General features: G+C 56.2%; 4 protein-coding genes and 1 long non-coding RNA gene across 5 annotated transcripts in view; 2 read left to right on the forward strand and 3 right to left on the reverse strand.

The window, feature by feature from the left end:
- Positions 1-875: 875 nt before the first annotated feature.
- PI4KB (phosphatidylinositol 4-kinase beta) lies at positions 876-25,981 on the reverse strand. Its single transcript, XM_048510788.1, has 11 exons — positions 25,977-25,981; positions 22,648-22,653; positions 15,929-16,156; positions 13,504-13,731; positions 11,804-11,913; positions 10,001-10,105; positions 6,451-6,574; positions 6,044-6,309; positions 4,204-4,336; positions 3,071-3,191; positions 876-2,259 (listed from the first exon to the last, which is right to left on the reverse strand). The coding sequence occupies exons 3-11, from the start codon at positions 16,112-16,114 to the stop codon at positions 2,078-2,080; spliced, it is 1,455 nt and encodes a 484-aa protein (XP_048366745.1). The 5' UTR covers positions 16,115-16,156; positions 22,648-22,653; positions 25,977-25,981; the 3' UTR covers positions 876-2,077.
- A 12,870-nt stretch (positions 25,982-38,851) lies between these two features.
- LOC125440792 lies at positions 38,852-57,617 on the reverse strand. Its single transcript, XR_007245750.1, has 3 exons — positions 57,260-57,617; positions 48,336-48,458; positions 38,852-39,135 (listed from the first exon to the last, which is right to left on the reverse strand). It is a non-coding gene; the product is annotated as an uncharacterized LOC125440792 (long non-coding RNA).
- Positions 57,618-71,121: 13,504 nt separating this feature from the next.
- Positions 71,122-79,026, forward strand: LOC125439100 (V-set and immunoglobulin domain-containing protein 10-like). The gene is made up of 4 exons (XM_048508011.1): positions 71,122-71,215; positions 73,027-73,371; positions 74,739-75,038; positions 78,555-79,026. Exons 1-4 carry the CDS (start codon positions 71,152-71,154, stop codon positions 78,671-78,673), a joined length of 828 nt encoding a protein of 275 aa, XP_048363968.1. The 5' UTR covers positions 71,122-71,151; the 3' UTR covers positions 78,674-79,026.
- Positions 79,027-85,596: 6,570 nt separating this feature from the next.
- LOC125436588 lies at positions 85,597-107,949 on the forward strand. Its single transcript, XM_048503744.1, has 9 exons — positions 85,597-85,691; positions 87,943-88,105; positions 88,392-88,483; positions 92,184-92,239; positions 95,424-95,771; positions 102,710-103,054; positions 104,646-104,756; positions 104,867-104,941; positions 107,677-107,949. The coding sequence occupies exons 1-8, from the start codon at positions 85,597-85,599 to the stop codon at positions 104,929-104,931; spliced, it is 1,275 nt and encodes a 424-aa protein (XP_048359701.1). The 3' UTR covers positions 104,932-104,941; positions 107,677-107,949.
- A 26,418-nt stretch (positions 107,950-134,367) lies between these two features.
- Positions 134,368-140,878, reverse strand: part of LOC125436592 (ADAMTS-like protein 4) — a 25,771-nt gene continuing 19,260 nt past the window's right edge. The window contains exons 5-7 of the mRNA XM_048503750.1: positions 140,575-140,747; positions 138,704-138,809; positions 134,368-134,780 (exon numbers count right to left, since the gene is read on the reverse strand). Of these exons, the coding sequence (XP_048359707.1) occupies positions 134,368-134,780; positions 138,704-138,809; positions 140,575-140,747 (692 nt within the window). The remainder of the gene's footprint in view (positions 134,781-138,703; positions 138,810-140,574; positions 140,748-140,878) is intronic.

Raw genomic sequence — 140,878 nt, forward strand, 5'->3', positions numbered from 1 at the left:
TGTCTCGCGTATGTCCTGTTTCCTAAAGGGCTCGGTTTTTTAAAAAGAGGGAGAAAGCCACAAGCGAAGAAACGTACTGAGGCCGCCTTTCCTTGTCGTTTCGTCCAGCAGTTCCCTATTCGTTCCCTTCCTCTGTTATACGGGCAGGATGCCTCCCGTGGATCAGTTCTGCAAATGGCGCGCTTTCAGGTGGCGTAAGGTTAGAGGAAAGCGCGCCTCTGGTGGAAGAGATCCGTGGGATCCTATTCACAGTCTTAAAGTAAAAAAAGGATGAAGTAAAAAAAAACCCTACACACAAAAGGAATTGGGGGCAGGGGACGCAACGGAAAAGAGAGACTGAGGCGAACGGGACAAACCCACACAGACATTCTGCTCTGCCCCACGGCCTGGCTTCACAACCCTCCAAAAACGAGCGAGAAGAATTGCGCCTTGGAGGAAATGCCTTCGCTTCACCCGGAGAGAACCGAGGAAACGGGTCCTTTTCTCAGCGGACTGAGAATCCAGGGAGCAAGCGGGGCCCGAGTCGGGGAAAGGGAAAGCGGAGAAACGGTCCTGCAGCCAGCCCCCTCGTTTCTGAAACCCACACCGCAAACCTTCACATTTTTTAGGCGCCGCCTCTGGGCAGCTGCGCGGAATGTCTTTGTCAACTGAGTCGGCTCCTTTTCGGGATGCCGGACCCAAAGAAACTGGAGGCGGAGAGGAAGACTCACGCTGCCTCGGACCTCCACCAATGAAAGCCAGAGGGGAAGCGGTGCGAGCGTCGATCTACACCACAGGTGTCAATCTCGCGCCCTCCAGGTGTTATGGACTACAGTTCCCATCATCCCCCGCCAGCATGATGCTGGCAGGGGATGATGGGAACTGTAGTCCATAACATCTGGAGAGGCGCGAGTTTGACACCTATGATCTACACCGTGGCTTTCCTTCACTGGCAGCTGTAAACTGGGGTGCTTGATTGCCAAGGAAGTCAGGGGAAACCTTCCGGGTTGTGTGCTGGCGTGGCGTGCGTGAGAGCTGGGGTGGGTGGCCCGATCACAGGATAAGGATCCGAAAACAGTCGAAAGACCCGGCAGGGGTTCAAGCGGAAGGGGGGGCGCCCACCGGAGGCCTCCCCCGTCATTTCTGAGCGTCACCTGAGCCAAAGACGACAACGGCTTCGAGGCAGCACAAACCCTTGAATCGCGGCCAAGCAGAGGCGAGGGTGGAACAGCCGAGCCGCGGACGATGTTTCCGCAAATACGTTTAAGGTGCAAGACAGACCCCCACCCCGCCCCCCACCCCGCACGGGGCCACAAGCCCCAGGTGTTCAAGGGCAACAAAGGGGGCGCTCAGGGCAAAGGGGCCGGGGACCCACCGAGCGCGCAAAAAAATAAGTTCCGTGTGCCGCTGGTGACTCTGCGTTCACATGTGCAGGAGGAAAGAAACAGGGAGGGGGCAGTAGCCAACCATATTGCCCAACGCAGACAAAAACGTGCACCAGTGTGAGGGGGGGAGTCGGCTCGACAGCATCAGGAGGGGCCGGACTGGGGGGGAGGGGCAGAAAGGGAAGCCTTTTTTGGGGGGGTAATCTGCAAGGATAAGCCCCCCCTTCACAGACATTCCCCCCCAATCTATCAACATTTGCCAGTCTGTTGGGAGAGATTTCACAGGATGGTCAAAGAGGTATAATACTGAAATAAAAGAGACAGAGAACAGAGGGCGAGACAGACGGACGGACAGACAGACAGACACACAACATGGTTTCTGGGGAGCGGAGGCTCCATCCTGGCTTGTTACTTTAAAAGGAAAACGTCGACGCGGTTTCCCACACGATCTTTTGCGCTCTCACGGGACAAGTGTTCCTACTGCTCGGGGTGGGGGTGAGGGGGGCCGTCTGTTCTTGCCCCGTCCCCACCGGGAGTCTCAAAATATCCGGTAAAAACAGCGCCCGCTTCAAAAGGCCCGCGAGCCGGCCTCCCTCGGTGGAGGACGCCGCGGGCGAGAAGAACAGCCCTCTTTCCTCTCCGGGTGGGCCCCATGGTCTCTGGCGGCCGGGGCGAGGGAAGGGGAGAGGAGGCGGCCCGGCGGCCGGGTGTGTTCACATGATGCCGTTGGTGAGGTACTGGAAGCCGTCGTAGAGCTTGGTGGTGATCGAGCGCATGCTCCCATCCACCATCTGCTCGATTAGCAGCTGGAGCTGCTCCTCGGTCATGTTCATGTGGAAGCGCTCCTTCAGGTTGCGGATGGTGCTGGAGCCGTGGAAGCAGGGCAGCTGGGAACCTGCAGCGGGGGGGAGCGAGAGGGGCCCACGTCAACCACCTACGCCCTTCTCTGCCTGCTGGAAAGTATCACAACTCTTATGCTGGATGCTCTAAGGCAGGGCGGGCAACCTGTGTGGCCCAAACCGCCCCTTGCCCTCCACTGCGTCCCAGAGCCCTTTGCAACTCACTGCATCCCAGAGCCCTTTGCAACTCACCGCATCCCAGAGCCCTTTGCAACTCACTGCATCCCAGAGCCCTTTGCCACTCACTACATCCCAGAGCCCTTTGCCACTCACCCCATCCCACAACACTTGACAACTCACTGCATCCCAGAGCCCTTTGCAACTCACCAAATCCCAGAGTCCTTTGCAACTCACCACATCCCAGAGCCCTTTGCAACTCACGAAATCCCAGAGTCCTTTGAAACTCACTACATCCCAGAGCCCTTTGCAAAGCACCGCATCCCAGAGCCCTTTGCAACTCACTACATCCCAGAGCCCTTTGCAACTCACCCCATCCCACAACACTTGACAACTCACCGCATCCCAGAGCCCTTTGCAACTCACCAAATCCCAGAGTCCTTTGCAACTCACCACATCCCAGAGCCCTTTGCAACTCACTGCATCCCACAACCCTTTGCAACTCACCGCATCCCAGAGCCATTTACAACTCACCATATCCCAGAGCCCTTTCGAACTCACCGTATCCCAGAGCCCTTTGCAACTCACAAAGGTGTCCTTCAGAGACAGGGGAAAAGGGCAGCCAGTAGGAGACCCCCAGGGGCCCCGGCTGAACCCACAGCCACACGAAACCCCCCCACCCCCCTGTACCTTGCTGCATGATCTCCACAATTTGGACTACTTTATCCATGTGCTTCCGAGCAGCAATCAGGCCCTGCAGCATCAGCATCTTGTAGTAGTTGAACATGTCGCCGTCCAGACCTCCCATGACCTGGGCAACCAAGGAAGGCAGGCGGTCAAAAGGGGGGGGGGATGCACCACCGCAGGGGCCTCCCACAGATTCCCCCCCCCCTGCTCCAGCATGCCGCCTTAATTCAGCATTCAGCAGAGAGGACAATGTTGAACTTTCACACTTCTGAGCCAGAGTGGAGCAGGTGGACTCTAATCTGAATTCGATTCCCCCGCTCCTCCGAGTGAAGCCTGACAGGCGACTTTGGGCCAATCGCAGTTCTCTCAGGACTCTCTCAGCCCCACCTGCCTCACAAGAGGCCTGTCAGGGAGGGGAAAGGAAAGCGCTTGGAGCTGATTTGCTTCTGCAAGCCGGGGAAGAGAAGCTGGGGGCGGCGCAGAAGCACAAGGATGGCTCTGGAACCCGCAGGAAACCCTCCTCACCCCTCTCAGTGGCTCTGAACCAGTTCGCCCCACACGTCTTCAAGCTTATTTTGCACGTCAGGGAGCAGAGGTGGCGCAGTGGTGAAGAGCAGGTGCACTCTATTCTGGAGGAACCGGGTGATTCCCCGCTCTGACGCTTGAGCTGTGGAGGCTTATCTGGGGAACCAAATTAGCTTGTGCACTCCAACACATGCCAGCTGGGTGACCTTGGGCTAGTCACAGTTCTTCAGAGCTCTCTCAGCCCCACCCACCTCACAGGGTGTTTGTTCTGAGGGGGGGAAGGGCAAGGAGATTGTAAGCCCCTTTGAGACTCCTTACAGCTCCTTACAGCATCCCTCATGCTGGCAGGGGATGATGGGAACTGTAGTCCATAACATCTGGAGGGCCGCAAGTTTGACACCTGTGCCTTACAGGATAGAAAGGGGGAATATAAATCTAAACTCTTCTTCTCCTCCTCCTCTTCTTATCAGCAAAGAGGTCCAGAAACTTGACCGGACTCGCATTCATGCTCTTCCCACAGGAGAAGTTTGCATCGTCCGCGTTAAAAGAAAATGGCCCCCGGAGCACAGGCAAAATCCCTGCCCTCCCCTACCCCCGTTTGCCTGACATACATCAACGAACTCTGTGGTGAGCTTGAAGGCCGAGGTCTCGAAGCCAAGGTTCCGGGGGGAGCTGGAGAGGATGAAGCCGAAGTCGATGTGGATGATGTGTCCATTGGCGTCCAGCAAGATGTTCCCGTTGTGCCTGGCAGAGGGGATGGAAGCGAATTCGCACGGGACACAGCAGGAAGGGTGGCTTCCCTGGGGAAAAGACACCCCTTGGAGAACCCCTCCCCTCCCTCCAGCTCTGAACCCCTCCCGGCCCAGCCTCATTCTGGATCTCTTTTCTCCGCCCCCTTCCTGTGAAGCAAGCAAATGAAGCAGCGGAATCGAATATCTTGGGCAGAGCAGAGAAGGAAGGGCTATTCTACACTTAGGCAGAAAAAAAAAAAAGAGAAGCTATGCCTGCGGATATAGGATAGCTTGACCTGAAAGCTTGACAGCTACTGACGCGAAAGGGATCTGGGAGTCTTAGTAGACCACAAGCTGAACATGAGTCAGCAGTGTGATGATGCGGCGGCCAAGAAAGCCAATGCGATTCTGGGCTGTATCAATAGGAGTATAGTGTCTAGATCGAGGGATATAATTGTACCTCTCTACTCGGCATTGGTCAGACCTCACCTGGAATACTGTGTCCAGTTCTGGGCACCAAAATTCAAGGAGGATATTGACAAGCTGGAATGGGTCCAGAGGAGGGCAACCAAAATGGTAAAACGTTTGGAATCCATGCCCCACGAGGGAGGAACGACTTGGAGTGCGATTCCGCACTTGTGTTATCTCGACCTAAGTTTGAGCTCGCGTTAAACCCTAAGTGCTCCACACACAACCACTGGGATGCGACGTGGTTTTGAACCAGGTTGGCCCCGTGTAATGGTCAAATTTCTGACTCCAGTTGGGAACTACTACTTTTCCGAGGGAACCCTTGCAGCTTCGAATTCAGCTACCGATTCCAGTAAAGATCACCGGAATCTCTCACGGTGCCAGAGTCCCCATTCAGCCAATCTCACGGCTGAGTGTTTTCCAGAGCATCGCGTACCAACTGGCCAATCAAAAAACGCTCACCTTCGTCCACTCTCGTTCACTGCTGGCAGTTTTTTTACCTTTATAACGTCTGTGAGGAGATAGATGGAACATGGCTGTAGAGACAGTAGCCGAATTGGAACGGAGCTGCGTGAGGCACAGGATGATCCCGCCCTCCGAGCTGGGATCAAGCTGGTTGCAGTGGGGAACAACAATGGCTTCGACCTAGGTCAGTACCCTTCTCAGGGAACTGGGTCGAACCTATTTTACTCATGTGCTGAATCGCCCTTAGGGAGCTGGGGAGGTTTAGTTTGGAGAAGTGAAGGTTGAGGGGGGACGTGATAGCCATGTTTAGGTATTTGAAGGGATGCCATGTTGAGAAGGGAGAAAGCTTGTTTTCTGCTGCTCCAGAGACTAGGACCAGGAGTCATGGATTCGAGGTGAAGGAAAAGAGATTCCACTTAAACACCACGAAGAACTTCCTGACAGTCAGGGCTGTTCGACAGTGGAATATGCTCCCTTGGAGTGTGGTGGCGTCTCCTCCTTGGGATGTTTTTTAAGAGAGGCTGGGTAGCCATCTGTCAGGAGTGCTTTGATTGTGTGTTCCTGCATGGCAGGTGGATTGGACTTGATGGCCCTTGGGGTCTCTTCCATTCTAGGGTTTTGAAGGCAAGAGACACTCAAAAATTGTTTGCCATTGCCTGCTTCGCTGTAGCAACCCAGGATTTCCTCGGAGGTCTCCCACCGAAGCAACGCTCCATCCACCCTCTTCCACAGCCAAAGTTCCAAAGACCCTCAAGGTGTCTATTTCCCCACAGCCCGGCCCCCTCACCTGTCCTTGACCTGCAGCAGGTAGCAAACCAGGCAGTAGCCGGCGCAGCTCTGAACGAAGTTGCGCTGGGCGGTCAGGAAGGCCTCCGTGGTGTAGCTCCCGTGCTCCTGCAGGAAGTAGTCCAACAGGGAGAGCTGGGATTGCTTCTTCACCTGGTGGATGGAGACGGCGTTGACCACGGGCTCGATCATGCCGCTGTCGGCCGAGATGACGAGGATTTTGTATGGCTTAATCCACAGCGGGACGCGCTCCTGCTCCCAGATGGCCTGGAAGAGAAACAGGTGGGTTGCACCGCAGGGACTCCTCGTGCGTCAAAGCCTGTTCGTTCCAGGCGGGATCGAAAGGGGCCTCCCCAGACTGCAATGCCCCAAACCCCCGGGGCTCCCCCGGCAAGAGCGCCGGCTCACCTGCAGCTGCTTGAGCACCTGGAAGGCCAGAAGCTCTTGGCGGAGATCGTCCCCACATTTCACAATCACAGAGAGGAGACGCCAGTTTGGGAGGTGGCCGTACGGGGAGCCCTCCCGGATCCGCCTGTGGAAAAGTGGCAGGAAAATCAGGGCATTCCAGACCTCGGCAGCTCCAGAAAATCTCACACTCAAACTCAGCTCAGAGACCCCCAAACCAGAATTGGTGAGACACCACAGATGGAGTCTGCTTCTTTGGAGGTTTCTAAAGAGAGGCTGGGTGGCCACATAAGAACATAAGAACGAGCCTGCTGGATCAGACCAGAGTCCATCTAGTCCAGCACTCTGCTACTCGCAGTGGCCCACCAGGTGCCATTGGGAGCTCACAGGCAGGAGGTGAAAGCAATGGCCTTCTGCTGCTGCTGCTGCTGCTCCCGAGCACCTGGTCTGCTAAGGCATTTGCAATCTCAGATCAAGGAGGATCAAGATTGGTAGCCATAGATCGACTTCTCCTCCATAAATCTGTCCAAGCCCCTTTTAAAGCCATCCAGGTTAGTGGCCATCACCACCTCCTGTGGCAGCATATTCCAAACACCAATCACCGCGATTAGCGATGAAGTGTTTCCTTTTCTTAGTCCTAATTCTTCCCCCCAGCATTTTCAATGGATGCCCCCTGGTTCTAGTATTGTGAGAAAGAGAGAAAAATTTCTCTCTGTCAACATTTTCTACCCCATGCATCATTTTGTAGACTTCAATCCTATCCCCCCTCAGACGTCTCCTCTCCAAACTAAAGAGTCCCAAACGCTGCAGCCTCTCCTCATAAGGAAGGTGCTGCAGTCCCTCAATCATCCTCGTTGCCCTTCTCTGCACTTTTTCTACCTCTTCGATATCTTTTTTGAGATGCGGCGACCAGAACTGTGGTTCAGATGCAACTAATGCCTCGCAGTCCCTACTTCTCCGCATCCCTGCCCTCCTCACTTCCTTGACTTTAGAGCAAACATCTAAACACACAACACCAAGTCAGACTGCTGGACCATCACGCCGAATGCTGGCTGACTGGGAATCTCCATGGCTAGATTACTGCAATGTGCTCTACATGGGGCTGCCCTTGAAGACAACCTGCAAACCATAACTGCTCCGAGAGACGGCAACCTGACTGCCGTCTGGTACTAGCCACTGGGAATGTATGTTGCCCTTTTTGAAACAGCTACGTCGATCTGTTTCTGAGTTTAATTCAAAATGATGGGCATGACCTTTAAAGCCTTTCATGACCCACATATTTGAAGGACCGTCCCCTTCCATATGTCCCGTGTGTCAACTACGGTCATCTGGCAGCCATCTGCTGGCTATTCCACTGCTTAGGGTGGCCCGTTGGGCACTGACCACAGCTGCTTTTGTAGCTCCAGATCTGTGGAATGGGCTCCTTGAAGAGGTGGGGGGGGCAGAGGTGGGATCCAGCAGGTTCTCACCAGTTCCCGAGAGTGGGTCACTAATTATCTGTGTGTGCCGAGAGGGGGTTACTAACTGGGTCTGCTTTTCCGTTAGAAATTCCATTAGGTCCCAAAATCATAAAGTCCTGTTGTTTCCTATGTGGCTGGTTAGAGAAGGTAGAAAACGGGATCATTCTCCCTGTTGGGCTGTTTTAAAAACATGTTTTAGAAATATGGTCAAGTTCCTTGTTTAAGGAAAGTCTCCTTCTTTTGGTTTCTAGAAACAAAATTAAGTATTTGAAAGTATTAAGTGTTTGACAGGCAGTCAATTAGAGGAGAAAGTAGTTGTTTCTGTTGGCAGCAGACGATAGGACTTGCTAGAATGAGTGTAAATTATGGACAGAAAGATACCAGCTGGAAATTAGGAACTTTTTTTTTTACAGTAAGAGTTTTTTACAGTAACAGAGAAATTATTAATGCCCCGCCCCCGGAATGCCCGGCCACGCCCCCGTCGTGCCCCACCCAGCCCCATTGGCGCTACGCCACTGTTTGAATCCCACCACCGTGGGAACCTGTTACTAAAATTTTTGGATCCCACCACTGGGGGGGGGGGGGGCGGCTCCTGGGAGATCTTTAGCAGGCACTGCAAAGTGTGCCTGTTTACAAGGGCTTTTCTTTTAACTATTATTGTAAGCCACCTTGATCCCTGAGGAGGAAGAGGAGGAAGAAGAAGGAAAAGGAGGAGGAGTTTGGATTTATACCCCACCTTTCTCTCCTGAAAGGAGACTAAAGGCTCCTTTCCCCACAACAGACACCTTGTGAGGCAGGTTGGGGCTGAGAGAATTCTGAGAGAACTATGACTAGCCCAATGTCACCCAGCAGGAACGTAGGACTGCATAAACACATCTGGTTCACCAGATAAGCCTCTGCCACTCAGGTGGAGGAGTGGGGGAATCAAGCCCGGTTCTCCAGATTAGAACCCACCTGCTGTTAACCACGACGCCACGCTGGCAGGATATAAATGTTTCAGTACATAAATAGTCTCTAGTAGAGAAGTTGTTCCCACCACCTGCAGTCCAGACTCTTGAACTAGGTTCTGCTGGGATCCTAAGCAACAGACCTCCACCATGAAGCTATGGCCACTCCCTGTATGCTCCTTTTTGCACATATAACCAGGGGTGGGATCCAGCAGGTTCTCACAGGTTCCCGAGAGTGGGTTACTAATTATTTGTGTGTGCCGAGAGGGGGTTACCAATTGGGTCCTCTTTTCCATCTCTACATCCTCGCCTCCCCGAGAGGCATCCTGCCTTTGAACGTGAAGGTTGCTTATAGCAATTGCGACTAATAATGTAACTCCCTGAACTGGGTTAATCCCTTCCAGGTACTGCAATTCATTGATTCTCAGCCTTTCGTCCCTTTTATCTCACCAGTCTCTATCGAAGAACCTGTGTGTTTCACCATTGCTGTGTTCAGATTTGTGAGTTGGGGCATTTTCTATAATGTGATGATGATTTAGAAATGACCTGGTGCAAAAAAAAAAATGTTTGGAAGGAATTCGTGGTGGGGTGGCGAAACGCCCACATGGGCATCCCAACCTCAGGTTTTGCCCCAGGGGACTTGAACTCTAGGTACGCCTCTGCCCCCTTTGCTGAGGGGGGGCTGGCGAGGGAACCTGTTACTAAAATTTTTGGATCCCACCACTGCATACAACCCTACAAAGGATCCTGATAGATGGGTAGGAAGGGTTATGGATTTGTAAATACATGCCATGCTACCCATCATGAAAGAAGCTAGGCAGGGAATTACAGTCTCTTGGAGCCTCTTGTGACTGAAACTAAACATCCCCAGCTCCCTCAGTCTCTCCTCGTAGGACATGGATTCCAGACCTTTTACCATTTTGGATGCCTTCCCAGGACCCGTTCCAGCTTGTCAATATCCTTCCTGAATTGCAGTGCCCAGAACTACACACAATATTCCAGGTGAGGTCTAGATGCCAAGAGACGTGGCACGGACCTCTCCCGCTCTGCTCTCCGAGACGGCGGCTACAGCTAACCTGTCGCTCAAACAGCTCCCAGGGTCATTTCAAAGAAACCTCTTGCTGATGGAGAAGGTTTTTTTCTTACCTGACTTTCTCTTGCCAGGGCTCCTTCAAGGCAACGGCAGAAGGATCCTCGGGGTCCCTCTTGAACGATGTCGGAGTGTGGGCAAGCTGCTCTGAGAGACGCCGCCTGCGGAAGGTACGAATACGGTCAGCCAAGCCTGGTTTTTTTTACCACCCCAACCGGGAACCGGACTCCTGTTGACGTCAGCTTTCTGTTTTCCTGGGGCTGGATCTGACAGGTGAATTCCCCTATTTCCTCCAGCACCTGTCTGCATTTCTGCTGCAGAAAGCAGTCCTGTTAGGAGAATGTGTTTGCAGGGTCCCAATCCCTCCCTCTCTTAGGCTCATTCCGCACATGCAGAATAATGCACTTTCAAACTGCTTTCAGTGCTCTTTGAAGCTGTGTGGAAGTCCTCCTATGGATTAAAAACTGGTTGAGAAACAGGAAGCAAAGAGTGGGTGTAAATGGGAAGTTCTCCCAATGGAGAGATGTAGGGAGTGGTGTCCCCCAAGGATCCGTATTGGGACCAGTGCTCTTTAACTTATTCATAAATGACCTGGAAGTAGGGGCGGGTAGCGTGGTGGCCAAGTTTGCAGATGATTCCAAATTATGTAGGGTGGTGAGAACCACAAAGGATTGCGAAGAGCTCCAAGCGGACCTTGATCAATTAGGTGAGTGGGCTAAGAAATGGCAAATGCAGTTCAATGTAGCAAAATGCAAAGTGATGCACATAGGGGCAAAAAATCCACACTTCACATACTGCCACTGTTACATAAGGGTCAAAGTGCTATCAGTCATAGACTAGGAAAGGGACTTGGGCATCTTATTTGATAGTTCCATGGGAATGTCCAACTCAATGCATAACGCAGCTGTGAAAAAAAATTCTATGCTGGGGATCATTAGGAAAGGAGTTGATAATAAAACTGCAAGGATTGTCATGCCCTTATATAAAGCCGTGGTGCGACCACACTCGGAGTACTGTGTTCAGTTCTGGTCGCCACATCTCAAAAAGGATATTGAGGAGATAGAAAAAGTGCAGAGAAGGGCAACAAGGATGATTGAGGGACTAGAGCACCTTCCTTATGAGGAGAGGCTGCAGCGTTTGGGACTCTTTAGTTTGGAGAGGAGACGGCTGAGGGGGGATATGATTGAAGTCTATAAAATTATGCATGGGGTAGAAAATGTTGACAGAGAGACATTTTTCTCTCTTCTCACAATACTAGAACCAGGGGGCATTCATTGAAAATGCTGGGGGGAAGAATTAGGACTAATAAAAGGAAACACTTCTTCACGCAACGTGTGATTGGTGTTTGGAATATGCTGCCACAGGAGGTGGTGATGGCCACGAACCTGGATAGCTTTAAAAGGGGCTTGGACAGATTGATGGAGGAGAAGTCGATTTATGGCTACTAATCTTGATCCTCTTTGATCTGAGATTGCAAATACCTTAGCAGACCAGGTGATTGGGAGCAGCAGCCGCAGAAGGCCATTGCTTTCACATCCTGCATGTGAGCTCTCAAAGGCACCTGGTGGGCCACTGCAAGTAGCAGAGAGCTGGACTAGATGGACTCTGGTCTGATCCAGCTGGCTTGTTCTTATGTTCTTATGTTCTTATCATCTGCAAATTTGATGAACATGCCCTCTAATTCATTATCCACGTCATGTTGATTAAAACATCTTTGTATCTCAATCATTTGTGCCGGCTGGAGAATTCAGATGGTGAGCCCAGAACCCAGCTTTTGCAACCCTGACGAAAGCCCAGAGAAGCACGAGAAAGACACGCTCTCCTTCCTGCGACCCGCCCCCTCCCCAGCCCCCGGCTACCTGATGTCTCCAGCAGCTATGAAGACGGGCTCTTTGCTCTCCTGGCTGGTGATGCTGTCCACAGAAAACTGGGAGATGTTGTCACAGCTGTTGGTGTGTAGCTCTGGAAGCTGGAAGAAAGGAAGAAAGAGAGATAGCTGAGCATCTTCCACTTTCCATTTGTAGCTGAGGAATGATAAGAAGGAGAAGAGTATGAAGAAGAAGAGTTTGAAGAAGAAGGAGAAGAGTATGAAGAAGAAGAGATTTATATCCCCCCTTTCTCTCCTGTAGGAGACTCAAAGGGGCTTACAATCTCCTTGCCCTTCCCCCCTCACAACAAACACCCTGTGAGGTAGGTGGGGCTGAGAGAGCTCCGAGAAGCTGTGATCAGCCCAAAGTCACCCAGTTGGCGTGTGTGGGGGTGTACAAGCTAATGTGAATTCCCCAGAGAAGCCTCCACAGCTCAGGCGGCAGAGCTGGGAATCAAACCTGGTTCCTCCAGATTAGATACACGAGCTCTTAACCTCCTATGGGTTTATATACCCCTCCTCTTCTTCCTGTAAGGAGTCTCAAAGTGGCTCACAAACTCCTTTCCCTTCCTCTCCCCACAACAGGCAGGTGAGGCCGAGAGAGTTTGGAGAGAACTGGGACTAACCCAAGGTCACCCAACAGGCTTCATGTGTAGGAGTGGGGAAACAAATCCAGATCATTGTCCACCACTTTTGTGGAAGAGTGGGGGAAGCACGCGCGCACGCACACGCACACACACATACACGGGTTTTGCTTGGCTGAGGCTGCAAAACACAGTGTGTCTAAGAAGCCAGTTCTACGCTTGCATTGCAGAAGAGTTTTAAGGCTGGGCTAGTAACTTTATTATTCCCCCTGGAAAATTCAGCCCTCTGCTAGATGTTTCCCAACCCCTATTATTCTGTCAACACCATCTCAACAAAGTAGCAAACAGCTATGTCCCCCACCAGTACTCCAAGAGGTCCCCGTGAAATTTCTCCAGAGAACGCCGCGGTGGCTAGATCTCGACCTGGTCCGGCAGGGCCCTTCAGCAACAGCTGCCGAATTCAGGATCGCTTAAAGGCACAGACTAGTCATGTCTGCACTGAGGACCTGGGCCTGAGGCTCACTTTTTACGCCAAAACCATCACCCGGCAGGGCCAAGTTCCAAACACTCAGAATACTAAAGTCTCCCTTAAGAGCCAGGATGGTGTAGCAGTTAAGAGCAGGTAGATTCTAATCTGGAGAACCAGGTTTGACTCCCCTCTCCTCCACCTGAGTGGCTGAGGCTTATCTGGTGAACCAGATGTGTTTCTGTACTCCTACATTCCTGCTGGGTGAATTCCTACAGTTCTCTCAGGACTCTCTCAGTCCCACCTACCTCACCAGGTGTCTGCTGTGGAGAGAGGAAGGGAAAGGAGCTTGTAAGCCACCTTAAGTCTCCTTACAGGAGAGGAAGGTGGGGTATAAATCCAAACTCTTCTTCTACTATTACTTAACTTGCACGAATTGACTTATACCTACTCTCTTGTTTGGCCTCTACATGGTTTTGGTGTTGTTTTTGAGACACCTCGCAGGGGGAGCGCAGTGTGTAATCAGACCCGCCCTATTTTTCCCGTGGTCGTGGCAAGACAGGCTCAGGGTTCCCAAATGGGCAACTGTGCCTTGACCACTTCAGCCGTTCCCTCTCCTCCCTGCCAGGACTTTTACCTTACCTCCACCTGCAGCTCTCCGATGTCATCCACGGACCACGCCTCGTCATCGTTGTCGTAATTGGGGACGGTGGTGAAGCTGCTGGCCCGCTGCTCGTGCGTGATCCCACATTCCGGAAGGTTCTCCACGGACCTCGTGCTGCGGATGCGGTTCTCTGGGATCCGGGCTGGAACGTTAGTGGTGTCGAAGTTTTCACATTCAAGTACTTCCACGTAGATTAGATACGGAGCCTGTGAACAGGAAGCCGGGTTGAAGAACTGGGACTCTGGGTGGCCTAACCCTAACCCTAACCCTGGTGGCCTAACCCTAACCCTGGGTGGACTAACCCTAACCCTAACCCTGGCCCCCAGTCGTGGTGGGTGGGTTTCGCACTCCTTTCCCCTTTCAAGGCTGCTAACTGCTCTTCCCTCCCCCTGACTTTTGATTGTAATCTGTGGCCAGAGTGGCAGTCCCTTAGAAGCAGGACGAATTACTCTGAAGAAGCAGAGCAGATATCAAGCAGCGTCTGTAAGATCAACCCCATTCATTTCATTGTAAGCTCCGTCAAACCTTCCTCCTCAAGATGCCGATACAAAGGAAAATCTGTACACGATCCCTTCCTGTAACAAACTAACGCAGCTAGTCTTTTGAAAGTATTATTTGAAATAGTGGGTTGGAAATATTTAAATAAGTACACACTCCACTCCCAGTACGAGCTAAAGTTTTCACTCCTTTCGGAGACCTTAAAAACATAGACAAAAAACAAGGTGGGTGGGTGGGTATAGAGATTGCTATGATCCGGGGGGTAGAACTGGATTTAGCCGCGGAAGCAAGAAATCAGCTAGTTTTCTTAAGCTAAGTTGAAAGCTAGTTGAAATCAGTTGAAGTTGACATAAGCTAGTTGAAAATTAGATAGGACAGAAATGAAATACGGGTAAATATGGGAATTCAAATCCAACAGCTCCAAATTCCACTAATTTCCAAACTGGCCTTTTACAGTTTCCCTTTCATCTGACCTTGAGAAACTGACCCTCGAAATGTAGCCCTAAAACTCACGAGCCCGGGGGCAACAAAGAATCGGCTCGGCAAAGTCTGATGTTCTGGCCCTTATTTTTCCTAAAACCCACGGGTGCTCCATCACTGGAAATGCTACTGGGAGGGGGACACCAAAAATTGAAGACCGGGGTTCTGAAAGTCATTTCAAATCAGAAAACCTTGCCCGGGACTTTCCCCCTCTTGAAATAGCAGTAGTAGTAATCTTTCTTGTTTGAGCCGTTGGCTATAACATCCACAAAGAATAACTAGTCTAAAAGGAAAATATTACATACCGTTAAAGCACTAAAATTAAAATATAAATGAATTACATTCACCATAAACAGATTAAAAAGCCACATCAAATGCTATCCACATCAAACACTTCTACAACTTCTTACATGCTGAACGGAATGGTCATTGAACTTAATAAGTCAGCAGTTAAAGTAATGGCTTCCTTCCTTGTGTACTCTACTCATGTTTTCCTAGTTGCCAGGGCAAAAAGAGCCATTTTATATGTCTGAATATAAGGGGCAGGACAGTACATAGTGAGAAACATTTCCACAAATACATAGACAGCATCACACCTACATGTTAAAATGGTCTTTGATCACTGGATGGGGAAACCAAAAGGCCATAGAAATGTACCCAGGACAGGAAGATGCCCAAATAAGGCACTTCAAAGGCTTTGGGGGCCGCATGGCAAGGAGGGAAGTTTTCTTAGAGACTAAGAACAAAGACCAAGGTGACAGTATCACGGGCTAAGCTAAAAGAAGCATCTCTTGGGCAAGAGGGAGCAGCAGAGGAGTAGGAGGTTAAGAGCTCATGTATCTAATCTGGAGGGAACGGGTTTGATTCCCCGCTCTGCCGCTTGAGCTGCGGAGGCTTATCTGGGGAATTCAGATTAGCCTGTACGCTCCCACACACGCCAGCTGGGTGACCTTGGGCTAGTCACAGCTTCTCGCAGCTCTCTCAGCCCCACCCACCTCACAGGGTGTTTGTTGTGAGGGGAGAAGGGCAAGGAGATTGTAAGCCCCTTTGAGTCTCCTGCAGGAGAGAAAGCGGGGATATAAATCCAAACTCTTCTTCAAGGGATCCCAACAGAACCTAAGAATCTCAGCCTCAATCATCGTAGGGACAGGACAGTACATAACGAGAAACTATACATAGTCGTCGAGAAAAAGATATTCATCTATATCAGTGGTGGCGAACCTTTGGCACTCCAGATGTTATGGACTACAATTCCCATCAGCCCCAGCCAGCATGGCCAATTGGCCATGCTGCTTGAAGAATGATGGGAAGTATGAAATCCATAACCTCTTTAGTGCCAGATATAATTTCAAATCTATATCTACGACTAAGCAAAGCCCACTGCTGAGTGGCGTGCCTCCCAACCTCCCCGCCCCTGTCCATCACCTTGTCCTTGGAGTTCAGCACCACAGCCTGGGTGTGCGGGACCCGCACGACGTGGTGGTCGAATCCGGCGGTGGGGAGCCAAACGCGGGCGGGCAGCTTGTGGTTCAGCAGCGACAGCTCCGAGATGAGGCGCTGCGTCTTCTGCTCCTTGGTGGGCAGCGTGGTCAGGCGCTTCCCGATGGCCATCAGCGACTTGATGAACTCTCTCTCCGGGGCCAGTCGGACGGGCTGCAGGAGGCGAGGGAGGGCGGAAAGAGTTAGCGCCCCCGGAACACAAAGCAACCCCTTTCTGACTCTGCGCACGGCCAGAAACAATCTTCTCTCTCTATGGAAGACCCTCGCAATTCTCAGCCTGCTCAAGTCGACCATCTACCCAGGTCAGATTAGTTGCGTAGTTGCCCGGGGACATGGGCGCAACTAATCTGGTCACGTGGGGGGTGCAAAATCGGATGCCTTCCTCGTGTTGCGGTTGCTGGGCCGGAATGAGGGGTTGGCTGCTCAAGCTCCAGGAAGAGGCACGGGGGCAGTTGGAGCTGGAGCTGGACTCACAAGTAGAGTGCTCGGCCTCCGACTCATGAGTAAGTTGCTCAGGGCTCCGACTCATGAGTAAGTTGCTCAGGGCTCCGACTCGTGAGTAAGCTGCTCGGGGCTCCAACTTGTGAGTAAGCTGCTCGGGGTTTGGCGGGGTGTCTGGAGAGGGGTTTCGTCTCCGGGAGCCATTTGGCCCCCATACGCCTCTGGGTCAGACCCTCGGTCTGTTACCAACAGCCATCCAGATACCTCAGGAGAAATTTGCCGCCTGGACCAAATGGGATATGCATACCTCATTGCTCGCAGGAGGGGCACATGAGATTTATTTTTATTTTGTTTGTTTTTCAAATTTCTCAATCGCCCCTCCCACAGCTGGCTCAGGGCGATTTACGGATCGAGAACAATACAATGAAAGTGTCTTGGCATACACAGACCGTAAAATTGGAAAACCGGGTGGCAGGCTAAAATTTATAATATAATTAATTCTGTTAATTAAAACAGCCCAATTAAAAAAATTAATAAATATTTAAAATGTAACAAATACCACTAACAGTCAGATGGTGGACCGATAAACGATGGCGCAATCTCGATACTTCGTACCTGCAGTGGAGCGGCACGTACCCACGGGGGGTAGATGGAAACAGCCGGGCCTCAATGGAACGCCTGGTGGAACAGCACAGTTTTGCAGGCCCTGCGGAACTCCATGAGGTCCCGGAGAACCTTGATCTCCTCTGGGAGGCTGTTCCACCAGATAGGGGCCAAGGCTGAGAAGGCCCTGGCACGCATTGAGGCCAAACGGACCTCACGAGGGCCAGGAGCCACTAGAATTGTACTTGGTTAGACTGCTGCAACACACTCTGTGTGGGGCTGCCCGAAAACTACAACTGCAACAGCCAGAGCAGAATGCAGTTGCCCAACTATAGTCAGCGGGTAGCCTCCGTTCAGACAAGAAATCTCCCTTCCCGTGGGTAAGGACAATCCCCTACTTGTTTCTGTTTTCTTGATGGCCAGTAAGACCGGAGGAGTACAATGTACCACCTGGGAGAAGCGTCCCTCTCTCCAAACAGGTGAAGAAAGTGCCCCCAAGCCACCGAGGAGCAACGAATGGCAACAGTTAATGGCACAGATGCAGCTATTCGCAGCCTCTTTTGCTCAAGGTGTGGGTGGCATAACTGTGGGTTTATATTTTTAATATTGTGGAATGTTTGCATTATGCTGTGACCCACCCGGAGCCCCTTGAGGATTGGGTGGGATATAAATCCAAGCATAAACCCAAATAAAAATGAATAAATAACTTCCAGGTCATCTAGAACGAGCAAAAACAGGCCCGCTCAGGGAGATGCCGATTTGGCAGCTCCAGCCAGGATGGCTTTGCTATGATACCCAGCCTATTATATTACAGCGCTCACAAATCCCATACACAGGAGAGCCTATATGCTGGCCAGATTTAACATCATGCCATCTCCGCTACGTAGAGGAAGACTTAAGGAGCAGCAGTGGCGTAGGAGGTTAAGAGCTCGTATATCTAATCTGGAGGAACCGGGTTTGATTCCCAGCTCTGCCGCCTGAGCTGTGGAGGCTTATCTGGGGAATTCAGATTGACCTGTACACTCCCACACACGCCAGCTGGGTGACCTTGGGCGAGTCACAGCTTCTTGGAGCTCTCTCAGCCCCACCCACCTCGCAGGGTGTTTGTTGTGAGGGGGGAAGGGCAAGGAGATTGTCAGCCCCCTTGAGTCTCCTGCAGGAGAGAAAGGGGGGATATAAATCCAAACTCTTCTTCTTCTTCTTCTTCTTGAAGGTCTTCCAAGCGATAAGAGGTTCTGTCCCTGCAGCATAGGACAGCTGGATTCCACCCCACACATTCTCCTGAACTGCTCATTATACCAAGAACTCCGATCCAGGTTGTTATCTTAAGTTATATAGACTCTATGATCGATTATACTGAATCAGATAAAGTAGTCATGCCTTTAAACTGTCAGGATTTTCACTGTTGCCTTATAGTGGCAAAGCTTTCGTCAGAAGTTTGTAAACTGAATGTATGACAAACGCGAAGTCTTTTACTATTCATTTTTGAACTGGAACCGCATTTTCTACTATTGTGTTATATGCCAATAAAGGCTGATTGGATTGAACTGATGGCTCTGCTAGTCCTCAAAAGAAGCAGCCTTGGACCTCCCTTACTACAGATTTGAGAAGTTGGTGCGCTCAGCGTGGCCTTGTGTACACACTCACACCCCCGCTCTGGTTTCTGCGGTTATCCAAAGAGGGGAGTTCTCTCCTCAAGCCGTCTGCATCCTTGTTCGTTCCGTCTTGCATACACGGGGCTCCCGTGTATGAAAGGTTTTCCCCTCCTCCTTTTAAAAATCCTATTGATAACCTCTCCGACGGCTTGACGGAAACGCGTTTGTGGAGCTCCCAAAGGTACCGAAGACTGTGCTGCCCCTGGAGTAGCCAGCAGAGGGCGCAAAAGGCTAGGACCCCTTTGAGCCAATACTGAATTGAGCAATGTTGTTCCTTAAATGGGTGGTTCCCACCAGTGGTGGGATCCAAAAATTCTAGTAACAGGTTCCCATGGTGGTGGGATTCAAACAGTGGTGTAGCGCCAACAGGGCTGGGCGGGGCATGACAGGGGTGTGGCCAGGCATTCTGGGGGCGGGGCATTAATGATTTCTCTGTTACTGTAAAAAACTCTTACTGTAAAAAAAAGTTCCTAATTTCCAGCTGGTATCTTTCTGTCCATCATTTAAACTCATTCTAGCAAGTCCTATCGTCTACTGCCAACAGAAACAACGACTTCTCCTCTAATTGACTGCCTGTCAAACACTTAACACTTTCAAATACTTAATTTTGTTTCTAGAAATCAAAAGAAGGATCCTTTCCTTAAACAAGGAACTTTACCATATTTCTAAAACATGTTTTTAAAACAGCCCAACGAGGAGAATTAGCCCGTTTTCTACCTTCACTAACCAGCCACATAGGAAACAACAGGACTTGATGATTTTTGGACCTAATGGAATTTCTAACGGAAAAGCAGACCCAATTAGCAACCCCCTCTCGGCACACACAAATAATTAGTAACCCACTCTCGGGAACTGGTGAGAACCTGCTGGATCCCACCTCTGGACCTTGGCCCAAAGGAAGTTTGTTGAGCCTCAACTAGGGCCATGAGTTTTTCCACCCTGGCCCCAGCCTCGTGGAACATTCTGTCCAATTAGACCAGAGCCCCGTGGGACCTTAGGCTGTTCCGTGGGGCCTGAGAGATGCAGAAGTTCCACCAGGTTGAGGTAGCCATGATACCACCTGGCCTCCCCCTTCCTCTCTTTTCCTCCCTCTTTCCACCAATTCCCACCAGGGGGGTGGAGTGTTCAAAAAACCGCCACCTTGTGATGATTATTGGAGATATTATTGTATTGTCGAAGGATCGCTGTTGGAATCGCTGGGGTGCTGTGTGGTTTCCGGGCTGTACGTCCGTGTCCCAGCAGCATTTTCTCCTGACGTTTCGCCTGCATCTGTGGCTGGCATCTTCAGAGGATCCTCTGACGATGCCAGCCACAAATGCAGGTGAAACGTCAGGAGAAAATGCTGCCAGAACACGGACGTACAGCCCACTAAACCCCACAATGCTCCAGAGATATTACTGCTGTAGAGATTTTACTGTTTACTGTCTGTATTGTTTTAGATATTTTGTATTGCGTTATTTTGACGCGAGCCGCCCCAAGCCCAAAAGAGGAGGGGTGACGGAGAACTCCAATAATAATAATAATAATAATAATAATAATAATAATAATAATAATAATAATAATAATAATAATAATAATAATAATAATAATGTGGTAGAGAAAAAACATGTTTGGATCATAGATGTTGCTGTGCCAGTTGACAGCAGGGTAGAGGACAAAGAGCTGGAAAAGATCACAAAATACAAGGACCTACAAATGGAAGTTGAACGATTGTGGCAAAAAAGAACAACAGTAATCCCACTAGTAGTCGGTGCTCTAGGAGGAATCCCAAGAAATCTTGAAAAACATCTGGAAAGCCTAAACTTGGACAGAACTTGTCCAGTCCACCTGCTGCAGAAAAGCAGCTACTTCCCCAGGAACTGCATCAATATTCTCAATGAAATACCTCTAATATCCTAGGTCCTTAGGAAGGACTCGATATTCAGAGATGAATTCCAGACACTTGTGCTGTGTTGTTATGTGTATAACAATAATAATAATAATAGTAGTAGTAGTAGTAGTAATAATAGTAATAGAAATAGAAATAGTAATAATAATAACCATCATCATCATCATCATCATCATCCACCACTGACCCAGGACCCCCACATATGAGGCAGAGACACACAAAAAACCGGGGGGGGGGGTGTCCTTCGTAAAAAAACAGGATCCACTCTGTTACATGCACTTGGGTGGTATCAGTTGTGTCGTCCCCCCCTTCCCTGGCCCACCCTTGGCTAGTGCCCCACCAAAGTGCCAGCCCACCTAATGGCTTTTGGTCCCGTCAGCCCCTTATGACTTTGGCCTCTACTGCCCTCAAGGTAGCCTGCAAGCTCCTTGGGGCAGGGACCAGTCTTTTTCCGTAAAGGACCAGCGAGACACCGGGGAATTGGTCCCAACCGATGCCCTGCCTCGCTCCCCCCCCGCCGCCCCCTTCCATATAAAAAGACCAAGAGGGATTGCGATAGAGTGATTTTGGGGGTTTGATCGTGGACCACAATTATCCATCAGATAGCAAAGCCTTAAAACCAAGATGCCCAACAACGGGGAGAAAATCCGAAGGGCAACGCCCCAATCGGAAGAGTCACGAGAGGCAAGACGGATTCACACAATTGATGCAGGGAAAGGAAAAAGAGAACATTGGCAGCCAAAAAATTTCAACAAAAAGGGGAGGGGGCTGATTTTTATTTATATTTAGGGGGAAAGAGATAATTGGGGAGAAGGGCAAGCGCAAATTCCCACCAAGCACACAAACGTTCCAAATTAAGATCTGTTTGGTTCTTTAAAAAAAAGGGGGGGGGGAATAGCAGAGCGCAGCATTTCCTCTTTGATCGCAAACTGCAGCGAAGGAGAAAAAAATATATACGGTCCTCCTGGTTCACCCACCGGGAGTTGCCCGCCTTTCGCACCCATCCCTCTCCCGCACACATCCAGAGATGGGGCTGTGCCCACCCTGAAAAATGTACTGCACTCCAAGCTTTGCCCAAAGAAAAACAGAATTTATTGCCGAAGGCTTCCACAGCCGGAATCACTAGGGCAGTGGTGGCGAACCTTTGGCACTCCAGATGTTATGGACTACAATTCCCATCAGCCCCTGCCAAGCATGGCCATGCTGGCAGGGGCTGATGGGAATTGTAGTCCACAACATCTGGAGTGCCAAAGGTTCACCACCATGGCTCTAGGGCAGGGGTGGGCAATTATTTTTTCCATGGGGCCGCATAAGTAACAGAAAATATTGTGGAGGGCCGGGCCAAAGGGAAGGGGGCCGAGGCGCTTTTGAAAGCCCCGCAGAAGCCGCGGGCCTTTCAAAGAAGCCTCGCTCCCCAGCACGGCAGGGGGGGCCAGTCAGGGTCATCCGGTGGGCCGGATGTGGCCCGTGGGCCGTATAATGCCCAGGTCTGCTCTAGGGTGTTGTGGGTTTTCCGGGTTGCATGGCCGTGTGCCAGTAGCGGCCCACAGATGCAGGCGAAACGTCAGAAGAAAATGCTACCGGAACACGGCCGTACAACCCGGAAAACCCACAACACCCTAAAAACCGAATTTTGCAGCCTCGAGGTCAGGAAAGCCGACGATCATCGCTCGCTCGCTCTTGATCCGAGCAGGTGATCCGTGGAAATATCTACCTCGAACCCAACCTTCTCGCCTGAAGTTGCCGGGCAATTCTTGTGTTGCCGATTTCTGAGACTAGCTCTGCATGGGGTGAGGAAAAGGCATGGGGTCGCCCTGAGTATAAAGACCTCGCGCCTCTGGCATCGTGTGGAAGGACAGCAAGCAAAATCTAACCAATCTTCAGAGTTGCAATAAGCTCTATCGTGGTTTGCCCACCAGCCAATTGATTGCCCGCTTGCCCTGTGAGGCCGTTGGTGGGAATACAGCTTCCCATTTTGATTCTCTTCTGGGGTGTTCTGACGGCAAGAATTGCAGAAAGAGGGCCGCTCGCTCGCTGCCCTGAAAGTAGGGCAAAACCTCTTCCTGTTTGGTCACGCGCCAGCTCGCCAAACAGGAAGAATCATCCGGCCGGCTGCCTGTTTGGCATTTCGACACCAACTTGTGATTTTTCCAAAGGCTGCCCTTTTGTTGTCTTTCTCTGTACAGACTTGGGAGCTGACCTGGAGTCTTTAGACGTTATGGTCACTTTTGCAAAAGTTTATTTCTGAGCACGTTTCCCAAGAAGGGTAAACTTAATGCTGAGCCCTAGTTTTGAGAGCCGCATCGACGGCTAGGTTTAGTGTTCGGCCTTCAGTGTTGCTATGTGGTAGACTTTTTTAAAAACAGAGGGTGCGAAGAGATTCTGTTCCTGTTAGCTCAAATCAACTGGAAACTGTAGCCCGTTCCGTCTCCTACTGCACTAAATACGAGGGAATGAGGGGGAAATATGCGAATGCTCTTCTTTTGAACGGTGACAGAATATCACAGACACTCAAAAGATCTTGTACTTGTTAAATAATTCTGATCTCGTAGTTTGCGAATTGGTGGCCACATTTTTACTAGTAATCATACACTCTAGCACAGGTGACAAACTCGCGGCCCTCCAGATGTTATGGACTACAGCTCCCATCATCCCCTGCCAGCATCATGCTGGCAGGGGATGATGGGAACTGTAGTCCATAACATCTGGAGGGCCGCAAGTTTGCCACCTATGCAGGGATAGCTCTGTTCCTACTAATTTTGTACTGTCGCCCTGTTATTAAGAGATTCTTCGTCACTGTTTTTTGGGGGCAGGATGCATTATAACTATGCCATTAAAGGGTCTTGTGTTACATTGAAGGGGGAACCGATCTGTTTTGTAACGGGCATAAGTCTGAAACGCGTTGAGGATTGAAGTGTCTGTTTTGGTTTTTTTGGGCTGACTGCAAGAATCTGAATGGGAGACCTCCAAGGGATACTAGGGACATAATGCAGGGCAAACTACTGAACATCTCTTGCTTTGAAAACCCTGTGGGGGCGGTGGGGGGGGACGCCAAAAGTTTTAAATTTCTGGGCGTTATGATTAAAGAGGACTTGACCTGGGGTGTACAGACTGCCGCAGTGGTTAAGAAGGCCCAGCAAAGACTGTACTATCTGAGACTTTTAAGGAAACAACAATGGAAAACTCCTGGTGTCCTTTCACTGCTGTGCTATAGAGTGTCTTCACCTACTGCATCTGTGTATGGTTCTCCAGTTGCACAGTGGCAGATAAGAAGGCGCTCCAAAGGGTGATCACTACTGCACAGAGGATTATCAGCTGCCCTCTCCCCTCCTTGGAAGAACTCTATCATTCCCGAAGCCTAAAGAAAGCCCAAAATATTCTGAGAGACCCGTCTCATCCAGCACGCTCTCTTTTTGAACTGTTACCCTCCGGCAGACAATACAGGACAAAGAGGCTTAGAGACAGCTTCTACTCTAGAGCTGTGGCGATGCTGAACTCCGCGGCTTCGTGTTGATGTGTTTGGGGCTGTGTCGGGATGGGTGGAGGAAGGGGAAAGTGAGGGTGGGGTATGAGTCTGAAATTGTGTGCATCAAGGAATGCTGCTGTAAATTTCGTTGTGCGTGCACAATGACAATAAAATGCTTATGCTTATAACTATACTTGGCCATTATTTTTACTAGTAATCATGCACTCTAGCCCAGCCATTAAGGTTAGAATCCTATGACCCTCCCCAGAGCCTGTAGGGCAGGGCGGGCTACATCCCCCACCTCTCTGTTTCCAACCAAACCTACTGAGAACTAAATATTCCTGCACGAAAAATATGGCCAGGTATTGTCGAGGGCTTTCGCAGCCAGAATCACTAGGGTGTTGTGGGGTTTCCGGGTTGTATGGCCGTGTTCCACATAGCCTTTTCTCCTGCCGTTTCGCCTGCGGCTGCGGCTGGCCTCTTCCGAGGATCCTCTTCGGAAAATGCTACTGGAACACGGCCATACAACCCGGAAAACCCACAACACCTAATATGACCAGGGTTGTGAATGATCCAGCAGGGGGAAAGACTGCTCTATACGCTACTCTTTTTTTGTGGGGGAGGCTGCAGAGGCCAGACTTGGAGACGACCCAGTCCTGCAGGCTACCACAAAAATCCCATTCTGGCGCTCCGAGAAAGTCTGGCCGACAGCATTCCTTTCCCCGCCACGGGCTCGCGTTGTGTAATGGAGAGAAGCTGATTAAACTCGGGCACTTCCTAGCTTGGATTGGGTGGAGGGGGTGGGAACACACACAAGGAATGCTGGGGGGGGGGGGGGCTGGGTGCTGAAATAAACAGGCACCGGGGCAGACTGTTAAAGGGCCACAAACAGGAAGTGACATCTCTGCATTTCCTCAAGGGGAAGCCGGAGCACCCTGCTTTCCGATTCCTCAGGGGCAACCCCACAAGCAGTGAGGCCAACCAGGCCTGCCTTGAAGACTTCCGTTCACCTGCTTACCTGCAGAGGAGACAGGTCTTTTTCCAGGTGACCAGGCAACGAAGCTGGAAAAGCGAGGGAGAGGTTCCCATCCCTGCTTACAATCCCTCGCTGCGTCACTGTGTTTACCTGCATTCCTGGGAACGGCCTTTCATGACGACCGCATTGTTACGAAGCTCTTTAAGGGAGCTTTAAAGTTCCACGGGACAACCTAGATCAGGGGTCTTCGAACTATGGCCCTCCAGATGTTCATGGATTACAATTCCCATCAGCCCCTGCCAGCATGGCCAAGTGGCAGGGCTGATGGGAATTGTAGTTCATGAACATCTGGGGGGGCCATAGTTTGAAGACCCCTGACCTAGATAGTCAGTGCAAATGCAGAGAGGAATGAGGAAAACACGTGTTCTTGATGGGCGCGCAACTCCGCAACCACAAACAGACCCATAGAGATTTTTTTTAAGTGTGTGTGTGTGTGTGTTGGTGGGGGGGGGGGGGAGAAAATTACTATTATGGAATGCCGGCTTAAAACAATGGGCTGGGTCCCACAGACTAATTCCTTTTGGGGGACGACGACACCCCCTGTCATTGCTGGAAAGGGTAAGTGGGACCCAAGATGACCCTGGACCGGTCACAGTTCTCTCCGAACTCACCCTGCCCTAGTTACTACACAAGGTGTCTGTCGTAGAAGAAGAGTTAGATTTATACCCTCCTTTCTCTCCCGTAAGGAGACTCAAAGGGGCATACAATCTCCCTTTCGCTTCCCCCCTCACAACAAACACCCTGTGAGGTGGGTGGGGCTGAGAGAGTTCTGAGAGAGCTGTGACTGGCCCAAGGTCGATTAGGTGGCAGGTGTTGGAGGCACAAGCGAATCCAGTTCCCCAGATAAGCCTCCACAGCTCAAGTGGCAGAGCGGGGAATCAAACCCGGTTCTCCAGATTAGAGCGCCCCTGCTGTTAACCACGCAGGCTCTGAGGAGGGGAAGAGGACTGTAAGATGCTTTGAGACTCCAGCATCAACAGATGCTAGAGGAAGCTAATAAAACTTGTTCCCCGATCTCTCTGGGAATACCTGTGGGTAGATTAATTGTAGCCCGATACCTTTATCTCCTGGTTGAGGCCCGGTGGCATAGAGCAATCCCCTTAGCAGTGGCGTAGGAGGTTAAGAGCTCATGTATCTGATCTGGAGGAACCGGGTTTGATTCCCAGCTCTGCCGCCTGAGCTGTGGAGGCTTATCTGGGGAATTCAGATTAGCCTGTGCACTCCCACACACACCAGCTGGGTGACCTTGGGCTAGTCACAGCTTCTCGGAGCTCTCTCAGCCCCACCTACCTCACAGGGTGTTTGTTGTGAGGGGGGAAGGGCAAGGAGATTGTCAGCCCCTTTGAGTCTCCTGCAGGAGAGAAAGGGGGGATATAAATCCAAACTCTTCTTCTTCTTAGCTAGGTGTAATGCCCTGCCTTCTTCCTTTAGCCTTGGACGCCACCTTGGAATTCCATATAAAGAAAGGAAATGTCCGTGTGGCATGGGTTCTGTGGAAACAGTATCTCACGTGCTGTTGGATTGTCCTTTTTATGAGATAGGTAGGAAGAAGCACATAATCCCCTTCCTGCATGGAAGTGAAGGCATTACAGATAAACAGAAGGTTATCTATCTTTTAAACAGCCGCAACTACGAGCTGTCGGAAGCGGTGGCTGAATTTTTAAATGGTGTTACTTTAACTCGTCAGAAGTCATAAAGGCTGTTATTATCTTGCAACGTTGATGTGAAACTATTTATATGCCATTAAAGGTCTTCGAAATCGAATTGCATATATATTTGTATAGAGACTCCGGTGGGGCACAAGAACAGCTCTGCTCCTGTCACTGCAACTTCCTCAATGCTCTGTTTTCGGGGCTTTGGTGGAAACCACCTTCCGCACGGACCAGCCCACCTGGAAGAGCAGATGGGCCTTCTACTCGCCGTGAGCCGGGGGCTTGCTCGGACCAGCATGCACGGATGCCCCCCTCGCCATCCACGACTAAAAAAGGGTGCAGCGCGCATGCGACGTGCGAGCAGGCGGGGGTGAGGGGATTCTGGGCTCGGCTCGAAAGGCCGCACGAGACCAGACCGCTGGCGGAGAGAGGCGAGTCCGCATCGCAGCCAAAAAAGGGGCGGCCAGAGGCAGAGAGAGGCGGCGGCCGGTGCAGGCTCAGAGGAAATGCTGCTGCAGGAGAGGACGGGTGGGGAAATAAATCACAAAAGAAGAGGCAAGCCAGCTCAGGGGAGGAACCGAAACTAGTATAAACGGCCACTTACGGAGCAAAAGGATCTATCAAGACTTTCCGTACTCGAGGAGAGCTCCTGGGAAACGGACGAGAGGTTGGGAGTGGGGTGGGGGGTGTTTTTAAGGAGGGGGGGAAGGAGGACGGAAGGAAAAGTGGGGAGAGAAAAAGCAAGAGTTTAAAAAACCAGCTTTTTGGATGCGTCCCCCCCTCCCTCGCCCGCGGAGCACCGAACTTGCTCGACCCACTTCAAGCACCGCAGGGAAATGGGGGCGCTCTTCCCTTGGCCTTGGCCACGCTGGCATCCGATTCCACCTCCTGCAGTGGGAAATCTGAGCGTTCAGGGCGCGTGGCCCGTTTGCAAGAGCAGCCTGCTGGCGGATTCACGGTCGCCGGGTGTTCAGATATCCTCCCCCGGCATGCGGAAGGTCCATTTATCGGGAAGCCAATGGCTTTTGGTCGATCCAGGGATTCTATTCTAATCTGGAGGAACCGGGTTTGATTCCCCGCTCTGCCGCCTGAGCTGTGGAGGCTTATCTGGGGAATTCAGATTAGCCTGGGCACTCCCACACACACCAGCTGGGTGACCTTGAGCTAGTCACAGCTTCTCGGAGCTCTCTCAGCCCCACCTACCTCCCAGGGTGTTTGTTGTGAGGGGGGAATGGCAAGGAGAATGTAAGCCCCTTTGAGTCTCCTGCAGGAGAGAAAGGGGGGATATAAATCCAAACTCTTCTTCTTCTTCTACCGGTGGCAAACCTTTGGCACTCCAGATGTTGTGGACTACAATTCCCATCAGCCCCTGCCAGCATGGCCAATTGGCCATGCTGGCAGAAACTGATAAAGTAATAATCCATAACATCTGGAGTGCCAAAGGTTATACATCACAGTTCTCTACAAACTGAGGATTCGGCCAGACACACCCAGCCTGAAAACACACGCCAATTCAGGGTGCATCGCAAAATCCCGGGGAGGCAGCAGCAGAAAAAGCAAAGGAACTGCTCCTTAGGCATGGTGGGGGAAGCGGATGGCCATGGACACTTACAGAAATGGAAGCAAAGTGAGATGGAGGAGAGGAACGTGGCTAGAATAAACACTGGGGGGGAGGGGAGCCACAGAGGGCACCAAACATTTATTCCACCAGCAGACACGATATGACTCTCTGCCCACTGTCTACGAAACTAACAGGGCAGGAAGAATTCTGTGGACCAATCCGAGAAGCAGCAACACTCTCTTCCAGCAGGAAAAAGAAGAGTTTGGATTTATACCCCCCTCCTCCCTTTCTCTCCTGTAAAAAATCCCAAAGAAGCACATAGCTCCCTTTCCTCCCCCACAAGAAGAAGGAGGAGGAGGAGGAGGAGGTGGAAGAGGAGGGGGAGGGGGAGAAGGAGGAGAAGAAGAAGGAGGAGGAGGAGGAAGAGGAGGAGAAGGAGGAGGAGGAGGAGAAGAAGGAGGAGGAGGGAGGAGGAGGAGGGAGCAAGAAGAAAGAGGGAAGAGGAAGAAGAGGAAGAAGAAGAAGAAGAGGAGGGAGGAGGGAGGAGGAAGAAAGAAGAAGAGGAGGAGGAGGAGGAATTTGGATTTATATCCCCCCTTTCTCTCCTGTAAGGAGACTCAAAGAGGCTGACAATCTCCTTTCCCTTCACCACCACCCCCCCCCCAACAACAAACACCCTGTGAGGTGGGTGGGGCTGAGAGAGCTCGGAAAAGCTGTGACTAGCCCAAGGTCACCCGGCTGGCGTGTGTGAGAGTGAACAAGCTAATCCGGTTCCCCAGATAAGCCCCTGCAGCTCAAGTGGCAGAGCGGGGGAATCAAACCCAGTTCCCCGGATTAGAGCGCACCTGCTCTTAACCACGACACCACGCCGGCTCTCAAGGGCGGCTCTCGAGGACAGACAGGAAACTGAGTTGTGTCGGCCGCGTCGGAACCTCGCGGAGTAGAAAATGCAGAATATAAATGACGTAAATAAATAAACTAACGAGCCAGTGAAGATGGTTTTGGCTGTTGGCTGGGGAAAGGAACCGGGCCCAGAGCTCGGCTCGGAAGGGTGTGGCGGCCAGGCCCAAATGAACTTTGTTCTACTTTTGCTCAATTATGCTAATAGGCTCCTAATGAGACTTTCAAGGGGTGGGTGGGGGTGGAGAAGTCACACTCAGCCCAGCGGACCGCCTGTATCACCGAAGCACACACAAGCCAGACCGAAGCAGGCCCGAGAATGCAAACAGGACGGGCCAGATCACACCACTGAGCGACTCTCCCCCACCCACCCCCCGGAGATTACGGGAAATGGACGCCAAAGCAGGCAAGACACAGGGAGCAGAATTCGGGCCAAACCACCAGGACTGTTTAAAATGGCTGGATTCCCACCCACCCCCACCCCTTAACTGAAAGGACACCAACAGCTGTCTGATACATTACAGGACTGGAAAAACTGGAGGAGCAGCAGTGGCGTAGCGCACTCTAATCTGGAGAACCGGGTTTGATTCCCCGCTCGCCGCCACTTGAGTGCGAGTGCGGGAGGCTTCCCTGGGGAACCGGATTAGCTTGTGCACTCCAACACGTGCCAGCTGGGTGACCTTGGAGGCTGAATCCGCAGGTTAAATTCGAGGCTCTCTCAGCCCCACCACCTCACAGAGGGTGTTTGTTGGGGGAGAGAAAGGAGGTGTAAGCCCTTTGAGTCTCACTTACAGGAGAGAAAAGGGAGGGTAATAAATCCAAACTCTTTTTCTTCTTCTAATTCAGGGGGGGTGGGCAATTGTATTTTTCCATGGGGCGCATAAGAAACAGAAAGAAAATATTAGGGAGGGCGGCCCAAAAGGCAGGGGAGGTGAGCTTTTGAAAGCCCACTTGAAGCTGGCAGCCGAGGCAAGCGGCTTCTGCCGAGGGCTTTCAAAGCGCCTACCAGCTCCCCAGCGACTTGAGGGGGGGCCAGTCAGGGTCATCCAGCCGGGCGCCGAGGATGTGGGTCCAGCGGGCCGTATAATACCAGGTCTGTTCTAATTTAAAAGCAAAACAAGCCACTGGGCTGATTATCCTCAGCTGCTTTCCTGGGTCCAAGAAACCCCAGGCTCCCCATTTGGATTGGGGGGGGGGGCCGAAGGCCTGGTCTGTCTTGGGTGGGGCAGGGAGGGAAAAAGGCAGAGGCAGAGGAGCCGAGAAGCCGGCTGGCTCGCCCCAGGGCCACCAGCGGCAAACCTGGGGTTTGAAGCACTCTGGGAGGCAGGAGGGGCCAGCCCCGCCCTCCCGACTCCACAGCAGTTTCGCCAACTCGTCTTTCCAGGTCTCACCTGGCTCCCAAGCCCGATGGGAAACTGCGGCGGTGAAGCAGCCGCCCCCGCCATACCAGGGTTTATTCCCTGGAGTCAGCCGAGCACAGTGGCCAGACGGCAGCCCTTCCAGCAGCTCTTGGGAGTGCCCGGATTCTCCCGAACAAAGGCTGCTTAGCCCGCCTGGTCAGCTTTCAAAGCGGCCATACAGTTTTCGAGCAGGAAAAAAGCTTTCTGCGCTTGGGGAAAGACCCGGCTCTGGGAAGCATGAAGCTGAAAATGTGCAAATTAGCTGGGAGAAAAGCTTCAGCGTGAAAACACTTTAAATATGGGAAAAAATCCACTGCTGTTCTTGGGGCCAATGGAGTAAGACACAGAATAAACTAGAATAACAGAATCCTAGAGTTGGAAGAGACCACCAAAGGCCATCAAGTCTGACCCCCTGCCATGCAGGAACACACAATCAAAGCGCTCCTGACAGATGGCCAATCAGCCTCTCTTTAAAAACCTCCAAAGAAGGAGACTCCACCACCCTGCAAGGTAGTGCACTCCACTGCCGCACAGCCCTGACTGTCAGGACATTTTTCCTGATGTTTAGGTGGAATCTCTTTTCCTGCACCTTGAACCCTTAACTCTTGGTCCCAGTCTCTGGAGCAGCAGGAAACAAGCTTGCTCCTTTTCAACATGGCATCCCTTCAAATATCTAAACATGGCCATCATGTCACCTCTCAACCTTCTCTTCACCAAACTAAACCTCCCCAGCTCCTTTCCCTTCCTCTCCCCACTACAGACACCTTGTGAGGCAGGTGGAGCTGAGAGAGTTCAGAGAGAACTGTGACTAGCCCCAAGAAGAGAGGAGGGGAGTTTCAGTTTATACCTCCCCTTTCTCTCCTGTGCCTAGCCCAAAGAAGACTCAAGGTGGCTGACAGAAGCTCCTTTCCCTTCACTCTCCCCCTCTACAGACACCATGTAGGGGCTGATGGGGTTAGAGAGAGAGTTCTGAGAGAACTGTGACTAGAACAGAAGAAGAGGAGGGAGGAGTTTGGATTTATGCTCTCCCTTTTCTCTCCTGTAAAAGGAGACTCCAAGGTGGCCCTGACAAAGCTCCTTTCCCTTCCTCTCCCCACAACAGACACCCTGTGAGGTGGGTGGGCTGTTGAGAGTTCAGAGAGAACTGTGCCTAGCCCAAGAAGAAGGGAAGGGGAGGGGGAGTTTGGATTTATGGCCCCCCTTTCTCTCCCTGTAAGGAGACTCAAGGTGGCCGACAAGCTCCTTTTCCTTCCCTCTCCCACTACAGACACCTTGTGAGGCAGGTGGGGCTGAGAGAGTTCTGAGAGAACTGTGACTAGCCCAAGAAGAAGAGGAGGAGGAGGAGTTTGGATTCATACCCCACCTTTCTCTCCTGTAAGGAGACTCAAAGGGGCTGACAAGCTCCTTTCCCTTCCTCTCCCCACAACAGACACCCTGACCGGTAGGTGGGAGCTGAGAGAGTTCAGAGAGAACTGTGACTAGCCCAAGGTCACCCAGCAGGAATGCAGGAGCGGGGGAACACACCTGGCTCACCCGCTAAGCCTCTGCCACTTAGAGCGCACCTGCTCTTAACCACTATATCCGTGGTGGCGAACCTTTGGCACTCCAGATGTTGTGGACTACAATTCCCATCAGCCTACCCTTAGCCAATTGGCCATGCTGGCAGGGAGCTTTGATGAAATTCCGTAATCCCTGCTTATCTGGAGTGGGACTACCACAACTAGTTTGCCACCACTGCACTATATCATGATGGCTCTTAAAATAAAGAGAGTGGCCTTTTTAAAGGGCCTGGGCGGCCAAAGTCCTTTCACACGTGGCTGCAAATGCCTCCAATCTCCGGCCCCAGAGAGGAGTCCCACGCTGCCAAGAGAAACTTGACTCAGCAGAGCACTGCATAAATTAGAGGCGCAGTGGCTCCAGTTTCCCGTCAGCCGGCAGCTGCAGCGGCCCTGGCCAGAGGCCCGGGAGAGGCCGGCTTTGTATCGACCGGTTGTTCTCCAAGAAACAATTAACTGGGGCAGCCACAGAGGCTCTTTGGCCCGACTACAGAGCCCGCATTTTCCTCCGCTGGAAGGCTGGCACGGGAGCCGGCGTCGAGGGCTGCCAGCGGTTCTCGGCTCGCCAGCGAGGTTCGGAGGGGGGGGGGAAACAGCCTCGCCGAATGCCTGCCGGGTTCGGGGGAGCCGGGTCGGAAGGATTTCGAGCATCGGCTCCTTCCGGCAGAGACCGGTCATAGGTGAACCCAGAAGACTGCACTTGACTGGGGGCAGGCGGGAGGGGGGGGGCTCGGAGGCAGAACGTCTGGTCCCGGGGCCAATTCCTGGCACCTTTAATTCAAAGGATCAGATGGTGGAAGACCTCAGCCCGAGTCCGTGGAGAGCTTAGATCAGGGGTCTGCAATCTGCGGCTCTCCAGATGTTCATGAACTACAATTCCCATCAGCCCCTGCCAATTGGCCATGCTGACAGGGGCTGATGGGAGTGTGGATTCATGTTCATTATCATCGAAGAAACGCATGATTGCAGACAACAGATCTACCCGTCATCAATGCTCTGTCTAGCCTACCTTGCAGGGTTGCAGAGAGGACAAATGGGATAGCCCTCCATAGATCCCACCCTGAGCACCTATAGGAAGGCTCTGGTAAGACTACGATGAGTTTAACAGACCTGCGAGGAGAGCAAAGAATCAGCCACCCGTCCCCGGTTCCTCAAAGCCTAGGGTGGGGTCTGCAACCTCTTGACTCTCCAATGCGAAGCCATGCTGGCAGGGGCTGATGGGATTTGTAGTCCATGAACATCTGGAGAGCCGCAGGTTGCAGACCCCCTGGTCTAGAAGAAGTAGAAGAGTTGGATTTCTCTCCTGTAAGGAGACTCAAAGGGGCTTACAAACTCCCCCCGCTCCCAAAACAACAAATACCCTGTGAGGTGGGTGGGGGTGAGAGAGCTCGAAACAACTGTGACTAGCCCAAGGTCACCCAGCTGGCATGTGTGGGAGTGCACCAGCTAATGTGGTTCACCAGATAAGCCTCTGCCATTCAGGTGGAGGAGTGGGGAATCAAACCCGGTTCTCCAGATTAGAGTGCACCTGCTCTTAACCGCCACAACACGCTGTGCTTTAGAGGACCCAATGCGTGTCCTCTAAACTGACTTGCCCAGCGCCTCTTAGGAGGGAGTCACACGCACGAACCTGCCTTACACTCAATCGGGCCGCGAAGTTCAGCACTGTCTGCTCGGACTGGCAGAGGTTCTCCAAGAAAAGTCTTCAGAGTAAGATCAAGAGGACGTCCCCCAAAGTTTGGGGGTGGCTGCCCGGTGGTTGGCGCTGTCTTTTCCTTGACATCCAGCCCCCTCGAAGAAGAGGAGGCTCACACATCAATGCAATACCTGCGAAACTGCCTGATAATCTTGTTTAATCCGCTGTTTTAAATGGGGTTTTAATGTGATTGTTTGTTATTGTGTTGTTCACCGCCCAGAGCCCTTCGGGGGAGGGGCAGTATATAAAACGGATTATAAATTAAAAAATAAATAAATGAAAATAAATAAATAAATAACAAATCAGATCATCTGTTTATCGGAGTGGGTGTCATCTGGGTGCTGTCAAAAGCTTTCACGGCTAGAATCGATGGGCTGTTGTGGATTTTCCGGGCTGCGTGGCCGTGGTCTGGTGGTTTTTAGCTCCTAACGTTTCACCCGCAGATTCACCGTTAGGAGCTAAACGCCGCAGACCACAATACGCAACATGGCGAAAAATCTAACAACGGTTCCTTTGTATTGTCTAGACTGAGCCAGCGTGGTATAGTGGTTATGAGCAGGTGGATTCTAATCTGGAGAACCGGGTTTGATTCCCCCACTCCTCCACCTGAGTGGCGGACTCTTGTCTGGTGAGTGAACCCAGATGGGTTTCCTCGCGACTCCCGCGTTCCTTGCGCTGGGTGACCCTAAGCACCTCCACGGTTTCTCTCCAGGACTCTTCTCAGCCCCACCAGCCCTCACACCCAGGTGTCTGTTGTGGGGAGAGGAAGGGAAAGGAGCTTGTAAGCCACCTTGAGTCTCCTTACAGGACAGAAAGGTACGGTATAAACTCTTCTTCTTCTTCTATTCAGACTAGAATTGGCTCTTGAGGAGCTGAGGGGTCTTTCTCACTTATTGCCAGATCGGGGTGTTGTGTGGTTTCCCGGCCAGATTTTTTAACTTGGGATACTCAGGACAAACCTGGGACTTTCTGCAGACCAAAGAGATGATGTTCTGCTAAGCCTCCCCCCCCCCCCCACTGCAATTCACCCCACCTTCCAGCTCAAGGTTCTGCTGGCAACTGTACTTCTCTGATTCGCCAGCATTTCAGGTAATATAAATCAACCCCCCCCCCCCCCACTAATGCAAATGTCCTCCCTGAAGAGAACAGATCTACATATAGGGCAGTGGTGGCGAACCTTTGGCACTCCAGATGTTATGGACTACAATTCCCATCAGCCCCTGCTAGCTTGGTCAATAGGCCATGCTGGCAGGGGATGATAGGAGAGGTATGATCCATAGCTTGCCCCCTGGAGATACCAAAAAAATTCCCTTCCTACAGGAAACTAGGACAACAAGGATGATTGAGGGACTGGAGCACCTTCCTTATGAGGAGAGGCTGCAGCGTTTGGGACTCTTTAGTTTGGAGAGGAGGCGTCTGAGGGGGGATATGATTGAAGTCTATAAAAAAAAAAATTATGCATACTAGGGTAGAAAATGTGGACAGAGAGAAATGCCTTTTCTCTCTTTCTCCGCCATACTAGAACCAGGGGCATTCATTGAAAATGCTGGGAGGGGGGAAAAGAGTGGGACTTCAATCAAAGGAAACACTTCTTCACTTAACGTGTGATTGGTGTTTGGAATATGCTGCCACAGGAGGTGGTGATGGCCACTCACCTGGATATTATTAGCTTCTAAAAGGGGTTTGGACAGATTGATGGAGGGAGAAGTCGATCCTATGGCTACCAATCTTGGATCCTTCTTTGATCTGGAGATTGCAAATGCCTTAACAGTTCCAGGTACTTTCGGGAGGCAACACAGCACTTGAAGGCCATTGCTTTCACCCTCCTGCGCGTGAAGCTCCCAAAAAAGGCACCTGGTGGGCCACTGCGAGTAGCAGAGAGCTGGACTAGATGGACTCTGGTCTGATCCAGCTGGCTAGTTCTTATGTTCTTATGTTCTTAACTAAGCAGTGGTGAGTTTCTAAACATTGACAGCCAATACGATGCAGCGGTTAGAATGGCACACTAGCATCTGAGACCTGGATTCAAATCCCACTGGGGCAGTCGTCACCCGCCGTCACCCTAACCTACATCACAAGGCTGCTGTGAGGATAAAATGGAGGAGAGGAATATGATGGAAGCGACTTTGTGTCCCCATCAGGGAGAAAAGCATTAAAATGAAATTGATCCACGCAAATGGTTGAGTCCCTATCCAGTTGGCACTTCAGAGCTCATTGAATCATAGACCCCCAAGGGACATCATGTTCAACCCCCTGCCAGGCAGGAACACACAATCAAAGCACAGATGGCCATCCAACCTCTCTTTAAAAACCTCCAAAGGAGACTCCACCACCATCCCGGGAGGCTAGTGAGAATTTCACTCTGTCCAAACAGCCCTGACAGTCAGAAAGTTGTTTCTAATGTTTAGGTGGACTCTCTTTTCCTTCACCTTGAACCCATGACTCCTGGTCCTGGTCTCTGGAGCAGCAGAAAACAAGCTTGCTCCCTCACCCAACATGACATCCCTTCAGATATCTGAGCATGGCTATCATGTCACCTCTTAACCAAACTAAACAGGCCCAGCTCCCTAAATCTCTCCTCACAGGTCATGGATTTCAGACCCCTTTGGACCATTTTAATTAAGCCCTCCTCTGGACCCCGCTTCAGCTTGTCATCATATCCTTCTTGAATTGCGGTACCCAGAACTGTACATAATATTCCAGGTGAGGTCTAACCAATGCAGAATAGAGTGGTACAATTACATCCCTCGATCTCGTCACTATACTCCTATTGATGCAGCCCAGAATCGCATTGGCTTTCTTGGCTGCCGAATCACACTGCTGACTCACGTTCAGTTTGTGGTCTACTAAGACTCCCAGATCCCTTTCGAATGCCGTGTTGTCAAGCAAGGTGGCATCCATCCTATATCTGTGCGTTTCATTTTTTTCTGTTCTGTAGTCTTGTTAGGAAAGATGGCAAATCTGCCCTTTAGTTCCCTCTGGGCTCTCTGAAGGGGGAGACAAACCCCACCCCGGAATACCCAACAGCCCATTCTGTCGCCAAGAACACACAACACCTTCACTCACAATGCGAGTCAACCCCGCAGAGGGAAAGAGAGCACTCCAAGGGAATGAAATATTCATCCGCTGTTCCTGCAGCGCTGAAATTCCACCTGGCCTTCTCCTCTGACAACCGGTCGAAATGCCGAGAAGTCGGGCAGAGCTTTCGATTGAGAAAGTGAAAGGCCCCCCTCGCCATGGCTGTGCTCCGTACGACCGACTTCTCGCCAGCAATAGCCCGACAGTTTTATTGGTTCAAGGTCTGAGATCGAACGCCTCCCCTGATTTATTTATATCCTGGAAATGCTGAGGAAGAAGAATCTCTGCTAAAAACACCACAAAGACATCCGTTCCCGTCACCTCTGAGAAATGCAAAGTATATCACAGGTGTATGCCAGGCTACACGCCCGAAGCCTGGTTCCACACATCAGTTCTCCCACCTGGAGAAGGTAAAATAAGCTTTCCCTTTCCGAGATTCTCTGCCCTGAGACTGCCCTTTTCCTCGGTGGTGCTCCCCAGCCCTGCTTGCGCTATAGCCTCGGGCCTCGCAGAAGGTAAATGCGACCTAAAATGGGAAACTTCTGGCTCAAATGCACCAAACTGCATGGCAGGGTGAAGGGTATACTCTCCAGACCACAGGCCCTTCCTGCCAGCCCACACTGCTTACGTCGCGCTTTCAACTCCTGCGGGCCCGCCCAGCGTTGCCCGCATTGACAGCCACACAAAAAAAAATTAGGGGGGGCGAGAGGGCTCACAATATGAGACCCAGCGAGGCGGTTTTTTTTTTTCTCTAGGAACCCGATGCGATAGCCGGACTGCAGGAGAAATGGCGCCGGGACAACGCACCATCACCGGGGTGCCTCTTGCGCCAATGGGGCGGGGCTTAGGGCAACCTTTCAGGACCCGGGCACCCATAGCGGCACCCATCAGAAGTCGTCCCCGAGCTCCCCGGCCTATCTGCCCTCCCCAGACCTTGGTGCCGCAACAGGTGGCCCAGGTGCTGGCCTGAAACCATGGCGCCCGCCCCTGAAGGTCTAGGGAGGGCAGGAGGCAGCCTGCAGGGCCAGTTCTTTCTGTAGGCACTTCCCCCACACCGACCCAGCTCTTCTTGCGCTCCCCTGCCGATTGCCGGGGACCGATTTGACACCCGGTCCCTCTGGGTGGAGTGCGGCCCCTGAACCCACGGCGCCCACCATTCCAAACGCGGTGGCGGCGGGGTCGCGTCTTCCCCGGCATTACCTCGTCCCCGTTCTCCACTTTGGGGTTGCTGGCCGTCCGCTTCAAGTTGCTGCTGAGGCTGACGCTGACGGTGGCGTCCGACTTGGATCTCTGGTGAGTCCTTTTGGAGGGGGAGAGCCCCATGTCGGCGGGGGAACGGCTCCAGGGTGAACAGCTCCCTCTTGCCCGAGGGGGCCGGCCAGGCTTTCGTCCCGGGAGAGGATGAACTTCGCGCTTTGGTCCAGCGGGAATTGGCTGGGTGGAGATATTGCGTAATGTCCGAGGGTAAGAGGCCGAGCAGCAGGGCGCACTGGAGGGAGAAGTTGATGCTCTGCCGGCAGCGGTGGACGATGTACGGCTTGATGGCGTCCCCGACGTCCTCGTCCATGTGGATGTACATGTTGAGCAGCTGCGGCAGGTAGAAGTCGACGTCCTCGTTGCGGAAGCAGGGAAACAGCGGTTGCCCGATGTAGGCCTGCACGCGGAGCTCGCTTCGAGTTGTACCAGGTACAGGAGATAGCCATGGAGATGTCAAAGAGCCGACTCGGCAGCCGCCCAGGAGCCCGCGACTGCTTGGCCGAGTTGTTCTTCTGGCGCCGCCGGGCGCTCTTCACCGTGTTGAACAGGTGCTCGTCCTCCTCGTGGATCTTGTCAGTGAAGTCGTCCAGACGCGATCTCGCCTTGCTGCGCCCACGCCCGCCGTTCAGGAGCAGGCGGGCCGGACGTGGCCCGCTTATCGCCCGCCGCCCTCGCCCGGCAAGCCCATCCACCGGAGATACGGTGCATCAGCTTCACCTTTTCGGACCTCCTACCGCAGAGCCTTCTTAGCCACCTCGAGGGTCGATGACCGTAGCTTCGCCCATGCCTTCCATTGATGATGGCGTCGGTGAAGCGTCCCTCCGATACCCTGGTGGCGGCACCGCCAAAGAAGCCGGCGGCTCCTCGAGGTGGATTCGCTGGCGCTCCCGTCGAGAGGGTAGAATTAAGCTCATATCCAAGGCTGGTCTGTAATCTTTCAAAGCTGGAAGGCAAGGAAAGAAAAAGAGGTGAACAAGCAGCCTACTGGACCAGGCTTCGGTTGTACCGTACTGTCACAAATATTACACCCATGCGTACTCCAACTCACTAGGGTGAGTATCATTTTAACATTATTATCTTACTATCACAAATATACAAAAAAGGTTTAGTAAAGTACACGCGTCCGGAGTGCGATATAAAAGAAACCTCTAGATTAGGTTTTTATTTCGGCAGTCCTTTGTCAAGCCAGTAATTGTTGTACAAAGTATTCTTTTTCTTACTCCTCTAGGAGCACAACTGTTTTCTCTTACACTAGATAGCTTCCAAACTGAATTTCAAATTTCACTTGAATGGCTCTTCTTTAGATAGTCCTTCTCTCTGGATATCAGGATCTCATGTGAGAGCTCAGTTTGGAAATTCAGTTTGGAAACTATCTAGTGTAAGAGAAAACAGTTGTGCTCCTAGAGGAGTAAGAAAAAGAATACTTTGTACAACAATTACTGGCTTGACAAAGGACTGCCGAAATAAAAATCTAATCTAGAGGGTTTATAGCTTTCTACCAATGATGTGCATATAAACGTATATTTGTGATAGTAGACAATGTTAAAATGATACTCACCTAGTGGTCTTAATGGAATTAATATTCAGTACACCTGTTGTACACCTGCCTTGATTATTTCGGTTGTACTGTGGCAAATGGCCCATGTGGAAAGGGCTTCAGTGCTTTCCACCAGTGCAAGAATACCACAGACTCCGTCATCTGCGGATCCAGCCATCGTTGGGTAACACAAAGAGACCTCCCCTGCTAGCCTCTGGCTAAGTGGAACGTTACTGGGCCCCTCCAATCCCACGGAAGGGCACGGTTCCCACTCACGCTATGCTCAACTCACTGCATGGACAAGGGCGAGGGGGGACTGCTGCTTCCTGAAAATTGGTGCTCCGTAATGGCTTGGCAAAACGAAACCAAAGATTCGGGACTGGCGTCTTTTGTGCCCACCTCTCGACAGAGTGCCCCTTTCTAGTCAAAAATGGTTGGCAAATGGAACATGGTGTGGACCCATCTTACTGTCAACACTGACCTTTTCACCCTTCAGTAGTGAGCAGCAGTGGCGTAAGAGGTTAAGAGCTTGTGTATCTAATCTGGAGGAACCAGGTTTGATTCTCCGCTCTGCCGCCTGAGCTGTGGAGGCTTATCTGGGGAATTCAGATTAGCCTGTGCACTCCCACACATGCCAGCCGGGTGACCTTGGGCTAGTCACAGCTTCTTGGAGCTCTCTCAGCCCCACCTACCTCACAGGGTGTTTGTTGTGAGGGGGGAAGGGCAAGGAGATTGTCAGCCCCTTTGAGTCTCCTGCAGGAGAGAAAGGGGGGATATAAATCCAAGCTCGCTGCTTCTTCTTCAGAGGGAAAGTGTTACCCACTGGCTAAACCCGGAAAAGAGGATTCTCCGTGCAAACAGAATAATAGGCGACGGCCACCTCCGCTTCCTGCTGGCAACTAGTGGCACTCTCTTCGTGGCTCACTGGTTCCGTTTAATCTCAGGAAATACCCAGTTTTGCTGCCAGTGCTTGGCGCAAATGCCAACCATTGTGGCGGCCCCCGGGTAGTCCCAATCCCGTCTCCCAAATTTGGGAAGGAGGACAATTAAGACAGGCTGCGAAGAACTGAAGCCACAAAGGATGCGATTGTGTTTGAGGCCACACAACTGGCTTAGTGTGAAGTAGCCTCTGCTGAGCACGTGAACAGGTTAACAGTAGTAAACTCAGGTTTACTACAGGTTTATCAAACCAAAACAGGGAAAAGCATGGAGCAAACGCAAAGATTTAGAGTGAAACAGAGGACGGACTGCTGTAGCTCAGGAAGGAAGCCTTGAGGGAGTTAAACTGGACAGAAGAACATCAGAAGAGCCCTGCAGGACCAGAGCAGCGGTCTCTCCAGTCCAGCATCCTCTCTCACACAGTGGCCAACCCGTTCCCTTGGAGGTCCATCGACAGGACACAGAGGATTGGTCAGAGCTCACCTGGAATATTACGTACAGTTCTGGGCACCACAACTCAAGAAGGGCATTGACAAGCTGGAACGGGTCCAGAGGAGGGCAACCAAAATGACCAAAGATCTGGAATCCATGCCCTACGAGGAGAGTCTTGGGGAGCTATGGTGGAGTCTCCTCCTTTGGAGGTTTTTTAAGAGAGGCTGGATGGCCATCTGTCAGGAGTGCTTGGATTGTGTGCTCCTGCATGGCAGGTGGATTGGACTTGATGGCCCTTGGGGTCTCTTCCAACTCTGTGATTCTATGACTTGCAGAGGCAGGTCCAAGACAGAGAAGGGGACAGAAGGAATCAAAGACCAACCTCTGGACTGAAGCACCAAGGCAAAGTTTCCTACATGCCCACCCCCGCCCCCAGGGGTCAGGAGGCCTAATTTATTCCTTATTCCTTTCTGCTATATAGGGCCCCTTAACATCACCGGGACCCACCATCCCCCCCCCCCTCTCTGGGAGGGTTTAGGTTTTAAGTAAGGGTTTCGTGGCATGCCTGTATTAAGAAATAACTGCTGTTTTAAATGGGATTTTATAGTGATGGAGCGTAGATGTTAATTATAATTTTGATTCGCTCCTCTAGCTAATATACTATGATGTTTTATGTATGATGTTTTATGTTGTACACCGCCCAGAGCCCCTTTGGGATGGAGCGGTATATTAAGTTAGTTAGTTAGTTAGTTAGTTAGTTAGTTAGTTAGTTAGTTAGTTAGTTAAATAATAATAATAATAATAATAATAATACGAAGAAGAAGAAGAAGAAGAAGAAGAAGAAGAAGAAGAAGAAGAAGAAGAAGAAGAAGAAGAAGAAGAAGAAGAAGAAGAAATCTTGAAAAACATCTAAAAGCCTAAACTTGGACAGAACATCTGTCCACCTGCTGCAGAAAGCAGCACTTCTAGGAACTGCACATATTCTACGCAAATACCTCTAATATCCTAGGTCCTTGGGAAGGACTCGATATTCAGAGATGAATTCCAGACACTTGTGCTGTGTTCTTATGTGTATAATAATAATAATAGAGCCCCCCGTCCCAGGTTCTCTCGCAATGCAGTGGGAGACACAGGAGAAGGACCACAGCGGTCACATGTCCCACTAGCTTGCGGACGGCAGAAGCCAGCTTACACAGAGAAGTCGAGAGAAGGTGAGGGCAGCCACAATTAGCAGCTGGCAAACGAGCCAAACCAGTCTTTCAAGACCGTCCTGAATCGCCCACTTGTAAACGTGAAACAGTGGTGCATAGCGGCTGAGTTCCTAACCTTCTCTCGAGGGAAATTAAGCATCCACAGTTCTCTGTCTTCAGTTAAAGGGCGACACGAGAGATTTATAGCCGGTGGAACTACCTGCATGGGGTCTGCAACTAGATACTCACCTGCAACTAGATACTCACCTGAAGTAAAGTCCTGTTGAGCTGCTTACTGTGGGAGCCGGGCGCTCGGAGGCTGAGCAGATTTGCCTCTTTCGTCACAGGCGTCTGGGAAGCCCGGCTCGCCCGGATCGGCACAAGCACCAAGAGGGCTGGGGGATAATTAGGAGTCAGCCTTCGAGAAGGGAATGTCTCAGGGGCAGGGAGGGCCTGCGGCTCAGCGGGAGAGCCTCCACATGGCCTGCACGAAGTCCTGAGCTCAGCCCCCAACATTTCTAGTTATAAAGAACCAACAAGTAGGTGATGCGAAAGACCTCTGGGTGAGAGTCTGGAGAGAGCAGCTGCCTGTAAATGCTGACCATTGATTGAGATCAACAAGGTTCTCACCGGTCCCCGAGAGTAGGTTATTAATTATTTGTGTGGGCCGAGAGGGGGTTACTAATGGGTGATTTTGCCCCGTGGTTTTTACTTAGTTACGCCCCTCCTCTCAGCAGTAGCGCGCAGAACTGGAAGCAGTCTAGCAGGAGGGGCACCCGGCGTCGCGTGGCAGCCTGCGCCTCGCGTACCTTAGTTTTACCGCTTGGACACTGGCCGCCTTGGCGCTGCGTCTGCACACAGCCCGCCCAGGAATGCCCCCCTTGGGAATGCCACATTACGCCCGTGCGTGCCCGTCCTGCCCCAGTAGCCTACGCCACGGATTTAGTCTACCACCACCACTGTTACTAAAATTTTGGATCCCACCCGCAAATGCGGCCACCTACCTGTAGCAGGGGGCTCACCTGTGTCCCATGCGCCGCATGCCCCAGCCCACGAGGGGGGTCACCAGGTGACCAAACAGCATGCGCCCCAGCTGCACACCCCCAAGCCCCGCCCCCCCTCTCCATTCAGGCCGGCTTTGGGAAGCACGGAGGCCAGGGGGCTTGCCCCCTCACCAACATGGCATCCGTTAAAATATCTAAACACGGCTATCACGTCACCTCTTCACCTTCTCTTCACCAAACTAAACATCCCCAGCTCCCCAAGTCTCTCCTCGTAGAGCGTGGATTCCAGACCTTTGACCATTTTGGTCACCCTCCTCTGGACCCGTTCCAGCTTGTCCATGTCCTTCTTCAACTGCGGTGCCCAGAACTGTACCCAATATTCCAGGTGAGTTCCAAACGGCAACTAAATGATCAAGAGCAGGGGTCTTCAAACTATGGCCCTCCAGATGTTCAAAGACTACAATTCCCACGAGCCCTACCACTTGGCCATGCTGGCAGGGGCTGATGGGAATTGTAGTCCACGAACATCTGGAGGGCCTGGTGAACCTTGATCAAGCTGGATTAAAAAGGCCCTTCAGGAGGAGTCAAGTTCTGTCCCCTACGGCGGGCCACCCAGACACCACCGGCAGAACGCAAGCGAGGGCCACGGCCAGCATCCGTCTCTTGGGGTACGCTGCCTCCTCACGGGAAAGTGTCATTCAGCAGCCCAGGCTAAAGTCACGTCATCCTTTCACAGACACACCACCACACTGGCAAGCGCCAGCATGCACCTGCCATCTCACCACATCCCACAACCACAATCAAGTCAGCGACAAATCACACAGAGCTGTCACACACCAGCACGTGCCGCAAGTGGAGAAAATGCAGGCTGTTAAGCAGTAGTCCTCCTCAGCAAGTTTTGCCTCTTATGGAGAAGAGTTTGAATTTATACTCCCCATTTCTTTCTCTTCTGTAAGGAGACTCCAGGTGGCCGACAAGCTCCTTTCCCTTCCTCTCCCCACAACAGACACCATTGGGGGGCAGGTGGGGCCGAGAGAGTTCTGAGAGAACTGTGACTGGCCCAAGAAGAAGAGGAGGGGGAGTTTGGATTTATGCCCCCCTTTCTCTCCTGTAAGGAGACTCCAGGTGGCTGACAAGCTCCTTTCCCTTCCTCTCCCCACAACAGACACCATTGGGGGGCAGGTGGGGCTGAGAGAGTTCTGAGAGAACTGTGACTAGCCCAAGAAGAAGAGGAGGGGGAGTTTGGATTTATGCCCCCCTTTCTCTCCTATAAGGAGACTCCAGGTGGCCGACAAGCTCCTTTCCCTTCCTCTCCCCACAACAGACACCTTGTGAGGCCGGTGGGGCCGAGAGAGTTCAGAGAGAACTGTGACTAGACCAAGAAGAAGAGGAGGGGGAGTTTGGATTAATACCCCCCCTTTCTCTCCTGTAAGGAGAATCCAGGTGGCCGACAAGCTCCTTTCCCTTCCTCTCCCCACAACAGACACCTTTCATTCATTTGATAACCCTTTCCCTTGTGGGTTCACGGGGGCATAAAATCTTGGTTAATAACAAACCAGCGAAACGTTTTATCTAAATTCCAGCACCATAAACTCGATAAGGGATAAACAATGAAGATCAGATCTAACTTACACGCCTTCAGATCCACATTCGATAAGGGATCAACAGTTAAAATCAGACCACAGCCACATAGCCCAGAAAACCCATCACAACCAATTAAAATCAGATCTGATATACATAAGGGGAAGGGGTATAAATCAGATTATATATAAGGGGGGGGGAATGAGGGGGGAGGGAGGCAGGAAGGACAGGGAGGGAAAGAAGAAGATTAGAAGAAAAAGAATTTGGATCCTAGCTGGAAGTATATTATTTAAAAAACTGTAATGCCTAAGTTAGAATGAGTTGTTTTTAAATGGATAGATTTTTTCATGTAAATAACTTTATGTAAAAACTTATATGTAACAATTTCTGTTAATCCTGCAACAACTGAAATTCAAATTGTCAATGGAAGGGAACGGGCGAAGCAACAGGACGACATCCCTCACCCTCCTCCTTCAGCGAACCGTTTTACCCAGAGTGGGCCACCACAGCAAAGGCCCTGCCCCAAACTGCCAGCCCGGGCAGCGGAGCACACCCAAAGCAGAGCCCCCCTTGAACGAAGAGCCCCAGGCAATGCGAAGGGCTGGCAGAAAGTGGTGGCAAAGGCCCCTTCCGCACATGAAAAATAATGCGTTTTCAAACCACTTTCACAACTGTTTGCAAGTGGATTTTCCGCACAGCTTCAAAGAGCACTGAAAGCAGTGCTATTCCGCACAGCTTCAAAGAGCACTGAAAGCAGTTTGAAAGTGCATTATTCTGCATGTGCGGAATGAGCCAGGCAGCCGATCTGGCGCAGAGCTGCCAAGGGGAAAGGAACAGACATCTAATAAGGAAAAGAGCCTTTGCCAAGGGAGTCCGGTTAAGCTCTGCCCCTGGAGGCACAGCTGAGCAAGGGCGGCACCAGTTGTTGTTATGTTGTTGCTTCAAGCACGCGAGGAGACTTGTTTCGTTAAAGCAGCCGGCAGCCAAGTCTAATCTGCGTCCCGCTGCCGGGCATTCACAGGGGCAAGGGTGTGTCGAGACTTGCTCCCACGCGATCTTGCCACGCCTCCGGGGGAGGCCACGAGGGGGCGGCATCAAAAACCCCTTCGCTTGGGGCGCAAAGTATAATGGCGGCTCGCTGCTGCGTGGTGTCGTGGTTAAGAGCAGGTGGACTCTGATCTGGAGAACCGAGTTCGATTCCCCACTCCTCTACCTGAGTGGCGGAGGCTTATCTGGTGAACCAGATGTGTTTCTGCACTCCTACGTTCCTGCTGGGTGACCTTGGGCTAGTCACAGTTCTCTTTCGGGACTCTGTCGGCCCCACCTGCCTCACAAGGTGTCAGTTGTGGGGAGAGGAGGGGATAGGCGTTTGTAGGCAGTGGTGGGATCCAAAAATTTTAGTAACAGGTTCCCATGGTGGTGGGATTCAAACAGTGGCGTAGCGCCAATGGGGCTGGGCGGGGCACGACAGGGGCGTGGCTGGGCATTCCGGGGGCAGGGCATTAATAATTTCTCTGTTACTGTAAAAAAACTCTTACTGTAAAAAAAAGTTTCCTAATTTCCAGCTGGTATCTTTCTGTCCATAATTTAAACTCATTATAGCAAGTCCTATCGTCCGCTGCCAACAGAAACAACTACTTCTCCTCTAATTGACTGCCTGTCAAATACTTAATACTTTCAAATACTTAATTTTGTTTCTAGAAATCAAAAGGAGACTTTCCTCAAACAAGGAACTTGACCATATATTCTAAAACACGTTTTTAAAACAGCCCAACAGGGAGAATGATCCCGTTTTCTACCTTCGCTAACCGGCCACAGAGGAAACGACGGGACTTTATGGTTTTTGGACCTAATGGAATTTCTAACGGAAAAGCGGACCCAATTAGTGACCCCCTCTCGGCACACACAAATAATTAGTAGCCCACTCTCGGGAATTGGCGAGAACCTGCTGGATCCCACCTCTGCTTGTAGGCCACCTTGAGTCTCCTCACAGGAGAGAAGGGGGGGGGGGCATAAATCCAAACTCCTCCTCTTCTTCCTTGCACCTGCCTACACTGGTTATCTCATCCCTCGGCCTTGGCAAGCTGTGTATCCTGCAAATGGTTTCACTTTGGGGAGGTTTGCGGGGGAGGGAACTTGCAGGGAAATACAGCTGCCGGTTTGGTTGGGAATTCTCAGATCCAGCAACGGCAGGCATGTGTATTATTCGCAACTCTCAATCAATAAACAGATTATGCTAACACTCAAATCTGGATTACTGGGGAGGTCGGAAGAAGAAAAGGACAAAGAAGAAGAATTTGGATTTATATCCCCCCTTTCTCTCCTGCAGGAGACTGAAAGGGGCTTACAACCTCCTTGCCCTTCCCCCCTCACAACAAACACCCTGTGAGGTGGGTGGGGCTGAGAGAGTTCAGAGAGAACTGTGACTAGCCCAAGGTCACCCAGCTGGCGTGCGTGGGAGTGCACAGGCTAATCTGAATTCCCCAGATAAGCCTCCACAGCTCAGGCGGCAGAGCTGGGAATCAAACCCGGTTCCTCCAGATTAGATACCCAAAGAGGAGGAGGAAGAAGAGGAGGAAGAAGAAGAGGAGGAGGAAGAGGAAGAAGAGGAATTTGGTTTACAAGCTCCTTTCCCTTCCTCTCCCCACAACAGAAACCTTGTGAGGCAGGTGGGGCTGAGAGAGTTCAGAGAGAACTGTGACTAGCCCAGGGTCACCCAGCAGGAATGTAGGAGTGCAGGAACAGATCCGGTTCACCAGATAAGCCCCTGCCACTCAGGTGGAGGAGTAGGGAAACAAACCCTGTTCTCTAGATTAGAATCCACCTGCTCTTAACCACTACAGCACGCTGGCACGACAGGGTGTCAGAAGCAGACAGTGCGGCTTTTTAACCATCCTGCTGGCACAAGATCACCCAGGACTTTCAACCCTGAAAAGGCTCAGGCCTGATCTCTGTGTGTCTCTAAACAGGCCTCTGGAGCAGCAGTGGCGCAGGAGGTTAAGAGCTCGTGTATCTAATCTGGAGGAACCGGGTTTGATTCCCAGCTCTGCCGCCTGAGCTGTGGAGGCTTATCTGGGGAATTCAGATTAGCCTGCGCACTCCCACACACGCCAGCTGGGTGACCTTGGGCTAGTCACAGCTTCTCGGAGCTCTCTCAGCCCCACCCACCTCGCAGGGTGTTTGTTGCGAGGGGGGAAGGGCAAGGAGATTGTCAGCCCCTTTGAGTCTCCTGCAGGAGAGAAAGGGGGGATATAAATCCAAACTCTTCCTCTTCTTCTTCTCTTGTTCCTGCAAGTTGCCATTGACTGGGGAGAAAACGGCAGAGGAAGAAGGAGGCGGTTTTAAGACCCAGAGGAGAGGACAAGTAGCCCGGGTCTGACAGGTGAGGAAGCAGCATCCGCCCAAGAGGTAGCCAAGAGCACCAGAGGGCGCTGCAGAAGGGGACCGGTGTATCACCTACCTGTTGCGTTCCCATCCAACCGGGCACTCTGCCCCTGCTCAGACACACGTCCACAAAGTCAGCCGAGTTCGCCATCTCGGGAGATGCCGACTGAGAGAAGTTCCCGGAGGGGATTCTGCAGAGCTGCGGAGAGGAGGAGGAGAACGAGGATCAGCGTCAACCCCCTGATTGAATGACAAACAGTCAATGGCAATGACAGAATATGGGAGATATCTGAAAGGAATGTGGCGCACGTGTGCTCAGGACTCCATCTGCGGTTCAACATTCGAAGGCCTGCTAACTATTCTGCATTGGTCAGACCTCACCTGGAATATGGTGTACAGTTCTGGAGCACACTTGCCAGTTCAGGAGAAGGATATTGGCGATATGGTCAGCAGGGTCCCAGAGGAGAGACTAACCAAACACAAAATGGTTAAAAGGTCTGGACTCCATGCCCTACGAGGAGAGACTTGGGGAGCTGGGGAGGTTTAGTTGGGTGAAGAGAAGGCGAAGAGGTGACATGATAGCCACGTTTAGATATTGGAAGGGATGTCATGTTGGGGAGGGAGCAAGCTTGTTTTCTGCTGCTCCAGAGACTAGGACCAGGAGTCATGGGTTCAAGATGAAGGAAAAGAGATTCCACCTAAACATAAGGGGGAAATTCCTGACCGTCAGGGCTGTTCAACAGTGGAATGGACTACCTCAGAGTGTGGTGGAGTCTCCTTCTTTGGAGGTTTTGAAAGAGAGGCTGGATGGCCATCTGTCAGAAATGCTTTATTTTTATTTATTTTATTTTTCAAACTTATACACCGCCCAATCCCCGAAGGGCTCTGGGCGGTGAACAACATAAAATTCAATACAAATAAACATAAAATCAAATACAATAATCTCTCAATAATCTAAATTAAAATGCAGCAATTAATATGTAACAATGCCCGTTAAAATCCTTCTTAAACCCTCCCAAGAGGAGAGAAGAAAGGGTGGGTTCTGTAGATGATAATGAACCCAAATTTCCATGGGGGGCACTTTCAGCGGCTGGACACTCCAAAAGCCCAGCGGAACAACTCCGTCTTACAGGCCCTGCGGAAATCACCAAGATCCTGCAGGGCCCGGACCGCTGGAGGAAGAGTGTTCCACCAGGCAGGGGCCAGGGCTGTAAAGGTCCTGGCCCGAGTGGAGGCCAGCCGCATCATTGAGGGGCCAGGAACTACCAGTAAATTGGCCTCTGCTGAGCGCAGAGGTCTAGTGGGGACACATGGGGTAACGCGGTCCCGAAGGTATGAGGGTGTGTTCCTGCACTGCAGGGGGTTGGATTTGATGGCGCTTGGGGGTCTCTTCCAATTCCATGAATCTACGATTCAATCCCCACCCCTGCCTCTGGAAGAGGAAGGAAGGAAAACGCACACTGTGCCAAGTTTCACCGTGAGACCTCTGCTGAAGGCAGATGTTGCGTATTTGGACTTGGCACGACACTTAAGTTTGAACAGAGCCAGACCCCCCCACCCCCGCCCCTTTCGGTGGTTGGGAAGGGGAGACAGGAAAGATACAAAGCACAGTGTGATGCAACATCTGTCTCGAGCAGAGATCTCACGGTGAAATTGGGTACGTCCATCTGCGTCACCCTCCTCGGTTCAAAGACCATCTCAACAGCTGCGCAGAGAAGGGGAGAAAGAGGAAGGGTGGAAACTAGATCGCAGCACAACATCTGGATCCAGGAGGCCTTTGATGTGCTGTTTACTCGGTTGCAAAGGTGCAGCCAGCGCCACAAAATGCTCCGGGAGCTTCCAAAAAGAGAAGCTCGCTTTGCTTCCGGCCAGCAAGCAAGTCTGCTTCGCCCCGGCTTCGCAAAGCGGGAAGGTGTAATTAGCAGGTCTCCTAAGGCAGTGATGGAAACTCTGAAAAAGCCAGACGGAGGAAATCATATTCAACAAAACCAACTCCTGGTGGGGGGAAAAAAACCTGTCGGGAAAAGTATTGAGTAGATGAAGAGAAGAGGAAGAGTTTGGATTTATCTAATATACGTGGACTGGATGAAAGAAGCTCAAGTCAATGAAGAAATATGGGAGAAGATATCCACTATATCCACTAACCTGGATAGCTTTAAAAGAAATATGGGAGAAGATATCCACTTTAAAATATGGGAGAAGATATCCAGCTTTAAAAGAAATATGGGAGAAGATATCCACTATATCCACTAACCTGGATAGCTTGAAAAGGGGCTTGGACAGATTTATGGAGGAGAAGTCGATCTATGGCTACCAATCTTGATCCTCTTTGATCTGAGGTTGGAAATGCCTTAACAGACCAGGTGATCGGGAGCAACAGCCGCAGAAGGCCATTGCTTTCACTTCCTGCATGTGAGCTCCCAAAGGCACCTGGTGGGCCACTGCGAGTAGCAGAGAGCTGGACTAGATGGACTCTGGTCTGATCCAGCTGGCTTGTTCTTATGTTCTTAAGAGGCTACAGAGAATGAACTTACTGCTGTTTGTGTGACAAAACTATGAAGAAGAAGAAATGGGGGGAGGGAGAAAAGGGGGGGGGAAGTATTGTTTGAAAATGTATGAAGAAGGAAACTACTATAAACTGTAAAATTCAAATGATACAATAATTTTTTTTTTAAAGAGTTTGGATTTATCCTATTTTCCAACCGTAAGGAGACTCAAAGGGGCTTACAAGCTCCTTTCCGTTTCCCGACATCAGACACCTTGTGAGGCAGGTGGGGCTAAGAGATCGGGGAGAACTGTGACTGGCCCAATGTCACCCAGTAGGCTTCATGTGGAGGAGAGGGGAAACGATTGTGGTTCACCCACTGGGTTACACACCATAAGAACATAAGAACAAGCCAGCTGGATCAGACCAGAGTCCATCTAGTCCAGCTCTCTGCTACTCGCAGTGGCCCACCAGGTGCCTTTGGGAGCTCACATGCAGGAGGTGAAAGCAATGGCCTTCTGTGGCTGTTGCTCCCGAGCACCTGGACTGCTCAGGCATTTGCCATCTCAGATCAAGGAGGATCAAGATTGGTAGCCATAAATCGACTTCTCCTCCATAAATCTGTCCAAGCCCCTTTTGAAGCTATCCAGGTGAGTGGCCATCACCACCTCCTGTTGGCAGCAGATTCCAAACACCCATCACACGTTGCGTGAAGAAGTGTTTCCTTTTATGAGTCCTAATTCTTCCCCCCAGCATTTTCAGCGGATGCCCCCTGGTTCTAGTATTGTGAGAAAGAGAGAAAAATGTCTCTCTGTCAACATTTTCTACCCCAGGCACAATTTTATAGACTTCAGTCATATCCCCCCTCAGACTTCTCCAGTAACCAGTAACCAATAATAAACCTTATGGCAATAATAAACCTTACGGCAACCACGCAAGATTTTTTGAGGCAAAAATTGGGAGTGTTGTGGGGGTTCTGGGCTGTATGGCGGTGTTCCAGTAACATTTTCTCCTGACGTTTCGCCTGCATCTGTGGCAGGCGCCTTCACAACACTCCAGTGATTCCGGCCGTGCAAGTCTTTGACTACACAAGGCAAAAAGTTGTTCAAAGGTGGTTTGTCATCATCTGAGTTGCAAACCCCACACTCCATTGGTGGTCTCCCCTCCAAATAGTAACCAGGGACAATCCTGCTTAGCTTCCAGGCTAGCCTGGGCCACCCAGTTCAGGGCCAGTCACATACCCTATCCTGTACTGTCTCAAGCCACCAAACATGTGGCTATTTACAAGCTGTTTACCATCAGGACGAACGCTTGCAGCACGAGAACAAGTGACTATTTACCTAGATGGCATCTTCCCAACAGCTAAGATAATAAATGCAGTCGTTGTCCCCAAAACACGCTTCTAACGCTGCAAAACAAAACTGACCCGAATTCACCCGTTCCACCTTAACTCCAGGTCCCACAAGACACTGTGAAAGATGCTGACACCTTCCTTATGAGGAGAGGCTGCAGCGTTTGGGACTCTGTAGTTTGGGACTCTTTAGTTTGGAGAGGAGACGTCTGAGGGGGGATATGATTGAAGTCTATAAAATTATGCATGGGGTAGAAAATGTGGACAGAGAGAAATTTTCCTCTCTTTCTCACAATACTAGAACCAGGGGGCATCCATTGAAAATGCTGGGGGGGGGGGGAATTAGGACTAATAAAAGGAAACACTTCTTCACACAGCGTGTGATGGGTGTTTGGAATATGCTGCCACAGGAGGTGGTGATGGCCACTCACCTGGATAGCTTTAAAAGTGGCTTGGACAGATTGATGGAGGAGAAGTCGATCTATGGCTACCAATCTTGATCCGAGATTGCAAATGCCTTAGCAAACCAGGTGCATGGGGGCAGAAGCAGAAGGCCATTGCTTTCACCTCCTGCATGTGAGCTCCCAAAGGCACCTGGTGGGCCCTTGCGAGTAGCAGAGAGCTGGACTAATGGACTCTGGTCTAGAACAGGCAACAAGGAGGAACTGCATAATTTGGCGGGGCGAGGGGGCAGTTTCCCAATGGAATAGTAAGGGAAGCAGGAACAGGGGACAGAAACTACCGCAAAGACCTAAATTCTAACAGAGAAGGAATGCGAATCCAAATGGGGAATTTAGTTAAGATCCTAGGGCAGTGGGTAGAGACAATGGAAGGCTCACGATGATAAGTATTAGTCCTGGGGCAATAAATGGGACCTGTGCCAGAGGGGAAGGCTCTTATCGACCACATTTTTATCTCACTCTTCCTTTAAAGGGCAGCGTGCCTCACCCTGCATTCCACACCTGTGAGGTATGACCAGGTGGGGGACCATGACTGGTCTGAGATCACCCAGTCGACTTGGAACAGCCATCTCTTGGGCAGAGGTGGGATCCAGCAGGTTCTCACCAGATCCCGAGAGTGGGTTACTAATTATTTGTGTGTGCCGAGAGGGGGTTACTAATTAGATCCGCTTTTCCGTTAGAAATTCCATTAGGTCCAAAAATCATAAAGTCCTGTTGTTTCCTCTGTGGCTGGTTAGCAAAGGTAGAAAACGGGATAATTCTCCCTGTTGGGCTGTTTTAAAAACATGTTTTAGAGTATATGGTAAAGTTCCTTGTTTAAGGAAAGTCTCCTTTTGATTTCTAGAAACAAAATTAAGTATTTGAAAGTATTACATATTTGACAGGCAGTCAATTAGAGGAGAAGTAGTTGTTTCCGTTGGCAGTAGACGATAGGACTTGCTATAAGGAGTTTAAATTATGGGCAGAAAGATACCAGCTGGAAATTAGGAACTTTTTTTTTACAGTAAGAGTTTTTTACAGTAACAGAGAAATTATTAATGCCCTGCCCCCGGAATGCCTGGCCACGCCCCTGTCGTGCCCCGCCCAGCCCCATTGCCGCTACACCACTGTTTGAATCCCACCACCACCATGGGAACCTGTTACTAGAATTTTTGGATCCCACCACTGCTCTTGGGTCCTACTCTTATCCACGGGCTATGCTGCGGGGAGGGGCCATGGATCAGTGGAAGGGCACTGCCTTTGCATCCACACGGTCCCTGATTCAATTCCCAGCACCTCTGATTTATAGAGCCTCAATCAACAGGCCAGGTAAAAGACCCTTCGGCTGCCAGTCAGAGAAGACTGGGCTGGGCAGATTAGCAGGCTGACTCCGGAGTAAGCAGAACTTTCATGGGCTGACTGTCTGAAGGCAACGGGGAAACAGGGAGGCAACTTGGCATCTGCGTGGCGTAGTGGTTAAAAGCAGGTGCACTCTAATCTGGAGAACCGGGTTTGATTCCCTGCTCTGCCACTTGAGCTGTGGAGGCTTATCCGGGGAACCGGATTAGCTCGTGCATTCCAACACATGCCAGCTGGGTGACCTGGGGCTAGTCACAGTTTTTCGGAGCTCTCTCAGCCCCACCCACCTCACAGGGTGTTTGTTGGGGGGGGGGAGGGAGGAAAGGAGATTGTAAACCACCTGGGGGGGAGGGAGGAAAGGAGATTGTAAACCACCTAGGAGCAGCAGTGGCATAGGAGGTTAAGAGCTAGTGTATCTAATCTGGAGGAACCGGGTTTGATTCCCAGCTCTGCTGCCTGAGCTGTGGAGGCTTATCTGGGGAATTCAGATTAGCCTGTGCACTCCCACACATGCCAGCTGGGTGACCTTGGGCTAGTCACAGCTTCTCGGAGCTCTCTCAACCCCACCTACCTCACAGGGTGTTTGTTGTGAGGGGGGAAGGGCAAGGAGATTGTCAGCCCCTTTGAGTCTCCTGCAGGAGAGAAAGGGAGGATATAAATCCAAACTCTTCTTCTTCTTCTTGAGTCTGCTTGCAGGAGGGAAAAGGGGATATGAGCAACTCTTCTTCAGAATGGAGGCAGATGGTTTCTAAGTCCCAGAAAAGCAGCTTAAACGGGGAGAGCAAGAGAAATAAGGCAACAGCCAGAGCCCAGAGTGGTGTCACGGTTAGAATGTTGAACTAAGCCCTGGGAGGCCCTCTTTCAGATCCCCAGATGTCATGGAAGCGACCTGGGCGACTTTGGCCCAGCCACATACCCTTGGCATAACCTACCTCACAGCAAGATCGTTTCAGAGACTAGCCAGGTTGGTCTGCCCTGCAAGAGTCAGATTCGACTCCCGTGCTACATCAGAGGCCAACAAGCTTTTGGGGGCATAAGCTTTCAAGAAATGTGGAGTTTGTGGTCTTGACCTACTGCATCTGTGCATGGTTCTCCAGTTGCACAGTGGCAGATTGGAAGGCGCTCCAAAGGGTGGTCACTACTGCACAGAGGATTATCGGCTGCCCTCTCCCCTCCTTGGGAGAACTCTATAATTCCCGAAGCCTAAAGAAAGCCCAAAATATTCTGAGGGACCCGTCTCATCCAGCACACTCTCTTTTTGAACTGTGACCATCCGGCAGACGATACAGGTCTATCAAAACTAGGACAAAGAGGCTTAGAGACAGCTTCTACTCTAGAGCTGTGGCGATGCTGAACTCCGGGGCTTCGTGTCGATGTGTTTGGGGCTGTGTAGGGATGGGTGGAGGAAGCGGAAAGTGAGGGTGGGGTATGAGTCTGAAATTGTGTGCATCGAGGAATGCTGCTGTAAATTTCGTTGTGCGTGCACAATGACAATAAAATGGTTATGCTTATTTGCCACCAAAGACTGTAGGGGTGGCCGCAGGCACAAACTGCTTTGAAAGGGGACTAGCCAAATTCATGGAGGTGTGTCAGTGGCTGCAAGCCTCGGGAACGAAAGGGAATCTCTGTGTTAAGAAGCCTGAATCCCAGCACCGGGCGAAGTCCTTCGCCTCTGCGCCCCGTAAATCAGACAGTCAAAAGAACTGGTTGGCCGCTGTTTGAGATGGGATGCTGGCCTAAATGGACCTTTACGGAAGAAGAAGAGTTTGGCTTAATACCCTGCCTTTCTCTCCTGGAAGGAGTCTCAAAACAGATTACAAACTCCTTTCCCTTCCTCTCCCCACTACAGACACCTTGTGAGGTAGGTGGGGCTGAGAGAGTTCTGAGAGAACTGTGACTAGCCCAAGGTTACCGAGTGGAGAAGTGGGGAAACAAACCTGGCTCTCCAGAGTAGAGTCTACCGCTCATGCGGAGGAATTGGGGAATCGAACCCGATTCTCCAGATTAGAGTCCGCTGCTTTGAATCACTACTCCACGCCGGCTCTCATCCTATTGGTCTGATCCAGCAGGAATTTTCTAAACAGCATAAGAATATAAGAGAAGTCACCCCGGGTTCGACCAAGACCCATCAAATCCAACAGCCAGTTCACACACAGAGGCCAACCAAGTGTCCCTAAGTCAGTGACGGCGAACCTATGGCACGGGTGCCAGAGGTAGCACTCAGAGCCCTCCCCCAACACATCTAGGCTGGCCTGGGCTGCTGGGCTCGATTATTAGCATTAAACTTAAGACCCAGTTTTGAGGAAGTAGTGCAGGTAACCCTGTTAAGCGCTGTTAAACCCCACTGATTTTCATGCGAAGCACTAAACCGCGATCCTTTACCTGGGAGTAAGCTCGGTTGCTGGCAATGGGGCTTGTTTCTGATTAAACCCTCCTAGGGTCGTGATTCACCCGTTCGAAGAGTTGCACGGTTGCTTCAAAGCAAAGCCACCAACTACCACCAAGCTTACTCCCGAGTAACGTGTGCCTCCGAGCCAACCGTTTTTTCTAAATGAAAACCTCAGTATTAAGGTTAAATTGCCGTGTTGGCACTTTGCGATAAAGAAGCGGGTTTTGGGTCGCAATTTGGGCACTCGGTCTCGAAAAGGTTCGCCATCACTGGACTAGGTGCTACTGGACTCAAATCTAGTTGGGTTTGCCTCACAGGGTTGTTGTGTGGATACAGCGGAGGAGAGGAGAACAGCGTGCACCACTCTGGGTCTCTGTTGGGAAACAGCAGAAACAAAGCAAACGAAAAGTAATTCCCATTATCTGTCTAAAGCAAGGAAGTGGGGGAGAGCCCATGAAAAGGGGGGGCGAGGGAGGGGGCACAAGGGGTGGGGTGGGGGCCACTGGCAGGTAAAAGGGTGGGGGGAAATACAGGGACTAGATTGCTAAAGGAGAAAGAAAGAAAAAGGGAAAGGGAAAGGAGTCGAGAGGGGATCAGGAACCATTTTTTTATATGGGGGAAGAGTTGCAAGTTTTATATGGGGGAAGAGTTGCAAGTTGCAAGGGCTGGATATTTGTGGGGGGGGTGGGATTTGGGGAGGGGAGGCACAATGGCACAGAGCCCACTCCCCTTGGCCTCCATTTTTCTGCAGGGAAACTGGTCTCTGTTGGGGGAATTCCGGGAGATCTCCAGGCCCCGCCTGGAGGTTGGCATCCCCGAGGGGGGAGAGGTGCCGAGGCGTCGGAAGGGCCTGGGAGGAAATCTCCCAGCAGCCACCGGGGCAACGGGGCGGTGGGGGAGCAGTTGGGGGTCTTGGCGGGGGAGGGAGGACCCCAGGGGTGACCGCGGGAGTGCCTGCGCGCTCGCGCCGCCTTACCTCATCTGCGGCGGCTGGAGGCCCGGGGCGGGTGGGCGGCTGCCCTCTCCCTTCCTCCCCGGCCCGGGCTCGGCTTCTGCCACCGCCTCCGCGTTCCGGTCGCGGCTGCTGCAGGCCCCGGCGTCGGGGCTGCCCTTGGCGCTGCCTGAAGGGGCCTTCCCTCACCGAGGAAACGGAAATAACTACCGAAAAAAATTATCCTCCCCGCAGTGGGGGCCACCCCGACAATTCCTTCCTCCTGCCCAAAGTTGAGAGGATTTTTTTTTCTCCACCCCCTCTTTGAGGAGGCGAAGGACCCCTTTCCCCTTAGAGTTCGCGAAAACCAATGGCGCAAGTTGCGGGGTGTCTATTAAAGTGCCTGCTGTCGGAAAAAAAAGGATGGACGGCTTGGCGGCGTCGGGCGCGCATGCGCGGGTTGTTCTTGTCAGACCTTCCCTTTGTCACGTGGGTGGTGGTGTGGGAGCTGGACCGTCCTAGTCGGCCTACCTGGCAAGGGTGTCGGTCCGGGGGAGGCGAACACTTCCCTCCTGTAGCAGAGGAGACTCCCCAACCTTCCTCCGTAGATTTTTCAGCCTTTTTAAAAATGTATTTTCTTTTAATTTTTGTCTGTGAATATTATTAGTAATAAATAATAGTTTAACAGTGTATTAATAATTTATAGTTATGTAGGCAATGACAAGCCACCTCTGCTCATGTCTTGCTTTGGAAACCCCATGAAGGATTGGCATAAGTCAGTTCCAACCTGATAGCACATTATTATCATTACTATTATTATTATAAATATTTATAAAGATTATTTAAATTTATAAATATTTATAAAGATTATTATATTATTTAAATTTATTATTTAAATAGATTATTTAAATTTATAAATATTTATAAAGATTATTATATTTATACCCTACCTGATACCCAGTCTCTAGGCAGCTTACATAATAAAAATCACATTAAAAGATCACAGAACCATTAAAAAATCACAACAAAGCATCATAAACAATAACAGTAAAAAGGAATAATGAAAACCACATCAAATTAACCCCAAACCCTTGTGGGCTCAGGGCAGTTTCCAACATACAGTAAATACAATAAAATTAAATATATTATTTATTTTTTATTTATTTATTGGTTAGGTTTATATACCGCCCTCCCCCGGAGGGCTCAGGGCGGTGAACAATATGTAAATTAGAGCACATATATCAGATTAAAATCCATTAAATATCAGTTAATACAGGCCCTAAAAAATAAACCCTACCCCAATTAAAATGCAGCATTTAAAAACCAACAATTTATTCTATCCATAAAATGAATCTAGATGGTGGCTAAAAACTCTCGTGCAACAAATGTAAGTTCCTATGATCGTTGTTGTTAGGTTGGTACAGGAGAAAGCCCAGGCAAAAATGAAACCAAGAAATACATTTAAATAAATAAACAGGCCTCTATTTGTCATCTTCTGTGGTTTCATTTCTGCTTCAAAGCCCAGTTTAATGTGGGGGAGGCTTATGCCTGTATAGGACTGCCCTTCATTGTCACAGCCTTAATTGGTTTTATTTTTCTTTATATAGTGCACGTTTGCTCGGAGCTGGATGGCCCAGCCTGACCTCATCAGATCTTGGCTGCCTAGGAAGGGTCAGCCGTCGTGAGCATTGGGATGGGAGACCACCAGTAAATACTGCAGTCATTTATAGTCCAGTGTTTGTTGCGCATTTACTTTTGTTTCTTTCATTTATTATTTAATGGTATTTGGGAGTACATTTACATGACTTTGGAGCCTTTTTTATTATTAGTATCAGTTATTATTTATTTATGCATTGTGTATTTTATTGTGTTCATTATTTTGCTTTGTCAAGAGGCTGTGTGGTATAAGTGGATTGAGGGCTGAAGTCCTTCCTTCCTTCCTTCCTTCCTTCCTTCCTTCCTTCCTTCCTTCCTTCCTTCCTTCCTTCCTTCCTTCCTTCCTTCCTTCCTTCCTTCCTTCCTTCCTTCCTTCCTTCCTTCCTTCCTTCCTTCCTTCCTTCCTTCCTTCCTTCCTTCCCTCCTCCCTCCTCCTCCCTCCTCCTCCCTCCCTCCTCCTCCCTCCCTCCCTTCCTTCTTCCTTCCTTCCCTCCCCTCCCTCCCTCCCCTCCCCCCCCTCCCTCCTTCCCTCCCTCCTTCCTTCCTTCCTTCCTTCCCTCCTTCCCTCCCTCCTTCCTTCCTTCCTTCCTTCCCTCCTTCCCTCCCTCCTTGCTTCCTTCCTTCCTTCCCTCCTTCCTCCCTCCCTCCTTCTCTCCCTCCCTCCCTCCCTCCTTCCCTCCCTCCTTCCTTCCTTCCTTCCTTCCCTCCTTCCCTCCCTCCTTGCTTCCTTCCTTCCTTCCCTCCTCCCTCCCTTCCTTCCTCCCTTCCTCCTCCCTCCCTCCCTCCTCCCTCCCTCCTTCCTCCCTCCCCCCTCCCTCCTTTCCTTCCTTCCTCCCTCCCTCCTTCCTTCCCTCCTTCCTTCCTTCCTTCCTTCCTTCCTTCCTTCCTTCCTTCCTTCCTTCCTTCCTTCCTTCCTTCCTTCCTTCCTTCCTTCCTTCCTTCCTTCCTTCCTTCCTTCCTTCCCTCCTTCCTTGGATTGAATTTGTTTCAATTTTACCATTTTAACTTACACACACTGTTCTGAAAATAACTGCCTTATCATGGCAAAAGCGGAAACAACGGCGATTAAAACCAAACCACAATCACAGACTAACTAATCTAAACTAATCTATAGCCCTCACACTGTAGCCCCAAAGACAGGGCAGATTTTACCGATCCAAAAACGGTGAGCAGCAAACTGAAGTTGGGAGGTGGTTCACAGCTTAGGAGCAACCACGGTAGCCCCTCGCCTAATTTCTGAAGGTTGCACATGCCTGGAGAAAGACCTCCAAGAACGAACCTAATTAATTGGCATCTTAAACTATCTTGTAAATAACTCTTAAAGAAGTCATGGGAATCAAAACCATAGACACACTCATCTGCGGCCAGATTATTAATGCCGTCATAATTCCCGTCTGCTCAACTTGCTCATTAGTCTTTAAGACGGTTTGCTATTTTGGCTGGAGCACAATAACAGCACACACACACGCCGGTTACTGAGAACAGCTATTATTATCGCTAATAATTAGCAATGGCTCTAGTAGCACACATGGTGCGTAGATGGCAATTTAGATAGGTGGAAACCATCCACAGAAACTCATGTCCAGATCCACTACCACTGTTGCTACGTGTTTTTTTTTTTACTAACATCAGAGAGATGGAAGGGGCCATACAGTCCAACTCCCTGCTCGGTGCAGAAACAGCCTAGGAGTCTGCAACCTGCGGCTCTCCAGATGTTCATGGACTACAATTCCAATCAGCCCCTGCCAGCATAGCCAATTGGCCATGCTGGCAGGGGCTGATGGGATTTGTAGTCCATGCACATCTGGAGAGCTGAGTGATACTTTTATGTGAACTTATTTGGATTTGAAATTGGTTGACTGGCCGAACACAGAGTTCTCATCAATGGCTCATTTAAATATCTGAAGGGATGTCATGTTGGTGAGGGAGCAAGCTTGTTTTCCTCTGCTCCAGAGACTAGGACAGTGATGGCGAACCTATGGCACGGGTGCCAGAGGTGGCACTCAGAGCCCCCAATTCATCTAGGCTGGCCTGGGCTGCTGGGCTCGATTATTAGCATTAAACTTAAGACCCAGTTTTGAGGAAGCAGTGTAGGTAACTCTGTTAAGCACTGTTAAACCCCACTGATTTTCATGCGAAGAACTAAAGCGCAATCCCTTACCTGGAAGTAAGCTCGGTTGCTGGCAATTGGGGCTTGCTTCTGATTAAACCCTCCTAGGGTTGTGATTCACCCATTGGAAGAGTTGCATAGTTGCTTCAAAGCAAAGCCATCGACTACCACCAAGCTTACTCCCGAGTAACGTGTGCCTCGGAGCCAACTGTTTTTTCTAAATGAAAAGCCTGGGGCATTTAGGGCACCCGCCGCGGTTGGCACTTCTATGAGCAATAAGCGGGTTTTGGGTTGCAATTTGGGCACTCGGTCTCGAAAAGGTTCGCCATCACTGGACTAGGACCAGGAGTCATGGGTTCAAGGTGAAGGAAAAGAGATCCCACCTAAACATCCGGAAGAACTTCCTGACTGTCAGGGCTGTTCGACAGTGGTATTCATTGCCTCAGAGAGTGGTGGAGTCTCCTTCTTTGGAGGTTTTTAAAGAGAGGCTGGATGGCCGTCTGTCAGGAGTGCTTTGACTGTGCGTTCCTGCATGGCAGGGGGATTGGACTGGATGGCCTCTTCCATCTCACTGTTTCTATATTGTTATCTGCCTACATAGCCCTTGTAAAGGCAGAAAGCTGGGAAACCAATTTTGTAACTAAACAAATAGAACACAGTCACTGGCTACAAAGGGCCTCCCTGTGTTTCAAGTTCTGCCAGCTTTTCCGCACTGGACTTTCACCATAGCAGCAATCAACTGGGGAGTCAGTGTGCCAAGACTGTATACGCTAAATGTAATTTACACTGAAAGTGGCTAGCAGCGCAAAAGTTGTGAAACTCAAAACAGAGGCCGTTTCCGCATGGCCACGATGGGGGTTGGGGCGGCATACATGACGGCGACCGAACCCCCCTGGGACCGTTCACATGAACGGTCCCGGTTGCGGTGGGGAAGACGGCGCCGCGGAGCGCCATCGTTCGATCGACCTACCTTCTCTGCGACCGTCCGGCGTGTCGCCAACGCCATGGGACACACACCCCTGCCCTGCGTGACCGCTCCAGCGTCACAGGGCAGGGGGGCTTGTCCCCAGGCCTCGGCGACGTGCCGGACGGTCACAGAGCAGGTAGGTCGACTGGGCACAGGGGGGAGGGAAGGCGCCTTCCAGCTGCTGCCGTTCGCACAGCAGCGGCTGGAAGCCACCGTTTTCCGTAAACCTCGCTCAAGAAGTGAGGTTGGAAAACGGCGGCTTCGCGCCGCTCGGGAGGAGTGAGGGCGGTGCAGCTGTGAAGCAGCTGCGCCCCCCCATGCAAACGGCTCCCTGGGGACAGCGTTTTTGCCATCCCCAGGGCGCTGTATGAGGCCCATGTGGAAAGGGCCACAAAGTATATAAATGTTTTAATATAGACTCTCTGGTCTTACATTATTTACAAGGTTTGGAAAGCATACAGTGCCAGTACAACATGGGTATATCAATGAATCCATTACGTGGAGTCACACAATCATGAATCAACATGTAGACCCTGAAGTATGTATATTGTATTAGAAGGATTCATTAATGTACTCATGTTGTACTGATACTCTCATGAAACTGTATGGTTTCCAAACCATTTGTAAATAATATAAGGCCAGAGAGTCTACGTTAAAACATTTGCGTTGTGTTTCGTTTTACAGTTGTGTTTTGATTTACACAGCTTTTGCGCGGTTTTCCGTGTGACCACGCTGGACTTTGCCTGCATACAGATCAGCCTCTCTTTTGGAAGAAGCTGTGACAAAGAGCTCTGTTATGCCCGGCAGAGGGTGTATCCAAGGGATACAGCCCAGTCTGTGTGCTTGTTTCTGCATTTTCAAGACATAATTGGAACACGTATCCGGGAACCTCTAATTGCCAAGACTTTCTAAATCTCCCTAGCAAACCTGGCCACGAAGTAGGAGTCCTACATTGCAGGGCAGATTAGAAGAAGAGTTTGGATTTATATCCCCAGTTTCTCTCCTGTAAGGAGACTCAAAGGGACTTACAATCTCCTCCCCCCCTCAACAAACACCCTGTGAGGTGGGTGGGGCTGAGAGAGCTCTGAAGAACTGTGACTAGCCCAAGATCAATTAGAACAAAACAAAGAATCGCTTTACACCCACCTGTATAAATTTAATCCCTGTGTGAAATATAACTTACAAATAATATATCGCTTGTATTAAATACAACATCTAACCAGCAATTCCCTGTGCATTGTATCATTTTATATCAACCCTAACAGTAGTCCAACAAGAGTTCATTCACACGGAGCGTAATCCGAAAATTGTCCTACACCTGTGGATGTGGCTCGTACTTCCTGCTCAACATCCAATGATGGGTGATCTAGTTCTTGTACCTATCAGGAAAATCCTTGTATGACGGATAGCCAGGATCAGTGGAGGTCAACTTCTCTATCGCGGCTACTATCTGACGAAATCAAACCTGGGAGAACCACACTTGTTTCTGTAAAACCTGAGTTCCTTCTTCCAATCACTCCAAACCAGCTGAGTTCTCAAGGATTTTATTGTGAAAATTCAAAACAAAGAAATAAAAACAAACTTCAGTTACAGAGATTTCTCAGCGAAGCACATTCTTGTTGTTCCTGTTTAGACCCCAAGCCAGGAGAGATGCATCTCTGGGCTAGATCCAAGATGGAATGCTCCTTTCCCTTTGTCTTTTCCCCTCAGGAAAACTCCCCCCCCCCTTGCCATGCGGCCCTTCAACCTTTTGAAGTGCCCGTTTGGCTCCTATCTTGTGTTGGGTAAATTTCCGTAGCCTTTCCGGTTTTTCCATCCGGAGATCAAAGCTAGCTGTCATGTTGGTGTGATTTTGCCTGTTGGAATTACAGGATGCAACTTCATCACACCTTGCGTAAAGAATCCTTGCATTAGAACCGGGATACGTGTTATTATGCTGTTTTCAACCAAAGTTCTTCAGTAATGCGATTAATCAACTCTTAATGATTTAATGGCTAAGACAGTGCACAGTGTGGGCTTCTACAGACGTGACGGAGTCACTTGGCGTTACATACCTACCTATGTCGAATATGAATGTCACACTCGACAATCGCATTATGGTTAATGAGCCTTTTGAAAAAATACAGTTGTACTTATTATTTCATTTCATTATAGCAGCTTGTCTCTCTCTGGCAAAAACATGGAATACAGATGCGATCCCACTACTGGAAGAGTGGAAAAACAAGGTTCAACAAATATTTATAATGGATAAAAGAACACACCAAATTAAACTTCTCCCTGCGGAAACATATACAAAAAATGGGCAATTATGGATTCTGTACATGTGTAAAGATGCAGATGCTGTTCTACTCCCAGTCGATTATTAACTGACTGAACTGTTTACCTGTTAGATGAGAATATGATGCAGTTAGAAATAGGTATATAACTTTTTAGATGAACTGATGAATTATGATGATTTGTTACAGAACTTAAGAGAGGGCTGACCTATATTGGTCTAGCCGGTTTAAAGCCAGCTAGGATTGTATCCAAACAGATTTTGATTGTGGTTTACTATAAACCGGAGACTGAAGGAGAAGTCGCTTTTCCTTTTTGTTATTTACCAGATGGCAAGGTATTGAAATTATGACAGGAAATTAGATTATAGCTGTACTGTGCATAATTTTTTTCTTTTCATATCTCCGTTTTTTACTTTTCTTACATTTTTTCTCTTTCTTATTTACAAATCGAATTTCCCTTTACCCTTTTACCCTTTTTGGAATTCTGTACTTTCCCCTCCGCTTCCCCACCCCAATATAGAATTCTTCTTTTTTTAATCAATAAAGTATATTTTTTTTAAAAAAGGATTGCATTATTGAAGAAGAAGAAGAAGAAGAAGAAGAAGAAGAAGAAGAAGAAGAAGAAGAAGAAGAAGAGGAGGAGGAGGAGGAGGAGGAGGAGGAGGAGGAGGAGGAGGAGTAGTTTGGATTTATATCCCCCCTTTCTCTCCTGCAGGAGACTCAAAGGGGCTGACAATCTCCTTGCCCTTCCCCCTCACAACAAACACCCTGTGAGCTAGGTGGGGCTGAGAGAGCTCAGAAGAACTGTGACTAGCCCAAGGTCACCCAGCTGGCGTGTGTGGGAGTGCACAGGCTAATCTGAATTCCCCAGATAAGCCTCCACAGCTCAGGCGGCAGAGCGGAGAATCAAACCCGTTCCTCCAGATTAGATACACGAGCTCTTAACCTCCTACGCCACTGCTGTTTTATGCTGAAAACGGCATAATAACCCGTTGCCCTACCCCAAGCTGCCTGCCCAGAAATGCGCCACTGGATTTCCCCTTTCGTTGTATGATTGTTGTATGTTGTTCCACTTCTATCGAGCTCCGAACAGCCTTTCTCAAGACTCCCAGGGAGCGCTGCCCTTGACAGCGAGTTATTGATTGATTGAAAACATTCATGGTTCACCTTTGTTCCTCCTGGAGATCAGGCCGGCTTGCAACAGAAATGAAACGCTTAAAATAGAAAGCATACAAATATATTCTTTAAAAAACCCAACATTCAAATATCACAGTTTAGGACCTTAGTAAATTAACCAAATGCAGTCTTAAATAAAAATGCCTTCCACTCCTTGCAAAATGAGGAGGCCAGATAGAAGAAGAGGAGTAGTAGTTTGGATTTATACCCCACCTTTCCTGTAAGGAGACTGAAGGTGGATTACAAGCTCCTTTCCCTTCCTCTCCCCACAACAGACACCTTGTGAGGCAGGTGGGGCTGAGAGAGGTCTGAGAGAACTGTGACCAGCCCAAGGTCACCCAGCAGGAATGTAGGAGTGCGGAAACACATCTGGTTCCCCAGATAAGCCTCCGCCACTCAAGTGGAGGAGTGGGGATTCAAACCCGGTTCTCCGGATCAGAATCCACCTGCTCTTAACCACCACACCACGCAGGCTCTGGTACACTTGATTGGCATGTGAGAAACTCAACGCTTTCTCCCCTTTTCCTGAGAGATTTCTCAGTACAATTTCCCTTTCCCATACTGGGATTTTGTTTCATTTCACCAGGAGAGACCAACACAGCTAATTCTTTGCCTCTTGTGTCACTAGTCTGAGGGAGACAAGGGTTTCTCACCAGTGGTGGGATCCAAAAACTTTAGTAACAGGTTCCCTTGGTGGTGGGATTCCAACAGTGGCGTAGCACCAATGGGGCGGGGTGGGGCACAACGGGGGTGTGGCTGGGCATTCCGGGGGCGGGGCATTAATAATTTCTCTGTTACTGTAAAAAACTCTTACCATAAAAAAAAAAGTTCCTAATTTCGAGCTGGTATCTTTCTGTCTATAATTTAAACTCATTATAGCAAGTCCTATCGTCTACTGCCAACGGAAACAACTACTTCTCCTCTAATTGGCTGCCTGTCAAATACTGCCTGTCAAATAGCAGCAGTGGCGTAGGAGGTTAAGAGCTCATGTATCTAATCTGGAGGAACCAGGTTTGATTCCCAGCTCTGCCGCCTGAGCTGTGGAGGCTTCTCTGGGGAATTCAGATTAGCCTGTGCACTCCCACACACGCCAGCTGGGTGACCTTGGGCTAGTCACAGCTCCTCGGAGCTCTCTCAGCCCCACCTACCTCACAGGGTGTTTGTTGTGAGGGGGGAAGGGCAAGGAGATTGTAAGCCCCCTTGAGTCTCCTGCAGGAGAGAAAGGGGGAAATAAATCCAAACTCCTCCTCCTCTTCTTCTTCTTCTTCTTCTTCTTCTTCTTCTTCTTCTTCTTCTTCTTCTTCTTCTTCTTCTTCTTCTTAATACTTTCATATACTTAATTTTGTTCCTAGAAATCAAAAGAAGGATACTTTCCTCAAACAAGGAACTTGACCATATTTCTAAAACATGTTTTTAAAACAGCCCAACAGGGAGAATGATCCCGTTTTCCACCTTCGCTAACCAGCCACATCGGAAACAACAGGACTTTATGATTTCTTACTTATAAATTCCATCCCAGGCCCTACTTACTCCCTCCCCTTTTTCTTCTTTTAATGGCCTTCGGCGGGGCGCCTGTCTTAATTAATTTATGAACTGGGTTGCTTAACCTATAGTTCTGTAGTAAACTGCTGCTTAGTTCTTAGGTTTTAATGATTTTAGTATTTTATGTTGCTGGATTAGCCGCCCATGTAACAGTTATGTTGGAAGTCACTTCCTTCGATAGGCGGCCTATAAGTTTAATAAAATAAAATAAAATAAAATAAATTTTTGGACCTAATGGAATTTCTAACGGAAAAGCAGATTAGTAACCCCCTCTCGGCACACACAAATAATTAGTAACCCACTCTCGGGAACTGGTGAGAACCTGCTGGATCCCACCTCTGTTTCTCACCCATCTCCCTGCCAATTTTCATGCCAATAAAAGATTCACCGAATTTCTTTGCCTTTGGGCTGATGCCACAAGCACAGGAGCAGGGATGGGGGAAACTGTTGGCAACCTCCGGGCAGCCCCCTTTCAGTGGCGTTGTGAAACGCGCCCTCCCCGGGCAGGGACAGTGTGAGAAGCAGAGACGCATGCTAATCTCCCCGCCTCCGCCTGCCAACTTTCCCACTCCAGAGTGGATTTCACACGGCCTGCTTCCTAATGAGGTTTAATGGGCTTTACAGATTAGACTCCCAACTGGGTCAGTGGCCGGATGCTGCGATGGGAAGCTGGCGCCATCTGCTGGTGGATCCTTCTCATCACAGAATCCTAGAGTTGGGCCGAATCCCCACTGAAAATTGAATCTAGAAACAACCCAGTTTCAAAAGAATCGGCACCTTTTCATCCAGGTTCCAACATCCTCGCTGTGTGTGTGTGTGTGTGTGTGTGTCCTGGTTCCCCGCTCTTCCACAAAAGTGGTGGACACTGATCTGGTGAACTGGATTTGTTTCCCCACTCCTACACATGAAGCCTGTTGGGGTGACCTTGGGTTAGTCCCAGTTCTCTCCAAACTCTCTCGGCCTCACCTGCCTCAGAGGATCGGCACCTTTTCATCCAGGTTCCAACATCCTCGCTGCAGCATGTTTCTAGTGAAGACGTCTAGGACTGCTCCTTGGTGTTGTGTGTGTGTGTGTGTGTGTGCGCGCGCGCGCCTGCTGTCAGGGGTGCAATTGTTAAGCTAGCGTAACCTCTAACTGTGGGTTCTGTGGGGCAGAACTTGGAATGAGTTTGCAACAACAAATTTTAAACAAACAAAGTGGTTTACTTTCTTAACATATAACATCAAACATCAACATTTAACGTCACACTTCAAGGTCCTGTTCAGGTTGCATTTTCAAGTCCTTATATTTACAGTCTACTGATACTGCCAAGTCCAATTCTTCTTTGCAAGTGGGTTGGCTCCTGAAGACTCCCAGGGCTTGGTGAACAGGATTCAACATGATGAAGGTTTCCAGGAGAACTCTCACCCATTACAAATACAAAAAACCCTGAAACAATAAACTCCAACATTTACAACATAACAAAAATAAACAACTCCCTTCCCACTAGTTCCCAACAACATTGCAGTTACCTTAACAAGGTGTTATGGGCTTATCCAAACCAAGGTCCGAGTCTGGTAGCCTTGGCTCCTCCAAACTACATGAGCTCTGCAGCCTCTTGCTGCTTTTAGTCTCCACCCCTTTCTGGGTCAGCCCATTCTGAGCATGGGGGTTACACTAGCAGCACCAAAATTTCAGAGTATCAGAGACCCTCCTGCTGTTACCAACCAGGTTTGGTGAAGTTTGGTTCATGGGGGGGGGGGGGGGCAAAGATAAGGTGACCAGATTGTTGTGTGTTCTTTCAAAAATTGGGACTTTTTAAAAACGCTGCGGGACGTGGGACGAATTGTAAAAAATCATGAGTGTCCTGCCAAAAGCGGGACGTCTGGTCACCCTAGAAAAAGATTATGGACCCTCAAATCTGTAGCCCCCATCTCCTATTAGCTCCCATTGGAAACAATGGGAGATGGGGCACCCCCTTTGGGAGTCCATAGCTTTGGACTCCCTAGACCAAACTTCACAAGACCTGGGTGGTATCAGTAGAAGACTCTGCTGATGAAGTTTGGTGAAGTTTGGTCCATGGGAGCCAAAGTTATGGACCCTCAAATGTGTAGCCCCCATCTCCTATTAGCTCCCATTGGAGTGTTTTTTCAAAAAGGTGCATATGCAAGCAGGTCCAGGAAAATCCCATGATAAGGGGAGGGAGGAGCGCCAGAAACGGGATTGATCTGTGATCCACGGTTCGGCTGCGAGAAGATCTCGAGGGAACCTGGATATTTCGGGTGACTATCCCAGGATTGAAAAGGAGACCCCAAGGGCCATCCAGTCCAACCCCCTGCAATGCAGGAACACACAATCAAAGGACTCCTGACAGATGGCCATCCAGCCTCTCTTTTATCCACAGTCTCCCGCCCGGGAATCCGGGAGGATACAGGACTACCTACAATCATTCATTCGCAAATACATGGGAACCAATGAGAGTCCAGAAGGCAGTCCCTTCTTGAATTTCGCGGCAGAAACGGGGCGAGGCGATGACGTAGGCACAGGCGGGAAAAACACAAAAGAGTCCTATGGGTGCTTGAGGCCAGGAAACGAAACCTAACGACGACAGCACCCTTATCTGCCTGCTGGTGGGATTAAGGCAGATGGAGGTGCTTCTTCCGGGGTCCCCTTTGCCCAACGTTCATTCATGGCTTTTGCAAATGAAAGGGACTTGCCCAGGTGGGGCAGGAGTGGATTCCTGCCTTGAGCCAAGGAGGAGGTTCCATGCAGATACGAATACAAAATACAACTGCAATTCCTGCTCTCTACCTAATACAACTTGTTCCTATCTAACCTATAAAGAAATAAAACATATCTTAGTTGATAGTTCCATGGGAATGTCAACTCAATGCATGGCAGCTGTGAAAAAGGCAAACTCTATGCTGGGGATCATTAGGAAAGGAGTTGATAATAAAACTGCAAGGATTGTCATGCCCTTATATACAGCAGTGGTGCGACCGCACTTGGAGTCCTGTGTTCAGTTCTGGTCGCCACATCTCAAAAAGGATATCGAAGCTGTGCCTCCCTCACCCAAAAAAAAGTGCAGAGAAGGGCAACGAGGATGATTGAGGAATTGCAGCACCTTCCTTATGAGGAGAGGCTGCAGCGTTTGGGACTCTTTAGTTTGGAGAGGCGACGTCTGAGGGGGGATATGATTGAAGTCTATAAAATTATGCATGGGGTAGAAAATGTTGACAGAGAGAAATTTTTCTCTCTTTCTCACAATACTAGAACCAGGGGGCATCCATTGAAAATGCTGGGGGGAAGAATTAGGACTAATAAAAGGAAACACTTCTTCACTAACGCGGTATTTGGTGTTTGGAATATGCTGTCACAGGAGGTGGTGATGGCACAATTCTCACCCGGATAGCTTTAAAAGGGGCGTGGACAGATTTTATGGAGGAGAAATTCGATCTATGGCTACCAATCTTGATCCTCCTTGATCTCAGATTGCAAATGCCTTAGCAGACCAGGTGCTCGGGAGCAGCAGCAGCAGAAGGCCATTGCTTTCACATCCTGCATGTGAGCTCCCAAAGGCACCTGGTGGGCCACTGCGAGTAGCAGAATGCTGGACTAGATGGACTCTGGTCTGATCCAGCAGGCTAGTTCTTATGTTCTTATGTTCTTATGATCTGAGGTTGCAAATGCCTTAGCAGACCAGGTGCTCGGGAACAGCAGCCGCAGAAGGCCATTGCTTTCACCTCCTGCACGTGAGCTCCCAAAGGCACCTGGTGGGCCACTGCGAGTAGCAGAGTGCTGGACTAGATGGACTCTGGTCTGATCCAGCAGGCTCGTCCTTATGTTCTTTTGTTCTTATGTCAACATAACTTCACCTTTACTAGAATGTAAGATCAGAAATGGAATCATTCATTTCCGACTCCGCTATCAGTCCTGCCCTGGGCTGGAGGAAAATGGACGCACTTTTGGGGGGTCAGCAGTCTATCCACCATGAGGAAAAATTAGTCTGCGGGCAAAGTAATTGCTTCTCCTTTTGGTCTGCAGTGGACAGGAAGTGAGACGGAGTGGAGGTGTTCGGGGGCCTGCAGAGGAAGCTGCTGTGGTCGAGGCTGTGGTCTCGGGGATGGGGGTGCGAAATGCCAGCCTGAAGGCTGTGCCGGAAGAGACAGGCTTTGTGGAACCGCAGCCCAGTTCAGGGGTGAGGGCAGACGGAGCAGGGGAAGGAGCAGGGATGGAGGTCCCAGGCTTTTGGTGTGTGACGCTGCTGCTGCTGCTGCTGGATCGCCGGTGCTCAGGTGAGCTTTGCCCAAAGACCAGCCAAAATCCGACTTGCCTCCTGGCGTGCCAAGAGGGACCCAGGAGGGCGGAAGCTTGGTGATTTTGCCTGTATGAGTTGTTCCGCCGGGCCTTTGGAGGGTCCAGTCGCTGAGGTGCGCCCCCCCGCCCCCCCTTCCTTGCTTTGCTCCCTGGTTCTCTTGCTCCCTATTTTATAATCTGTTTTTGCATATTTATTGCTATTTTTAGGGAGGAGTGAGTGGCGTCCAGGGAGTTTTGCTCCCTATAGCCTTGACCTCGCCCGAAAGGGCAGACAAAATAGAATGGAACTTTGCTCCCTTCTTTTTGGGGTGGTTTTTAAAGGTTGCTCCTTTAAAGGTTGCTCCCTTTTTAAAGGTTGCTCCCTTCTTTTTGGGGTGGTTTTTAAAGGAATTGGATTGCGGCACGCCATTTTTATTGTTATTGTTTTGACCGCTGTTTACATGGTTTTAACGGTTTTAACGAATTTTAGTATATACGGTCACTATTGCGACCCTTGTTATATACTGTACATAGATTATGTTGTGCACCGCCCTGAGCCCCTTGGGGATTGGGCGGTCTATAAATTTAAATAAATAAATAAATAAATAAATAAATAAATAAATAAATAAATAAATAAATTTGTGGGGGTATAGCATCCCAGGGGAAAGAGGGACCGTGCTTCTATGGGTTCCTGACCCACAGGCAGGAACAGATCCTGGAATCGGGAGGCACACAGAAGGTGGGTCTTGATCAGTGATGGCGAACCTTTTCGAGATCGAGTGCCCAAATTGCAGCCCAAAACCCACTTATTTATCACAAAGTGCCAACACGGCAATTTAACCCGAACACTGAGGTTTTAGTTTAGAAAAAACGTTTGGCTCTGAGGCGTGCGTTACTCGGGAGTAAGCTTCGTGGTAGTCGGTGCCTTTGCTTTGAAGCAACCCTGCAACTCTTCCAACGTGAGTGAATCATAACCCTAGGAGGGTTTACTCAGAAGCAACCCCCATTGCCATTAACCGAGCTTACTCCCAGGTAAAGGATTGTGCATTATTATTATTATTATTATTATTATTATTATTATTATTATTATTATTATTATTATTATTATTGTTGTTGTTGTTGTTGTTGTTGTTGTTGTTGTTGTTGTTGTTGTTGTTGTTGTTGTTGTTGTTGTTTATTAAATTTAGTATACCGCCCTATCCCCGAAGGGCTCAGGGCGGTATACAGATAAAACATCAGCTAAAAACATACATATAATTAAAACAACAGTCATATCTTAAAACATCGCCCGCGCCCTTACGAAACCCTCCTAATACGAAATAATTGGTCCTGATGGTATTAGGGCCCATGGGGATAAAGTTCTTTGTATGAAAATCAGTGGGGTTTAACAGCGCTTAACAGGGTTACCTACACTGCTTCCCCAAAAATAGGTCTTAGGTTTAATGCTAACAATTGAGCCTAGAGGCCCAGGCCAGCCTAGATGTGTGTGTGGGGGGGGGACGGACTCTGCGCGTGCCCACAGAGAGGGCTCTGAGTGCCACCCCTGGCACCCGTGCCATAGGTTTGCCACCACTGGTCTTGATTGTCCTCACAGAAGGGTTTATTTTCTGGGGTGCTGTGTAGTTTCCGGGCTGTATGGCCGTGTTCTAGCAGCATTCTCTCCTTTTTTAACTGGAGAGAACGCTGCTAGAACACGGCCATACAGCCCAGAAACCACACAGCACCCCAGTGATTCCGGCCGTGAAAGCCTTCGACAACACATAGGTTTATTTTCTGTCTGTCTCCCTCCCGCATTTTGTTTCACGCTCAGGGACTGCAAATATTTCCGCCTGGAACCCTTGTCACTATCAAGTGAGGGGCATCCAGGGACGGTCAGTCTTGCTCCCGATAGCCTTGACCTCGCCCGAAAGGGCAGACAAAATAGAATGGAAGTTTCAGCCCCGAGCTGGCCTCGATCTCGTGATTGCCGAATTCACCGGCGGGAAACTGCAGCGGCCCAATCCGGGCGACAGGTTTGGGCGGCGGCTAGGAATGGCGGGCGAGGCCACGCTGAGGATTGCCGAGCTGGAGCTGGGAGACGGTGGCGTCTACGTGGCCCGGGTCAGGCTGGCTTCTGCCGTGGTTGAAGAGCACTCGTTCACTTTCCGGGTCCATGGTAAGGAATGGCTGAGCCGGGGAGAAGAACCGGCACCGTGTTCCTATCAGCAGAGTTTAAAGCGGAGTCGTTCTGGTAAGATGAGAAGGTCTAGTAGTCTTCTTGCACACTCTGCAGCCTCCTACCACTCTTGGAAAAGAATACTCTCCACTCAAGATGTTCTTTCCATAGGAAGGTTTTACTTTTGCAGTTGCAAGGTTACACAAGTCTATGCTACACAAGACTATAAGACTATACAGAGCTCTTCAGCAAGAACATAGCGAACACACACTGAACTAGCCACTCAACTCAGACTCAGAACTTAGAATATGCAATGCATTTCTTGTTATACATTCAACAAGGATACTTTTCCCCCACCCTGGCAACAGCTTCTCATTGGTCTAGAGCAGTGGTTCCCAAACTTATTTGGCCTACTGCCCCCTTTCCAGAAAAAATATTACTTAGCGCCCCCTGGAAATTAATTTTTTTTAAATTTTAATAGCAATTAAACAGAAAGATATATGTATTAATGTTTCTACCTGTGGCCATCACCGCCCCCTGGATTGCTGCAGCACCCACCAGGGGGCGGTAGCGCCCACTTTGGGAATCACTGGTCTAGAGCATAGGTGTCAAACTCCCAGGCCTCCAGATGTTATAGACTACAGTTCCCATCATCCCCTGCCAGCATGATGCTGGCGGGAATGATGGGAATTGTAGTCCATAACATCTGGAGGGCCACAAGTTTGACACCTGTGGTCTAGAGCAGTGGTTCTCAACCTTCCTAATGCCGCGACCCTTTAATACCGTTCCTCATGTTGTGGTGACCCCCAACCCTAACATTTATCCATTTTACAGATGGAGAACACTGATGCAGAGAGTCTTAGGCGACCCCTGTGAAAGGGTCGTTCGACCCCCCCAAAGGGGTCCCGACCCCCAGGTTGAGAACCAGTGGTCTAGAGGCTTGGTGAACAGGATTCAACATGATGAAGGTTTCCAGGAGAACTCTCACCCATTACAAACATTAAAAAACCCTTAACAAGGTGTTAAGGGCTTATACAAACTAAGATCCGAGTCTGGTAGCCTCGTCTCCTCCAAACTACATGAGCTCTGCAGCCTTCTGCTGCTTTTGAGTCTCCACCCCTTTCTGGGTCAACCCATTCTGAGCATGGGGGTTACACTGGCAGGGGCTGATGGGAATTGTAGTTCATGAACATCTGGAGAGCCGCAGGTCCCCAGCTAGACTGACTGTCTCCGGCCTCTTTGCTGGGCAAACTTCTGCTGACTAGAAGATGAACCTTTTGTGAACCTTTCTTTTTTTAATATCATGACAGTTCATTGCGCATTTGCTTCCAGCTGTAGAACTGAGACCTCTCTCCTGTTCTCAACAGAGTCAGTGCCAGAACCACGGATCGTCCCCCGGCTCGTCTCCAGGACTGCAGAGGCGTGCAACGTGACCCTTCAGTGTCTGGGGTCCGAGAAGGGGGGCATTAACGTCTCCTGGAAAAGCGGGGATCAGCTCAGCTTCCTAGAAGGGAGCTCAGACTGGTACCAGCTGTCTGGCGGAAGCACGGATCTCCGCGTGTCCTGGTGGCCCAACTCCTCGGACCCCACCTTCACCTGCCTGCTCAGCAACGCCTTTGACCAGAAGAGCGCCTCGTTGGACTTGGCCAGCATCTGCTACAATGGGAGTAAGTCAGAGGAAGATTCGAATGTAGATCTATTCGAGACTTGGGGTTAGTAGTCAGATTTAGGGAGAGGCTAAATTGCCTGAATTCAATTCTAATTCTCCATTCGGTTTGTACCCGCCTGGGCCGGACTCCCCGCTTCTTGGGGTCTCCCTGGGGGGTCTCTAGCCCACCCCCTCCCCCTGGCGTAGGAGGTTAAGAGCTCGTGTATCTAATCTGGAGGAACCGGGTTTGATTCCCAGCTCTGCTGCCTGAGCTGTGGAGGCTTCTCTGGGGAATTCAGCTTAGCCTGTGCACTCCCACACACGCCAGCCGGGTGACCTTGGGCTAGTCACAGCTTCTCGGAGCTCTCTCAGCCCCACCCACCTCACAGGGTGTTTGTTGTGAGGGGGGAAGGGCAAGGAGATTGTCAGCCCCTTTGAGTCTCCTGCAGGAGAGAAAGGGGGGATATACATCCAAACTCCTCCTCCTCTTCTTCTTCTCCTTCTCCTTCTTCTTCTCCTCCTCCTCCCCCTCCTTCTCTTCCTCTTCTTCTTCTTCTTCCTCTTCCTCCTCCTCCTCCTCCTCAGGCTACTGGTAAGCTGGATTTGACGAAGGGCTGATTATACCATCATTCCCACCACTGAGACCATTAAACCTGGAGCTCTTTTCCTAATCAATGTAGAAGAAGAAGAGAAGAGTTTGGATTTATATCCCCCCTTTCTCTCCTGCAGGAGACTCTTCTTCTTCTTCTTCTTCTTCTTCTTCTTCTTCTTCTTCTTCTTCTTCTTCTTCTTCTTCTTCTTCTTCTTCTTCTTCTTCTTTCCACACCTGGCAATTATTGTGCCTGGTGGGAGACGGGACAGATGAAAGAACCCCAGCCACTGAGCTGCATGGTGAAAGGGGTTTTTCAAGAAGCCTTGCAGGATTCTTTTAGAATGGTCCCTGAGCTCTTCCTGCGGAACTCCTTGCTACCGCTGATGATGCAGAGGGCCGGGGGGAGGCAAGGGCCAAAAGGTGAACCAGAGAGACCTCATTGGAGAGGAAATGGCTGTGGCCGGGGGCAGCGGTCCAAGGGCGTGGGAGGGAGGTTGCTCCCTGTGCCGGAAGCAGAGCCTAGCTCACCCTCAGCAGTGGGGGCCGACGGTGGTGGAGAAGGAGCAGCGATGGAGCCCCCCCCCCACTTTTAGTGGCGGCGGCTGCTGGATCTCCTGCTCCCAGATAAGCTGAATCTGGGCTTTGGCCCTCCCCCCACCTGGGTGCAGCTCCGTCTCGTGAAGAAACGGGGGCCCAGCAGGGCTTTCAGGTCCCCTCCGGCCATTTCTGAAACTCTGGAAATGTTCGAAAGAAATCTGCAGAGTGGCCTCTGAGGGCGTCTGCCAGTCAGAGGGGAAAAGGCAGGCCAGCCTGACCTTTTAGGAGATGCAGCGTGGGGCATGGATGGAGCCCCCCAGATTGTTGCCAGAACTGCTCCTGGGGGTGAATTTTATGCCCTCTGGACCAGGCTGGTCTTGCTTTTCTTTGCATCTGATCCACCCAGAGTCCCATTCACCCATGGGGTGGTGGTGGTGGTTTGTCCAGTGATATACTGGCGATTTGGGTGAATGAGGTGGGGTGGCAGACCACCCTACTAACAAAATTGGATCTTGTGTGTACCCACCCTTTTCTGAGGACTGCTCCTAACACAAGTCATGGATGGAGGGGAATGCCCTCTTCTGGTAAGAGGAGGGGTGAGAATGAAGAGCAGTGCCATTTGTTGTTGTTGTTGTTATTGTTGTTATTGTAGATTTCACAGCTGCCAGTTCTTTAGCTGGTTGTTGGCCTTCATTACAATTCAAGCCTCACCCAGAGGCCTAGGAAGTTGTCATGTATCGGCGTAGTATTCCTGCGGATCCCAGCATTTTTAAAATTATTATTATTATTATTATTATTATTATTATTATTATTATTATTATTATTATTATTATTATTATTATTATTGTAGATTTCACAGCTGCCAGATCTTTAGCTGGTTGTTGGCCTTCATTACAATTCCAGCCACACCCAGAGGCCTAGGAAGTTGTAATGTATCGGCGTAGTATTCGTGCGGATCCCAGCAGGGCTGCCTTCTGAATTTGACAGATGTTAATTTTGTCAATTCGAAGATGTTTCAAGTGCTGCCCCAGTGTTTTTGGGAGGCGCCCAGCGTGCCGATTACCACTGGGACGACCTCAGCTGATTTGTGCCATAGACACTGAAGCTCGATTTTCAAATCATGATGATGATGATGATGATGATGATGATGATGATGATGATGATGATGATGATGATGATTGTAGATTTCACAGCTGCCAGTTCTTTAGCTGGTTGTTGGCCTTTCATTACAATTCCAACCTCACCCAGAGGCCTAGGAAGTTGTAATGTATCGGCGTAGTATTCGTGCGGATCCTAGCAGGGCTGCCTTCTGAATTTGGCAGATGTTAATTTTGTCAATTTGAAGATGTTTCAAGTGCTGCCCTTGTGTTTTTGGGATGATGATGATGATGATGATTACTATTACTATCATTATTATTACTGCTACACCACACAATCCTTTCTGTTAAAGCCAACGCAGGTGGTGGCTGTCGGCACAGCAGCAGGACTGATAAGTCCATTACCTGCTAAATTGAGCTAATTATTATGGGCTGTGTGGGAAAGTTCCTCCTTGTGCTTGTGCTGCCTCTTCATGGACACCAGGGGGCGCCTCAGAGCCTTCCTTGTCCCCTGCAAAAGAGAGCTCCCAGGCTGCCTCTTTCCGCTTCCCCTACCTTTTCCATCATCATACCTGGACCTTTCTCACGGGGTCGCCCTCTTCGCCTCCTCTCTCTGCCCTCCACCCCCTTCACCAGCCAAGGGTCCTGATCCTTAAGGGCAGTCTTGTGCAGCCAGTGCTGGGCCTCCTCCAGAGGTGAGTCGGGGCCCTTGTCTATGGTGACCAGACGTCCCGCTTTTGGCGGGACAGTCCCGCCTTAAAACAATTTGTCCCGCGTCCTGCAGGTTTTTTGAACCATCCCGATTTTTGGAAGGCTGCCGCACTGCCTTCTGGGGTGTGCCCCAGAAGGCAGTGTGGCAGCCTCCCGCCTGGGCTGGGCTTCAGGAGGCCAAGATGCCTTCTGGGGCGCTCCCGTTTCCTGCCCTGTCACAGGGTGGGAAACCGGGAGCGCCCCAGAAGGCAGTGCAGCAGCCTCCCGCGACCCAGCGACCGCCCAGGGCCTGCGACTGCTGCTGGAGCTCCCACGCTTCAGGGGCAGGGAAACGGGAGCACACCCAGAAGGCAGTCGCAGCCCACTGTACGGCTTTCTTTATGGGCGGCGCATACGCTACAAGACCGGATTCTGGTTTACAAAGGTGACGATCTGGTCACCTTGTCCCACCCGCCAAAGGGGAAAGTTGAGTTTGAGCCCCTGTGGGCATCAGGTTACAGGTTGGGAGGTCAGTAGGCCTGTTTGTGTCTGGCTCCCACCCTGCCCTAAAGCCTGCACGCCCTCCCACCCACCCCCGTTCCCTTCTTGTTCCCTACAGGATGCAGCAGCGAGTGCCTCTCCTGGGTGCGGGTGACCATGCTGGTTGGGGTCTTGGTGCAGATCCTCATTGTTGCTGCACTGAACGTGCTGGAAAGAATCAGGCAGGAGCAGAACTGAACGGCGGCAGGAGCAGCAGCTGGGGCCAGCCAGACGCCATCGGTGGACTCTGGGGCAAAGGAGGGCCTGCTGGAAAGCTCTTTCCACAGCAGCGGCCACCGGGCATGTTTTGCAGAGCTGGGAGGTGGATCCTCCATGTCTGCCTTGGCCGAGTTCCCACCATTTCGGACACCTCCTCACCCAAAGATTTTGGAAATGTTTGCACAGCTCTCCCCAAGAGCAGGTCCCCACTGATGGGACCCACAGCCCAAGCTTGTGTTTTAGGTGGGCGGACCTTCATCCAGGTTCACCTGTCCTTTGCTGATCCACCAACGTCCCATTGTAACGAACCAGTAAAGTCCAGTCAAAAGCAACTGTATTAAGTTCTTTATTGAGCTGGCATTCTAAGTCAGTGACAGGCAATGCAGGAACTAACTCCCCCCCACACAAGCAGCCGCTTTTACGGGCTTCAGAGAAGTTCCCGCCAAGAGCAAGAAAACAGTAAACAATTTAGGTTCTCACCCAGAAACTCACCCAGACAGTTTCACACAGACAAGAAAGCATCAACTGATAACTATTCCGGGCGCCCCGCCAGAACCTACAGCAGGAGCCACCTCAAGGTTGAAACGCAACCTTACACCCCATGTTCCCTCATTACTACTGTGGTCCAGCTTGGTTGGGGAGAGGGCAGAGGTGTAGCAAGGTGGGGGAAGCGCTTGGTGCACTGGTACGTCCCACGCCCCTGCTACACCCTCACTACGCCCCCACAGGGTGCCCGCCCGGTTCATCATGCACCCCCTTCCCTTTGGAGCTACGCCTCTGGGAGAGGGACCAGGCCTTCTCTGCTGTTCTTACGTCCTTTGGTGGGCTCATAGGGTATAACCATCCCTTAGGCAATTTACAACCCGGGACCAACTCGATTTTACAGTCAGTGTCTCGGTGTGGGGGTAACGAATCACATTCCTTTCCCTCAAAAACCTGCCATAGATCCTGATATGGTGTTGGGACATTCAATGCAGACACATGGCTCCCGTACCTGAGTGGGGTGGGTGCTTCAGGGGGATGCAGTGACATATGGTCGCCACAAGGGGGCTTAGTGAATGTGACCACATGATCTGCCCATTGAATTTTTGAGTCATGATCGATTAACCAGGACGTTCCCAGAATCACAGGATCTTCAGAGATATTTGCTATGACAAAACTCCTGTGTTCCCAACGTTCAGCGCATTGGACCAGCACCCGTTCAGTTCGAGTATTTACTGGGGGTCCACGCATCGGACTTCCGTCCATTTGGTTAAAGGACAGAGACTTAGGTAAGGGCACCATCTGTACATCTAGATCAGGGGTCCCTAAACTTTTTAAACAGGGGGCCATTTCACTGTCCCTCAGACTGTTGGAGGGCCGGACTAAAAAAACTATGAACAAATTCCTATGCACAAATGATTGTGAAATGTTTGATTCCACCTTTCAGCCTTTCTGTCATGGTCTATTTTTAGAACAGTGACCAAAGTATGTCAAGTACAGGGTGGGCTCCAAATATTGTTGGGAGGCTGTGGGAATACCTTTCCCCTGTAAAAAAAAAAAAGAGGCAGAACTTTCAAGAATGAAGAGCATTCCATCTTAACCCAGGATCAGGTATCTTCCTGGGTTCTGCTTTCCTCCCTAGCAGCCAGCGAGCGGTCGCCAGCCTGAAAACTTTGATGCCAATGGGAGTGAGTATGGGACAGAAAGCCTGAGGAGCAACTTACATGGAGTAGCCGAGCATCAAATTCATTCATAAATTACAGGAACCTTTCATGAATGATATCAGTAATACACCAAAAACGGCTGAAGAAAAAAAGACACAGTCCGTAAGGGACGAAATATGAACGGTAGCTTATGTCCTCTGGTGTGTCAATACTTTATAAGCAGACCGAACCATAGTCACGTCCAAGTACTCAAGCAATTGTTTGATAGATGATACTTCAGTGACGTGGTCCTAATGTAACATCTGGTGAGGGAGATGTCATGCCCAAGGGGAAAGTTTCCTACGGCAAGTAAATTGTCAAAGCGGTGCTTAAAGTATACAGTTCCAGCTGTTTCGTTCATATACAATTGTGCAAAGTAACGCAAGCAATCAGTAATATGCACTGTGTTCTGCAAGAGCTCAATTAATGCTCTTGTTTTTGATATCCAGCAGATCTTCTATAACAAGCAATCTTCAACAACACGCAGCAATCTTCAATGATATGCAAAACGCTATGCGCTACGAGCGTTTTGGGTGTACGACCTTCATTGGGTGTAACCCTTTCTGGATTCATGGACACTGCATGAATCCAGAAAGGGTTACACACAATAAAGAGAGACTAACTATCGCAGAGTGATCAAAAGTACGCCGCGTTAAATTATTGCATATATGAGCACTTTAGCACTGATAAGAAGAACCGAAAGCGGCTCGTAGCGCATGGCGTTTTGCATATCATGGGAAGATTGCTGCGTGTTGTGAGGGGGGAAGGGCAAGGAGATTGTAAGCCCCTTTGAGTCTCCCCAGGAGAGAAAGGTGTGATATAAATCCAAACTCTTTCTCTTCTGAATCACCTTTAAGAACATAAGAACATAAGAACAAGCCAGCTGGGACTGTAACTCAGAGTCCATCTAGTCCAGCTCTCTGCTACCTGCAAGGTGGCCCACCTCAGGTGCCTTTGGGAGCTCCACATGCAGGATGTGAAAGCAAGGGCTCCTCATGCCTGTTGCTCCCGAGCACCTGGACTGTTAAGGCATTTGCAATCTCAAATCAAAGAGGGATCAAGATTGGTAGCCATAAATCGACTCCTCCTCCATAAATCTGTCTCGGGGCTCCCTTTAAAGCTATCCAGGGTTAGTGGCCATCACCACCTCCTGTGGCAGCATGCATCCATCCAAACACCAATCACACGTTGCGTGAAGAAGTGTTTCCTTTCCTATTAGTCCTAATTCTTCCCCCCCCAGCATTTTCAATGTGCCCCTGGTTCTAGGTATTGTGAGAAAGAGAGAAAAAGTTCTGTCAACATTCTTCTACTCCATGCCATAATTTTCCATAGACTTCTAATCATATCCCTCTCAGATCGCCTTCCCTCTCCAAACTGAAGAGTCCCGAACGCTGCAAGCCTCTCCCTCATAAGTGAAGGTGCTCCAGTCCCTCAATCCATCCCTTCATTGCTCTCTTATCTGCACTTTTGGTCTTGGGATCTCAAGTCTAATATCCCTTTTGAGTGATGTATGACCAGAACTGAACACAGGACTTTAAGTGCGGTCGCACCACGGCTTTATATAAGGGCGTGACAATCTTTGCAGTTTTATTCTCAATTCCTTTCCTAATTATCCCCAGCACAGAGTTTTGCCTTTTTCACAGCTGCCATGCATTGAGTTGACATTCCCATGGAACTATCAACTAAGACGCCCAAATCCCTCTTTCCTGGTCCTGTGACTGATAGCACTGGCCCCTGTAGCGTGTATGTGCAGTTTGGATTTTTTGCCCCTATGTGCATCACTTTACATTTTGCTACATTGAACTGCATTTACCATTTCCTTAGCCCACTCACCTAATTTATCAAGGTCTGCTTTGAGCTCTTCGCAATCCTTTGCAGTTCCCCACCACCAAGTTACATAATTTGGTATCATCTGCAAACTTGGCTACCACGCTACCCACAACCATCTGCTCTAAGCCACAGTCATTCAGCATATCCAAGAATGCTCTCCTTACTATGACCTGGACATGCATTTTTCCAGTTTATATGGGGATAGTTAAAATCGCCCATTACCACTGCTACATTTCTTTTGTTTCTTTATATTCCCTCTAATTTCTTTTCCATCTCAGAATCCCTCTTGTGCACTTTGGTCCAGGGGGACTAGCATAATATATTCCTAATGTTAAACTATCCTTCACACCTGGTATTGAAATCCACAGTGCTTCTGTAGGGGAATCAGCTCCCCTTGCATTGCCTATTTTATGTGACACTCATGTGTTTCCTTTGACGTAGAGGGCAAATTCCCACCCCCAACATGTCTGTCCTATCCTTCCTGCAGAGTTTAAAACCTGGGATGACAGCAACCAATTTGTGCCTCTCCTTTATTCCAATTCATGTCTCTGTGATGCCCACTCTATGTCAATGTCCCTTCCACGTGTTCTCTCCCCAACCCAAGACTCCCCCGCAAAGCAGCTCCGGCTCTTCCCAACTCACCAGAACTCCACAGCCTCCTCCCCTCCCCTCATCCAAGCCTCATTTTCTAACCTTCCTCCACCCCTACCCCCACTTTGCCTTCCTCCCCCACCTCAAGACTAACTCCCAACCCTCATACTCAACTACCAACCCCCAACCACTTTCCACCCTCCCCCACCACATCCTAATCTTTTCACCCTCCCCCAAGTCATACCTTCCAACGCTCCCCTCCTCTAGCCACACCTTCCAACCTCCCACCACCCAAAGCCTTACCTTCTAATGCTCCCCGCCCAAGCCTCACTTTGCCAACCCTTCCACCCCATCCCTCACCTTGCCACACTCCCCCACCCCATTACTAACCTGCCAACCCTCCCCACACCTTCCAACCTCCCACCATCCAAAGCCTTACCTTTCAACCCTCCCCTTCCCAACCCTCCACCTTTGCCACCCCTGGGCTCTCCACCCCCAAGCACCTAACCTGCTAACCCCACCCTCATGCTCTCCTACAACCATCCCCTTCCTCTGGCCACACCTACCTCCTGCACATGAAGCCTCTCATTCCATCCTCTCCCAATCTGCCCTTTCAACCCTCCCCCACCCTAAGTCACTCTGTTCCATCCTCTTCTACACCAGCCCTCACTTTGCCACCTTCCTCCACCCCACTCAACTCCTCTCCATCCTCCACCTATTCTCACCTTCCTCCCTACCTCAAGCCACACTCTTCAACCTGTCCCACCCCTGAGCCACAGATGCACACCCAGGTTGAAGTGTCACACAGCTTGAGTAAGGGGGTGGGGTGGGTGGCTGCTACAGCCCCACTAAAGCCCATTGCTGGAGAGGACCGTCCTCTTCTACCCCTTTCTAGGGCCCGCTGCATCTCCCCAGCAATGGGCTTGGCTGCTAGTAGATTGTTTGGTCGTGGTGAGAGAGGGTGGCTGCCCACGGGGAAATGTGTGTGTGTGGGGGAGGGGGGGGGGGGCTCAGATTTTGCCCTGGCTTCCTTTTTCCCTAGCTACACCTCTGGTTGCATCTCCTTCAACACATATCCTCGCTTGAGGAAGATGACCCCCTGACGCCAGTTGTCGTTGCAGGCAATCTGGATTTTGGATTTTGACCTTTAAGGCATTACACGGCCTGGGACCCTCGTACCTTCGGGACCACATTACCCCATATGTCCCTACTCGACCTCTGCGTTCAGCAGAGGCCAATTTGCTGGTGGTCCCCGGCCCCTCAATGATCGCGGCTGGCCTCCACACGGGCCAGGACTTTACCTGGCGCTTGGCTCCCGGCCCTTGGTAGAACACCCTTCCTGCCGGCTGGGCTCCGGACCCTCAAGCGGGACCTTGGGTGAGTTCCGCAGGGGCCTGTGGGCAGACCGTGTTGTTCCACTGGGCTCTTTGGGAGTGCCCAGTCGGCTGATATGTGGTGCCCCCCCCACTGCATCCTTGCCGTGGCACTGGTACATCAGGAGCCCTCATATTGAGGGGCCTGCCGTCCCCCTCTTGGGGTGGGTTGAAATTGAGGCTTGGGCGCCTTCTGTTTAAATCAGTTAGGATTATTAGCCGCTGTTTTATGTATTTTAAGATGTTTTATTGATGGAGCCTATGTAATTGTGTTGTATTGGATTTGCTCCTGTTTTATGTTTATATTATGTTGTTCACCGCCCGGAGCCCTTCGGGGATCGGGCGGTATAGAAATTGAAACAATAAATAAATATAAATACATCTAAATGCCAGAACTGGCAAAATTGATTCAGCTTGGTGCCAAAGACGCGGCTTAAATCTAGACAAAATTCATTCAGATACCCTGTGCCGCCAGCGTAGGCTTTCCAAGGACCAAATTTTACAGTAAGCTGCTATTCGTTTGACCTTTGCCTGCCAGCCGACAGAGTCATTCTAAATCCGTGATGGCGAACCTATGGCACGGTGCCCAAGATAGCACTCAGAGCCGTCTCTGTTGTCACTCATGCTGTCATCTCCCCCTCCCCCCCTCACCGAGCCAGAGGCAGCTGTCAGCAAACGCGTTGGCAGTCACACACACACACACAAAGCCTTTATTGGCATCATACAGTAAAACAATTTGTAACCAGAAACGTTTTACAACCAGAATAACATAGTTACAACTCCAAATAACCATCATTTTAATATACAAATCTCCTTAGCAGATGTACCAATTATAATCCAAACAGAAACTTGGCAACTAATTCATAAAAAAAATCATGATTTGATCCATCCAGGAAATAATGTATCATTTGATCATCTGTCATATCGACATTAAAAGATGTAAACAATGGTCGATACTTATACCTTAAGCATTCCCTCTATTTGGACAGTGAAACATGATATGCTCTAGTGTTTCTACTTGTATGCTGTTGCAAGGGCATGAAATCTTTCGGTCTTTGGTATTTTTTGGAATCGACCCTCGAAAGTAGAGCAGATGGCAAAATATTGAATCTTATTCTAAAGAGAATGCACGTCTCAATCTAAAATTAATCATATAAAGTAAATAATGAGACATACAACCCTTTGCTTCAACTAGTGATTGATTTAGAGGTGAGCAAATTGAATTTGCTGCTATTAAAGATCTTTGATAATCCCATTCAAGGAATTTTTCTTTTAACAATTTTTTTGCCTCTAAATAAGATAACATAGATATTTCATCCATAGATATGCCAATTTCTGTAATCTTATCAACTATTTTATCATGCCAGTTTGAAGTGTTAAGTTCAGAGAGCAGTAAGCATGTGAAACTGCCTGGCTTGGAATGATGGCAGTCACTCTTCACAGGCTGGCCGTGTGCAAGGCGCTCTGCCTGCTAGGGCTGAGCGTCAGGGAGGTCCCCTTGAGTCAACCTGATTTGCTGTAAGTACCATCTACTGCCCCACAAGTACACTCCTGCCCCACAAAGCTTGGGAGACTGGAGGCTGGCGCGCTTTTTTTGGCGTGTAACTTTTGGGACCAAACTCAAACTTTGGGGGTAGGGTTAGAAAGCAGCAGTCCGGGTGAGGGGCTTCCATTGGGAGGAGTGCGTCTGCCAAGAGCAGGGCGGGCGCAGTGGTGGGATTCAGGCGCTCGCCCCTATTGGAGTGAACTGTTTGTTAAGGGCCCCCCTCCCCTGGGAGAGAGAGTGACGGGGCTTTTAGTGCCTGGGATCCCAGGGCGGGGTGGAGAGATCTTGCAAGGTCCCTAGGCTCGCGACACCAATCCTGTTCCCACAGGATCAAAGCAAAAGTGCAAAAGACAAAAGGCATTTCACACCAATAAAGAATTGAGCTAAACCAGGTCCCGACCAACTGGCAGGAAAGGGAGAGGAGCATCCCTTACTGCCCTGAGAATCCCTTCCCCTCCCCCCTTGTCAGAATTAGGGCCATTCTGACAGGAAAATGTGGGACAGGGAGGTCCATTTCAAAATATTCTCCATGCTTTTATTTTTCTGTTCCTGTTGCATTTATGCGGGAAGTCAAGTGCTGTGACGACATGTGAAGGAAAAACCGCAGATCAGATGGCTGCTCCACCAATTTAGCTTTCCTGAAGTTGTTCCACCCCTTGCGCAGCAGTCTTGCTTAGGACTGCCTTCCTTGACTGCCTTTTTACTTCTGTTTTGAGGTGGTGGGGTTATTGGATTTCAGGAAGCGAAAGTTTTACTTTCCTCTCCCCCCCGCACCCCTCCCCCTTCCCCCGCCAGGCCCGCAGTGTGATAATAGTGTAATTATTTCAGTGAGATTATTAGCATTAAACTTCAGACCTAGTTTTGAGGAAGCAGTGTAGGTAACCCTGTTAAGCGCTGTTAAACCCCACTGATTTTCATGCGAAGAACTAAAGCATGATCCTTTACCTGGGAGTAAGCTCGGTTGCTGGCAATGGGACTTGCTTCTGAGTAAGCTCTCCTAGGGTTGTGAGTCACCCATCCAAAGTGTTGCACGGTTGCTTCAAAGCAAAGCCACCGACTACCACCAAGCTTACTCCTGAGTAACGTGCACCTTGGAGCCAACTGTTTATTTCTAAACTAAAACCTCAGTATTCAGGTTAAATTGCCGGGTTGGCACTTTGCGATAACTAAGTGAGTTTTGGGTTGCAGTTTGGGCACTTGGGCTCGAAAAGGTTTGCCATCACTGTTCTAAATGGTTTCCCCCCTTTGACTGTCCAGGAAATTTCACATTTAGACCTGCATGAGGGGCGAGTGACTGATGGTTGACATAATGGCCCTCCTGCTCAAATGTATTATTTTTCTGCCAGTAATCCAGTTTAGAAAGGCCTTCCATTCAGTTTTGTGAGGCCAACCAAGGAGAGAGCTTGGAACTGCCCTAGGTGGCTGATAAAAGGTTGGTATTGTCAAATGTGTATGTGCCCTTGGGTAGCGCTTAGCAGAGTTGCAAGGAATAACAGAGTCAGACTCTTTGTTGCGATAACAATAGGAAAAAATAACTGTACTAATCTATTAAAGTGCAGTAGAGAAGGTTATATACATTTGGTCTACTACAGCCATATCACTTAGTTGTGTCTCTGCCTGCCTGCCTGCTGCATTTAGAGCTATCACGCTCTCTAATATATAATATAATATAAGCATTTTATTGTCATTGTGCACGCACAACGAAATGTACAGCAGCATTCCTCGATGCACACAATTTCAGACTCATACCCCACCCTCACTTTCCCCTTCCTCCACCCATCCCGACACAGCCCCAAACACATCGACACGAAGCCGCGGAGTTCAGCATCGCCACAGCTCTAGAGTAGAAGCTGTCTCTAAGCCTCTTGGTCCTAGTTTTGATAGACCTGTATCGTCTGCCAGATGGTCACAGTTCAAAAAGAGGGTGTGCCGGATGAGACGGGTCCCTCAGAATATTTTGGGCTTTCTTTAGGCTTCGGGAATGATAGAGTTCTTCCAAGGAGGGGAGAGGGCAGCCGATAATCCTCTGGGCAGTAGTGATCACCCTTTGGAGCGCCTTCCTATCTGCCACTGGGCAACTGGAGAACCACGCACAGGTGCAGTAGGCTAAGACACTCTCTGTAGCACAGCGGTGCTCTCTAAATAAACCGTGACACCATCAGCTACTTAACATCAGCTACTTAACACAAGCTTTCTTGCTTGTGAAATTAATGCTTGCTAAAGGAGCACCAGTGGGAGGAACAACCAGAGGCGGCGGCTGCCTTCCCCTTCCACCAACTCGGGGACCGAACCCATTCCTCTGGAAGCCCCCGCAGAGACGGGACCGGCGCGGCCATGGTTCTCCCGCTGCCGCTATTGCTGCAGCTCCTACTGGGCGTCCCGCCGGGTAAGGAGGCGACGGGCGAAGGGGCGGGGCGGGGAAAAGACCGGCCGGAGAAAGTTTGGGGAAAGTTTTCGGGGTGAGGGTGGGGGGCGTGTCCATGCAAAGTTTGGGAAGGGGGTGCAATTGGCCGGCCGGCCGCCCCTGAGTCAGCACCCGGAGCTGCACAGGCATCTTTCTCTCGGGGGTGGGTGGGAGGGGTGGCGGCGGCTATGGGGTGGGCTACCCTCTTCCTTGGAGCAACCTTTCCGGACTGAAAGACCCCGTGGTGCGAGCCCCTCACCCTGGCCAGGCCCCACAACGACGTTGGGGCAGAGCCCCCTCCTTGCCATGGGGCTGCCGCAGCATCAGCCTATCGGGCCTTTACAGCGGCGTAACTCTGGGGTATGTGCTCGGGTCATTCCGCTTCCCCCCCCCCCCCCCGTAGGACTGCGCTGCAAGAAATGTTTTCAGCCCAATAAGCCAGTCGAGAGTCGCTGGTGCCCGGGGCCACCCAAGGGTGCAGTTAACTAAGGGAGGAGGCGACGGGGGGGGGGGGGGTGTCTCAAAGCGAGCTCCTTGTCCCGCGGCTTCATTTCCAGGGGAAGGGTGGGAGGCTGGTGCTGCCCCCCAGGGGCGTACCTAGGCAAACTGGCGCCCAGGGACAAAACCTGAGTTTGGCGTATGGGCGGCCACCCTCCCCCACCATGACCAAACAATGATTTTTTGCACCAGCTCACAAAACACCTCCCACTCCCATCAAAACATACATGGCTCTCTCCCCACCAACTCTTTTCCTAATTTCCTAATCACAACAACCCTATGAGGTAGGTAGTTAGCCTGAGAAACAACTCCAAGCCAGTGCAAGTGGGTATGAAGCATGTAAATCTCTCACAAATCACCCCCAGCAAAACATTTACCAAACAAATGTCAGCATCATCTCTCACAAAACACCTCCAGTGGAATCCACCCCCAAACAGCATCACTTTCAATGGTGTTTAAACTAGGGAAGAAGAATCTATCTACCTTAAAGGGAGAATCTGGGGTCCCCGGTTAAAACAAAATTGAAAGTGATGCTGTTTGGGGGTGGATTATCCCCCACCCTGAAAAAGCATCACTTTTGAGGGTTGGAGATTCAAATGAAACAAATAGCAGATTTGGCTGGAATCTGGGCAAATTTGGGCACGAAGTACTACCTGGACAAAAAATTGTCCGATTATGTCCTCATGAAATATAAACAAATGCTAATGCAAAGGTATTTTGGGTTTTGGGGGGTATTTTTGGTGTTTTTCCAGGCCTGCAGGGTGCAGCATTTTTTAAAGCTAGCAGCACCATGATTTCGAGGGCAATCTCATCCCAGAGACTGCCCTGATGATACCTTTCACCCGAGTTTGGAGATGTCGGCTGGTTCTAGGGGCAGGGAGTGCTATGGACATCCAAATAGAATGCCCCCATCCCCATTGTTTTCAATGGGAGCTAACCTGAGATGGGGGCAAAACCTGAGTTTGATGCCCCCCATGGGCGGCCACCCTCCCCCACCGTGACCAAACAATGATTTTTTTCCCACCAGGTCATTTCAAAGTCACCATCACATTATAGAATATCCCCCAACTCACAAATCTGAACACAGCAATGGGCCATGACACACAGCAGAAATAATTTTTGGAAAACATTTTCAAAATTCTTTCAAAATGTTCTATTACTGCTATGAAAACATTTTATGGTGTTGTATCCAGTCCCCCCGATTGGGGGAAACAGCATCACTTTCAATGTTATTTAAACTGGGGACCCCAGATTCTCCCTTTAAGGTGGATTTAAAAGGAGAATCTGGGCTCCCTAGTTTAAACAAGTGATGCTGGAATCCACCCCCAAACAGCATTATTTTCAAAGGTGTTTAAATTAGGGAGCCCAGATTCTCCTTTTAAATCCACCTTAAAGGAAGAATCTGGGGTCCCCAGTTTAAACAACATTGAAAGTGATGCTATTTTGGGGTGGATTCTCCCCCACCCTGAAACCTTTAAATGTTAAAACTGGGGACCTCAGATTAAATCCATGCCAAAGGGAGTGGATTTAACAACAACAACAACAACAACCTTTATTAGGCACTGAGAGAATAAAAGAAAGAAAGAAAACAAGCATGGGCAGGAAGGGAGTGGATTTAAAAAGAGAATCTGGGGAAATTGAGGGGGTGCCTGTTGTCAGGGATGCAATTATTAAGATAGCAGCACCAAAATTTCAGAGTATCTTCATGAGACCCTACTAATGATACCATCAAGATTTGGTGAAGTTTCGTTCAGGGGGTCCAAAGTTATGGACCGTCAAAGATGTAGCCCCCATCTCCTATTAGCTCCCATTGGAAACAATGGGGATGGGGGCACTCCCTTTGGGAGTCCATAACTTTGGACTCCCTTAACCAATCCTCACCAAACCCAGGTCATATCATCAGGAGAGTCTTCCAAAAAATCCCTGAAATTTGGATGCTGCAAGCCTAAAATCTGAGCCCCCTGCAGACCAAAAATGGAAAAAACACTGAAAATACAAAATCTCCCCACAAATGAACCTGCAATTTTGTCGCCCACCACAAGGTGGCGCCCTGGGCAGATGCCCACTTTGCCCAATGGGAGGAACGCCTCTGCTGGCATCACTTCCTGAAGTTCCTGGTGTGGAACGCAAACGTTCTAGCAGACGTCCTACTTTGTGTGCCAAGCAGAGGAGATCGGGAGCCAACCTCTCCCTGCCTGCCCTGGAGCCGCGAACAAATGATTTACAGTTGTGACAATTGATTTACTTCTTCTAATGATCAATCCAGGGATATTTAAATCCAACAGGTAAAGTAAGAAGAAGTTTATAATATAAAGGGTTTTTAAAGGCTTAGAGGCTATAAAACCTCTGGATATGGTTTCATTTCGTATTCTTTGTCAAGCCAATTAGATTATGTCTCATCATCATAGTTTATTTACGGTCATTGACCAGCAAGATCCAAAAGAATTAAAATCATATAATTTACAGGTATCTATCTCTATATATAAAAAGCAAACAGTGACTTTGTTAGTCACTCCCTAACGCCGAAACGGCTGGACGGATCGCCCTGAGCACTCTGGGGCATTCCCACTCCTGTTGCGGGCAGGTGTCAGGACCCACAAAATGGCGAAAGTCCATACCTAGAGCCAGGTACAAAAGCGTCTTTTTCATAGCGCACCAGGATATCAATCTAGCTCCTAACTGTATCACTTATAGAGATATCCGTGCAGCCTGTCTGTCTGTGGCCTGAGGGCTTAGAATGTTCGTGCAGATGGGCAGAGATGAGCAGTGAAAACAGTAAATAGATAACACTGTTAGGTGATACAACTGGAAGTGAAACACATACACGCTTTGCCGTGTGAGAGGCCTTGGGTTGGGTCCCCCCCCCGTCTACATGAAGGTTGCTTTCACTCTCTGTGCCTCACCCCACTGCATGCCACAACACACACATGCACTCAGCACACATCCGGCTCACATCCCTCACACACCTCACATGCCCTCCCTCACATCCAACCACCCACTTACTTTTATCACCCATATTCATACAGCTCTCTCTTTTTTACTAAAAGCGAGCTGGAGTTTGCGATTTTTCTTCTAAGAAAATCCACACTTGAATTGAGAGTGAGCCAACACAACTGGCTCCGCTTCTTTTGCACGTGGCCCTTTACGAACCCAGGGAGCTGGCCTTGATCTGAACGCCTCACCACCCTGCCTCTGCTGTCTGACTGGGAAAGCCTGCTTGCCCCAGTTCTGCCTTACCCAAGCCAGGACTGTGCGTGTCAACCAGCCTCATGGACAGCGGGATTCACACTCTGGACAGTTCTGTTTTGGAATGGATAGGGTTACCTTATACTAAAAAAACAAGACAGCACCATGTGAATTGAAAAGGGAAAGAGGGATTCCATTTGACCACCCCAAAAGGCTATGCTGGGGATCATTGGACCTGCATGGACATCTGTGTGGGTTGTGGACTGTGATGAGAAGGATAATTGCCACAGCAACGCGTGGCCGGGCCCTGCTAGTCTATATATATAAAAAGCAAACAGTGACTTTGTTAGTCACTCCCTAATACAAAACAATGCAGGCCGGATCGGCCCCAAATTTTTTCCTGGGGGCGTTCCTCCCTGTTGCTGAGGCCAGGTAAGTAGGACCTTCAAATCGCTTGAAATTAATACCTGAGCCAGGTAAAACGTCTTTTTCCTGGTGCACCAGGCCATGAAGCTGGCTGTGTTTAACTGTCACCCTTAGAGTGTTCGTGCAGCCTGTCTGTGTGTGGCCTGAGGGCTTGGGATGTTCGCGCAGATGAGCAGAGATGAGCAGTGAAAACAGTTAATAGGTAACACTGTTAGGTAATACAACTGGAAGTGAAACACATACACACTTTGCCGTGTGAGACCGCCCCTCTGCATGCAGGCAGCTTTCGCTCTCTGTACCTCACCCGCTTGCTACCACATAGCACTCCGCTACTTTTCCATACACATCCAGCTCACATCCTCCCACACCTCCCACTCTGCCCTCCCTCCACATCCAACCACCACTTGCACTTCCTCACCCATATTCATACACAGCTCTCTTTTGCAAAAGCGAGCTGGAGTTTCACCCCTTTTCTTCCTAAGAAAATCTGTGCAGGGTGAAGTAGACCAACCCAACACTACTGGCTCCGCTTCTTTTGCATGTGGCCCTTTAAGAACCCCAGGCCTGGCCTCGATCTGAGCGCCTCACAGCCCTGCACCTCTGCTGCCCTGACTGGGATAGCCTCCCGCACTTCCAGTTAGAAGCCTTGCAAACCAGGACTGTGCGTGTCAACCAGCCTCATGGACAGCAGAATTCGCACTCTGGACAGTTCCGTTGTAGAAAGGAAAGAGTTACCTTATGCCTCAAAAGACACCACCATGTAACAATGTGAGTTAGAAAGGGAAAGGAGGATTCCATTTGAACACAGCCACCCAAAGGCTATGCTCGCGGATCATTGGACCTGCATGGACATCTCTGTGTGGAGTTAGCAGGACTGTAGTAAAGAGACAATTGCCACAGCAGCAGCGTGGCTGGAGCTAATAGTATATATAAAAAGCAAACAGTGACTTTGTTAGTCACTCCCTAGCATGTCAAGAACAAGCTAGACCAGGTCACCTTTAAATTTTTCACATGGCGTTCCTCCTATTTGCAGGCAGGTAATGCGGACCTTCAAATTACCAAGGAATTAGCCATACCTGGGCCAAGGTAAAGCGTCTTTTTCCTGGCGCACCAGGCTATGAAGCTGGCTGTGTTTTAACATCACCCATAGAGTGTTAGTGCAGCCTGCTCTGTCTGTGGCCTTGCAGGGACTTCGAGATGTTAGTGCAGATATAGGCAGAGATGAGTAATTCGAAAACCAGTAAAATAGGTAATACTATTAGAGTAAGACAGAGTGGAAGTGAAACACGTACACACTTTTGCCATGTGAGATCCAGGTGGGGTTCCCCCCCCCCACATGCAGGAGTAACTTTCACTCTCTGTGCCTCACCCACTGCTACCACACAATGCATCCAAGCTCCCATCCTCCACGCACCTCCCTCTTTCACCCTCACTCCACATCCAACCACCCACTTGCCTCTTCCCTCCACCCCTTATTAGCCACAGCTCTTTTTTACTACAAGCGAGCTGCAGTTTGCCCTTTTCTTCTAAGAAAATCAGTGGGGTGGGGGTGAACCAGCACTACTGGCTCCTTCTTTTTTTGCCTTGCGTGGCCCTTTAAGAACCCAGGGGAGCTGGACCTGCGATCTGACGAGCCTCCACCCACCTGCCTCTGCTGCCTGACTGGGATAGCCTCCTTGCCCCAGTTCTGCCTTACCCAAGCCAGGACTGTGCGTGGCAACCAGCCTCATGGACAGCGGGATTCGCACTCTGGACAGTTGTGGAATGGAAAGGGTTACCTTATACTAAAAAAACAAGACAGCACCATATAATAATGTGAATTGAAAAGGGAAAGAGCGATTCCATTTGACCACCCTAAAAGGCTATGCTGTGGATCATTGGACCTGCATGGACATCTGTGTGGGTTGTGGACTGTGATGAGAAGGACAATTGCCACAGCAACGCGTGGCCGGGCCCTGCTAGTTACAAATATACAGATTAAAACAGTTAACAAAGTACAGATAATAGGCCTCAGGAACTCAGAACATCAGCTCAAGGTAATGAGTGGAATGTCAGTCTAATAATAATAAATAATAAGGATTAGCTGGCAGAGCCAGTAGTGCTCTATTAGATTATGTCAATAGCCTGAAATTAATAGATATTTCAAATGCAGGCTCTTCGTAAAGACCTAAAGCTGTTCTCTTGTGTCAGCAAGAGTTCTATTCAGAGAGCCACTTGGTTTATTTGTTTATGGCTCATGTATTGAGTTTGAGTACGCCAAGGTGTAGTATCTGTCATAGTGTCTTTTATGCACCTACCCTGTTAAAATGGTGTGCCTTGACCAAAGGCACGATAGAAACGCTTCAGTCAATCACAGAGGAGTAGGAAGGTGGGCAGAGTCGCCGGCCATCACTTACTCTTAGTACAGTGGGGTAGCTATGGATATATTGTAGGAAGTTGTAGTCCTAGACCTTGGGCTAGTCACAGTTCTTGGGAGCTTACTCAGCCCCACCTACCTCACAGGGTGTTTGTTATGAGGGGGGAAGGGCAAGGAGATTGTCAGCCCCTTTGAGTCTCCTGCAGGAGAGAAAGGGGGGATATAAATCCAAACTCTTCTTCTTCTTCTTCTTCTTCTAGTAGTAGTTTAGTCCTATTAGAGTAGTGTTAATGGTCCTATCAGTCATGCTAATAATTTAGTCCTATCAGAATAGTGAAAAGGATTGATGCATTGGTAAAAGTATTGTTTAAATGTATCGATGTAAATGTTTTGAATGTCCATGTATTGATTTGTCATGTTAATATATTGTTAGTGTTATTGTATTATTGTTAACATATTGATTTGCTGTGGTAGGGATTTCATATTGATGTTCTGATGTATTGTTTTCGTGCTGCTGTTGCTCTGTTTAAGTCACCATCTGAGTATTTTGGTCTTATCTCTTGTTCTTAATGCATTATTGTTGTTGTTATTGTTTATTCTATTATAATGTGTACTGTTTTAACATGTTGTTAGCTGCCCTGAGCCCCTTGGGGATAGGGCGGGGTGTAAATTAAAATTGAAATGAAATCCTGCATGTGAGCTCCCAAAGGCACCTGGTGGGCCACTGCGAGTAGCAGAGTGCTGGACTAGATGGACTCTGGTCTGACCCAGCAGGCTCTTTCTTACGTCCCTCAGATGGAGTTTTAATGTTCTGCTTTCTCTTCTGTTGTGAAGGCACTCGGAGCAATCCAGGACCAAATCATGTCGGGCGCCCGGTGGATGGGATCGTGGGTGGATCGGTCTCGCTTCCGGCCCATATCCCCCCAGGAAAAGCACTAGCCAAAATCGAGTGGGATTTCCAGCCTGAAAGCGGCCCTCCCGTCGTCGCCATTGCAGATTTTATAAATGGGATCTTGGAGCGGCCCAATCCTAGCGACCGATTTCAGCAGCGGCTGGAGAAGGCGAATGAGACCACCCTGCAGATCAACGACCTGGAGAAGCAGGACAGCGGAGTCTACACAGCTCACGTGAGGTTTCAAAATGGAGAGGGGCAATCCCAGACCTTTGTCCTGACAGTCACAGGTGAGAAGGAGACTCAAAGGGGCTTACAATCTTGTTGCCCTTGCTCCCTCACAACAAACACCCTGTGAGGTGGGTGGGGCTGAGAGAGCTCCGAGAAGCTGTGACTAGCCCAAGGTCACCCAGCTGGCGTGTGTGGGAGCGCACAGGCTAATTTGAATTCCCCAGATGAGCCTCCACAGCTCAGGCGGCAGAGCTGGGAATCAAACCCGGTTCCTCCAGATTAGAATGCACCTGCTCTTAACCACTACGCCACATTGAAAGTGACGCTGTTTCAGGGTGGGGGATAATCCACCCCCAAACAGCATCACTTTCAATGTTGTTTAACTGGGGACCCCAGATTCTCCCTTTAAGGTGGATTTAAAAGGAGAATTTGGGCTCTCTAGTTTAAACACCATTGAAAGTGATGCTGTTTGGGGGTGGATTCCAGCATCACAGTGGCTGCCCGGGGGGGAGGGGCGGCGCCAAACTCAGATTTTGCACCAGGCTCCATTTTCTCTCTATGCAGGGGAGGGCAGGGCAGGGGAGTTTGCCATTCCCGACCTCGGAGAGCTGCTTTTATAAACGCTAGGCCAGGGGCGGGGCTTGGGGAGGCGTGGCCATGCCCTGGGGCGGGTGGGGATGTGCCCCCCCTGAACCCCCCCCCCCATAAAAAATCTATACCTACATTCCTGCTTCCTTGGAAGCCCCACTCCACATTAGAGAGAAGCCACCAAGGAAGTCCGAACCTGAGCAGAATCTCTTCTGACCTATCAGAGTGGATCATAAAGTAGGAATGGACCATACAGGCCGTCTAGTCCAACCCCGTGTTCAATGCAGCATCAGCCAAGAGCATCCCAGACAAGGGTTTGTCCAGCCGCTGCTTAAAGGCTGCCAGCAATGGGGGAACTCTCCACCTCCCTGAGCAGCTGATCCCATTGTTGCATGACTCTTAAGTGTAATTCCCCCCCCCCCCCATATCCAGTTGGAACCGTCCTCCCCATAATTTTTACCCATTCATCCCGTATAGAAGTCCTCTCCCAAGTTGATCCATTATGGTACGGTTCTGCCACCCTTTCAAGGCCACTGTCCTGAAAAAATGTCCCTGTTCTGCACCATTTGTGAAGTGTACAAGCATGGGAGCCTTCCTGATAGTTTATCAATTGCGCTAAGCCCACATATAAAGTGCAATACATAAAGTGCAACCAGTGAAAAGTGCAAACAACATCAGAGCCTAGACTCTTACAATATTACACATATCACATCACCCTACACCATAGTCAAGGTGACTAAACGATGTCTTCTTCACTCGGTCCTATGTCTTCGTCCATACAGGTACTTGGACGGGACCTCTTCTTTGAAGATCAATCACTTATCAATAGCTGCATATACTGCATTCCAGTCAGTAGAAGTAGGTCTATATGGCAATGCGGACTGGTCTGAGCCAAGTCCGTCAATTAAATATCCAATAATAAACGGGTTGCGCTACTGTAACCGTTTTCGATCGATTCTTCTTCAGATTACAATTCTTCAATCTTAATCGGGATAATTACTCAAGGTGACTTCCTCACATCCATTCAGTTTCCCTGCGTTTGTTGTTTGTGGAGTTGTTAACGTTGCATCCATTGAGAAATTGAGCCTTCCTGATAGGCCAGTGATGGCGAACCTTTTTGAGACCGAGTGCCCAAATTGCAACCCAACCCCCACTTATTTATCGCAAAGTGCCAACACGGCAATTTAACCCGAATGCTGAGGTTTTAGTTTAGGAAAAAAATGGTTGGCTCCCTCTTCCTCCCCAACCCAATTGAGCAGGGACCAGCCTGCTCTAGCCTTCAGCAAGTCCTGCGCGCACCACTCTGTGCCTCTCTAGCATCTCTGCCTCCTCTGCGCCCCCCCCCCCCTCGGGCAGCAGCCACCTGGAGCACAGGCACCAGGCCTGCCAGCCGAGTCCTTCCTGCTCACCATGGTGTGTGCACATCATGCTCAGTGGCCCAGACCAGCCTAGGTGTGTGTGTGTGGGGGTGTGTGATTTTCCGCCCCCCCCCCATGATGAACTCTGTGTGCGTGTGCCCACAGAGAGGGCTCTTCTGTGTGCGTGTGCCCACAGAGAGGGCTCTGAGTGCCACCTCTGGCACCCGTGCCATAGGTTCACCATCACTGTGATAGGCCCTGGCCGGCCCTTCCATGATGCGGGTACCACTGCAGAGAAGGTGCGTGAATGAGCGGTGGCCGATTTCCCCTGAAGGTGGCCCCTTCAGAAGGCTTTTTTCGGGTGAGGTTTGCAAGTTTGAACTGGACTCTGAAAGTGGTCAGTAACTAACGCAGCATCTGCAGAATAGGAGTGACAGGACGGTTCCACTGAGTGCCCGATAGCGGCCTGGCCTCAGCATTTTGTACCAACCTGTGTTTTTGAGTTGGAGTTTTGCTTGGCTTCAGATCCAGGGTCTGACACTAATAAAGGTAATCTGATTCTGATAGAACAGTGGCGTAGCGCCCAAGGGTAAGGGGGGACATGATGCCTTAGAAGTATTAAGAGAGGCGTTCTGGGGGGCAAGGTCGCAGGTGGTGCTGTGGCAGGGGCGCAGGACGCGTGCACGCCCCGGGCGCAATTCCTCCTCGCTCCGCCCCTGTGACAGACATACAGTTTCCACGCTGGTATGAGAACAGCGTCGCTCGTTACTGACTTAGCAAAACACCCCATACTCAGCAAATCTTCAAAGCCAGCATCAATTTTATTTATTTATTTATTTGTTGGATTTGTAGGCCTTAACTCACCCGGAGAATGACTCACAATACTGGCAACTATTCTCATAAGACAGCTTAATCGATACCTGCAAATATAACTTAAAACCCATTAAAACTTGAGCAGCAGTTACTAGAAATAAATACAGTTAAGACAACAGAAGTTGTTAAAAACAGGCGCCCGATCTAAAGGCCAACTGGATGTTGGGGATTTTCAGTACTTTTTTCAGGACTTTGTGGCCGTGGTCTGGTATTTTTGTGCTTCTAATGCGTTACCTGCATCCATGGCAGGAATCTCCAAAGGCACATCACGGTAAGATGTATCCCACCCTGGGGCTCTGAGTGACGTCTGAAGGTGCCAGTCATCGTGCATGTGGGCAAAACGTGAGGAGCTAAAGCTACCAGACCAGCACCCTGGAAAATCCACAACACCCAGTTGGCAAGTCCAGTCCCCCAAAGGCAAGGATGGGTCCTGCATGACAGCGGGGTCACATGACGCAGTGGGGGGGAGGTGTTTTGCACCCTTTCACGCTGAGGACAGACTGAGGGGCGAAAAGTCATTCCCCCCATCCCCGGTCCTGAAAAATGCCCCTGGAGGAGCCAGGCTGGCCCAAGTTGCAGCCCCTTCAGATCAGGGGTCTGGTCAAAAACAGGGCTCCGTGGTGGCATCACGGAGCCCAGTTTTGGACCAGACCCCCGATCTGCCGCCTGGTTGGGGCTTCGAGGGCGTGTCCCTTCTAAGGAGTTTCTCACTTCTGGAGAGTGAAGCCTTGCAGAGCGGGCGGACATGCAGACAGCTGTTCCTGGGGGGCAAGGAAAGAGTAGCTCTCTGCCCCCCCCCCCCGATCCGTCCATCTTTTCTGCAGTGCCCTCTGCAGTTTTCTGGGGGGACAGAGCTGGAGGGTCAAGGTATCCAGGGAGGGGGGGTCCTCTAGGGCAGTGGTGGCGAACTTATGGCACGGGTGCCAGGGGTGCCACAGGAGGTGGTGATGGCCACTAACCTGGATAGCTTTAAAGGGGGCTTGGACAGATTTATGGAGAAGTCGATTTATGGCTACCAATCTTGATCCTCCTTGATCTCAGATTGCAAATGCCTTAGCAGACCGGGCGCTCGGGAGGAGCAGCAGCAGAAGGCCATTGCTTTCATATCCTGCATGTGAGCTCCCAAAGGCACCTGGTGGGCCACTGCGAGTAGCAGAGAGCTGGACTAGATGGACTCTGGTCTGATCCAGCTGGCTTGTTCTTATGTTCTTAAGGGTTGCACTCGGAGCCAGGGGCGTAATGCCCATTGGGCAAGGTGGGCAGCTGCCCAGGGCATCACCTTGTGGAGGGCATCAAAATGCAGGGTTCGTTTTTGGGTATTTTTAGTGGTTTTCCATTTTTGGCCTGCAGGGGGTGCAGTTTTTAGGCTTGCAGTACCAAAATTTCAACGTATCATCAGGGGACTGTCCTTATGCTGCCCCCCAAGTTTGGTGAGGTTTGGTTCAGGGAGTCCAAAGTTATGGACTCCCAAAGGGGGTGCCCCATCCCCCATTGTTTCCAATGGGAGTTAATAGGAGATGGGGGCTACAGTTTTGAGGGTCCGTAACTTTGGCCCCCCTGAACCAAAATGCACCAAACCTGGGGGGTATCATTAGAGCAGTCTCCTTATGAGACCATGAAAGTCTTGAGACTGTGCCTTCAGAAATGTGCCCCCCCCAGCCTGCAACCCCCATTGACAGCAATGCAGAAAACTCAATGCAGAACAAAGATTCTTGGGCAAATTTCTGGGATGTTCCTGGGGGGGGTGCATTTTTGGATGTATCAGCACCAGAATTTCAGGATATCATCTGGAGACTGTCCTGATGGGACCCCCCAAGTTTGGTGCAGTTTGGTTCAGGGGGTCCAAAGTTTTGGACCCTCAAAGGGGTAGCCCCAGGCATCCAACTGAGGTTTTGCCCAGGGCTACAGTTTGCCTCGTTACGCCCCTGCTCGGAGCCCTCTCTGTGGGCACGCATGCACAGAGTTCATCATGTGATAATAGTATAATTATTTCAGGGAGATCATTAGCATCAAACCTAAGACCTAGTTTTGGGGAAGCAGCGTAGGTAAACTCTGTAAACCTCTGTTAAACCCCACTGATTTTCATGGGAAGAACTAAAGCGCAATCCTTTACCTGGAAGTAAGCTTGGTTGCTTCAAAGCAAAGCCACTGACTACCACCAAGCTTACTCCTGAGTAACGCGTGCCTCGGAGCCAACCGTTTTTTCTGAACAAAAACCTCAGTGTTCAGGTTAAATGGCCGTGTTGGCCCTTTGCGATAAACAAGTGGGTTTTGGGTTGCATTTTGGGCACTCGGTCTCGAAAAGGTTCTGCCCTAGGGGCACCAGCAGGAGGAAGCTGCAGGGTGGGAAGGTGGGGGCACATGTGCCCCAATATTGCAACTCGCTCTACGCGGGCCTGCCCTTGAGGCTGATCCGGAAATTGAAGCTGGTCCAGCATGCGGCGGCTCGTTTGCTCACGGGAGGTGCCATCAGAGATCACATCACGCCCGTGTTGCACCGCTTGCACTGGCTCCCAGTTGAATTCCGAATCATCTTCAAGGTATTGGTGTTAACCTTTAAGGTCTTAACACAGTCTGGGACCCTCGTACCTCAGGGATCGTCTGGCCCCATATGTCCCATGTCGGTCTCTGCGCTCGGCAGAGGCCAATTTGCTGGAGATCCCCGCCCCCTCCATGATGCGGCTGGCCTCCACTAGGGCCAGGGCTTTTACGGCGCTGGCCCCTGCCTGGTGGAATGCTCTCCCCCCAGCTGTCCGGGCCCTGCGGGACCTAAACGAGTTATTCCGCCGGGCTTTTGGGGAGGCCAGCTGCTGATTGTGCCCATTAACAACTGAGACCCGCTGTTCCCCTCTTCGAAGAGTTAGAGGAGTCTTAATGGTCGTATGCTACCTGCATTTAAATGGTTATGAAATTTGAGCATTTTAATTGGTATTAATATTTAGCATTTTATTCTGTTTATCCACTTGTTTGTATTTATGTTGTAAACCGCTCTGAGCCCCTTGGGGGAGGGCGGTATAAAAGTGGAACAAACAAACAAACAAACACAAACAAACAAACAAATAAATAAAATATGGGCGGGATGTGTGTGTAGCAGCCCAGGGCTCTCGGGGCACTCCTTGCTCCAGCCGCCCAGACCTGGGATCCCTGGGCAAAGCACCTCCACCAGCCTGAAGGTGACAGGGAGAGAGTTCCTGGACAGCTGCCCCCCCCCCCGACAGGAGATGCCCTTCCCCGAGGGGGCAGACTGGTCTCTGAGCTCAGCCAGGCAGAGGCGTCGTGAGGGGTGGGCTGGTTTTTTCTAGGATGGCGTTTTGGGCTTGGGGGGGCGGCTTTTTCATGCTTCCTTCGAATCTTTTCTTTCTGACTTTTGATTACTGTTTTTTCTTTAATTAATGACCAACCTATTATCAACCACCTCAGCCCGGTTCCCAGCCAGGCCAGGTAAAAGGTTCTCTCCTTTGAGATAGGGAGGGCCAGAGGTGGGATCCAGCAGGTTCTCACCAGTTCCTGAGAGTGGGCTATTAATTATTTGTGTGTGCCGAGAGGGGGTCACTAATCGGGTCTGCTTTTCCGTTAGAAATTCCATTAGGTCCAAAAATCATAAAGTCCTGTTGTTTCCTATGTGGCTGGTTAGCGAAGGTAGAAAATGGGATCATTCTCCCTGTTGGGCTGTTTTAAAAACATGTTTTAGAAATATGGTCAAGTTCCTTGTTTAAGGAAAGTATCCTTCTTTTGAGTTCTAGAAACAAAATTAAGTATTTGAAAGTATTAAGTATTTGACAGGCAGTCAATTAGAGGAGAAGTAGTTGTTTCTGTTGGCAGTAGACGATAGGACTTGCTATAATGAGTTTAAATTATGGACAGAAAGATACCAGCTGGAAATTAGGAACTTTTTTTTAACAGTAAGAGTTTTTTACAGTAACAGAGAAATTATTAATGCCCCGCCCCTGGAATGCCCGGCCACACCCCCATCGTGCCCCGCCCACCCCTATTGGCGCTACGCCACTGTTTGAATCCCACCACCATGGGAACCTGTTACTAGAATTTTTGGATCCCACCACTGGGGAGGGCTGATTGATGAGGAAGAAGCAGCAACTCTCTTTCCCCTGAATTTTTCCCCTTCTCTCTCTCTCTCTCTCTCTCTCTTCTCCGCCCCCCCCCCAATAATGAAAATGCAGCCACCAGAAGTAATCCAGCAGAGAATCCACCTGTCCAGGTGAATGGGATCCTGGGGGGATCCGCCTCTTTTCCTCTCCAGTTACCTGCAACAAAATCAGTGGCCATGATTGAGTGGTCTTTGCAAGCAGGGTCTGGTCCAGAAATGGCGATTGCTGAACTGAAGGATGGAAAACTGGAGTGGCAAAATACCACGAACCGGTTCAGGCAGCGGCTGGAGGTGGCTGATGGGACCACGCTAAGGATCAGGGCCCTAGAGAAGGAGGAGGACAACTGTACGTTGAAGACTCGAGTTCTGTTTGCCTCTGGAGATGTTCTCAGGCAGAGCTTCTTGCTCTCTGTCTTTGGTAAGGGCTGTTACGCTAGCTTAATAGTATGAGAATAGCTTTCACCTCCTGCGTGTGAGCTCCCAAAGGCACCTGGTGGGCCACTGCGAGTAGCAGAGAGCTGGACTAGATGGACTCTGGTCTGATCCAGCAGGCTAGTTCTTATGTTCTTATGAGAACCTTTTAACATTTAGCACTGGGGGAAATAACTTGGCTTGGCAGCGAGAGGTAGGCTAGCGGTGGGATCTTTGTAACAGCTATACCGGAAAATGGCTTTTGAAACGTTCTACAGAGAATACAAAGGAGACCAAATTAAGTTTAAATATTTTTATAAGTTTTTGGCAAAAGCATTCATACAGGGAGACGTAGAGAAGCTTGCACACAGTTCCTAAGATAAAGAAAGGGTAGAAAAATAGGTTTGGATGATAGATTGGGAAGGGAAGCCACGGGGATCATATGTTACCTAAATTCAGCTGAAAAGTTTTGGAAGAAGGCAAGGATTTCTATGGCAGCATGGAAATCCAAGAGAAGGACAATATTGTGTCTCAAAACCAACCTGACCAAGAGAGCTTCAGGCCAGCACTGAGCATAGAGCCTGGGGTGCACTACATTTTGCGCAGTTTGGGGCGGGAGTAAGTAAGTTAAGCTTTGTTTTCCTGGATTTTCTGGGTTTTCCATGCTGGGATTTCTGGGCTGAGCTAATTAGTAGCTTTATCTATTGTTTCTCAGTACCGGGTTGTTGGCGCCAATTGTTCCTTGATTGTATCAGGGGAGCTTTGAACAGCTTTATGCAGAGTTGATCCTTGGGAGTCTCTGCCCATGTGCAATATTCAAATTTGGCTGAGGCTTTGAGTGGATCAGGGAAGGAACGATTGCAAATATTGATGGTTGCTAGATACAAAGAGATACCACAATCTCAAATCAGGGTTTTCCTGTATTATTTGCATAGCTGCAGCCATGGCACGGTGTGGTATTCAAAGAAACAGTCCATGAGGCCTTTGGAGCAAGTGAATCAACCCTTTCATTGGGGGTGCTGGCAGATCTCCTTTTGCAGAGTTGGCCTGTTTTTAGCTTGGACCCCTGCTCCACACATATATGGTTGTTAGCATATATCGAATACATGCGTTGTATAAAAAATCATATAAAGTCCATATTTCTGTAAGGCAGGATGTGAAGGGTAGGGCAATAGGGTCTTTGCCTCTTTCTCCTGAAGCTGCGCACAGAAATGGCCCCAGAAAGAGCCTGCTGGATCAGACCAGAGTCCATCTAGTCCAGCACTCTGCTTCTCGCAGTGGCCCACCAGGTGCCTTTGGGAGCTCACCTGCAGGAGGTTAAGAGCTCATGTATCTAATCTGGAAGAACCGAGTTTGATTCCCCGCTCTGCCGCCTGAGCTGTGGAGGCTCATCTGGGGAATTCAGATTAGCCTGTGCACTCCCACACATGCCAGCCGGGTGACCTTGGGCTAGTCACAGCTTCTCGGAGCTCTCTCAGCCCCACCTACCTCACAGGGTGTTTGTTGTGAGGGGGGAAGGGCAAGGAGATTGTCAGCCCCTTTGAGTCTCCTGCAGGAGAGAAAGGGGGGATATAAATCCAAACTCTTCTTCTTTGCAGATGACCGTCATCATCATCTCAGGAACATATGGATCCTTGTTCCTGTGCTGGTTCTTATCGTGGCTGCAGGTTTGGGATTTTGGCTGTGGAAGACCAGGCGCTGCCCAAGAGGTAGGAACTTCTCTTCATCCCCCAACAGCTCTGGTTAGAGGGGCATCTTTCATGCTCTGGTTTATCCCCTCCAGGCGACAGAATAACATCCCTCATGTTAAACTCTGCAGGTTTTCCACTCTGCCGAGTTTCAGCGTGTGGAGGTGCAAAAGATGAAGAGCCCCCCAGAAGGTGATGGTGAACAGGTGAGACTGTCTCTCTAGCAGCGCCCTCTAGCAGCGCCGTGTTTCTGCTTGCCTTTTCTCCCACCTGGCTAAAGCACTTCGCACGTTGTTAGTTCTCGGACCTTGAAGCAATCAACCGACTGTAAGGAACCTCAAAAGACTCGAAATATAGTAACTGAGTTCAGCTCTTTATTTCATAAACTTCAACGATCTCAATACACGACATGCGGATTCTGACCTTCCCCAACCCAAGCTGTCGTTTTTACGGACAAAAGGGCCCCCTCCCCAAACTCCCAAGCACAATTCCCATGACAGAGCGAAAACAAGCTTCAAACACACAAGATAAGCGCAGCAAGGTTAAAGGCAGCAACCATCCCGGGCACACAGCCCAGAACGAGGAATGTGCCAAGGCCAGGATGGCGGAGCAGGAGTTCACATCAACCACCATCCTTACACCGACTCCGTCTTGTTGATCAGTAACGTTTATTGATAGGTATCAAAACACCCAGCCGGACGAAGCCAGTTCTGAGGAACCTGACTTTTGCTACCCATTTTATTCTGGTGATAATCCCCCCTCCCAATTTCCCAAGGAATGTGAGAAAAGAGTTAGCTGGGAGGTAAGGCAGCCCCAAGGTCAGCGATCGATAGAGATATAAAGCCACCTGGCCTCCTGCCCCCACAGCACAAATGGAAATAATCCCATTTCCCATGAGACGAAAGTGTCAGGGGAAAGCCTAGTTATCTACATGGCATTTGAAGCCATAAAGCAAAGATCAAGGAAAGACTGTCCTATTACAGCAGTGGTAACATATAGCAGGATGGTGACATATATCTTAGCTAGGAATGCATCTCAATCAACCAGATACAATCCCCTGAAACAACACATTTTTTCCACCTTTGCTCTTCTAGGTTTTGCCTCCTTCTCCATCTTCTCCAGGGGTCTCCTGCCTGCCCTCTCTAGGTCCGTGGTGGCTCACCCAGTAGCCGCCTCAGGCCTCTTGGGCCAGGCAGGGAGTTGAGCTGATTGCTGTAATGGCTCTTCCCCTCCACACACCTGGCTGGACAGAGTCCGGGTTTTCCATCTCTCTCCATGCCCAGGCAGACGGTCCATAGTGAAGCCCAACTTCCTTGAATCAACTGGAATGCATTTTTAAGGCGTTATCAGGTGTGCCGTCTGCCAACGCCTCTTACACATGTGACCTTTTTCTCTGGCAGGATTAGACTGTCAAAAAGTCTTCAAAATATACACATATTGTTTAAAAAACTGGAAATGCCTTTTAACCATCCATTAATTGCAAGCAGTAGATCACCAAATTATTAAAACTGCTGAAATATGGGAGAAATAAGGCTGAAAAATCCTTACACTAATTCCTACAGAGTCAACACCAAGTGTCATGATCAGCCCACGTCTGGTTTGATCCTGCCGTGTCTCTCGCCCGGGACGTGGGGTCCTTTCTCTCCTCATTCCCCTCCCCCCTCTTAATTCCTGTGGCTTCCCACGCAAGGCCTTATCAGCTTATTAGGCATCTGCTGTTGTGTGTCAGTGGTGTGGAGGCATCTGTCAGTGTGGAGTGGTGTGGAGGCATCTGTCAGTATGGAGGCATCTGTCAGTGGTGTGGAGTGTAGGTTTTCTTTCGCCCCAGGGGAGACTGCATTGTCTCTGGACCGAGGGACTGGTGGGGGGTTGTAACGTGGGGCATGGCATAGGGTAAAATGGAGGGCGCTTTGCTGCCTCTGCTTTAGTTCTCACAACAGATATCCAAATTCTTATTCCTGGTGCTGTTTCATAACAAAGAAATCACCTGAACGGCCCGGAGCATGACAGTTTGCTAGAACTACTCAGGGCCTGTCCAAAAGAAAGAGCCTGCTGGATCAGACCAGAGTCCCATCTAGTCCAGCACTCTGCTACTACTGATTGCCCAAGGGGAACTTATACACCATGAACCCAAGAGAGCTGTGGGAGTTTATACATAAGAATTTGAAGAGGGGGGTTATACAGCTTGTCTCTTCTCTTTTGGTGGCTCCTATGTTATCCAGGAAGAAAAAGGGTTATGTTCAGATTACCAGAGTTTAAATGCTATTTCCCTGACCAACCGCTACCTGTTGCCGCTCATTAAGAACTTGTTTGTTTGTCCCAAAGGAAAGTTTCATGAAATTGGATATTACAGGGCCCAGATTAATTCCTAGTTAGGCCAGTTTGAATGTTATGTTATGCCCTTTGGGTTGAATGGAGCTCCAGGAGTATTTATGAACCTGATCAATGAGGTCCTGCATGAGCATCAATATAGGGGGATAATGGGAACTTGGATAATGTTTTGTTTATACGGAGATCCTGGTAAGAGCACCCAGGTTTGGCGAACTTTGCTTCAGTGGGCAGTGGGAGATGGGCCCTACCCCTTTGAGGGTCCATATAATTGGACCCGTTGAAGCAAAGTTCACTCAGCCCTTCGTCAACTGTCAAGATTTTACCAGGTGATTCTCAAACGTGTTCTCACAAGCCATAAGAACCAGAAACTTTATTTTCAAAGAAGAACAAAAGCAGAATCTCTGTTTTTATAAACGCCTCAGACTCTGTGCCCTGGGCTTGGACCTCTGGAGGACCTGGTTGGCCACTGTGTGAGACAGGATGCTGGACTAGATGGACCCTCCCTGGTCTGATCCAGCAGGACACCTTTGATGTTCTTAGAACTTTTTGTTGTTGTTGTTTGTTAAAATTGTATGGAATATAAACAAGAGCGTTTGTTTTTCCTTCCCAGGATCCTGACTGTTTCTCTACATGCCTGCCAGAGATTCCCCGTAAGATGCCTCCTGTAACTGTCAAGGCTACACTCAAGGCTCTTGATAAGAAAGATGATGCCTTTGCCAGAACTTGACCTCCGTAACATTGGCATGCCACGCCCCAGCCCAGTCCAGGGAGAAGAACCGTGAGATGTACAGGGTATTGTTGGCCAAAATTCTGGAGTTCAAATCCCTGCTCAGCTGGAACACTATTTGTGAGCCTTGCAGATCACTGTTTCTCAGCCTAACCTACCTCACCTGCAGGATGTGAAAGCAATGGCCTTCTGCTGCTGCTGCTGCTCCCGAGCACCTGGTCTGCTAAGGCATTTGCAACCTCAGATCAAGGAGGATCAAGATTGGTAGCCATAGATGGACTTCTCCTCAACAAATCTGCCCAAGCCCTTTTTAAAACTATCCAGGTTGGTGGCCATCACCACCTCCTGTGGCAGCATATTCCAAACGCCAATCACACGTTGCGTGAAGAAGTGTTTCCTTTTATTAGTCCTAATTCTTCCCCCCAGCATTTTCAATGGATGCCCCCTGGTTCGAGTATTGTGAGAAAAAGCGAAAAATGTCTCTCTGTCAACATTTTCTACCCCATGCATAATTTTATAGACTTCAATCACATCCCCCCTCAGACGTCTCCTCTCCAAACTAAAGAGTCCCAAACGCTGCAGCCTCTCCTCATAAGGAAGGTGCTCCAGTCCTTCAATCATCCTCGTTGCCCTTCTCTGCACTTTTTCTATCTCTTCGATATCCTTTTTGAGATGTGGCGACCTGAACTGAACACAGGACTCCAAGTGCGGTCGCACCACTGCTTTATATAAGGGCATGACAATCCTTGCAGTTTTGTTATCAATTCCTTTCCTAATTATCCCCAGCATAGAGTTTGCCTTTTTTACAGCTGCCATGCATTGATGGAACTATCAACTAAGACGCCCAAATCCCTTTCCTGGTCTGTGACTGATAGCACTGACCCCTGTAGCGTGTATGTGAAGTTTGGATTTTTTGCCCCTATGTGCATCACTTTGCATTTTGCTACATTGAACTGCATTTGCCATTTCTTAGCCCACTCACCTAATTTATCAAGGTCCGCTTGGAGCTCTTCGCAATCCTTTGTGGTTCTCACCACCCTACATAATTTGGTATCATCTGCAAACTTGGCCACCCCGCTACCCACCCCTACTTCCAGGTCATTTATGAATAGGTTAAAGAGCACTGGTCCCAAAACGGATCCTTGGGGGACACCACTCCCGACATCTCTCCATTGTGAGAACTTCCCATTTACACCCACTCTTTGTTTCCTGTTTCTCAACCAGTTTTTAATCCATAGGAGGACTTTCCCTCTTATTCCTTGATTGTTGAGTTTTCTCAATAGTCTCTGGTGAGGAACTTTGTCAAAAGCCTTTCGGAAATCCAAGTAGACAATGTCCACTGGTTCCCCCTTGTCCACTTGCCTGTTTACATCCTCAAAGAACTCTAATATAATAATTTAATAATATAATTATTATAATTATTATAATTTTATAATAATGTTATAATAATTATAATTTTATCTTTAATAATAGATTCTACCAGGAACAGATGTCAAACTGACTGGCCTGTAATTTCCTGGGTCCCCCCTAGATCCTTTCTTAAAGATTGGTGTGACATTGGCCATCTTCCAGTCTTCAGGGATGGAGGCTGATTTCAGAGATAAGTTGCATATTAAAGTGAGAAGATCAGCAATTTCATGCTTGAGCTCCTTAAGAGCTCTTGGGTGAATGTGGAATGCAACACATCTATGGTCACTTATAGGTTTGGACGTTGATACAGAGCCCCACTACAATTTTTCCATCAGGCACATTGAACTTTATGGGGCCAGAAATTGACGCATTGTGAAATGGATACAAAACCTATGAATATTGTATACTATGTCAGAGGTGACCCTATAGGTTTCGTTCCCACAGCAATTGGATTTGCACTTTACTGGCATGATGTATTTATTGTAGGATACGTTTGCAATATACCTATGTTCTTAAATGGTGTCTATATCCTTTGTAACGTGTGTATATATAGATAGATTTTACAGGTTGTAACTCAAATGGATAAGATGTATGGGATTGCTATTACACTTTTGATAATGGTTTGAAAGACATATACACTTTATATATTTGTTATATGATGATTGGTAGCGTTTCAGCCCCAGTGTGCTACTTTGTTCTTGCTTTATTCTGAATGCAATCTAGGCCAAGGGATTTGGTACCCTTTAGTTTATCAATGGCTGCCAGAACATCTTCCTTGTCTACCACTGTCTTCGCTAGTTCCTCGGATTCGCCTCCTAAGAAACTTGGTTTGGGTGCAGGAATTTTCCTCACCTCCTCTTGGGTGAAGACAGATGCAAAGAATTCATTCAGCTTCTCTGCAATCTCCCTGTCATCCTTTAGCACACCTTTTGTTCCTTCGTCATCTAACACAGTGGTTCTCAACCTGGGGGTCGCGACCGAATGACCCTTTCACAGGGGTCGCCTAAGACTCTCTGCATCAGTGTTCTCCATCTGTAAAATGGATAAATGTTAGGGTTGGGGGGGTCACCACAACATGAGGAACTGTATTAAAGCGTCGCGGCATTAGGAAGGTTGAGAACCACTCATCTAACAGGCCTTCCCTAGCTGACAGTTTTGACTCTCTTGATTTTCCCTTTCAATGTAACTACATTAGTAGTTGTCACTTGCTCACATGCAGAGTTACTGAGCATTGTGGTCACTGTTCCCTATTGGCTCAACAGCACTGACTTCCCATACCAGGTCCTGGGTCCCACATAGAATTAGATCTAGGATCACCTCTCCCCTGGTTGGTCCCACAACCATCTGCTCTAAGCCACAGTCATTTAGCATATCCAGGAATGCTCTCTCCTTACTGAACATGCATTTTTCCCGTTTATGTGGGGATAGTTGAAATCGCCCATTACCACAACATTTTTGCTTTTGTTGGCCTCTCTAATTTCTTTTTCCATCTCAGAATCCTCTTGTGCACTTTGGTCAGGGGGACAATAATATATTCCTAATATTAGACTATCCTTCACACCTGGTATTGATATCCACAGTGCTTCTGTAGGGGAATCAGCTCCCCTTGCATTGCCTATTTTATGCCTATGCTCTCTTTGACGTAGAGGGCAACAACCTCCCCCCTCCCCATCCTGTAACCTGGGATAACAGCATCCCACTGGTTCTCCTCATTCCACCATGTCTCTGTGATGCCCACTATATCAGTGTCCTCCTTCAAAACTCTGTACTCCAGCTCCCCCATTTTAGGTCGAAGGCTTCTACTATTAGCATAGAGACACTTGTATGCTCTGTCTCTGTCCCTAACCTGGGATTTATGTGTTTTGCCCTCTAGCCTTTTGTAGACACTATCATTTATCACATTGCTATGCTCCTCGCTTGTATGTGGTTGATTTAGAAAAACCTCCCTCTCTGTCTGCATCCCCATGGACTCTGTGTTCCGAACCGAAGTCACCTCAGCTCCTGTCAGCTTTCCCCCAGGGATCAGTTTAAAAGCTGTTCTGCCACCTTTTTAATGTTGAGCGCCAGCAGCCTGGTTCCTCTTTGGTTAAGGTGAAGCCCGTCCCTTTTGTACAGGCCTGCCTTATCCCAAAAGGTTCCCCAGTTCCTGACAAAGCTGAAACCCTCTGCCTTACACCACCTTCTCATCCACGCATTGAGACCCTGTATCTCCGCTTGCCTAGCTCGCCCTGCACGTGGAACATTTCTGAGAATGCCACCTTGGGGGTCCTGGACTTCAACCTGTTACCCAGCAGCCTAAATTTAGCCTCCAGAACCTCCCGGCTACATTTCCCAATGTCGTTGGTGCCAATGTGGACCACAACTGCTGACTCCACCCCAGCACTGTCTAACAGCCTATCTAGACGAAGCATGACATCCGCAACCTTCGCACCAGGCAGGCAAGTCACTATGCGGTCATCACGCCTCTCACAAACCCAATTCTCGACATTCCTAGAAGAAGAAGAAGAGTTTGGATTTATATCCCCCCTTTCTCTCCTGTAGGAGACTCAAAGGGGCTGACAATCTCCTTGCCCTTCCCCCCTCACAACAAACACCCTGTGAGGTGGGTGGGGCTGAGAGAGCTCCGAGAAGCTGTGACTAGCCCAAGGTCACCCAGCTGGCATGTGTGGGAGTGCACAGGCTAATCTGAATTCCCCAGAGAAGCCTCCACAGCTCAGGCGGCAGAGCTGGGAATCAAACCCGGTTCCTCCAGATTAGATACACAAGCTCTTAACCTCCTACGCCACTGCTGCTCCTAATTGATCAAATCGCCTACCATGAGGAGCCCTGCATCTCCCTGAGGGGTATACCTTAGAGAAGGAGTGTGTTAAATTAGCTCTTTGGAGGAGGGCGGGGCGTGCCAACGGGGCTAGCTGATAACAATTGAAGGTTAAACCTTTGGCCAGGCACTGAGTGCTTCGTTCTCTTTTATGTTTGTTGTTTTCTTCATATAGTTCTTATGGAATTTTGAAAGAGCTTTTTAATATTGTAAATAAATAAATAAATACTCTTTAAAAATCTGGCTTAGAAGGGAGAGTCACAGAAGAGCACGGGGGCGTAGTTTTCGAGAAACACACAATCATGTTGAAACGAACACACAGTTTGAAACTATTAATCCCCGCCTTGATAATTACCTTATCTTTAGAACTTCTAGGCAGGGGGAAAATACCATAGAAGAGTGTCAAGATCAGCCTTCGCAGCATTGCAAATTCCTGCTTCATTACTACAGTTCTGGCATTGAAGTCTCCTGCCAAAATAATGTCAGTGGTCTCCGATGCCAGAGTCAAGCTTTCAATGTAAGAAATCAGATGGAACCAATGCTGATTTAATCTCTTCCCCACTCCAGAGTGGATTCCACAAGTCCTGCTTCCTAATGAGCTTTAATGGCCTTTACAGATTAGACTCCCAATTGAGTCAGTTGTCGGATGCTGCGATGGGAAGCTAGCGCCATCTGCTGGCGGATCCTTCTGGTCACAGAATCATAGAGTTGGGAGAGACCCCCAAGGGCCATCAAATCCAACCCCCTTCCATGCAAGAACACACACCCCCCCCCCACCCCCCCCCCCCCCCACCCCCCCCCCCCCCCACCCCCCCCCCCCCCCACCCCCCCCCCCCCCCACCCCCCCCCCCCCCCACCCCCCCCCCCCCCCACCCCCCCCCCCCCCCACCCCCCCCCCCCCCCACCCCCCCCCCCCCCCACCCCCCCCCCCCCCCACCCCCCCCCCCCCCCACCCCCCCCCCCCCCCACCCCCCCCCCCCCCCACCCCCCCCCCCCCCCACCCCCCCCCCCCCCCACCCCCCCCCCCCCCCACCCCCCCCCCCCCCCACCCCCCCCCCCCCCCACCCCCCCCCCCCCCCACCCCCCCCCCCCCCCACCCCCCCCCCCCCCCACCCCCCCCCCCCCCCACCCCCCCCCCCCCCCACCCCCCCCCCCCCCCACCCCCCCCCCCCCCCACCCCCCCCCCCCCCCACCCCCCCCCCCCCCCACCCCCCCCCCCCCCCACCCCCCCCCCCCCCCACCCCCCCCCCCCCCCACCCCCCCCCCCCCCCACCCCCCCCCCCCCCCACCCCCCCCCCCCCCCACCCCCCCCCCCCCCCACCCCCCCCCCCCCCCACCCCCCCCCCCCCCCACCCCCCCCCCCCCCCACCCCCCCCCCCCCCCACCCCCCCCCCCCCCCACCCCCCCCCCCCCCCACCCCCCCCCCCCCCCACCCCCCCCCCCCCCCACCCCCCCCCCCCCCCACCCCCCCCCCCCCCCACCCCCCCCCCCCCCCACCCCCCCCCCCCCCCACCCCCCCCCCCCCCCACCCCCCCCCCCCCCCACCCCCCCCCCCCCCCACCCCCCCCCCCCCCCACCCCCCCCCCCCCCCACCCCCCCCCCCCCCCACCCCCCCCCCCCCCCACCCCCCCCCCCCCCCACCCCCCCCCCCCCCCACCCCCCCCCCCCCCCACCCCCCCCCCCCCCCACCCCCCCCCCCCCCCACCCCCCCCCCCCCCCACCCCCCCCCCCCCCCACCCCCCCCCCCCCCCACCCCCCCCCCCCCCCACCCCCCCCCCCCCCCACCCCCCCCCCCCCCCACCCCCCCCCCCCCCCACCCCCCCCCCCCCCCACCCCCCCCCCCCCCCACCCCCCCCCCCCCCCACCCCCCCCCCCCCCCACCCCCCCCCCCCCCCACCCCCCCCCCCCCCCACCCCCCCCCCCCCCCACCCCCCCCCCCCCCCACCCCCCCCCCCCCCCACCCCCCCCCCCCCCCACCCCCCCCCCCCCCCACCCCCCCCCCCCCCCACCCCCCCCCCCCCCCACCCCCCCCCCCCCCCACCCCCCCCCCCCCCCACCCCCCCCCCCCCCCACCCCCCCCCCCCCCCACCCCCCCCCCCCCCCACCCCCCCCCCCCCCCACCCCCCCCCCCCCCCACCCCCCCCCCCCCCCACCCCCCCCCCCCCCCACCCCCCCCCCCCCCCACCCCCCCCCCCCCCCACCCCCCCCCCCCCCCACCCCCCCCCCCCCCCACCCCCCCCCCCCCCCACCCCCCCCCCCCCCCACCCCCCCCCCCCCCCACCCCCCCCCCCCCCCACCCCCCCCCCCCCCCACCCCCCCCCCCCCCCACCCCCCCCCCCCCCCACCCCCCCCCCCCCCCACCCCCCCCCCCCCCCACCCCCCCCCCCCCCCACCCCCCCCCCCCCCCACCCCCCCCCCCCCCCACCCCCCCCCCCCCCCACCCCCCCCCCCCCCCACCCCCCCCCCCCCCCACCCCCCCCCCCCCCCACCCCCCCCCCCCCCCACCCCCCCCCCCCCCCACCCCCCCCCCCCCCCACCCCCCCCCCCCCCCACCCCCCCCCCCCCCCACCCCCCCCCCCCCCCACCCCCCCCCCCCCCCACCCCCCCCCCCCCCCACCCCCCCCCCCCCCCACCCCCCCCCCCCCCCACCCCCCCCCCCCCCCACCCCCCCCCCCCCCCACCCCCCCCCCCCCCCACCCCCCCCCCCCCCCACCCCCCCCCCCCCCCACCCCCCCCCCCCCCCACCCCCCCCCCCCCCCACCCCCCCCCCCCCCCACCCCCCCCCCCCCCCACCCCCCCCCCCCCCCACCCCCCCCCCCCCCCACCCCCCCCCCCCCCCACCCCCCCCCCCCCCCACCCCCCCCCCCCCCCACCCCCCCCCCCCCCCACCCCCCCCCCCCCCCACCCCCCCCCCCCCCCACCCCCCCCCCCCCCCACCCCCCCCCCCCCCCACCCCCCCCCCCCCCCACCCCCCCCCCCCCCCACCCCCCCCCCCCCCCACCCCCCCCCCCCCCCACCCCCCCCCCCCCCCACCCCCCCCCCCCCCCACCCCCCCCCCCCCCCACCCCCCCCCCCCCCCACCCCCCCCCCCCCCCACCCCCCCCCCCCCCCACCCCCCCCCCCCCCCACCCCCCCCCCCCCCCACCCCCCCCCCCCCCCACCCCCCCCCCCCCCCACCCCCCCCCCCCCCCACCCCCCCCCCCCCCCACCCCCCCCCCCCCCCACCCCCCCCCCCCCCCACCCCCCCCCCCCCCCACCCCCCCCCCCCCCCACCCCCCCCCCCCCCCACCCCCCCCCCCCCCCACCCCCCCCCCCCCCCACCCCCCCCCCCCCCCACCCCCCCCCCCCCCCACCCCCCCCCCCCCCCACCCCCCCCCCCCCCCACCCCCCCCCCCCCCCACCCCCCCCCCCCCCCACCCCCCCCCCCCCCCACCCCCCCCCCCCCCCACCCCCCCCCCCCCCCACCCCCCCCCCCCCCCACCCCCCCCCCCCCCCACCCCCCCCCCCCCCCACCCCCCCCCCCCCCCACCCCCCCCCCCCCCCACCCCCCCCCCCCCCCACCCCCCCCCCCCCCCACCCCCCCCCCCCCCCACCCCCCCCCCCCCCCACCCCCCCCCCCCCCCACCCCCCCCCCCCCCCACCCCCCCCCCCCCCCACCCCCCCCCCCCCCCACCCCCCCCCCCCCCCACCCCCCCCCCCCCCCACCCCCCCCCCCCCCCACCCCCCCCCCCCCCCACCCCCCCCCCCCCCCACCCCCCCCCCCCCCCACCCCCCCCCCCCCCCACCCCCCCCCCCCCCCACCCCCCCCCCCCCCCACCCCCCCCCCCCCCCACCCCCCCCCCCCCCCACCCCCCCCCCCCCCCACCCCCCCCCCCCCCCACCCCCCCCCCCCCCCACCCCCCCCCCCCCCCACCCCCCCCCCCCCCCACCCCCCCCCCCCCCCACCCCCCCCCCCCCCCACCCCCCCCCCCCCCCACCCCCCCCCCCCCCCACCCCCCCCCCCCCCCACCCCCCCCCCCCCCCACCCCCCCCCCCCCCCACCCCCCCCCCCCCCCACCCCCCCCCCCCCCCACCCCCCCCCCCCCCCACCCCCCCCCCCCCCCACCCCCCCCCCCCCCCACCCCCCCCCCCCCCCACCCCCCCCCCCCCCCACCCCCCCCCCCCCCCACCCCCCCCCCCCCCCACCCCCCCCCCCCCCCACCCCCCCCCCCCCCCACCCCCCCCCCCCCCCACCCCCCCCCCCCCCCACCCCCCCCCCCCCCCACCCCCCCCCCCCCCCACCCCCCCCCCCCCCCACCCCCCCCCCCCCCCACCCCCCCCCCCCCCCACCCCCCCCCCCCCCCACCCCCCCCCCCCCCCACCCCCCCCCCCCCCCACCCCCCCCCCCCCCCACCCCCCCCCCCCCCCACCCCCCCCCCCCCCCACCCCCCCCCCCCCCCACCCCCCCCCCCCCCCACCCCCCCCCCCCCCCACCCCCCCCCCCCCCCACCCCCCCCCCCCCCCACCCCCCCCCCCCCCCACCCCCCCCCCCCCCCACCCCCCCCCCCCCCCACCCCCCCCCCCCCCCACCCCCCCCCCCCCCCACCCCCCCCCCCCCCCACCCCCCCCCCCCCCCACCCCCCCCCCCCCCCACCCCCCCCCCCCCCCACCCCCCCCCCCCCCCACCCCCCCCCCCCCCCACCCCCCCCCCCCCCCACCCCCCCCCCCCCCCACCCCCCCCCCCCCCCACCCCCCCCCCCCCCCACCCCCCCCCCCCCCCACCCCCCCCCCCCCCCACCCCCCCCCCCCCCCACCCCCCCCCCCCCCCACCCCCCCCCCCCCCCACCCCCCCCCCCCCCCACCCCCCCCCCCCCCCACCCCCCCCCCCCCCCACCCCCCCCCCCCCCCACCCCCCCCCCCCCCCACCCCCCCCCCCCCCCACCCCCCCCCCCCCCCACCCCCCCCCCCCCCCACCCCCCCCCCCCCCCACCCCCCCCCCCCCCCACCCCCCCCCCCCCCCACCCCCCCCCCCCCCCACCCCCCCCCCCCCCCACCCCCCCCCCCCCCCACCCCCCCCCCCCCCCACCCCCCCCCCCCCCCACCCCCCCCCCCCCCCACCCCCCCCCCCCCCCACCCCCCCCCCCCCCCACCCCCCCCCCCCCCCACCCCCCCCCCCCCCCACCCCCCCCCCCCCCCACCCCCCCCCCCCCCCACCCCCCCCCCCCCCCACCCCCCCCCCCCCCCACCCCCCCCCCCCCCCACCCCCCCCCCCCCCCACCCCCCCCCCCCCCCACCCCCCCCCCCCCCCACCCCCCCCCCCCCCCACCCCCCCCCCCCCCCACCCCCCCCCCCCCCCACCCCCCCCCCCCCCCACCCCCCCCCCCCCCCACCCCCCCCCCCCCCCACCCCCCCCCCCCCCCACCCCCCCCCCCCCCCACCCCCCCCCCCCCCCACCCCCCCCCCCCCCCACCCCCCCCCCCCCCCACCCCCCCCCCCCCCCACCCCCCCCCCCCCCCACCCCCCCCCCCCCCCACCCCCCCCCCCCCCCACCCCCCCCCCCCCCCACCCCCCCCCCCCCCCACCCCCCCCCCCCCCCACCCCCCCCCCCCCCCACCCCCCCCCCCCCCCACCCCCCCCCCCCCCCACCCCCCCCCCCCCCCACCCCCCCCCCCCCCCACCCCCCCCCCCCCCCACCCCCCCCCCCCCCCACCCCCCCCCCCCCCCACCCCCCCCCCCCCCCACCCCCCCCCCCCCCCACCCCCCCCCCCCCCCACCCCCCCCCCCCCCCACCCCCCCCCCCCCCCACCCCCCCCCCCCCCCACCCCCCCCCCCCCCCACCCCCCCCCCCCCCCACCCCCCCCCCCCCCCACCCCCCCCCCCCCCCACCCCCCCCCCCCCCCACCCCCCCCCCCCCCCACCCCCCCCCCCCCCCACCCCCCCCCCCCCCCACCCCCCCCCCCCCCCACCCCCCCCCCCCCCCACCCCCCCCCCCCCCCACCCCCCCCCCCCCCCACCCCCCCCCCCCCCCACCCCCCCCCCCCCCCACCCCCCCCCCCCCCCACCCCCCCCCCCCCCCACCCCCCCCCCCCCCCACCCCCCCCCCCCCCCACCCCCCCCCCCCCCCACCCCCCCCCCCCCCCACCCCCCCCCCCCCCCACCCCCCCCCCCCCCCACCCCCCCCCCCCCCCACCCCCCCCCCCCCCCACCCCCCCCCCCCCCCACCCCCCCCCCCCCCCACCCCCCCCCCCCCCCACCCCCCCCCCCCCCCACCCCCCCCCCCCCCCACCCCCCCCCCCCCCCACCCCCCCCCCCCCCCACCCCCCCCCCCCCCCACCCCCCCCCCCCCCCACCCCCCCCCCCCCCCACCCCCCCCCCCCCCCACCCCCCCCCCCCCCCACCCCCCCCCCCCCCCACCCCCCCCCCCCCCCACCCCCCCCCCCCCCCACCCCCCCCCCCCCCCACCCCCCCCCCCCCCCACCCCCCCCCCCCCCCACCCCCCCCCCCCCCCACCCCCCCCCCCCCCCACCCCCCCCCCCCCCCACCCCCCCCCCCCCCCACCCCCCCCCCCCCCCACCCCCCCCCCCCCCCACCCCCCCCCCCCCCCACCCCCCCCCCCCCCCACCCCCCCCCCCCCCCACCCCCCCCCCCCCCCACCCCCCCCCCCCCCCACCCCCCCCCCCCCCCACCCCCCCCCCCCCCCACCCCCCCCCCCCCCCACCCCCCCCCCCCCCCACCCCCCCCCCCCCCCACCCCCCCCCCCCCCCACCCCCCCCCCCCCCCACCCCCCCCCCCCCCCACCCCCCCCCCCCCCCACCCCCCCCCCCCCCCACCCCCCCCCCCCCCCACCCCCCCCCCCCCCCACCCCCCCCCCCCCCCACCCCCCCCCCCCCCCACCCCCCCCCCCCCCCACCCCCCCCCCCCCCCACCCCCCCCCCCCCCCACCCCCCCCCCCCCCCACCCCCCCCCCCCCCCACCCCCCCCCCCCCCCACCCCCCCCCCCCCCCACCCCCCCCCCCCCCCACCCCCCCCCCCCCCCACCCCCCCCCCCCCCCACCCCCCCCCCCCCCCACCCCCCCCCCCCCCCACCCCCCCCCCCCCCCACCCCCCCCCCCCCCCACCCCCCCCCCCCCCCACCCCCCCCCCCCCCCACCCCCCCCCCCCCCCACCCCCCCCCCCCCCCACCCCCCCCCCCCCCCACCCCCCCCCCCCCCCACCCCCCCCCCCCCCCACCCCCCCCCCCCCCCACCCCCCCCCCCCCCCACCCCCCCCCCCCCCCACCCCCCCCCCCCCCCACCCCCCCCCCCCCCCACCCCCCCCCCCCCCCACCCCCCCCCCCCCCCACCCCCCCCCCCCCCCACCCCCCCCCCCCCCCACCCCCCCCCCCCCCCACCCCCCCCCCCCCCCACCCCCCCCCCCCCCCACCCCCCCCCCCCCCCACCCCCCCCCCCCCCCACCCCCCCCCCCCCCCACCCCCCCCCCCCCCCACCCCCCCCCCCCCCCACCCCCCCCCCCCCCCACCCCCCCCCCCCCCCACCCCCCCCCCCCCCCACCCCCCCCCCCCCCCACCCCCCCCCCCCCCCACCCCCCCCCCCCCCCACCCCCCCCCCCCCCCACCCCCCCCCCCCCCCACCCCCCCCCCCCCCCACCCCCCCCCCCCCCCACCCCCCCCCCCCCCCACCCCCCCCCCCCCCCACCCCCCCCCCCCCCCACCCCCCCCCCCCCCCACCCCCCCCCCCCCCCACCCCCCCCCCCCCCCACCCCCCCCCCCCCCCACCCCCCCCCCCCCCCACCCCCCCCCCCCCCCACCCCCCCCCCCCCCCACCCCCCCCCCCCCCCACCCCCCCCCCCCCCCACCCCCCCCCCCCCCCACCCCCCCCCCCCCCCACCCCCCCCCCCCCCCACCCCCCCCCCCCCCCACCCCCCCCCCCCCCCACCCCCCCCCCCCCCCACCCCCCCCCCCCCCCACCCCCCCCCCCCCCCACCCCCCCCCCCCCCCACCCCCCCCCCCCCCCACCCCCCCCCCCCCCCACCCCCCCCCCCCCCCACCCCCCCCCCCCCCCACCCCCCCCCCCCCCCACCCCCCCCCCCCCCCACCCCCCCCCCCCCCCACCCCCCCCCCCCCCCACCCCCCCCCCCCCCCACCCCCCCCCCCCCCCACCCCCCCCCCCCCCCACCCCCCCCCCCCCCCACCCCCCCCCCCCCCCACCCCCCCCCCCCCCCACCCCCCCCCCCCCCCACCCCCCCCCCCCCCCACCCCCCCCCCCCCCCACCCCCCCCCCCCCCCACCCCCCCCCCCCCCCACCCCCCCCCCCCCCCACCCCCCCCCCCCCCCACCCCCCCCCCCCCCCACCCCCCCCCCCCCCCACCCCCCCCCCCCCCCACCCCCCCCCCCCCCCACCCCCCCCCCCCCCCACCCCCCCCCCCCCCCACCCCCCCCCCCCCCCACCCCCCCCCCCCCCCACCCCCCCCCCCCCCCACCCCCCCCCCCCCCCACCCCCCCCCCCCCCCACCCCCCCCCCCCCCCACCCCCCCCCCCCCCCACCCCCCCCCCCCCCCACCCCCCCCCCCCCCCACCCCCCCCCCCCCCCACCCCCCCCCCCCCCCACCCCCCCCCCCCCCCACCCCCCCCCCCCCCCACCCCCCCCCCCCCCCACCCCCCCCCCCCCCCACCCCCCCCCCCCCCCACCCCCCCCCCCCCCCACCCCCCCCCCCCCCCACCCCCCCCCCCCCCCACCCCCCCCCCCCCCCACCCCCCCCCCCCCCCACCCCCCCCCCCCCCCACCCCCCCCCCCCCCCACCCCCCCCCCCCCCCACCCCCCCCCCCCCCCACCCCCCCCCCCCCCCACCCCCCCCCCCCCCCACCCCCCCCCCCCCCCACCCCCCCCCCCCCCCACCCCCCCCCCCCCCCACCCCCCCCCCCCCCCACCCCCCCCCCCCCCCACCCCCCCCCCCCCCCACCCCCCCCCCCCCCCACCCCCCCCCCCCCCCACCCCCCCCCCCCCCCACCCCCCCCCCCCCCCACCCCCCCCCCCCCCCACCCCCCCCCCCCCCCACCCCCCCCCCCCCCCACCCCCCCCCCCCCCCACCCCCCCCCCCCCCCACCCCCCCCCCCCCCCACCCCCCCCCCCCCCCACCCCCCCCCCCCCCCACCCCCCCCCCCCCCCACCCCCCCCCCCCCCCACCCCCCCCCCCCCCCACCCCCCCCCCCCCCCACCCCCCCCCCCCCCCACCCCCCCCCCCCCCCACCCCCCCCCCCCCCCACCCCCCCCCCCCCCCACCCCCCCCCCCCCCCACCCCCCCCCCCCCCCACCCCCCCCCCCCCCCACCCCCCCCCCCCCCCACCCCCCCCCCCCCCCACCCCCCCCCCCCCCCACCCCCCCCCCCCCCCACCCCCCCCCCCCCCCACCCCCCCCCCCCCCCACCCCCCCCCCCCCCCACCCCCCCCCCCCCCCACCCCCCCCCCCCCCCACCCCCCCCCCCCCCCACCCCCCCCCCCCCCCACCCCCCCCCCCCCCCACCCCCCCCCCCCCCCACCCCCCCCCCCCCCCACCCCCCCCCCCCCCCACCCCCCCCCCCCCCCACCCCCCCCCCCCCCCACCCCCCCCCCCCCCCACCCCCCCCCCCCCCCACCCCCCCCCCCCCCCACCCCCCCCCCCCCCCACCCCCCCCCCCCCCCACCCCCCCCCCCCCCCACCCCCCCCCCCCCCCACCCCCCCCCCCCCCCACCCCCCCCCCCCCCCACCCCCCCCCCCCCCCACCCCCCCCCCCCCCCACCCCCCCCCCCCCCCACCCCCCCCCCCCCCCACCCCCCCCCCCCCCCACCCCCCCCCCCCCCCACCCCCCCCCCCCCCCACCCCCCCCCCCCCCCACCCCCCCCCCCCCCCACCCCCCCCCCCCCCCACCCCCCCCCCCCCCCACCCCCCCCCCCCCCCACCCCCCCCCCCCCCCACCCCCCCCCCCCCCCACCCCCCCCCCCCCCCACCCCCCCCCCCCCCCACCCCCCCCCCCCCCCACCCCCCCCCCCCCCCACCCCCCCCCCCCCCCACCCCCCCCCCCCCCCACCCCCCCCCCCCCCCACCCCCCCCCCCCCCCACCCCCCCCCCCCCCCACCCCCCCCCCCCCCCACCCCCCCCCCCCCCCACCCCCCCCCCCCCCCACCCCCCCCCCCCCCCACCCCCCCCCCCCCCCACCCCCCCCCCCCCCCACCCCCCCCCCCCCCCACCCCCCCCCCCCCCCACCCCCCCCCCCCCCCACCCCCCCCCCCCCCCACCCCCCCCCCCCCCCACCCCCCCCCCCCCCCACCCCCCCCCCCCCCCACCCCCCCCCCCCCCCACCCCCCCCCCCCCCCACCCCCCCCCCCCCCCACCCCCCCCCCCCCCCACCCCCCCCCCCCCCCACCCCCCCCCCCCCCCACCCCCCCCCCCCCCCACCCCCCCCCCCCCCCACCCCCCCCCCCCCCCACCCCCCCCCCCCCCCACCCCCCCCCCCCCCCACCCCCCCCCCCCCCCACCCCCCCCCCCCCCCACCCCCCCCCCCCCCCACCCCCCCCCCCCCCCACCCCCCCCCCCCCCCACCCCCCCCCCCCCCCACCCCCCCCCCCCCCCACCCCCCCCCCCCCCCACCCCCCCCCCCCCCCACCCCCCCCCCCCCCCACCCCCCCCCCCCCCCACCCCCCCCCCCCCCCACCCCCCCCCCCCCCCACCCCCCCCCCCCCCCACCCCCCCCCCCCCCCACCCCCCCCCCCCCCCACCCCCCCCCCCCCCCACCCCCCCCCCCCCCCACCCCCCCCCCCCCCCACCCCCCCCCCCCCCCACCCCCCCCCCCCCCCACCCCCCCCCCCCCCCACCCCCCCCCCCCCCCACCCCCCCCCCCCCCCACCCCCCCCCCCCCCCACCCCCCCCCCCCCCCACCCCCCCCCCCCCCCACCCCCCCCCCCCCCCACCCCCCCCCCCCCCCACCCCCCCCCCCCCCCACCCCCCCCCCCCCCCACCCCCCCCCCCCCCCACCCCCCCCCCCCCCCACCCCCCCCCCCCCCCACCCCCCCCCCCCCCCACCCCCCCCCCCCCCCACCCCCCCCCCCCCCCACCCCCCCCCCCCCCCACCCCCCCCCCCCCCCACCCCCCCCCCCCCCCACCCCCCCCCCCCCCCACCCCCCCCCCCCCCCACCCCCCCCCCCCCCCACCCCCCCCCCCCCCCACCCCCCCCCCCCCCCACCCCCCCCCCCCCCCACCCCCCCCCCCCCCCACCCCCCCCCCCCCCCACCCCCCCCCCCCCCCACCCCCCCCCCCCCCCACCCCCCCCCCCCCCCACCCCCCCCCCCCCCCACCCCCCCCCCCCCCCACCCCCCCCCCCCCCCACCCCCCCCCCCCCCCACCCCCCCCCCCCCCCACCCCCCCCCCCCCCCACCCCCCCCCCCCCCCACCCCCCCCCCCCCCCACCCCCCCCCCCCCCCACCCCCCCCCCCCCCCACCCCCCCCCCCCCCCACCCCCCCCCCCCCCCACCCCCCCCCCCCCCCACCCCCCCCCCCCCCCACCCCCCCCCCCCCCCACCCCCCCCCCCCCCCACCCCCCCCCCCCCCCACCCCCCCCCCCCCCCACCCCCCCCCCCCCCCACCCCCCCCCCCCCCCACCCCCCCCCCCCCCCACCCCCCCCCCCCCCCACCCCCCCCCCCCCCCACCCCCCCCCCCCCCCACCCCCCCCCCCCCCCACCCCCCCCCCCCCCCACCCCCCCCCCCCCCCACCCCCCCCCCCCCCCACCCCCCCCCCCCCCCACCCCCCCCCCCCCCCACCCCCCCCCCCCCCCACCCCCCCCCCCCCCCACCCCCCCCCCCCCCCACCCCCCCCCCCCCCCACCCCCCCCCCCCCCCACCCCCCCCCCCCCCCACCCCCCCCCCCCCCCACCCCCCCCCCCCCCCACCCCCCCCCCCCCCCACCCCCCCCCCCCCCCACCCCCCCCCCCCCCCACCCCCCCCCCCCCCCACCCCCCCCCCCCCCCACCCCCCCCCCCCCCCACCCCCCCCCCCCCCCACCCCCCCCCCCCCCCACCCCCCCCCCCCCCCACCCCCCCCCCCCCCCACCCCCCCCCCCCCCCACCCCCCCCCCCCCCCACCCCCCCCCCCCCCCACCCCCCCCCCCCCCCACCCCCCCCCCCCCCCACCCCCCCCCCCCCCCACCCCCCCCCCCCCCCACCCCCCCCCCCCCCCACCCCCCCCCCCCCCCACCCCCCCCCCCCCCCACCCCCCCCCCCCCCCACCCCCCCCCCCCCCCACCCCCCCCCCCCCCCACCCCCCCCCCCCCCCACCCCCCCCCCCCCCCACCCCCCCCCCCCCCCACCCCCCCCCCCCCCCACCCCCCCCCCCCCCCACCCCCCCCCCCCCCCACCCCCCCCCCCCCCCACCCCCCCCCCCCCCCACCCCCCCCCCCCCCCACCCCCCCCCCCCCCCACCCCCCCCCCCCCCCACCCCCCCCCCCCCCCACCCCCCCCCCCCCCCACCCCCCCCCCCCCCCACCCCCCCCCCCCCCCACCCCCCCCCCCCCCCACCCCCCCCCCCCCCCACCCCCCCCCCCCCCCACCCCCCCCCCCCCCCACCCCCCCCCCCCCCCACCCCCCCCCCCCCCCACCCCCCCCCCCCCCCACCCCCCCCCCCCCCCACCCCCCCCCCCCCCCACCCCCCCCCCCCCCCACCCCCCCCCCCCCCCACCCCCCCCCCCCCCCACCCCCCCCCCCCCCCACCCCCCCCCCCCCCCACCCCCCCCCCCCCCCACCCCCCCCCCCCCCCACCCCCCCCCCCCCCCACCCCCCCCCCCCCCCACCCCCCCCCCCCCCCACCCCCCCCCCCCCCCACCCCCCCCCCCCCCCACCCCCCCCCCCCCCCACCCCCCCCCCCCCCCACCCCCCCCCCCCCCCACCCCCCCCCCCCCCCACCCCCCCCCCCCCCCACCCCCCCCCCCCCCCACCCCCCCCCCCCCCCACCCCCCCCCCCCCCCACCCCCCCCCCCCCCCACCCCCCCCCCCCCCCACCCCCCCCCCCCCCCACCCCCCCCCCCCCCCACCCCCCCCCCCCCCCACCCCCCCCCCCCCCCACCCCCCCCCCCCCCCACCCCCCCCCCCCCCCACCCCCCCCCCCCCCCACCCCCCCCCCCCCCCACCCCCCCCCCCCCCCACCCCCCCCCCCCCCCACCCCCCCCCCCCCCCACCCCCCCCCCCCCCCACCCCCCCCCCCCCCCACCCCCCCCCCCCCCCACCCCCCCCCCCCCCCACCCCCCCCCCCCCCCACCCCCCCCCCCCCCCACCCCCCCCCCCCCCCACCCCCCCCCCCCCCCACCCCCCCCCCCCCCCACCCCCCCCCCCCCCCACCCCCCCCCCCCCCCACCCCCCCCCCCCCCCACCCCCCCCCCCCCCCACCCCCCCCCCCCCCCACCCCCCCCCCCCCCCACCCCCCCCCCCCCCCACCCCCCCCCCCCCCCACCCCCCCCCCCCCCCACCCCCCCCCCCCCCCACCCCCCCCCCCCCCCACCCCCCCCCCCCCCCACCCCCCCCCCCCCCCACCCCCCCCCCCCCCCACCCCCCCCCCCCCCCACCCCCCCCCCCCCCCACCCCCCCCCCCCCCCACCCCCCCCCCCCCCCACCCCCCCCCCCCCCCACCCCCCCCCCCCCCCACCCCCCCCCCCCCCCACCCCCCCCCCCCCCCACCCCCCCCCCCCCCCACCCCCCCCCCCCCCCACCCCCCCCCCCCCCCACCCCCCCCCCCCCCCACCCCCCCCCCCCCCCACCCCCCCCCCCCCCCACCCCCCCCCCCCCCCACCCCCCCCCCCCCCCACCCCCCCCCCCCCCCACCCCCCCCCCCCCCCACCCCCCCCCCCCCCCACCCCCCCCCCCCCCCACCCCCCCCCCCCCCCACCCCCCCCCCCCCCCACCCCCCCCCCCCCCCACCCCCCCCCCCCCCCACCCCCCCCCCCCCCCACCCCCCCCCCCCCCCACCCCCCCCCCCCCCCACCCCCCCCCCCCCCCACCCCCCCCCCCCCCCACCCCCCCCCCCCCCCACCCCCCCCCCCCCCCACCCCCCCCCCCCCCCACCCCCCCCCCCCCCCACCCCCCCCCCCCCCCACCCCCCCCCCCCCCCACCCCCCCCCCCCCCCACCCCCCCCCCCCCCCACCCCCCCCCCCCCCCACCCCCCCCCCCCCCCACCCCCCCCCCCCCCCACCCCCCCCCCCCCCCACCCCCCCCCCCCCCCACCCCCCCCCCCCCCCACCCCCCCCCCCCCCCACCCCCCCCCCCCCCCACCCCCCCCCCCCCCCACCCCCCCCCCCCCCCACCCCCCCCCCCCCCCACCCCCCCCCCCCCCCACCCCCCCCCCCCCCCACCCCCCCCCCCCCCCACCCCCCCCCCCCCCCACCCCCCCCCCCCCCCACCCCCCCCCCCCCCCACCCCCCCCCCCCCCCACCCCCCCCCCCCCCCACCCCCCCCCCCCCCCACCCCCCCCCCCCCCCACCCCCCCCCCCCCCCACCCCCCCCCCCCCCCACCCCCCCCCCCCCCCACCCCCCCCCCCCCCCACCCCCCCCCCCCCCCACCCCCCCCCCCCCCCACCCCCCCCCCCCCCCACCCCCCCCCCCCCCCACCCCCCCCCCCCCCCACCCCCCCCCCCCCCCACCCCCCCCCCCCCCCACCCCCCCCCCCCCCCACCCCCCCCCCCCCCCACCCCCCCCCCCCCCCACCCCCCCCCCCCCCCACCCCCCCCCCCCCCCACCCCCCCCCCCCCCCACCCCCCCCCCCCCCCACCCCCCCCCCCCCCCACCCCCCCCCCCCCCCACCCCCCCCCCCCCCCACCCCCCCCCCCCCCCACCCCCCCCCCCCCCCACCCCCCCCCCCCCCCACCCCCCCCCCCCCCCACCCCCCCCCCCCCCCACCCCCCCCCCCCCCCACCCCCCCCCCCCCCCACCCCCCCCCCCCCCCACCCCCCCCCCCCCCCACCCCCCCCCCCCCCCACCCCCCCCCCCCCCCACCCCCCCCCCCCCCCACCCCCCCCCCCCCCCACCCCCCCCCCCCCCCACCCCCCCCCCCCCCCACCCCCCCCCCCCCCCACCCCCCCCCCCCCCCACCCCCCCCCCCCCCCACCCCCCCCCCCCCCCACCCCCCCCCCCCCCCACCCCCCCCCCCCCCCACCCCCCCCCCCCCCCACCCCCCCCCCCCCCCACCCCCCCCCCCCCCCACCCCCCCCCCCCCCCACCCCCCCCCCCCCCCACCCCCCCCCCCCCCCACCCCCCCCCCCCCCCACCCCCCCCCCCCCCCACCCCCCCCCCCCCCCACCCCCCCCCCCCCCCACCCCCCCCCCCCCCCACCCCCCCCCCCCCCCACCCCCCCCCCCCCCCACCCCCCCCCCCCCCCACCCCCCCCCCCCCCCACCCCCCCCCCCCCCCACCCCCCCCCCCCCCCACCCCCCCCCCCCCCCACCCCCCCCCCCCCCCACCCCCCCCCCCCCCCACCCCCCCCCCCCCCCACCCCCCCCCCCCCCCACCCCCCCCCCCCCCCACCCCCCCCCCCCCCCACCCCCCCCCCCCCCCACCCCCCCCCCCCCCCACCCCCCCCCCCCCCCACCCCCCCCCCCCCCCACCCCCCCCCCCCCCCACCCCCCCCCCCCCCCACCCCCCCCCCCCCCCACCCCCCCCCCCCCCCACCCCCCCCCCCCCCCACCCCCCCCCCCCCCCACCCCCCCCCCCCCCCACCCCCCCCCCCCCCCACCCCCCCCCCCCCCCACCCCCCCCCCCCCCCACCCCCCCCCCCCCCCACCCCCCCCCCCCCCCACCCCCCCCCCCCCCCACCCCCCCCCCCCCCCACCCCCCCCCCCCCCCACCCCCCCCCCCCCCCACCCCCCCCCCCCCCCACCCCCCCCCCCCCCCACCCCCCCCCCCCCCCACCCCCCCCCCCCCCCACCCCCCCCCCCCCCCACCCCCCCCCCCCCCCACCCCCCCCCCCCCCCACCCCCCCCCCCCCCCACCCCCCCCCCCCCCCACCCCCCCCCCCCCCCACCCCCCCCCCCCCCCACCCCCCCCCCCCCCCACCCCCCCCCCCCCCCACCCCCCCCCCCCCCCACCCCCCCCCCCCCCCACCCCCCCCCCCCCCCACCCCCCCCCCCCCCCACCCCCCCCCCCCCCCACCCCCCCCCCCCCCCACCCCCCCCCCCCCCCACCCCCCCCCCCCCCCACCCCCCCCCCCCCCCACCCCCCCCCCCCCCCACCCCCCCCCCCCCCCACCCCCCCCCCCCCCCACCCCCCCCCCCCCCCACCCCCCCCCCCCCCCACCCCCCCCCCCCCCCACCCCCCCCCCCCCCCACCCCCCCCCCCCCCCACCCCCCCCCCCCCCCACCCCCCCCCCCCCCCACCCCCCCCCCCCCCCACCCCCCCCCCCCCCCACCCCCCCCCCCCCCCACCCCCCCCCCCCCCCACCCCCCCCCCCCCCCACCCCCCCCCCCCCCCACCCCCCCCCCCCCCCACCCCCCCCCCCCCCCACCCCCCCCCCCCCCCACCCCCCCCCCCCCCCACCCCCCCCCCCCCCCACCCCCCCCCCCCCCCACCCCCCCCCCCCCCCACCCCCCCCCCCCCCCACCCCCCCCCCCCCCCACCCCCCCCCCCCCCCACCCCCCCCCCCCCCCACCCCCCCCCCCCCCCACCCCCCCCCCCCCCCACCCCCCCCCCCCCCCACCCCCCCCCCCCCCCACCCCCCCCCCCCCCCACCCCCCCCCCCCCCCACCCCCCCCCCCCCCCACCCCCCCCCCCCCCCACCCCCCCCCCCCCCCACCCCCCCCCCCCCCCACCCCCCCCCCCCCCCACCCCCCCCCCCCCCCACCCCCCCCCCCCCCCACCCCCCCCCCCCCCCACCCCCCCCCCCCCCCACCCCCCCCCCCCCCCACCCCCCCCCCCCCCCACCCCCCCCCCCCCCCACCCCCCCCCCCCCCCACCCCCCCCCCCCCCCACCCCCCCCCCCCCCCACCCCCCCCCCCCCCCACCCCCCCCCCCCCCCACCCCCCCCCCCCCCCACCCCCCCCCCCCCCCACCCCCCCCCCCCCCCACCCCCCCCCCCCCCCACCCCCCCCCCCCCCCACCCCCCCCCCCCCCCACCCCCCCCCCCCCCCACCCCCCCCCCCCCCCACCCCCCCCCCCCCCCACCCCCCCCCCCCCCCACCCCCCCCCCCCCCCACCCCCCCCCCCCCCCACCCCCCCCCCCCCCCACCCCCCCCCCCCCCCACCCCCCCCCCCCCCCACCCCCCCCCCCCCCCACCCCCCCCCCCCCCCACCCCCCCCCCCCCCCACCCCCCCCCCCCCCCACCCCCCCCCCCCCCCACCCCCCCCCCCCCCCACCCCCCCCCCCCCCCACCCCCCCCCCCCCCCACCCCCCCCCCCCCCCACCCCCCCCCCCCCCCACCCCCCCCCCCCCCCACCCCCCCCCCCCCCCACCCCCCCCCCCCCCCACCCCCCCCCCCCCCCACCCCCCCCCCCCCCCACCCCCCCCCCCCCCCACCCCCCCCCCCCCCCACCCCCCCCCCCCCCCACCCCCCCCCCCCCCCACCCCCCCCCCCCCCCACCCCCCCCCCCCCCCACCCCCCCCCCCCCCCACCCCCCCCCCCCCCCACCCCCCCCCCCCCCCACCCCCCCCCCCCCCCACCCCCCCCCCCCCCCACCCCCCCCCCCCCCCACCCCCCCCCCCCCCCACCCCCCCCCCCCCCCACCCCCCCCCCCCCCCACCCCCCCCCCCCCCCACCCCCCCCCCCCCCCACCCCCCCCCCCCCCCACCCCCCCCCCCCCCCACCCCCCCCCCCCCCCACCCCCCCCCCCCCCCACCCCCCCCCCCCCCCACCCCCCCCCCCCCCCACCCCCCCCCCCCCCCACCCCCCCCCCCCCCCACCCCCCCCCCCCCCCACCCCCCCCCCCCCCCACCCCCCCCCCCCCCCACCCCCCCCCCCCCCCACCCCCCCCCCCCCCCACCCCCCCCCCCCCCCACCCCCCCCCCCCCCCACCCCCCCCCCCCCCCACCCCCCCCCCCCCCCACCCCCCCCCCCCCCCACCCCCCCCCCCCCCCACCCCCCCCCCCCCCCACCCCCCCCCCCCCCCACCCCCCCCCCCCCCCACCCCCCCCCCCCCCCACCCCCCCCCCCCCCCACCCCCCCCCCCCCCCACCCCCCCCCCCCCCCACCCCCCCCCCCCCCCACCCCCCCCCCCCCCCACCCCCCCCCCCCCCCACCCCCCCCCCCCCCCACCCCCCCCCCCCCCCACCCCCCCCCCCCCCCACCCCCCCCCCCCCCCACCCCCCCCCCCCCCCACCCCCCCCCCCCCCCACCCCCCCCCCCCCCCACCCCCCCCCCCCCCCACCCCCCCCCCCCCCCACCCCCCCCCCCCCCCACCCCCCCCCCCCCCCACCCCCCCCCCCCCCCACCCCCCCCCCCCCCCACCCCCCCCCCCCCCCACCCCCCCCCCCCCCCACCCCCCCCCCCCCCCACCCCCCCCCCCCCCCACCCCCCCCCCCCCCCACCCCCCCCCCCCCCCACCCCCCCCCCCCCCCACCCCCCCCCCCCCCCACCCCCCCCCCCCCCCACCCCCCCCCCCCCCCACCCCCCCCCCCCCCCACCCCCCCCCCCCCCCACCCCCCCCCCCCCCCACCCCCCCCCCCCCCCACCCCCCCCCCCCCCCACCCCCCCCCCCCCCCACCCCCCCCCCCCCCCACCCCCCCCCCCCCCCACCCCCCCCCCCCCCCACCCCCCCCCCCCCCCACCCCCCCCCCCCCCCACCCCCCCCCCCCCCCACCCCCCCCCCCCCCCACCCCCCCCCCCCCCCACCCCCCCCCCCCCCCACCCCCCCCCCCCCCCACCCCCCCCCCCCCCCACCCCCCCCCCCCCCCACCCCCCCCCCCCCCCACCCCCCCCCCCCCCCACCCCCCCCCCCCCCCACCCCCCCCCCCCCCCACCCCCCCCCCCCCCCACCCCCCCCCCCCCCCACCCCCCCCCCCCCCCACCCCCCCCCCCCCCCACCCCCCCCCCCCCCCACCCCCCCCCCCCCCCACCCCCCCCCCCCCCCACCCCCCCCCCCCCCCACCCCCCCCCCCCCCCACCCCCCCCCCCCCCCACCCCCCCCCCCCCCCACCCCCCCCCCCCCCCACCCCCCCCCCCCCCCACCCCCCCCCCCCCCCACCCCCCCCCCCCCCCACCCCCCCCCCCCCCCACCCCCCCCCCCCCCCACCCCCCCCCCCCCCCACCCCCCCCCCCCCCCACCCCCCCCCCCCCCCACCCCCCCCCCCCCCCACCCCCCCCCCCCCCCACCCCCCCCCCCCCCCACCCCCCCCCCCCCCCACCCCCCCCCCCCCCCACCCCCCCCCCCCCCCACCCCCCCCCCCCCCCACCCCCCCCCCCCCCCACCCCCCCCCCCCCCCACCCCCCCCCCCCCCCACCCCCCCCCCCCCCCACCCCCCCCCCCCCCCACCCCCCCCCCCCCCCACCCCCCCCCCCCCCCACCCCCCCCCCCCCCCACCCCCCCCCCCCCCCACCCCCCCCCCCCCCCACCCCCCCCCCCCCCCACCCCCCCCCCCCCCCACCCCCCCCCCCCCCCACCCCCCCCCCCCCCCACCCCCCCCCCCCCCCACCCCCCCCCCCCCCCACCCCCCCCCCCCCCCACCCCCCCCCCCCCCCACCCCCCCCCCCCCCCACCCCCCCCCCCCCCCACCCCCCCCCCCCCCCACCCCCCCCCCCCCCCACCCCCCCCCCCCCCCACCCCCCCCCCCCCCCACCCCCCCCCCCCCCCACCCCCCCCCCCCCCCACCCCCCCCCCCCCCCACCCCCCCCCCCCCCCACCCCCCCCCCCCCCCACCCCCCCCCCCCCCCACCCCCCCCCCCCCCCACCCCCCCCCCCCCCCACCCCCCCCCCCCCCCACCCCCCCCCCCCCCCACCCCCCCCCCCCCCCACCCCCCCCCCCCCCCACCCCCCCCCCCCCCCACCCCCCCCCCCCCCCACCCCCCCCCCCCCCCACCCCCCCCCCCCCCCACCCCCCCCCCCCCCCACCCCCCCCCCCCCCCACCCCCCCCCCCCCCCACCCCCCCCCCCCCCCACCCCCCCCCCCCCCCACCCCCCCCCCCCCCCACCCCCCCCCCCCCCCACCCCCCCCCCCCCCCACCCCCCCCCCCCCCCACCCCCCCCCCCCCCCACCCCCCCCCCCCCCCACCCCCCCCCCCCCCCACCCCCCCCCCCCCCCACCCCCCCCCCCCCCCACCCCCCCCCCCCCCCACCCCCCCCCCCCCCCACCCCCCCCCCCCCCCACCCCCCCCCCCCCCCACCCCCCCCCCCCCCCACCCCCCCCCCCCCCCACCCCCCCCCCCCCCCACCCCCCCCCCCCCCCACCCCCCCCCCCCCCCACCCCCCCCCCCCCCCACCCCCCCCCCCCCCCACCCCCCCCCCCCCCCACCCCCCCCCCCCCCCACCCCCCCCCCCCCCCACCCCCCCCCCCCCCCACCCCCCCCCCCCCCCACCCCCCCCCCCCCCCACCCCCCCCCCCCCCCACCCCCCCCCCCCCCCACCCCCCCCCCCCCCCACCCCCCCCCCCCCCCACCCCCCCCCCCCCCCACCCCCCCCCCCCCCCACCCCCCCCCCCCCCCACCCCCCCCCCCCCCCACCCCCCCCCCCCCCCACCCCCCCCCCCCCCCACCCCCCCCCCCCCCCACCCCCCCCCCCCCCCACCCCCCCCCCCCCCCACCCCCCCCCCCCCCCACCCCCACCAGCCCCCACCCCCCCCCCCACCCCCACGGACAAAACCTGAGTTTGGCGCCTCCCCCCGTATGAGCGGCCAACCTCCCCCCCACCACTACCAAACAATAATTTTTGCACCAGCTCAAAAAACACCTCCCACCCCCAGCAAAACTTACATTGGCCCCGGCATTCACCCTCACAGGGTGTTTGTTGTGTGGGGGGGAAGGGAAAGGAGTTTGTAAGCCCCTTTCGAGTCTCCTTGCAGGAGAGAAAGGGGGGATATAAATCCAAACTCTTCTTCTTCTGCCAACTCACAACAACTCTTTGAATCAATGTACTCCAAAACACCCTGCCATTAACAGCTTTGCTCAGGTCTTGCAAGCTGAGGGCCATGGCTTTCTTGATAGAGTTGGTCCATCTCACACTGGGGCTTCAAGAGCCAGCGTGGTGTAGTGGTTAAGAGCATGTGGACACTAACCTGGAGAACCAGGTTTGATTCCCCACTCCTGAGTGGCAGAGGCTTATCTGGTGAACCAGATGTGTTGCTGCACTCCTACATTCCTGCTGGTTGATCGTGGGCCGGTCACAGTTCTCATTACACTCTCTCAGCCCCACCTACCTCACAAGATGTCTGTTGTGGGGAGAGGAAGGGAAAGGAGTCTACTTACAGGAGGAGGAGGAGGAAGAAGAAGAGGAGGAGTTTGGATTTATACCCCACCTTTCTCTCCTGTAAGGAGACTCGAGGTGGCTTACAAGCTACTTTCCCTTCCTCTCCCCACAACAGGCACCTTGTGAGGCAGGTGGGGCTGAGAGAGTTCTGAGAGAACTGTGATTGGCACATGGTCACCCAGCAGGAATGTAGGAGTGCAGCAACTAGTTCACCAGATAAGCCTCTGGGAATCAAACCCAGTTCCACAGATTAGAGTCCACCACTCTTAACCACTACTCTGCCATACTGTAACCTTTGGGGCTCGAAGTGAAGGGGGGAAAAAGGTGACCTGTGAACGAGCCGTTAGTATAGACATGTCAGTGAAGGCCCCACGAAGAACTGAGGGAAACGTCTGACCCAGCGATGATCCGACACTGTTACCTGCACATTCTGTTGAAGTCTCCAAAAGTCTGCCTGTCTCGCCTGACGGGGCAAACTAACCTTTCAGAAGAAGAAGAACAGTTTGGATTTATATCCCACTTTTCTCAACTGTGATGCATCTCAAAGCAGCTTCAAACTCTTTCTCTTCCTCTACCCACAACAGACACCTTGTGGTGGGGCTGAGAGAGAGAGCTGTGACTGGCCCACGGGAAAACAATGGAGTACAAATAAATAAATGGGAGCAGCAGTGGCGTGGGAGGTTAAGAGCTCATGTATCTAATCTGGAGGAACCGGGTTTGATTCCCAGCTCTGCCGCCTGAGCTGTGGAGGCTTATCTGGGGAATTCAGATTAGCCTGTACACTCCCACACACGCCAGATGGGTGACCTTGGGCTAGTCACAGCTTCTCGGAGCTCTCTCAGCCCCACCTACCTCACAGGGTGTTTGTTGTGACGGGGAAGGGCCAGGAGATTGTCAGCCCCTTTGAGTCTCCTGCAGGAGAGAAAGGGGGGATATAAATCCAAACTACTCCTCCTCCTCCTCTTCTTCTTCTAAATAAATAAACAACCAGTAAGTACTCCACACTCCCTGGACTCACCCTTTCCACAGGTGGCGGAACACTCAGTGTAGCCAATCTGCTGCCAATAAAATTCACGCGCCACCTCTGAGTTGTGTTGGATGGGAGGTGGTGGCGGCAACTGTGGCGGAACTCGGATGTTCCGCTGCAGAGTTCCAGGGCTCCTCCCGGATTGGCTGGAGGAGACCGGAGGCGGGACGACAACGTGGCTCCTCCCGGATTGGCTGGAGGAGACCGGAGGCGGGACGACAACGTGGCTCCTTCTGGAATGGCTGGGTGGGATTGGAGGCTGAGCTGGAACATGGCTCTGCGTCTGCAGCAGCCCTGGGCGAACACGAGAGGCAGAAGGCTCCATTGGGTGTCCAGTAGATACCAGGGCCCGGGCACCTGAAAAGAAAGGGTCAGCAAAGTTAGACCAGCGGTTCTCAACCTGTGAGTCGCGACCCCTTTGGGCACAGGTGTCAAATTCGCGGCCCTCCAGATGTTATGGACTACAGTTCCCATAATCCCCCTGCCAGCATGATGCTGGCAGGGGATTATGGGAACTGTAGTCCATAACATCTGGAGGGCTGCGAATTTCACACCTGCGCCTTTGGGGGTCGAACGACCCTTTCACAGGGGTCACCTAAGAGACTCTGCATCGGTGTTCTCCATCTGTAAAATGGATAAATGTTAGGGTTGGGGATCACCACAACACGAGGAACGGTATTAAAGAGTCGCGGCATTAGGAAGGTTGAGAACCACTGGTTTAGATATTATGGGCGGGAAAGAGAACGTCTCCAAGACACCGTTCGAAGCTTTCTGGATCATGACCAAGGAGATTCTGGGAACTTGTGGAGAGAAAATATTTCCAGTCTGTGCTAAAATATCCCAAGCTTCCTTCAAAAACACTGTTTCAAGGGGGAGCTGTGTTGGTCGGTAGTAGAACAGATGGATTCGAGTGGAGCAGCATCTTAGAGACCGTCATAGACTCATAAAGTTGGAAGAGGCCACAAAGGTCATCCAGTCCAACCCCCTGCAATGCAGGAACACACAATCAAAGCACTCTCTTTAAAAACCTCCAAAGAAGGAGACTCCGCCACACTCCGAGGGAGGGCATTCCACTGTCGAACAGCCCCGTCGATAGTTTTTTCCTGATGTTTAGGTGGAATCTCTCTTCCTTCACCTTGAACCTATTACTCCTGGTCCTAGCAGGAAACAAGCTTGCTTCCTCACCAACATGACATCTCTTCAGATATCTAAACATGGCTTTTCGAGACCGAGTGCCCAAATTGCAACCCAAAACCCACTTATTTATCGCATACCTTGAAAATGATTCGGAATTCAACCGGGAGCCAGTGCAGGCGACACAATATAGGTCGAATATGGTCACGGAAGGCGCCCCCCCTGAGCAAACGGGCCGCCGCATTTTGGACCAGTTGCAACTTCCGAATCAACCTCAAGGGTAGGCCCGCGTTGAGCGAGTTACAATAGTCCAGCCTGGAGGTGACCGTTGCATGAATCACTGTGCCCAGGTCCATGTGGGAGAGGAAGGGAGCCAGCTGCCGGGCCTGACGAAGATGGTAAAATGCAACCCGGGTTATATGGGCCACCTGGGTCTCCATTGAGAGAGACGAATCCAGGTGGACCCCCAGGCTGCGAACGGAGGAGGTCGGCGCCAATGAGGCCCCCTCCCACACCGGCGACTGAAAATTCCCAATCTCTCCCCACCCCACCCCACCGAGCCAAAGGATCTCCGTCTTCGATGGATTAAATTTTAACCTGCTCTGTTGGTTACTGCTTTCCCCAAACTAGGTCTTAAGTTTAATGCTAATAATTGAGCCCAGCAGCCCAGGCCAGCCTAGATGTGTGTGTATGGGAGGGACTCTGTTTGTGCGTGCCCACAGAGAGGGCTCTGAGTGCCACCCCTGGCACACGTGCCATAGGTTCGCCACCACTGTCATAGGGCATGGACTCCAGACCTTTGACCATTTTGGTTGCCCTCCTCTGGACACATTCCAGAGGAGGGCAACCAACTGTACCGCTTCTACCCCCCAAAACTTGTTGGTTTTTAAGGTGCTACCGGACTGAAATCTAGCTCCTAAGAAAACGTGATTACCCAAGGAAATTTTAGTCAGTGCCAATTTTTTAAAAAATTGCAGATAATTTGATTGGTATCTTGCTGTTCCTTCCAGAAGCTCAAGGGGGCGCTTGTGACTCGTCCACCACTTTGTGCTCATAACAAACCTAGGAGGGTGATCAGGTTGGGAAACCGAGCAAACGTCAGGGAGGGGGGGGCATCCAAACTCATATCCCCACCCACCAGACCACAGTGGTTTCCGTTAAATCTCCAGGAAGAAAGGAATGTAGCAGCAAACAGCAAAAGAGCTGGCTTGGAGCTGATTTAAACTTGCCATGTAGGACAGACATGGAGATCCCAAATGCACATAGGGGCAAAAAATCCAAACTTCACATACACGCTACAGGGGTCAGTGCTATCAATCACAGACCAGGAAAGGGATTTGGGCGTCTTAGTTGATAGTTCCATGGGAATGTCAACCTCATCTGGCAGCTTTGTAAAACTGCCGTGGGATAATTTATAGAATTGATAATAAAACTGCAAAGATTGTCATGCCCTTATATAAAGCCATGGAGGAGAAGTCGATCTATGGCTACCAATCTTGATCCTCCTTGATCTCAGATTGCAAATGCCTGAGCAGACCAGGTGCTCAGGAGTAGCAGAAGCATCAGAAGGCCATTGCTTTCACCTCCTGCAGGTGAGCTCCCAAAGGCACCTGGTGGGCCACTGCGAGAGAGCTGGACTAGATGGTCTGATCCAGCAGGCTCTTATGTTCTTATGTTTTTAAAGCTAAGAACCGTGAGGGATTAAAATGGGGCATCCGCTGCCAGAGGATGTAGGGTGAGGTTTCTCAATGGACATGGTGACTAAAGAGAACCTCCACATTCAGAGGCAGTCAACCTCTGAATCCCCACACCTGGAAGCAACATCAGGGGAAGGTCTTGGCTTCTCGGCCCTGTTGTTGGACCTCCAAAGGAACTGGTTGGCCGCTGTGTGAGAGGATGCTGGACTAGATGGACCTTCACTGGTCTGATCCAGCAGGGCTCTTCTGATGTTCTTATCAGCAGAAGGTCTCAGCCTCTATGCCCTGTTATTGAACCTCTGGTTGGTTACTGTGTGAGAGGATGCTGGACTAGATGGACCTTCACTGATCTAGCAGGGCTCTTCTGATGTTCGAAAGAAGGCCTTGACTTCTATGCCCTGTTATTGGACCTCCAGAGGAACCGGCTGGCCACTGTGAGAAGCAGGATGCTGGACTAGATGGATTCCTCTGCTTTAGTCTACTCTGGAAAGCAGGAAATGAAACAACGGGGTCTGCAGCCTAAAACAATTTACTACTGACAAAAAACCCTACTGTTGGCCAAAAGGCCATCGTGCAGAGTAAGGGCTTCATTGGGGTGCTGTCTGGTTTCCGGGCTGTATGGCCGTGTTCTAGCAGCATACATACAGCCCGGAAACCAGACAGCACCCCAGTGATGCCGGTCGTGAAAGCCTTCGACAATACAAGGGCTTCATTATTTCACAGTTTTGCCTCTTCTAAGGATTCAATTTCCAGACTAAGAAGCTCCCCCAGGCTACGTGGCCTGGGACCCTCGTACCTTCAAGACCACATTACCCCATATGCCCCTACTCGGCCTCTGCGTTCAGCAGAGGCCAACTTGCTGGTGGTCCCTGGCCCCTCAACGATCGCGCGGGCGTTGGCCTCCCACTGCGGGCAGGACCTTCACGGCCCTGGCTGACCTGGTGGAATGCTGGCCCCGCCTGGCAGGAATGCCTCCCAGCTGTCCAGGATCTCCCTGCTTGGGGACCTGGGTGAATTCCGCAGGGCCTGTAAGACTGAGTTGTTCCACCGGGCCTTTGGAGTAACCAGCCGCTGATGTGGTGCCCCCTCTCTGCTCTTTGTGTTGTTTACATCAGGGTGACCCTCATATTGAGGGGCCCACCATTCCTCCTTTTTGGGGAAGGTTTTAAATGTGGGTTTTTCTGGACGCCTCTTATTTAATTACATTAACCGCTGCTTTATAGGGAGTTTTAGTAAGCTTTCTCGATCATTAATTGGATGGAGCTTACGTTATTTGTTTACTGTGTTTGTATGACTTGCTTCTTTATTCAACATTGTATGAATGTTATGTTGTACACCGCCCAGAGCCCTTCAGGGATGGGGCGGTATAGAAATCCAACAAACAAACAAACAAACAAACAAACAAACAGACAAACAAACAAACGTTAACAGGAGGTGACAGTTCCTCACCAAACTCCTGACGAGGGTTGTGGACGTCAGCAGCGGAGTTATCTGGCTGGGCCAAGGACACGAAGAACTGGTAGGAGACACCGGGGTTATCTTGTTGGAAGATCATCTGGGGAAGGCAGAAACAGACAGCCGGTGAGCTGGGAGCACTGGCCATAGAAAGAGGGAAAGACGCGCAACGTACGTCTACTTTTCCCTCCCTCTTGCAATGGGAAGAAGAGGAGGACTTTGGATTTATACCCCACATTTCTCCCCTGCAACAAGCCCCTGATGAGAAGTAGATTACAAGTTCCTTTCCCTTCCCCTCCCTACAACAGACACCTGGTGATGTAGGTGGGGCTGAGAGAGTTCTGAAAGAACTGTGATTGGCCCAAGGTCCAACTGCGATTGGCCCAAGGTCCAACTGCGATTGGCCCAAGGTTGCCCACCCAGGCTTCATGTGGAGGAGCAGGGAATCAAACCTTGCTCTCCAGGTTAGAGTTCACAGTTCATGCAGAGGAGTCTGGTATTAAACTTGGCTCTCCAGATAAGAGTCTGCTACTCATGTGCAAGAGTGAGGAAAACCCCAGTTCTCCAGATAGAGTTAGCTGCTCTTGTGCTGTAGTGGAGAATCAAACCCAGTTTTCCAGATTAGAGTCACACTGCTCACGTGGAGGAGTGGAGAATCAAACCTGACCCATCAGATTAGAGGGTCCCGCTACACCACGCTGGCTCTTTCTGAGAACCCAGTGTGGTGTGGTGGTTAAGAGCAGGTGGATTCTAATCTGGAGAACCAGGTTTGATTTCCCCATTCCTCCACCTGAGTGGCAGAGGCTTATCTGGTGAACCAGATGAGTTTCCACACCCCTACATTCCTGCTGGGTGACCTTGGGCTAGTCACAGTTCTTCGGAGCTCTCTCAACCCCACCTGCCTCACAAGGTGCCTGTTGTGGGGAGAGGAAGGGAAAGGAGCTTGTAAGCCACCTTGAGTCTCCTTACAGGAGAGAAAGGCGGGATATAAATCCAAACACCAGCACCAGCTCCTCCTCCTCCTCCTCCTCCACCTCCACCTCCACCTCCACCTCCTCCTCCTCCTTCTTTACTATCATACCACACTGGCTCTTTCTGCATAACTGCTGAGGAAAAGGCTTTCCCGTGAGAAAAAGGTTTAGTCTCCCTCACATCAGGGGTCTCCTTAAGAGGCAACCCGGAAGCCCCACCTACCACCAAGGCCACGCCCACCTTGAATGCACGTAGGCCCCTCCCATTCCTGGCTTCCAAGGTCCGTCTCAATGTTGTGTGTACCCTGCTTGCTTTGGACATGAGGTGCCCCATGGAGAGCCCCCTTAAATACCAAGAAAAGAAACTTGTTTGGAACATCTGGACTTATGTGTCCATCTGAAAAAGTGCCTCCAAGAAGAAGGAGAGTTTGGATTTATATCCCCCCTTTCTCTCCTGTAAGGAGACTCAAGGTGGCTTACAAGCTCCTTTCCCTTCCCCCCGCACAACAAACACCCTGTGAGGCGGGTGGGGCTGAGAGAGCTCCGAAGAACTGTGACTAGCCCAGGGTCACCCAGCTGGCATGTGTTGGAGTGCACAAGCTAATCTGGTTCCCCAGATAAGCCTCCGCAGCCCAAGCGGCAGAGTGGGGAATCAAACCCGGTTCTCCAGATTAGAGTGCACCTGCTCTTAACCGCTACACCACGCTGGCTCTCTGCTTGCTGACCACTGGGAATTGCTTTCAAACCTGCAACACTGAGAATATTAAATCCTGGATGCGTTTCTGTTAAATTAAAAGCTGAGGTTTTCCAGGACGGGTCTGGATGCTTGGCACACAAAAAAGGTCAACTTGGGTCTCGCAACATACCCCCCCGCCCCCCCACTTGCGTACTCACATACACATCTATGGGTTCTGTGGTCGGTCCCTCTGCCGTCAGCGACTCTCCTTCTCGTCGGTCGCTCTCGGGCCGGCTGTACACAAAGATGGTGCCCGCAGCCTCGTAGCGCCCGGGGGGGTTCACGGCCCAGTTTCCGTTGATAATGGATTTGCCACTGCGACTCCGGAGGGCTGGGAAGGAGAGAGAGCCAGAACTGAACACACACGAAGGTGCCTCGTGCGGGATCCGACCCTGGGCCCCTCCAGCACAGCCGTGTCATAGAATCATAGAGTTGGAAGAGACCCCCAGGGCCATCTAGTCC

Source organism: Sphaerodactylus townsendi, linkage group LG01, assembly GCF_021028975.2.
Source record: "Sphaerodactylus townsendi isolate TG3544 linkage group LG01, MPM_Stown_v2.3, whole genome shotgun sequence".
Classification (NCBI taxonomy): Eukaryota; Metazoa; Chordata; class Lepidosauria; order Squamata; family Sphaerodactylidae; genus Sphaerodactylus; species Sphaerodactylus townsendi.

Coding starts and splice junctions, on each gene's coding strand:
- PI4KB (XM_048510788.1), bottom strand. CDS start 16,114: ATGGCCATCGGGAAGCGCCTGACCACGCTGCCCACCAAGGAGCAGAAG. Junction 13,732..15,928: donor TGCTGAACTCCAAGGACAAG/GTGATGGACAGG, acceptor TCCTGTTCACAG/GCTCCGTATCTAATCTACGT. Junction 6,575..10,000: donor CCCTGGCAAGAGAAAGTCAG/GTAAGAAAAAAA, acceptor ACTTTTCCACAG/GCGGATCCGGGAGGGCTCCC.
- LOC125436588 (XM_048503744.1), top strand. CDS start 85,597: ATGGCAGTCACTCTTCACAGGCTGGCCGTGTGCAAGGCGCTCTGCCTG. Junction 88,484..92,183: donor TACAGCGGCGTAACTCTGGG/GTATGTGCTCGG, acceptor AAAACAATGCAG/GCCGGATCGGCCCCAAATTT. Junction 104,757..104,866: donor GACCAGGCGCTGCCCAAGAG/GTAGGAACTTCT, acceptor TAAACTCTGCAG/GTTTTCCACTCTGCCGAGTT.
- LOC125439100 (XM_048508011.1), top strand. CDS start 71,152: ATGGAGGTCCCAGGCTTTTGGTGTGTGACGCTGCTGCTGCTGCTGCTG. Junction 71,216..73,026: donor GCTGGATCGCCGGTGCTCAG/GTGAGCTTTGCC, acceptor TTTCACGCTCAG/GGACTGCAAATATTTCCGCC. Junction 75,039..78,554: donor CAGCATCTGCTACAATGGGA/GTAAGTCAGAGG, acceptor TGTTCCCTACAG/GATGCAGCAGCGAGTGCCTC.